Here is a 111,796-nt window from a genome sequence, read left to right on the forward strand (position 1 = left end):
AATATGACTTTTAACGAGTCAAAGTATGGCATTCATGACAATGTATCCATTCTCTGACAACTAAAGTTCGTTTCAAGGCGTCAATAACGGTTGCCTGGCCGTGGTTGCTGTAAATCATGGTGAATTGTGCGATTCACACACGATTTCGCCGAAATGAATGTTAACAATACTGAATAAAATTTGTTAAAATAGGTTACGAACATAAGGCCAGATATACAATGAACACTTATTGTAACCATACAGTGTAATCACATGATTACTTAGCGTACTTCAGGGTTACGCTCTCGCGGTAGGGTCTTTGCGTTGGGCAAAAAACCCTCAAAACTCATTATGGCGTTTATAATGCGCACCCATCTGTAAACAGCTGTTTTTTGTAAGCGCACCCCCTTCACACAGCTGTTTGTTAGGCGCACCCCCTTTACATAGATGTGTTTTTAAACGCACCCCCTTTACACAGCTGTTATTTAAGTGCACCCCCCCTTTACACAGCTGTTTTTTAAACGCACCCCCTTTACACAGCTGTGTTTTAAGCGAACACCCTTTACACAGCTGTTTTCTAAGCGCACCCCCTTTACACAGCTGTTTTTTTAAGGGCACCCCTTTACAAAGCTGTTTTTTAAGCGAACACCCTTTACACAGCTGTTTTTATAAGCGCACCCCCTTTACACAGCTGTTTTCTAAGCGCACCTCTTTTCACAGCTGTATTTTTTAAGCGCACCCCCTTTACACAGCTTTGTGTTTTTGGTGCTCACTATACTCAACATATATGCTTGAAATCAGTATATATTTTTGGAGAAATAACGGCCATAAATGAATGTTAGACCGAACATGTATGCTTTGATACGTATTCTAAATTATCCCCCATCGGTTCGTGTATATTTTCATCCGTACATACGCCGATACGGCCTTTATCTGAAGCCCTGCCACTGATACAGCGGAGACTGCGGTCAGCAGTCACACGTTGGACACGACGGACATAGTTGACGAAGAGGACGCCAACTGTGTGACGAATGATGCACATGGTAATAAATGGACACGGGTGCGAGGTGGTAGTAATGGATTTCAAAGGTTTAGTCTTCCTTGACCACCTGGTCACGACCTCAACAGCCTCGGCACACACAGGGCACCCACAACGGTGGTTGTGGTACTGTGATTGTTCACCGTATCTGATATGGTCATCATACGGTAAATGTTCAAATCACAGCGTTCATGGTGCGGTTGTAAAATGCTGAAGAAACATTACAGCTTTGGGCCACAGTTTAATTACCAGGTGTCAACAAGAGTGTCCGTGTTCAGAATAAGAAGAGTGACCTATATTCAATGACCCAATCAGGACTGCAGATAACTCTTTTGGCCACATGGGTATTGATAGTTTTCTTAAAAATTCGATATATTTTCACTCTCTTGGGCCCAGTCGATTTGGTTTTGTAAACCGATCTTGATACGAGTAGATTTCTTTCAAAATACTACTTCCATGTTTCAGGCAACTTCTAACTTCTAAGCAGCATATGTGAGCGTGCTGCCCCAATTTAGTCACATGTCGCTAAACCTCGTTAGTAATACACGTCTAAATTACAAAAAGCGAGACGTTGACATCAGTGGCTCATTCACTACAGTCTGTCCACCATGTACACGAGATGCCTGCATTGAGTCAGTATGCAAGATCTTTCCAGACATATATGTACCCCAGCTGACAAGTTACATTGGGTAATTACGCAGTATTGTTCCACTCTTAGGTTATCATATTTCTCCATGCGTATTCGTACGCAAGCAACTCTATTAATAGGGTAATGGTGATTTACTTTGTGTATTTCAGTGTATCTGGGGATCTGGCCTAGTTCATACAGCGTCGTAGTGAAGCTAAATACGGATGTTGAAATCTCTAGGGTGATTAATAGCACTTCTGAAGTATATATACTGTTCTCGTGGTCTATATAAATGCATGTTAATGTAGCATGTGTCCAATACTAACTTTAACTTTAATTGCAACAGCATGACTTGGTTCGTTCTGACAGATCTTTCGACTGAAAACCTCATTCTCAGTGGTCAAAATACAATCCGGTCATAGGTTGCTCAATACAAACTCAGCCCCCCCCCCCCCCCCCCCCCCCCCCCTCGGGGTCTCAAACGTTTAGGTATTGTGAAAATGTCGTTCACACACACACAAAAAAATTGAACTAAGGATTTTTCGTTGAGTCATGTAACCTGAATTCAGCTTTTATCGTTTTACAAGAATCTGGTCGAATCTGGTCGTCAAACGCGCCTACTCCCACAGTCTTCTGCGCTTCCTGTCAGAACCCAACCGTGACGTGACATTTACCATAAGACTGACATTACGTCCATCAAACGTTTCTATTATCTACGCATTCCTGTTTGAAAATAAGCGAATATTAACACTATGAAAAGCCTTATACAGTATGCGGATGGCATACAACCTATCACGACATGGGACATCATCTAGATTTGATATACGAATAACGATACAAATATTCGCATGTCGTGGTTCGGGACGATTTAGAACTCTACATGTCAGCGTGTCTTTATAAGTTTGTAAATCGGCTGCGTCCGTGACACGGTTTCCTGATAACTTCCTCCTATCCTTGCAAAGCTACATACCCAACTAACTGTTGTAGGCGGGTTGCCTGTCGGGTTGAAAAAGTGCATGTGTTATCTTGGGAAGACCCCAAAATGGCTGAGTACGTGCTGCGCGAGTTGTTATCATGACTTTCCTTTCACCTTGCAAAGCTGCATACCCGACTGCTGTTGAAGGCGGGTAGCCTGGTTGATCGCTGAGGCTTGAATGGCAACCTTATAACAGGCGCAAGTCTGTGTTAGCCGGCGTTTATCGGTTTAAGTAGCCTTGCTCCAAGTCTCTACGGAACTCCATGGATGTAAAGTAATTCTATCCTTTTGATAAGAAGTCTAGATAAGTTGATAGTACGTCCAGGGACGTCAGTCTTGTTTTTAAATTTGTTATTATTTACATACCAGAAATTATCTTACTTAAACTTACGATAATTGCCTTAGAGACTTGTGCAAGTCTACGGATCACGATGCAACAGCTTGACACGGCAGATACCGGTGGAGCACTGCGTGTGGGCCCATTCATTCATAAGGCACTAAATCGGTGGAAGTCACTAAATGGGTGGGTGTGGAAGTCGCTTTAACAAGCAACTGAGCGAGTCGTTCTCGCGTGCCAAAACCAAACGACGTGTTGTGGTTTCGCTTGAAGTGTGGTTTGGGTATCGGTTAACCCCTTAACCGCAGGCAGCCATATAAATATCATTATCAGGCAAGTGTTTCAAAAAGGGTGACAACATGAGACGAGATTCGCTGAATGAGACAAGTACACTGGTCAACTAGATGATGCATTCCAGTGAATATTAATCAAATTATTGTCAGCATTTATAGAATTATCGCACAATATGTGACGACTTGTCACTACTTTGTTACTTATTTGCCGAATGAAAGGAAAGTCATTGTCGGAATATTTGCGATATGATGAAAGAACATTGGGCGTTCTGCCCCAGGCTCGCACCCATTGACCCCAAGCACGGAGGTATCTGAATGACGTCACGCTAAAAATAGCTTACCAGCGTAGTACATTACAGGTTGTGTTGCAATCTGGGAAAACCCTGGCTTAAGATAGACCAACGGCTATACATTCAAACATAGCCTAATCAGTATAATTAAAACTATACAATAGTATGTATGAAATTCCTTTAAAATAGAAAGGGTGCAATGTTGTCAGTTCTTCTATGTTTACATAAGTTGCATAGGTAAAAGAAGAATTGTTTTGTTACTGTAAACACGAGGACGAACTAGGTCACATAACAGTCTTCTCCACTGAAGGCAAATAGTTGTGTAAACAAACCTACGAGGAAGGCAGTCCTCTGTATCCACGGGTTAACATAAACACACAAGCACGTTTGTTATTGAAGGTAACCTAGGCCCGTCTCTGTAGTTTTGATAGGCTATGAAGTGGATAAACATATAAGCTCTATTTACATCGTGTAGGCTTCATTTCACGTGTAACCATGCCTGCTGACGGATGGAAAGCATATTTGTCTAGTATTTATTTGAATCCCAAACACCCAGCCTCCTTTTCTGGGCCTGCTAAGTTGTATCACATTGTGAAAAAGGAGGGGAAATTTGATATTAGTTTGCATCACATAAAGAAGTGGTTGACATCCCAAGATGCCTTTTCGCTTCAGCGACCTTTAAGATACAAGTTCAAGCGGAACAGAGTGGTGGCTTCAGGCCTCAATGCTCGATGGGATATTGACTTGGCTGATGTATCTAATATAGCCTCGGACAATGACGGTGTGAAATACTTACTCATAGCTATAAATGTATTTACACGTTTTCTGTGGGTTGAGCCCCTTAAAAATAAAACACCAGATGCGGTCATTAAGGCCTTGAAGAAGATATTTTCCCGCGCTACCCTGCCACAAATTATACGATCAGACAAAGGTCGAGAATTTGAAAATAAGAAAATGAGGTCTTATTTAAGAAACAAGGGCATCACTTACTATGCCACACAGAATGAAACCAAGGCTTCTTATGCCGAGAGAGTGATACGGACCCTCAAGACCACGATGTACAGATATTTCACCTACAAACAAACGTATCATTATTTGGATATTTTACAAGACCTCGTCCGGGATTATAACCACAGACCTCACAGATCATTGAATGAAAGATCACCCTCAAATATTAATCAAACGAATGAAGCTCTGGTATGGAAAGAACAATACATTGACACTTTGACGAGACCAGTCAAATCGAAAGCTGAAATCAAAAAGAAGTCCATGAAGAAACCCTTTAAATTTAAAGTGGGCGATCAAGTGAGACTCTCTCATTTGAGACATACATTTCAAAGAGACTATCAAGAAAAATGGACTGAGGAAATCTTTATTATCAGAAGAAGGTTCTATCGTGATGGTATGCCTATCTATCTGTTGAAAGATATGGCTGATGATCCGGTTCAAGGCAGTTTCTATGCAAATGAACTACAGAGAGTAGACAAGCCCGCAGACACAGTGTGGAGAGTGGAGAAAGTTTTGAAGAAAAGGAAGCGAGCTGGCGTAAAAGAGGTGTTTGTGAAATGGATGGGTTATCCCAAAAAGTTTAACAGTTGGATCCCAGAAACTGATCTTCAGAGTATATAAGGGTCTTCCTCTTATTCCAGTGTCAGTTGCATTTCTATCGTCATGGAGTCCACATCGTGTCCTGATTGTGGGAGACAGTTCTCTAGAAATGATAATATGCATAGACATAGGAGACAGATGCATTCATATCCTCCTCCTCCTCCTCGAACCTCACCTCCTCCTCCTCCTCTGGGAACCTCACCTCCTCCTCCTCCTCCTCCTCCTCCTCCTCCCACGTCTCCCCCTCCTCCACCTCCTCCAGCACTAAAAGAACAGTTCTACTTTACCATTCCATCCAATACTGTGGTGGTGGGTCCAAGTGGAAGTGGCAAGACTATGTTTGTGTACAACATTTTACTACAGAATCGCATCCAACCTGTACCCAATAACATTATCTGGTGTTATATGGAGTGGCAGCCTCTGTATCAGATAATCAGTGAACAGTTACCCTATGTGACGTTTGTGAAGGGGATTCCTTACAACCTGCACGAGGATAATTATCTGGATGCACGGAATAACAACATGATTGTACTGGATGACCTCATGTCAGAGGCTAAAGATGATAAACGCATCTCCCAACTGTTCACCCGAACCTCTCACCATAAGAATGTCATTATTTTCTTACTGTTACAAAATCTGTTTCCCAGAGGTAAGGAGTCACGTGACATTGCTTTGAATTCTCATTACGTGACACTGTTTAATTCCCCTGTGGACAGACATCAAGTCAACTTGTTTGCCAGGCGCATCTATCCAAACAATGCTGATCAGTTTATGTCTGTGTATAAAGAAGCTGTTGAAAAACCCTATGGCAATCTGACAATCGACTTGCGTCCTACTACCTTGGAATCAGGAAGACTACAACCTAATGTACTTGAAACAGTCATCACCCCACGGCCAATAAAAGAGGAGCAGGCTGTCAATCAGTATCATTTGAAGCCAGACACCAGAAGAAATCACATCTCAGAAGTAGCCGCTCCAGTGGACAGTGAATCAGAGGACGACACTAGTGATACAACTATGCCTTCCTGTGACGAGTGTGGTATTGTGTTTGAAAATAATCATGACCTTCAGCATCATGTCAGTTCATGGTGCCCTGAGAATGGAGGGGGACCCCTAAGCAAACGAGTTAAAATGGAGACAGCTGATGAAAGCGATGTTCTACAGCCTACAATGACCTCTAAATTCAGTGATGCTGATAAAGAGTGGGAGGTGAAAGGCTTAGAACACATGTGGAAACACACTCTAAAGCACTGTCAAGATGATGTCTTTAAGAAGAAAGAGGAGTATGAAGATCAGGGGAAAAGTGAGAGATGGATTGAAAACAAGCTCAAGAAATGCTGGGAAGCTACCTTTCTAGATCGAATGTCAACAGCTATCCGATATGTGAGTTACTTTGGATATGGACCCCTCTTCAAGCCTATCCTGGAGAAAGTGAGAGCTATGGATCCCGATATTGATTCCAAAGGATTGTCTGCTAAAATCAACAAGTGGATGAAACCTGTTGTCAAAGACATTCTGTCTCATGTAGATCTTTCTGAGGCTGAAGATCTAGAGCGTGAACAGTCAGATGTTGATGATGATGATGACACAGACACTGAATAATCACTCCATGTACATTTTTACTGTTATTGTCTTAATGTTTGATTTTTGTGTCTTAATGAAATAAACCGTGTGTTAACAGTTTTACATTTCTGTCTGTTTTTCATATGTAATTACATCAATCCTTGTGGTGAAACTGATACAGAATAGCTGTAGGATTATCATTGCAGTAAGAAATTCCCTCAGCAAGTGTTCAACAACAACAAAAATAACAGAGCATCGACGTTTAATGTGTTTATTTATTCACATATAAGTCATTCAAAGGTGATACAACTGTACAACAAGCAACATAATGTTTTAATCACATAAAGTCCATAGACCCTCAGTACAGTAAACGTTACCTTCCCCAGTTGCAATAAAACTATGTACTGTGTCAACATTGCTGTGAATGCTGTTACTGGGGGAAATGGTTCAGGTATTTACACTCGGTATTTACAACTGTGAGGTGACTGAATAATACCTCATAACAAATACATATGAAAGTTTAATTACATATGTATTTGTTATGAGGTATTATTCAGTCACCTCACAGTTGTAAATACCGAGTGTAAATACCTGAACCATTTCCCCCAGTAACAGCATTCACAGCAATGTTGACACAGTACATAGTTTTATTGCAACTGGGGAAGGTAACGTTTACTGTACTGAGGGTCTATGGACTTTATGTGATTAAAACATTATGTTGCTTGTTGTACAGTTGTATCACCTTTGAATGACTTATATGTGAATAAATAAACACATTAAACGTCGATGCTCTGTTATTTTTGTTGTTGTTGAACACTTGCTGAGGGAATTTCTTACTGCAATGATAATCCTACAGCTATTCTGTATCAGTTTCACCACAAGGATTGATGTAATTACATATGAAAAACAGACAGAAATGTAAAACTGTTAACACACGGTTTATTTCATTAAGACACAAAAATCAAACATTAAGACAATAACAGTAAAAATGTACATGGAGTGATTATTCAGTGTCTGTGTCATCATCATCATCAACATCTGACTGTTCACGCTCTAGATCTTCAGCCTCAGAAAGATCTACATGAGACAGAATGTCTTTGACAACAGGTTTCATCCACTTGTTGATTTTAGCAGACAATCCTTTGGAATCAATATCGGGATCCATAGCTCTCACTTTCTCCAGGATAGGCTTGAAGAGGGGTCCATATCCAAAGTAACTCACATATCGGATAGCTGTTGACATTCGATCTAGAAAGGTAGCTTCCCAGCATTTCTTGAGCTTGTTTTCAATCCATCTCTCACTTTTCCCCTGATCTTCATACTCCTCTTTCTTCTTAAAGACATCATCTTGACAGTGCTTTAGAGTGTGTTTCCACATGTGTTCTAAGCCTTTCACCTCCCACTCTTTATCAGCATCACTGAATTTAGAGGTCATTGTAGGCTGTAGAACATCGCTTTCATCAGCTGTCTCCATTTTAACTCGTTTGCTTAGGGGTCCCCCTCCATTCTCAGGGCACCATGAACTGACATGATGCTGAAGGTCATGATTATTTTCAAACACAATACCACACTCGTCACAGGAAGGCATAGTTGTATCACTAGTGTCGTCCTCTGATTCACTGTCCACTGGAGCGGCTACTTCTGAGATGTGATTTCTTCTGGTGTCTGGCTTCAAATGATACTGATTGACAGCCTGCTCCTCTTTTATTGGCCGTGGGGTGATGACTGTTTCAAGTACATTAGGTTGTAGTCTTCCTGATTCCAAGGTAGTAGGACGCAAGTCGATTGTCAGATTGCCATAGGGTTTTTCAACAGCTTCTTTATACACAGACATAAACTGATCAGCATTGTTTGGATAGATGCGCCTGGCAAACAAGTTGACTTGATGTCTGTCCACAGGGGAATTAAACAGTGTCACGTAATGAGAATTCAAAGCAATGTCACGTGACTCCTTACCTCTGGGAAACAGATTTTGTAACAGTAAGAAAATAATGACATTCTTATGGTGAGAGGTTCGGGTGAACAGTTGGGAGATGCGTTTATCATCTTTAGCCTCTGACATGAGGTCATCCAGTACAATCATGTTGTTATTCCGTGCATCCAGATAATTATCCTCGTGCAGGTTGTAAGGAATCCCCTTCACAAACGTCACATAGGGTAACTGTTCACTGATTATCTGATACAGAGGCTGCCACTCCATATAACACCAGATAATGTTATTGGGTACAGGTTGGATGCGATTCTGTAGTAAAATGTTGTACACAAACATAGTCTTGCCACTTCCACTTGGACCCACCACCACAGTATTGGATGGAATGGTAAAGTAGAACTGTTCTTTTAGTGCTGGAGGAGGTGGAGGAGGGGGAGACGTGGGAGGAGGAGGAGGAGGAGGAGGAGGAGGAGGTGAGGTTCCCAGAGGAGGAGGAGGAGGTGAGGTTCGAGGAGGAGGAGGAGGATATGAATGCATCTGTCTCCTATGTCTATGCATATTATCATTTCTAGAGAACTGTCTCCCACAATCAGGACACGATGTGGACTCCATGACGATAGAAATGCAACTGACACTGGAATAAGAGGAAGACCCTTATATACTCTGAAGATCAGTTTCTGGGATCCAACTGTTAAACTTTTTGGGATAACCCATCCATTTCACAAACACCTCTTTTACGCCAGCTCGCTTCCTTTTCTTCAAAACTTTCTCCACTCTCCACACTGTGTCTGCGGGCTTGTCTACTCTCTGTAGTTCATTTGCATAGAAACTGCCTTGAACCGGATCATCAGCCATATCTTTCAACAGATAGATAGGCATACCATCACGATAGAACCTTCTTCTGATAATAAAGATTTCCTCAGTCCATTTTTCTTGATAGTCTCTTTGAAATGTATGTCTCAAATGAGAGAGTCTCACTTGATCGCCCACTTTAAATTTAAAGGGTTTCTTCATGGACTTCTTTTTGATTTCAGCTTTCGATTTGACTGGTCTCGTCAAAGTGTCAATGTATTGTTCTTTCCATACCAGAGCTTCATTCGTTTGATTAATATTTGAGGGTGATCTTTCATTCAATGATCTGTGAGGTCTGTGGTTATAATCCCGGACGAGGTCTTGTAAAATATCCAAATAATGATACGTTTGTTTGTAGGTGAAATATCTGTACATCGTGGTCTTGAGGGTCCGTATCACTCTCTCGGCATAAGAAGCCTTGGTTTCATTCTGTGTGGCATAGTAAGTGATGCCCTTGTTTCTTAAATAAGACCTCATTTTCTTATTTTCAAATTCTCGACCTTTGTCTGATCGTATAATTTGTGGCAGGGTAGCGCGGGAAAATATCTTCTTCAAGGCCTTAATGACCGCATCTGGTGTTTTATTTTTAAGGGGCTCAACCCACAGAAAACGTGTAAATACATTTATAGCTATGAGTAAGTATTTCACACCGTCATTGTCCGAGGCTATATTAGATACATCAGCCAAGTCAATATCCCATCGAGCATTGAGGCCTGAAGCCACCACTCTGTTCCGCTTGAACTTGTATCTTAAAGGTCGCTGAAGCGAAAAGGCATCTTGGGATGTCAACCACTTCTTTATGTGATGCAAACTAATATCAAATTTCCCCTCCTTTTTCACAATGTGATACAACTTAGCAGGCCCAGAAAAGGAGGCTGGGTGTTTGGGATTCAAATAAATACTAGACAAATATGCTTTCCATCCGTCAGCAGGCATGGTTACACGTGAAATGAAGCCTACACGATGTAAATAGAGCTTATATGTTTATCCACTTCATAGCCTATCAAAACTACAGAGACGGGCCTAGGTTACCTTCAATAACAAACGTGCTTGTGTGTTTATGTTAACCCGTGGATACAGAGGACTGCCTTCCTCGTAGGTTTGTTTACACAACTATTTGCCTTCAGTGGAGAAGACTGTTATGTGACCTAGTTCGTCCTCGTGTTTACAGTAACAAAACAATTCTTCTTTTACCTATGCAACTTATGTAAACATAGAAGAACTGACAACATTGCACCCTTTCTATTTTAAAGGAATTTCATACATACTATTGTATAGTTTTAATTATACTGATTAGGCTATGTTTGAATGTATAGCCGTTGGTCTATCTTAAGCCAGGGTTTTCCCAGATTGCAACACAACCTGTAATGTACTACGCTGGTAAGCTATTTTTAGCGTGACGTCATTCAGATACCTCCGTGCTTGGGGTCAATGGGTGCGAGCCTGGGGCAGAACGCCCAATGTTCTTTCATCAGCGATATAAAGGAGTGACATTGATGGTCTTGGAACTGACTACTTCTCCCTCCACTATTTCAAAAGTCTTGGGTTGACCCGGCGTAACAATACATTTATCCCTGTGACATTAAGGTTAGCTTATGAGTAAAGCAACTCAATAAAAAAGATCCCTCTATTACGCAAAACTGTGTGAAAGAGCGAGACAGGGGTCATGCAGTGCGATATTCTTATTATTCTCAGTGCCGACTTACAGGTGTAGTTACCGTGCAAACTGTCAATTTATATCTTATGCAGTTTGCTGTGATTGTGGGACTTGGTTCTAGAAATAGCAAATACATCATTCACTGGTATTTACATGTTTACATTCTTCACCAGCACTACAGATCGTCAATCTTCGCTATAGTCACATTAGCAGCAAATCCTATCCCTCTTCGTCATTAAAGATGTCTGAAAGTTAACGGTCGAAATTGTTTTTTCCTTTCCATAAGACCCCCCCCCCCCCCCCCCCCCCCCAACCGATAAATCTTACAAATGTCAAAACGTGACAAAATCATGAATACATGACACCTTTTGTACAGATATAATTTCTAAGAAGTTTCTATCCATAAAAAAGTGTTTTGTATTCTTGTCATGTTCATCGTTCTGGTGTTTACATGTTTACATCCTGTTTAGGTACACCTGTATTACAGTTCGTCCAGCTTCGCTAGACACATTAGCGAATCATATCCCTCTTCGTCATGATTTAGATACACATGACCAATCTCAAATAACTCCGTTTACTCCCGAGGCGAAACAAAAAACAGAAAGCCGAAAGCAGTCGGGTTTCCAAGGGCTAAAGACAAAAGTCAAAGCGTGAGAAAACTCCGTTTACTCCCGAGGCGAAAAAAAAACAGAAAGCCGAAAGCAGTCGGGTTTCCAAGGGCTAAAGAACAAAAGTCAAAGCGTGAGAAAATCATGCATCCATGACACTTTGTTATGGATAGAAACTTCTCAGAAAAGTGTCATGTGTTCATGTTCTTTCAACTTCTAAATGCCGATCAAAGACTTTATGTGATAAAATCAGCTGATCATACTTATATTGATATGCAAACAGATAATTTAGATTTGCATCATAAGTACTTGCAATTCGAGTGTCAATGTATTTAAATTATATAAATATATATTTGTATGTATATATATACACAGAGAGAGAGAGAGAGATGAGAGAGAGAGAGAGAGAGAGAGAGAGAGAGATGGGTAAACAATAAACTCTACTGTGATTTTGAATAGGCGAAATTGTACACCAATGCTGTTCATAAATGCGTTTATTTTGGTCATACATTTCAACGAGTATCACATGCTATTTTAGGGTTATATGGTAATTTTCGAAAGAAATCTACCACATTTGATTTGGCTCCCCTGCTAGAATACGCGTAATTTCTGGAAATATGTAACAAAACAGAAACATTGCAGCCACAGATACACAGACATTAGTAATGTTCCTAATGATTCTGATGGTGTTCATGATTAAAATGAATACTTCTGTGTAAATGAATGATAAAAAACTTTCCAAAGACCTGTCATAACAACGGCTATGTTCAGTGTTATTAAACTATAATGACAAAGTTCAACAAGTGTATCACCAAATAATGATAGTTTTAATATATCCACAGACCACGCATATTTGTCCCACCGTGGAAGACTATACGGTAATGTTTCACCTTTCATGTATAACCTTATGTGATCCGGTTGTCTGGTGCAACATGTGTTGCAGAGTTACGTCCCTTCTCCGCGAGCATTTCCTTGTCAACCGTGCACCAGCTTATGCATACCCAACGACTGTTAACTAACATAAGTTTATGCAAGAATAATTTCTTTAACTAAACGACATAAAAACTTACAAAATGATATTCCGAATGTACGCGAATGCTGTGCATTTGCACAAAAACTTTAGAAAGTCTTTCATCATGTCTATTTATAGATATCACGCGTCCCAGTGCCTCGCTGCAAAGCTTGTTCCAGGCTTAACGCTCAAGGCAGTTTTCACCTATACCTGCTTTCACGAGTGTTATCAATTTAAATTTAACGATTCCCCACAACAGTGTTGGTGCATTACCATGTGACCAAAGACATAAAATCACTTTTACTAAATGCAAATAAACCGTTATGTCATGCTTGACCGGTAAATATTAGCAGAAAATCTAGTTTGACAGTTTGCCAAACACGTGGTCCATGATTACATCATTACGTCGTGCCGCTCTAAATGCCTGTAAAATGCACGCTCCACATGCTGCAAGTAAGTGATTTGTTTATTTATGGATGTAAGATTCGATCATGCAATTAATGCAAAAAGATTCAATTTTATTTCGTCATTTGACCTACCCGGGCACTTTGCATGACATTCACCGGCAGTCCCTGTGATATCCTTGAACGCGCATATATGAGCGCAGGGGTTGCAGTGTCCGGTCCCGAAGTCCCCTGTAGGTCCCCGGAGGGCAGATCAGATCCCTCTGACCACCCTCGGACAGACTAATGGCTCCAAGAATGACCGTAACAGCTGCGATTTTCGTCATCTCTCAGACTAACCTGCAACGCCTCTTCTACTGTTAAACGATTTGGCGCGAAGAGCACAGCTATTCGGTCACGTGCGGCGTTTTGATTGGTCGCGGATTATGACTCCCACGTATCCGAGTGATATATGATCCCAGTGTCCGACATTTACCGATTTATCACAACAGGTCTATTAATGTGTTCTGTTTAAAGCACTTTAACAAATCCGTGCTAGTTGTTTATTTCGGTGTTTGTGAGTGACACATTATATATGATACATACAAATGTACCGTAGGGGGGGGGGGGGGGGGGGGGGGGGAGGAGATTTCGGATTACAATAGGTCTCAATGAATTTAGTTTTGCCGTGTGAACGACTAAATATCTCGGGTAGCCTCTTGAGTTATCTGATTGCGAAGCCAATATCTCATGATATCGATCACAGGTTCATCTGGTCCAGTATATATTCTATACAAGTCACAATACGGCGTCAAACAACACGTGGATTAATGAAAACATAAAGTGGGACTGAATGGTGTGTGTGTGTGTGTGTGTGTGTGTGTGTGTGTGTGTGTGTGTGTGTGTGATGAGACTAATTCTGACACACACATCCACACACACACACCCAACGCACTCATCTACTCACACACACAGACACACACACACAAAGCGCGGTTTGGAGAAACTGAATTCCTAATTTTGATCAATGTTAATTAATATTACTCATTACAACACTTATTCGTTATCTGACTAACCTATCGGGTAATTAACTTGTTTTTATTATTTATATAATCTAGAATGTATTATATAAACAAATACTTATTGCCTTGCAGACTTGTGCACGTCTAGCTTTCAGTCCCGCCGGGATCTTTTCCTGACAGGACGTGTATATCACTGCTCCCGTGGAGGCGAATGGGCGAGAAGGGTCCTGGCGTACATTTTCCCCACATAGTACAGTGTGTGAAACCAATTCCATATAGCTGCTAGTATATTGCTATCATTATATCGATAATTATCCATGCGGGGAATCGAACCTGGGTCATAAGCCCCAAAAGGCAAACACTTTAACAACTGTGGTAGCCCATCACCTATCGTGTTGGTGATCAGTATTAGATCGTAAGGTATTCCCAAATACATGTGTTCCAAAGCAAGGCATTGCAGGTACAAACTCCTATAAAGAACACGCGTTTGAGGTGGGAAATAGAAGTGATTTACAGATTAAACTGAAGCAAAAGCATTACTGTCGAGAGATGACATGCACACCGGCTCACCATGGCGCTTTGAAGGGACGCAACTCCTTCCGCTCTATTTCATTGGCGAACACGCGCTTCCATTTTTACACCCATGGAACGACTGCAAAACAAATAACCATATACTTACAAACAAATTTTAATCAATGTAAGCTTAAATGTTTTGTACAAAATCATCGCTAGCTAATACCACTGAACAAGTATTACACAAAATAAATACATAATTATTGTCATGCAATGTGAGGATGATATTTTCAAATGTTCTTACAGTCCAGGGGCCAGCATGACGACCTAGCCCACCCAGTTTTCTGAAGGTATGACATTTGGACATGGTTCCGTAAAGTCGAAGGATCATTTCTAGACCCGTTGTTATTGTTTTAATATAGGTCAAGAATTTTCAAGTGAAAAAAATGGAGTTGTAGTCGTGTGGAGATTAGTTTCAAACAAGGTATAGTACAGAAAGTAAACATAGTTTGGCGGCCATCTTGGATTCCTACGCTTTCTTAATGGTCATAGGTAGTCCAAATGAATACAATAGTATGCAAAAACCTACAAAATAACATTTTAACACATGATCACAAACATTGATCTCTTAAAAAGAACTATTACCACTAAAATGTTGCACAACAAGACATAAGACAAACAGAATATGAAGCCAAACCTTGAATACTCGTGTTTAACGTTGCCATCATTCTTCGTTCCTATTATTAATAATTATCGCTTCGACTTACATAATCGAGATAATTTCAGTATTTCTCTGACCACACCGCTGTGTTTGTTTGTTTGTTGTTTAACGCCGCACTCAGCAATGTTCCAGCTATATGACGGCGATCTGTAAATAATCGAGTCTGGACCAGACAATCCAGTGATTGGCATCATGCGCATCAATCCATGCAATTGGGATATGATGCCATGCATCAACTAAGTCAGCGAGCCTGACCACCCGATCCCGTTAGTCGCCAAACAAACATAGTCGCCCTTTACGGAAAGCATCGGTTGCTGAAGACCTATTCTAACCCGAATCTTCACGGGTCAGAAACCAAAGTACATGTACTTTCAATCTTTGGGCCTGACCTTTTTACACTTGGTTTACGAATCTGCCGATTCCCAAAAATTGAAGTGTGAACAAATAAAAAGCAGTGGAGCCCTTTTTATTCCGCTGACCAGAAATAAGTAAAATGTTAAAAATAACACTTATTTACTGTCGCTATCAATATTAATACTGTAATTAAAACATGTTGAAAATGTAGAAACTCACGTCCCCACATATGCATTCTCTGCCTACATAACATTTTGAGGAAATAAAAAACAATTACATTCAAAATTGAAATTTATTATTATTTTTATATTATTTGGACCTACAGACCCGACTGACGCGAACCACAAGAAGTCTGATCCTGTCTGTAACACTGTGTGTGCAGTCCTTGACATTGCGTGTTATCCAAATCAGTATTTCAGTCAAGTTGTGATCGGCGGGATAGAATCAAAATCGTTTATGGCGATCGGTAATAAAATACATTAAAGAAAAACAAACACATGAAATGTAGCTAGCTATAGTTAATACAAGTACGACAATGTTTTACATCAGCGTCATGAATAAATGCACATCAACAGAACAGAAACAGGGAATTAATACATATAACGGTATTGCTATTATTGACATTGCACAACCATTGTTCCGTTTTTGGATGTACGGCTTTTACTATGATTGGGCTCAACGTGCTCTTCATTATCATAATCAGTTAGAAAAGTTACACATTACAATTTGACTAAACCCGACACGCCCTTCCGTGGTAAGTAGTTTGAAAGACTAGTGTTGTTAGAATTAACAGGTGATCCACCGAATACATGTATACATTAAAAGTAATGTCACAGTGAAGTCGCAGTGACCCACTTCAGTTAAAAGGTAGTCATCGACCGCTAATTTAAAGCGCGGCATTTTTCATATTTATTTTACCATCACAGTTTTTATTTTTTACAAATGAGTCCGTACTGGTAGTTTGTGCAAAAAGGGAAATTCATTGTGATGCATGTATGCTTTGGGTATAATTCGCCGGCTTTCTGCAAGTAAAAGTGATGCAGATTAACGTATTACACTGACAGACACTGACTCACTGGTACTGAAGATAAGATTGTCAGGCAGATGAAGATGAATGACATCAATTTGACTTCAGAGCATGCAGCGCATTCTGTGAGGAGTGAGTGAGTGTTTAATGAGGCGGTCGACAATAATCTGTTACTAATCGAGTCTGGTCCAGTCAGACCTGAGACTGAACACACGAGCCATGTCCCATGCCACCTCGGTTATCCAGTTTATCCGTTTCCTTTCTTTTATGATAATTACCCCGAACCCATCGCCACTACATCCTTGTTTCGAGTAGAGTTAGTACGACACAACGCTAAACATAGACGTTGAATCAAATTAAACTGTCCTTTCATTATTAAAACAAGCGCCAATGTGCTAAGTAAGTGATAAGAGGGAGGGTGCTGGTGACGTCACTTCCGAAACGAATCTATGATGGCGAATTTGAATGTGTCCACGCCATATATAAGCCAAGGGAGATCCGATAAAATGGATAAACGACAATGTGATGAATGGGACCATCTCCCCTTGGAAAGAGTGCCCACTAACCTATATCGAGAAGTCTATTTTTTAACTGAAAAGTTGACTTTGGTAAAGGCTAGTGAACACTCTTGCCAAGGGATGATAGACTGGGGTACGATGACACGCAATCGGCCAGGGTTAGCTAAGGATAAAATGGCTGATTAGATCAAATAAGGGTTGATCCACGCCAACAATTTTGAGATAGCGGCATATATTATGCAGGGAGAGGTTGCATCGATCTTCACGGCGTAATTAGCATGCGAAAAGGTGGGACAGTTTATACGTAGTTTTAAATGTGATCCCGTTCACTATAGTTGAAAAACAAATACTTCAACGTGATGGACATGAATGTACTTTGTTATAATGTTGTCGCCATTTGTAAATTAAACGTAACATTTAAATAAATGGAATAACAATAAATAACACTTTGTAAATGATAAGATAATGAAAATTCAGTTGTCTACAAAATACAACTGCCAGAGCGCCCGAATGAAGAAATTTGGAATGTACATTTAATACATAGTGACGCGTATTACATGAGAGTGAGTATGGTTTTACGCCGCTTTTAGCAATAAACCAGCAATATCACGACGGGGGACACAAGAAATGGGCTTGACACATTGTAACCACGTGGGAATCGAACCCGGGCCTTCGGCGCGACGACTAAACGACGCTTTACTCATCGCTCCTATTACATGATAAATTGTAAGAGAAACAAATGCTTTAAATGACTTAGTGATGATATGCTAAGAAGGATATCGAGATATCGACCACAGTCCCTGATATTAATATAACGCATTCTTTCCTGACTTTGGTTGACTTCGTTGTATCATCCGATTCTCTGCGACTTATACTACCCTAAAGAAGTTAAGGACAACCCGATTCTTCAATATTACTACAATTAATATGCCGTTAATATGCGTGACATGAACTATAGCAATATGGAAGAAACGGGTGGTCCTTAATTTATTTTGAGTAGTATATACTCATGTATGTAGCATTCTGACACAGGTGTTAAAGCAGTATTAGATTGTTGCAGACATGTGTTTATGTCACTACCCCTGTCACATGACACCTTAATGTCATACACTGGTGAAACAAACTATCTACTTATTATACAAAGTGAGATAAAATGTCTGATTAATAATGTGGAACATATAAATGTCGAACGAAAACTATGAACATTAAATGCTTCGAATCATAATAATGGTGTAACAACTTGGGGATCTCCATCCAGGTTGAAATTTACTCGGAAACAGGACACGAAAAACCTAGGGTGATTCACAGCAAGTCAGAATTATATACCGTATTCGACGTAAGGGGCGCTCTCAAAATTTGAAATAGGGGGCTCTTACTAGAATAACATTTTGGAGAAAAAAATACAGAGTTGAAAGATTGTAAATTTCGTGGTTTATGCTGACAGCCTGAAATGATACAAAATAAAAGTCTGTGTGTATTATACACGACAGATATACTTACCCAGAATTTAATTGCCCATAATTAAGGTCGCATATGACACACGAGTGCGTATTATACACGAATAAATAAGTCATGTGTACATTGATCAATCGGAAGGGGTGCTAATTGGGGTTGTTCACTAGCCAATATATTAGCAAATATCGCCGTGGGCGCTTATTACGTCCAATACGGTACATTAAATTCCATAGTCTCAGCTGAGGGTGGGATAAAAAAGTATCTATTCATCAACTTGGATGTCATATGATGTTGCAAAGCAACAAAATAAAGTGATTCTAATTATGATTATTATAATTTAAATTATGAAGCATATATACTCACACAATGAAAACGCATAATCAAAGCGAAGGGAAAGACAAGGATTTTAGCAGTAAATATTTACTCGCATGACAAAGAATAATAATTATGGTGGCAAAATCACATTGTTGTGTTTGATTTTCTCATGCTTAATACACAGAACGTAATTTGAATTTTGTGACCAATTTGTCAAATATTACCAATATGCGTTTTCAAAGTGTTTCGGTGCATATATGAAAATGAGTAAATAATGCCTACTCATGCAATGCTGCATAACGTAGTGTAATGATGCAGATTCAATAGATGCAGAAGCTGTGCCAGCTGTATGGAGTTATACACAGTGAGATCTCGTTAATCCGGACAACACCGTTCTGTTAGATCGTCCGGTTTAACGAAGTTCCACATTAACGAATATGTTAAGGAATAATGGTCTTTGTCCACGCCTAAACGTTTCAGTTATCGTCCGGAAAACCTGTCATCACTGTACATTAATTGAAATTCACATTGCAACAGTATCTAGTGCTGTAGAATTATCCGAATCCGTGAAAGGCGACATGATGGTCTGAGAAGCAGACAAGTGAGATGTCATCTAAGACCATCCGGGACATATAAGGTTCTCACGATGTAGTGCCACTATAAAACATAGTACTGCTTCACATATCAACAGTCTCTTTTCAGTGGTGTATATATCTAGTTGAAACTAGGTGACTCACGAAATGGTGCCGCTAATAGAGTAATGGTATAACGTTCAGGCAACCCCTGCTCACATGTGAACATTTCTTCAGTGCAAGGTATCACGATGTTATCGATCTTCACGGCTATGTTACGGCCCATGGCCCGTGCCCAAGTTTGTATGTATTCACACCATAGCTATAGTGCCTACGTCACTGGGTTGTTCTGTATGGTAAGATTCAAATCTGAGAATCCCATAGGGTTCTTGTGATCTTCTTCTTCCAACGGTGCCAGGTCATCTGGGGACACAGAGAGAAAATTAATGTTAGTTTGTTTGTTTGTAGTTCAACTCCGCACTCAGCAATATTCCAGCCATATCACGGCGGTCTGTAAATAATCGAGTCTAGACCAGACAATCCAGTGATTGACATCATGAGCATCGATCCACGCAATTGGGATACGATAAAATGCATCAACCAAGTCAGGGAGCCTGACCACCCGATCCCGTTAGTCGCCTCTTACGACAAGACAGTCGCCTTTTACAGCAAGAATCGGTTGCTAAAGACCTATTCTACCCCGAATCTTCATTGGTAAGAAAATTAATGAACACACAACAATGAGCCAGTAATATAATATTTCCCATAACAACTTTGCATGAACCCAAAGCTCGATAACATTTTTTACAAGATATATATATGTTGCTGGGTCTAGCAAATGTGCCACCAAATCCCTGACCATACTCCTTAACAAAATCTAGGAAGGTTGGTTGCTTGGTTGCTTTGTTGTTTAACGCCGCACTCAGCAATATTCCAGCTATATGACGGCTGTCTGTAAGTAATAGAGTCTGGACCAGACTATCCAGTGATTGATATCATGAGCATCGATCCACGCAATTGGGATCGATGACATGCATCAACCAATTCAGTGAGCCTGACCATCCGATCCCGTTAGTCGCCTTTTACGACAAGCAGAGTCACCTTTTACGGCAAGCATGGGTTGCTGAAGACCTATTCTACCCTGGAATTTTCACGGGTCTCAAGGAAGGACTTGTATATCAACAGGAAGTATTTGAGACAAGTGGGATTAATACCAAGTGGATTCTCAAAAACTCAAACGATTGGCTTAAATTCTTGCAATCTCTGAACAGAACCAAGTGTAATTCTGTTTTTGTTACAACATTTCAGCGTTGTACTCCCACATGGCACACTTAAGGGAAAACTCCTTGCCTTGATCCATGGGGTATGTGTTTCTAAGCGTGGTGACCATAGATATACATGTAGTTATGAATTGGAATATATAAACGGAATGTGCAAAATCAAAACACGGGACTTTTGCCATGATGTTTAACCTAAACCTTCAGGTCTGTGGATGATCTGATATCGTTCAATAACGGTCAATTGCCAAACAGGATACCAGTGAAACTACCTCGTCTGTTTCACATTAAGACTAAAACATACTATCCACATGAGTGTATGATAAGAGGGATGACTTCAACTTTCCAATAGTCAACTTTTTCCCTTTATGTAGAGCCATATTCCAGCACCTTTTGAGGTATAAACATGCTCTCTCTTTGTGAAGACTGCAGAGAGCGTCAAACTACTCTTGTTCAAAAGTGGTTTCATCAAGGTTAAACCTTTAAATGCTTTCAAAGCTTTCAAAACGTTTTACGGTAGATATGTGGCGATTCCCTAATTTGACTTGTACCGTGTGTCCCCGTGTTTGTTCAGGTGAACAACTGACTTGCTTTTGCATGTGTTTGTGACGGGTGCCACCGGTGGGGCAGGATACGCTTACCTTCCCGCGAACACATTGTATCATCACTATTTTATAGTGCACTAATTGCACTAATCTTGCAATCAGCTCTACATTATAGCAGAGATTTCTCAGGAATTTGTGACTTAAACGTTGTGTATACATGAACACTTCAGTATCTACGCCCTATTCATAAAGTTTCAGTACTACTTTCCCTTTTACGCCCAGTGGAATGTGTCTCTTCAGATAATCTAGCCTCTGACGTCGACGTTTTTCATTTCCATGTTTGAAACGAATGCTCAGTTTAAAACATGACATCAATGATTGAGCCGGAGTGCATTAGTGTGTACTTTGTGATAGTTTTAAGTTTATGCTGTTTTAATGTAGAAACCTAACTAGTAAACATTAGTAGCATGTGCTTATGCTTGAAAATAACGTAATATTTGGTTTGTAAAGGTCTTAGTGTTTGGGAAAGAAATCTTGTACATGAAGAAGGTAAATCTATTTGTAATATAAATAAATGATGTTGACATTGTTACCAAGCTCATCCAGCTCAAGGTCATATAGATAATAGATACGATACCTATTGTTATTCCAACAATGATCTCGACTGTGCCAATTATTCCTAATTGGATTTGCTATTCAAGCAGGGCGTTTCCATTCAATATTTTACAAGACATAATAAGTGATTATCCAGAGCAAGCATTACTGTGTCATGAGATGCTTTTCAAACAACGTAACGTCCCGGGATGAGCAGATATGTCTGGAAAAGTGCGGTATAGAAATATGTGTTCTTTCAAGCAACTATAGCGTGTAAGTAGTATCTCGTTTATCTGTTCGATGGAATTGTAACAACAGCAGCATTGTCTTGAGCAATAAATCATTGAAGCACCACTACTGACACCAGGTGTTCGTGATGTGCATTGGTAATAGGAGGGACAGAGGGCATTTTGCGACATGAGTGTATGTGAACTGGTTGAATATCAGCGTGTTAGGAAAAGCTATATGGCCAAGCAGTGACAGCATTATGATAGACTGTTGTGGTATTATTGTGACATCATTTCACATCAATTTCGTAATGATGACTGTAGTACGCCAACAGTGGTGTCTGTATTACCTCAACAATAGTGTATGTATAACGTCAACATTGGTGTCTGTATTACGTCAACAATGGTGTCTGTAATTCGTCAACAATGGTGTCTGCATTACGCCAACAATGGCGTCTGTATTAGGTCAACAATGGTGTCTATATTATGTCAACAATGGTGTCTGTAATTCGTCAACAATGGTGTCTGTATTATGTCAACAATGGTGTCTATTACGTTAACAGTAGTGTCTGTATTACGTCAACAAGTGTCTGTATTACGTCAACAATGATGTCTGTATTACGCCAACAATGGAGTCTCTTTTATGTCAAAATGGTGTCTGTATTATGTCAACAATGGTGTCTTTTACGTAAACAGTAGTGTCTGTATTACGTCAACAAGTGTCTGTATTACGCCAACAATGGAGTCTCTTTTATGTCAAAATGGTGTCTGTATTACGTCGACAATGGTGTCTGTATTACGTGAACAATGCAGTTTGTTATACGTCAATAATCGTGTCTGTATTACGTCAACAATGGTGTCTGTATTAGGTCAACAATTGTGTCTGTATTACGTCAGCAATGGTGTCTGTATTATGTCAACAACGGTGTCTGTATTACGTTAACAGTAGTGTCTGTATTACGTCAACAAGTGTCTGTATTACGTCGACGGTGGTGTCTATTATGTCAACAATAGTGTCTGTATTACGTCAACAATAGTGTCTATTATGTCAACAATAGTGTCTGTATTACGTCAACGGTGGTGTCTATTATGTCAACAATAGTGTCTGTATTACGTCAACAATAGTGTCTATTATGTCAACAATAGTGTCTATTATGTCAACAATAGTGTCTATATTACGTCCAAAATGGTGTCTGTATTACGTTAACAATAGTGTCTATATAACGTCCAAAATGGTGTCTGTATTACGTTAACAATAGTGTCTGTATTACGTCAACGTTGTTTTAGGAAGCCTGAAACCTTCACACGTGGTTCTTCGTCTGAAGTATTGATTATTATGTGTTGAACCATAACGAAAGTTACAACATAATATTATCATTCACAAACATCGAGGACAACCACACGTAGAGCAAGGTCCGAAAAGTACATACCATTCGAAGGGAAAGCACTGTCACACGAATATTGCATACCATTTGAAGAAAAAATACTGTGAGGGTCATCGAAATCATCCGGTGCCGACTGAGGTCGTCGATATGGGTTGCTACTTCTCCACGACAGTCGGCTGCCCGGCCTGAGGAGGTGCACAGCCCCAAAGATGCCGAGGATGAAGACAACGATGACAATGAACACAATCAGCACAACCATCCCTGTGCTCAACCTTTTAGGAGCCTTGGCGATACTTGCACTGAAGTCTGAAAAATAGCCATAGTGAGATCTGTGAAGTTTTTCAAGGATTTAAGACACATTTGATTGAAACCATAACCATAAGTAAGAGACGACACAGGACTGTAAGTACTGGTATCTCTGTCACAAACCAGATCGCAGACCCAAATCTACAGCATCAACGGCAGGCCTGCACAACTGATGACTTAGTCCGAGCGGTCAGCATGCTGATACAGAGGATGGCGTTTCCATGCTTTCTGTTCTGCTGTTCAAAAGCACGTTACAGAGAACGCCACATCGAGACAGATCGTCATTGATCTAGTCAAGGACACATCGTTTCGTGACTATAACCATCCTCGAACACCCCTAAAACTGATTGAGGATAGAGACACTGCGTTGTCGGCCTGAGGAAGTTGTTGCGTTTAGAAAGGGTTGCATTTGTGTGCAACGTACTACTCATGATCAACTGCAATGAGATGCATTGCAACTGCACATGATCCGCGGGTGATCATCTCTCACCATCATCCTACCAGATTAGTTGATGGTGTTTGGAACACCGTCCTCTATTCGCCCTGTTCCCGTGCATAAGGCTCAATGGACCTTCTATTTTCAACGATCGGATTATTTTGTTGAAGAAATTGCAAATATTCCTGTTATTTTTAAAGGAGGAGAGCAGTTGAAATGCATCGTCATTACAGCTCCTCCCACACATGTCCCTATGCCGTGTCTTCTTCATCGTGCTATTACGGCGTTTATTGATCATGCATATAAGTCTCTTTTCAAATCGCCCTATCAAAATAAATCTCGCTTCTACAAAGTGAAATTATACACAACGGAATCATACAAATGCAAACGTTAGTAAGGGCTTATGATGACACCAACAATGGTTTCTGAGATTTTTCAGTTTTACCATTTAAATCAAAACATATATTACTGTGCAGTGATCCGGAATTGTTAATCTGTTGTCAAACCCCATGACTGACCCATCACAATCGGTTTTCTCCAATCACTTGATACACTTTAGAGAAACATCGCTAAGCAGACAATGTAATATGGATGATTTGTCGAGAAGCTGTAACATTCGTGTGCAAATATTAGAGAAGAACCATCGCTCTGCGAGGGGTTACGGGTTATATTTGGCGTGAAACATTTATGTAAGACCTAAATCTTTGGCGGTTTTCCAAATGATTGTTTCATTGTTGTTTAACGCCGCACTCACCAATATTCCAGCTATACTACCGATATAAAATAGGGAACTGATGAAATGATATTGAAGATGTAATGACGATAAATGTCGGCAAAATTATTTTCGGACGTACAGATCAATATGGGAGATACATGATCGACACCTTGATGGTAAACTGTTGATTAACTTAAGTATGGTTGCCCTTGGTATTACCAACCATTCCACCTAAAGAGCTACCCAAAGCTTGGCCACGTTGGCGGGTGCTAGGTCTTTGTGTGCACTCCCCACGAGAACACCACACCTATGCTGTATTGGGGGGCATTTCAGAGGACTTAGCGGGCCTGTCCAGTGTCCGTTTACCTTCTCGTCGAAGATAATCGGTGACGACCTGAGCATGATGTTTGTTTATTTGTTTGTTGTTTTACGCCGCACTCAGCAATATTCCAGCTATATGACGGCGATCTGTAAATAATCGAGTCTGGGCCAGGCAATCCAGTGATTGACATCATGAGCATCGATCCACGCAATTGGGATACTATTACATGCATCAACCAAGCCAGTGAGCCTGACCACCCGATCCCGTTAGTCGCCTCTTACGGCAAGCATGGGTTGCTGAAGACCTATGTGGTGTGGCATTGTGACTGTTCACAGTCTCTGACGAGAATTCTAGCGAATCGAACAACATTTTGAAAAATGTCATCATCAAATGTCCATTCACAATAACTAAATCAGTTTGCCTATCATGTGTGACAGAGTTCTATTGTACAGAGTTTTCTAATAGATTTGAATCTATTGAGCAGTTAAAGTGATGAGACGATCTTGTCTTGGTGTCGTTTTTAGGCCTACCACGCCCAGGTCTCATTGCAACCCCACCTGTTTAACGGTACTTGTCACATTGTCGAGAAATTACACTTTTGATTTGTCAAACATTCGAGCAACTAGAGACACTGTCGTCCTGTCTTTCGTGTACCCACAATTCGCCAGTATGTCTGTTCATTGAGACACTGTCTCGCAGGCATTTTTATGCGTATGCTTAGATGAATTTCATTGTTCTTTCCCCTACATGCGCACACACTTACGTTTCTTATTGCACGTGCAACATGTGTGTTCATGCATGATTGTAAAGATTTCAACGATAGCCACATTCAAATAATTAGTTTCCAGATTTTTTGTCGGTAGTATATATAACGGATGTTTGTAAGTGACTGAGTGATTGACATCATGAGCATCCATCAATGCAAATGGGATACGATCACATGCAATCAACCAAGTCACCAAGCCGGACCATCAGCTTCATTTCGTCGTCGCTCATGATGCTGGGGACCAATACTTTTACCCGAAATAAACAAAAAGATAGCTTCATAATTTAAACTGACCTCCACAAAAAACTTTACTACTTCAAAAATGAAATTGCATAAATTTAAAAACACAAGTTCAAACTAAATCAATACAAAACACATCGTCCAAACACAACATTGCTGTTTGCAGAAAGTGATCCAAGTCGATGACACTTTTTTTGTGTGTATAAAAAGCGAAAAAGTGCCGCAGCAGCCCAAACTACGAGTGCAATAGTGGTATATAAATGATATGGACGGCATGTCAGACAATCATGCTGATAAAAAAAACACCGCCATAATACCCCAAGTGACACCCGAACAACGCGAGCGGGCCCTGGGTATGATACAGATACACGCCCAGATTTTCTAGAACTTTTGGTTGCTCCCATGTCGCTGTATCTAACCTGATACAACGTTACAGACAGACCGGGCAAACATCAGCCATGCCACCATCAGGCAAGGGTAACTACACCCAATGAAGACCGATACTTGCGTACTTTACATCTCCGGAAACGATTCCTGACAGTGACGTAATCAGCGACGAATGCTTTTGGCGACTGAGGGCTCACATAATTAGGGGTTACAGGCATCACAGAAGACAGTTATTGACACTGCAATATCGTTGTCAGAGATTGGGATGGGCCCGGTTTGTGCCTCGTTGGCAGCGACGTGGCTGGCTGAGGGTCGTCTTCATTGATGAAAGCCGGTTCTGTCTGCTCAGAGCTGATGGAAGACAGCGTGTTTACAGCCGAAGGGGAGAACACATGGCGGCCTGTTGCGTTCAGGAGGTCGTGCCGTATCGCGGAGAGAGTGATGTGGGCAGAAGGGAACACCACTGATCATAGATAACGGAAATTTGACAGCTCCGCGTAACATGGATGTCATCAGACAACTGACATGTTCTATTCGCCAGAGATGTTTTTGCGTGTCATGTAGCAGGGGGTATAAATGTGACGTGTCACTGAACTTAAGCGATTAAGCGCAATTTGAAATTGTGTGAGTTGCCAAATCGCAGAACATGCTTACCCTTTCGCGAGCACCTGGTGTCATCACTAATTCAGTGATTCATTCATGTAATTCTCATCACTACTTTGCCTTTTATGCCATATGAATTCCGTTTCGGCACACATTGGAGATGAACTGTTCTCTGGCGTTGACGTTTTGAATTGCTGACGTTAGTGTATTGTCCAAATGACGTAACGTTATCAATCTATAACTTCATGTACAATGGATGACGTCACTTAATATTGTTCGTAACATTGGACGAGTATAACGTTATATTCACCAACTCATAAATCAGATAGGAGAATCGACAGAATGAACATATCACAAATATCGTCATACCGTTATGGTATCGGTTTCTTACCTGCCCCACAGTGTTCGCGGCATTCTGACGCCTTTGTTTCCTGTGAGCACAGCACTGTGCAACTAGCACAGGCATTGAGACTGACGCTAAAGTAGGAGCCGGGATGACATCTGGTCCGGTTGTAATCTGCAAATGTCACATCTGCATTTCAGTCTACACAATACAGGCAATAGTAAGAGGTTTGGGAAGATCGTTGAAGGTTTTGTATATTTTAACTGTTGTATAAACTTATAAAAACAGTCCCTTTCAAAGTGTAATATATTAATCCTGCATTTCATACTTATTCTACGTATATATATTTTTATTTATTTATTTATACAAATTACGACCAGCATACATGTATGTTGCTGAGGCACTATTCTAAGCATGTTATGTCCACGAATTATATATATTCAAAATAACGTCATCTAGGTTTCAGTTCCGTCACTTTAGATTTACTTGCGCAATCGAAAAACTATTCTTCCAGACATATAGTATGCAGGGATAAATTCAAGAGACAACATGTCATGATCGAAAATTGTCCATTTACAATTTAGATACCAAAGTCGAGTACATAACGTCAGTTAAGCCTACATCTCTTTCACCCGCAGGATCCAATATACTCAAACACAAAAAAACTGTGAAGTGTTTTAGAATTTTAAGGGCACAAAATTCCGCTCTTTTTAAACAATTAAATGATCGATCAGCCTGTCAAACCATAAAAGTCATCAACATTACTGGTATTTTACGGATATTGACTATTTACGTAATCACAGTTACTATTGTGCGTGAGTATATATCGTTTATCTAGTAATTATGGCCATGCATCAGTTACAAAACTACCAGGGTTTTTAATACAAAATCTTAAAACACAAAACAACTTATTTGTTCCTTTCATCCAGTCTTAAACAATGCACAATCGTTTAGAAATAAGAATAAAGAGCAACATATTAATACGTTAGAATTAAGGAAATGCATAAACTCTGTTCAAATTTGCCAATGCATAATTGAATACTCGTATTACATAATAGGTCCCCGATCCAATATACAGTATCCGTTGTACTAATTAACTGGATTGATTCAGGCGACTCTAGAGAATTAATGGAGACCACTTCTCTAACAATGGAAGCCAATTTATCAGAATGGGACAATGCTACCAAGAGCGAAACTCTGTAATTCTATATTGATCATATATTCCTTATGAAACTGCTCAATATTTGACGCGCAACATAAACTCGGGCACATTTGATCAGGGACTTAATGTGCCCTAATTTGCCCTCTTCAACAGCTCACCGTCTGTTCAAAACCACATGGCTTAACAACCATGGAATACGGCTCGGTAATAGCCCGGCATCCAGTAGACTGACGTTCTCGCTGGTACTAGGGTATTGGATTATCGATTTTCGTCAGTGTTTAATACGTGAAGAGACTACAAATTAGATCTGGTTGATGAATACAAAAATCTTATGAATAATGCTTGCCCTTGGTGCCTTTGGAGAGGAGAGACACGTTACAGATGTTAACGTGACGATGTCAACTGCCATACAACCTTGGCTGTTCACAATATGTGATACACATCAGTGTTAACACGGTGCATGTGAGCGTAACGATGTAGTGAATAGCTTTGCCTGGTGTGCTGTCACCAGGTTACAACAGGGTGACCTGGTAAAGCTGGGAAGGGTATCTCAATGTTAAACTAGCTACCAGAGGATGTAAAGTGCTGCTTTAAACCTAATGTACTTTAAAGAGTATGCAAAGGTCCGGCATTTTTGATGCTGTGGCCTGTTGTATGACGTAATCTGTCAGAATCTCAAACTGTTTCTATTTCGATGGAGGACGCCAATTCAATTTCACATTTTTCCTTTTCTGAATTTCTCATGTCACGTTTATGTAGACATCGCGTGTAAATTAGTCATATGATACTTTGGGTGACATATACGTGTGTGTAAATGGCCTTGAGATTAAGTGGGTATTTGTGGCGATGCGGGAGGATGTCAGGTAGTGAGATCCTGTACAACCTCATGCAGAACCAGTAATGTTCCCGTTCTGTATCGTCAACTCGACTTTCAAATAAACATGATAAATAGAGACTTTATGATATGCAACATGCCCATCTGGACATTGGTCAGTGGCCGAACTCACCGTGACAGTAGGAGGCGCAAAGAGGTTCTGTCTTCTGTTCCTCGGCGCGATCACAGAGCGAGCTGCACTCCCGACAACTGCCCGCGATTGGGTCCTTGTAAGTACCCCGGGCACATTCCGGCAACGCCCACAGGGCTCCGACCCACAGCCCCAGGGTGACAAGCACCTGGACAGGGAGGAACCACTCTATCGGAGCCATGGACGGATATAGGAACCGGCAGATAAACCCCGCTTTGCTGTGTGTTATGACGGGCGATATGTTGTGATCACGTGACTTGTTTATGAATGGATGACGTCATACATCGTTCTGGAATGCTAGAGCGTGTTAGACACCTGGCTCGCGGTTATCTATTTATGTAGAGTTGCACTACTTCTTGACTGTCCCGTGTACGCGGGTTGTTATGTTAGAGAGGCGGGCGGGTGCGACAGAGAGGAAGCGTTGATAAGATCGATGCAATAAAGGGAGGACACTCTTGTTGGATTGATTCGAAATGACATGACCGGAATGTGAGATGGGTGGTTAGAGCACCTGTACCTGTGTACCTGTCGGAGCCGTCGGCGACATCAATAATGTAAAATATATTTGCAATAATTGGTTGTAGGCACTGTATATTTCATAATATTCCGTATCGGTACAAATATTGAATTTCGAACAGAAAGTCTTAACACCGTGTATGTCAGCTTGAAATGAGTAGTTTGTTTGTCACAATGATAAATCCATTTCTGGTGTCCCCCGTCGTGATATTGCTGGAATATTGCTAAAAGCGGCGTAAATCATTCACTCAGAAATGAGTGAGTGAGTGAGTATGGTTTAGCGCCGCTTTTAGCAATATTCCAGCAATATCACGGCGGGGGACACCAGAAATGGGCTTCACACATTGTACCCATGTCGGGAATCGAACCCGGGTCTTCGGCGTGACGAGCGAACTCAGAAATGATATATGTACAGATGAAGCATAGATTAAGATTTAGCAGTTTCGACGCTTTAATCTGTATTGATAAAGCGTGTGCTCTTTAACATGTAAATAAATAAACTACAGTTATAACGAACTCAAAGGAACCACCGTAGTTCGTTATAAGCATATGTACAACATCTATTTGGAAAATAGAGGGCACCAAGGAACAGTTCGTTATATCCGACAGTACGTTATTAGCGTGTTCGTTATAAATATATATGTACTTGTTTGTGAAGGTTCGTGTGTTTTAAGAAGATATTCACACCTGTGATATTACATACATCTGGTGGCAGTTTGAAGTTTATACTCTACCAAGTCCAACCAATACGCAGAACAAAAAAGCTGCCTGTATGGTATATTGATCGGTGCACGTGTGATTTATTGTTAAGCAATTGTATTGTAACTGTATTAATGGTTTCTGTTCAGATTAAGTTCATTGCATTGTATTTGGACGATGATTAGTTGTCAGGAATGATGTACTATTTAATGTAAGCAGTGGTGAGGATGTTATTATATTTAGATGCCCGATTTACCTGTTAAATTCCGGAATAGCATGGCTGGATGACAAGCGTTACAGTAACATGTGGCATAATCTGTGATGTTCTTGTCATACTGGACTGCTCAAACACGGTGTCGAAAGTGCTGGAAGCTAGTTAAACAATATAAGTGGAGAGGGCGAGTGCCTGTCACCTCACTTGTCATCTCACATTTCATCTGATATTAAATCAAGACCAGCAGTTGTGTGAAGATCACTTATGACCCCGGATTCCCAGCCCAGGCTTTTTATCACCACTGCCATCATATCTAGTATTTGAAGCCATTGAATCATGTACTACCACTCTATTGTGTACTGCCATTGTAATTGCTGTGCAGTAATTCGTATTGATTTGTAAACCTAGTAAATTTTGTTATACAATTGTTGATTGTTAACTATTTGTTGATTGTGTGTTGGTTTCACTCTAAATTCTTTTACGTACAGATTTCTAGGTTAACATATTGTTTCAATTTGGGAATCGACACGTAAAACAGTCAACTCCCAACCATCACATTTCATTCACACACGTTACCTTGAACTCACGGACATCGGAATCAATTCACACAAGTTACCGTGAACTCACGGACAACACAACACATTCACAAAGGCTACAGTCAACTCCCCCTTCATTCACACACATCACAGTCAACTCCCACTTATCACAATCCTTCACACACATCACAGTCAACTCCCACTGATCACAATCCATTCACACTCGCTACAATCAACTCCCAGACATCACAATCCATTCACACTCGCTACAATCAACTCACACTTCATTCACACGCTACAATCAACTCCCAGACATCACAATCCATTCACACTCGCTACAATCAACTCACACTTCATTCATACACATTACAATTAACTCCCAGACATCACAATCCATTCACACTCGCTACAATCAACTCACACTTCATTCATACACGTCAAAGTCAACTCCCACTTATCACGATTCATTCACACTCGCTACAATCAACTCACACTTCATTCACACGCCACAGTCAACTCCCACTTATCACAATCAATTCACACACGTTAAATCAACTCATGGACATCACCATCCATTTCATACACGCTACATTCAACTTTCACACATCGCAATCCATTTCACATACGTCGCAGTCCACTGCCACTCATCACAAGCCACTCATCACACACTACAATCAAATCACACGGACATCACTATCCATTTAAGACACGCTACAATCAACTCACACACACTACAATCAACTCACGGACATCACAATCCACTTCACACAGGCTACAATCAACTTTCACACATCACAATCCATTTAACAAACGTCACAGTCCACTCCCACTCATCACAATCCATTCACACACACAACAATCAAATCACTCTCATCACAATCCATTTAACACATGCTACAATCAAATCACACACACTACAATCAACTCACGGACATCACAATCCACTTCACACAGGCTACAATCAACTTTCACACATCACAATCAATTTAACAAACGTCACAGTCCACTGTCACTCATCACAATCCATTCACACTCGCTACAATCAACTCCCACTTCATTCACATACGTCACAGTCAACACCCACTTATCACAATCAATTCACACACGTTAGAGTCAACTTCCACACATCACAATCCATTCACACTCGCTACAATCAACTGACACTCATCAAATCCATTTCACACACGCTACAATCAATTCACGGACATCACAATCCATTTCACACACGCTACAATCAACTCACGGACATCACAATCCATTTAACACACACTACAATCAACTCACACACGCTACAATCAACTCACGGACATCACAATCCATTTAACACACACTGCAATCAACTCACGGACATCACAATCCACTTCACACAGGCTACAATCAACTTTCACACATCACAATCCATTTAACAAACGTCTCAGTCCACTGTCACTCATCACAATCCATTCACACACGTTACCATCAACCTCCGCACATCACCCTCAATGTCACACGCGTTACCGTCAACCTCCGCACATCACCCTCAATGCCACACGCGTTACCGTCAACCTCCGCACATCACCCTCAATGTCACACACGTTACCATCAACCTCCGCACATCACCCTCAATGTCACACACGTTACCGTCAACCTCCGCACATCACCCTCAATGTCACACACGTTACCATCAACCTCCGCACATCACCCTCAATGTCACACACGTTACCGTCAACCTCCGCACATCACCCTCAATGTCACACACGTTACCATCAACCTCCGCACATCACCCTCAATGTCACACACGTTACCATCAACCTCCGCACATCACCCTCAATGTCACACACGTTACCGTCAACTCCCACGCGCCACAACCAATTCACTATTTCTAACGTTAGACACCCTAACACACACATGTAGATTTTTGTGTGTTAAATTGTGTTGTGGATTTGTTTCATTCTCATGGTACGTTGGTGAAAACAGGTACGTTGAAAGGGGATCGGACGTGTAAATATAAATTTTGCAGACTGGTGATTATATATACCAAACATAACACAACAGTATATGATTGCCCAACTTTTTTTTCACTGATATGTTTAATTAAATGCAAACTACAACTGTTCTCGTGTACATGAATAGATATGTGTCGATGTGTACCTTATTATAATTGTATCTGACTATGTGTCATCTTTGCTTTAATCTTGTCAGGGGCAGCCATTTTAACAAACTGTTGGTCCTAAAATAAATAATTCGCATATATACACTAAATACACAATAACTTCTTTGATATGCATTTAGAAGTTGGAGTACTAAGTAAGGATAAGATGTATGGATGAACAACTTCTAACAACTTGCCTCCTACCTGTAAATATACTTGTCAATCACACTCTGTATATCACTTGCTTGATAACGGTGTTAGAACCTACACTGAAACGTCGATCTTAATTGTAACAATGAAGTTGTTCATCCATAAATTCTTATCCTGACTTATATAAACAATATTTTTTATGTATAATGGAGTCACACTGTGTCACACCTGTCCATTTTATGCAGTGTTTTGGCACAGATATTTTGGACATCACAACCGTTATATGAGTATTAACAGCCTTTTAACGATCGGGTCTTGAGTTACTGTTACGAACTGCTTCCGGGTCACTTTAACGGGACTGAACTCTCCCCGTCATCACAATCCATCTTCCGTGACAGAAAAACGCGTTTACTCAGACGTTGATGTGTAACAACGGTCAACAGAAATTAGTCATCATGTTTCTCTCTTCATATAGAAGACATGGGCAATTGTGGAACTGGATCTCGTTCGGAGGCAACTGATTTCGGTTGTGCAGTTACCGACTGTGTTAGTATCTGTCCATTGGCTGCTCTACACTGCGCATGCCCATCTCTACGTAGCAAGGGTTCCGTTGTTCTGCTAACACTGTAACTATTCTGGTTAAGTCGTGCTCGTCTGAACGTTAGAACAATAATAACAACCATCATCAGTATCAACAGAAACGACACACCACACAAGGCTATTAACAACATCGTGATTGTCCTTCTTTCCTCCCCACACGATCGTGAAGCTGTCTCTGTGGTTGTTGTGACTGTATCTGTAACAACAAATATAAAAAATGAATCTGCATGAATCTACTTGAATTTAAGCCACACCTGTTCAAAAAGATTATTTTTATACACTATGTAAGAACAAATATAAAGATTATTTAAAATGCCAAATCATTTTTATTTTGAAATCCAATATAAATTTTGTTTTCAAGAAACGTCTCAAAATCATATGTATACCATGCCAAGAAAGGAAAGTATACGGTGAGTTGATTATTTCCATACGGTGATGAGTCGGTTTTATTAATTAAATATCTATGTACATACCTATTGATTTGTCGCCTATGTAACTGGATCTGAAATCTTAAAGTTGACAACAAATAATATATGAGAACCACAACCATTTCAATAATCAGAAAAAAATCGCAGTTTTATTACCGTCCATTACGATTCTGTCTATATCAGGATCTTGTGCTCATGACTCACTTTCAAATAGTGATGACACCAGGTGTTCGCGTAAAGGTGAGCGTATCCGCATCACAAACACATGCAAAGGCAAGTCATTTGTTCACCCGGATAAAACACAGAGGTATATGGTACATGTTATGCCTTATTAGTATATGCCAAAAAATATAATTCTGAAAACAGTCATGTGTAAAAGTTTTACCTGTCTTAAATATTTACCGATTCTATAATATAAAATACATCAGTATAATGTAAGTACAAAACATGTTCACATGTCTACCTCAATACAATCAGGATTACACAATATCAAACAGAAAACGATGACCTACCTGGGCATTTTGTCGAACATTCCAGTACAGTACCCTGAATCTCTGCGTAGTCACATATAGCGTCACAGAGATCGCATCTCCCGATCGCAAAGTCATAGTACATTCCAGGGTCACATGTGATTGAACTCCTTGACACGGATGTAGCTGATGCCGAACCCAAAACAGCCAAAACTGTAAACTGTAGATACGTCGTCATTTTCAAGACTACCAAAAGCAGAGGTTTGGGGATATTTGACTTGATTGCTTCAAAACTTGTATTTTAGATGACGGATATCTAAAAATAACACACTTGGAAATCCACATCGTCACTATTACGTCACTAGGAACAATCTGGATATTCCAGGTTTGATAATTGTCATGAACACAAAGCACGTCTGTTAGTGCCAGTACATACATTATTCTGTGTTACATCAATGAACTATGACCATTTCACAAGATCGGGTAATCTTTTCAAGCATAAAAATGTTGTTGCGTAGAATATTGTGTTACAGCCTGTCAGAACCAGCGCTATTTTTAGAAGTAGCCTCATAGGCGGGTTTACGTCACACCGTATAACAGAGAGGAAACATGCCTTTTTCAAGAATTACAACTGTCGACGACATATTTCTATCCAGAACAGTGTGATTAGAATAAATAAAAGCGACAACATGTCCATGATCATCAGAAACCTTTGCTAAAGCAGTGTCCATTGTTGAGTCCGACTTGTTTACGATCATGTGTTCATGAATCACCCTCGTCTTGTCATGATACCAGGTGTTTGCGCAATGATGAGTGTATCTGCCCCATATATCTATATCGTGACTTGTTACAAGTCAATCTCATTAAAATCAGATCTTAGTTCTCGCTATCGCTAAACAAAGATCTGAGGACATCCCATTACGGGTCACGTCAGAACGACCTTTCATCCGACCAATCAAAGCGTCGCTTACCAGATCATCAACGTGACAGTCGGGGTGTCATTTCTGATCATGCAACCTCGAAAACGTTAACACGGGGTATTCCGAACGACAGTTACGTCCCGTACGACTGATTCCGTCAAAATTATCGTCTATCTCTCGCTCCCATGGGAGAAACATTTGAACGGAGGAGGCGTTGCACAGTACGTGGGAAGCACTGCCATAAAATCGCAACCATATATTAGACATTCCGGAATGTTTGTTTGTTCAGTTTTCAAACTTTTAATCGAGAACTGTGTCAACATATTTTTCAAGCATAGTCTGAAATGGAAGTCGCTAGGTTGATGCGAGTGCCGTAAAGCTCGAGAAAGCTGCTTTCTAACTGGCTGATGTCGACTTCTTGTGAGTCGTTTCAGTGGTCGGTCAAAGTTCGCGAAAGGTCGTTCTGATCATGACGTGACCCGTAATGGGATGACCTCAGATCTTTGTTTAGCGGCAGCAACAACTTAGATCTGATTTTAATGAGATTGCTCACAAGTTGAACAGAAATAATATTTCTTAACCTGTCAACGATCAGCAGTAGAGTAGATTGACTAGGTGGACTAGATTATCACAGAGTAGATGTGACAAACAAACCATGTCCATGTCCTGGGGTTTGGTTGGCGCAGTGGATTGAGCGTCTGCCCGGAGGGCAAAAGGTCGCTGGTTCAATTCCCTAGTCGCATCATATCCAAAGACGTTAATAAATTACTGGCGCATGAGGAATAAAACAAAATTGTGTAACTGCGGTATATCATAAAGAAGAACCGGCATAACTTTGGACTAGTACAGGCAGCCACAGCCACACACACACACACACACACACACACACACACACACACACACACACACACACACACACACACACACACACACACACACACACACACACACACACACACACACACACACACACACACACACACACACACACACACAAATTAATTTTGAACGCGACTTTAAACTCCATTTTACCTTATCGTTTCGTGCAATGACTCATACTCATTTCATCTCAAACTTTACATTTATATAATGAGATCAAAATATATTTATTCAATTATTTAAGGGACTTGAGAAAATACAACACAATGTAAAAATGTTGATGTAAAGATGTAAAGATGTCCGATGTAAAGAGATGAATGCAAACTATATTCACATCAAATGTCCTGAAATACAAAACATTGTCTGGGGGTATAGATAGATAACACAAATGAAAATAACAAAACCCATTAATAATCACTTATCAAACAAGACATTTATTTACAGCATGTTATGGGAATGATGAGGCTATTAAGTACAAAAATAATGCCCTTGGGACAGAATGCTGAAAATGAAAGTGTGGTATGTGACTCAGGCTCTTGGGTGTAAGGTTTATCACCTTGCTCTAGGTGTGTCTTGGAATAATGTCCATGGCAGTAGGATGGTATTAAACATGTGGTCCAGCTTTTTCTTTCAATAATGTCCATGACAATAGGATCGTATTAAAGTGGTCCAGATGTGTCTTGGAATAATGTCATTGGCAGTAGGATGGTATTAAACACGTGGTCCAGCTCTTTCTTCCATTAATGTCCGTGACAATAGGATCGTATTAAAGTGGTCCAGATGTGTCTTGGAATAATGTCATTGGCAGTAGGATGGTATTAAACACGCGGTCCAGCTCTTTCTTCCAATAATGTCCGTGACAATAGGATCGTATTAAAGTGGTCCAGATGTGTCTTGGAATAATGCCAGTCGCAATAAGGTGATGGTCTTCTCGGCGAGTGTTGATCATGAGGGTGCCATTGACCAATGTTCATGCAATATGATTGTATTAAACACATGGTCTAGATGAATCCCGGGACTCATGTTCATCACACTGTAACGGTAATTAAGAGATGATCTGAGTGAGACTTGGAATAATGCCCAAGGCAATACTGATGTCATAAATGGGTGGTCTGGGTGAGTCTTGATACGATGTCGTTGACCGTGATGATGTTGATGTTCATGGTTGCTGTCCGTTGTTATTGCCCAGCAAATCTACTGATGACAACAATAAAAAACACACGTAAACACCAATACTGATGCCATTTTGATAGATATAATTCTTAAAACAAATTGTATTCAATGTTACCGGGTATATATTGTTGTTAAGAAATGTCATCGAAAGGAAAGGAATTTGTAGTAGTTATATTTCTTTTTATCATTTAAATATTTTCTTCTAATTATACATTGTGCACATTCACATTAGTTACAGGCGTGTGGACCTTCTGGTATATAGAGACATATCTAGTCCATCATTGATACTTTTTCCAAAGTCCATTTTAATTAAATTTAATTGTAATTTTTATTCACAAACCAAAATCGATCACGATCCGTATTGAGTGTAAAGCACATTTTCTGTATTTCTTCATTGAGATCTTACGTTATGATGTGGTAACATAAAATATAACAAAATAAGTTTCATTGAACATTTAAAGACAAACACATGAACAGCGAGGAATTACGTATCATCTTCCCGAGTGAATACATTTTGTAACTTTCAACTTTAATTCACGAGATGTGGTGGCTGATCCGTAAAATCTTCGTTGCTCTTTTATTATTCTCCATATTCTCCAAAGTAAATTTTCTGAGAAAATGTAGAAAATTGTTGGTTTGTGATCTCAAGTTGAGACATCGGCTCAGTTTCTCTATTCTTGGAACGACGTCACAAATAAACCCCATGGCGTCATGAACAATGGATTACGTCATCTTGAATTATTTGTGACAAACCTTGCTATGGGTCCCTTCGTTAACAATGAAACAATATAACAATTGTTATAAAGCTCAGTGAAAATTGAAAATAATTTCATTTCTATCCGCGTCCTTGTGGGAAATATCTAGCTGTATAATAAAGGGTGTTACATCCTCAATGTGTCGTGGTAAAAATATAGCCGTACCCATCGCCTCTGTCCGCACCTCCGGGGATCCTGTCTCCTGGGTGTGGGGTTGCCTGGACTCTCCATCCCCACAACAGTCCTGTTTCTTCAGTCTTCTCACTGCAGCTGGTATGATGTACATATAGATGATGACACCCAGAGCAACGAACGCTACCAAACACGAGAGGACAATAGCGACTATATACCACGGGTTGTCTTGTAGGACTGACGTCGTGGCTGTGACTACGGACTGCGTCGTGGACTGCGTCGTGGACTGGAGGAAACCTAGAACATAACAGATAATCTTTAGTCACACTGTGAACATTGTCTTGATACTAAAATATAAAAAAAATAAAATATTTTGTCCCATTCACCTTTAACGACAAGGATTGTGACATAATTACTATATATTATGTGTGCATACTACCTAATTGATCCCGATAAGCTACAGTCAGCCTCATTGGTTTTCAGTGACCATGCTTGTAAGAGGCGACTAACGAGAACGGGTGGTCAGACTCGCTGACTTGGTTGATGCATGTCAGTGTATCACAATTGCGTGAATCGATGCTCATGATGTCAATCACTGGATTGTCTGGTCCTGACTCAGTTTTAACCTGAACTGATTATATGTAAGGTGTATTGGGTATACTTTCAACAGCAGTTTTGTAATAGCAGTGTTCACAACGCACTTTGCGTGTATGAAATGAAAACAGTGATTAAAAAATGTCAACCATCCTGTTATGATTATATTTCTTGGCTTGCCAGCACTATTCCCGTGCTCGTAGGGCTAACCAAAGTGGGAAACGGCTTGCACTTCCATCACAAGCTGGCAAGTATATGCTAATCAAAGGGTTAAACACTGTCGTTGTTAACTTGCAGGTAAAGAAGTGTTTGTCGGTTACACTACTTGTTATATTGTATCACAAAATCTAGTCAACTGTGATCCCACAGGAAATAGTTTGAAGAGGTATTTGGTGGAGTTATCTCTTGTTATTCTTGCTTACAGTATTTTCTCAGATGAGAAATTAAAGACGAATGAGGTTACACATCAACAACAGTCTAAAACTAGGTCTTTTGAAATTATCATTTGGTATTCTTACTAAAAGATATTCCCTAACATTTAAAACTTGCACGTATGTACTTATCAAGTGGTTTAATCATACTGGTGTTAACATACACATAAATAGGTGTTTTGATGGTTATTTTTCTTATTATTTTGTACTACAAATAGTCAGCCATTTGGTAACTTGCGATCTCAATATGCACATATAACGTTAAAATATGGTGTCCAACAAAAGTTCCTTGGCTGCTGGAATAAGAAAATATGATGGTACAATGTAAGAAAAAAGCTTACAATGTTTTACTTTGATACTTTTATACATGTTTAATTGTACATACGATGTCTCATAAGCCTGTAAAGGCTGGGTGCAAAATAATTGTTTATATTGTATTGTATATGTTATTTGCACGTGACATCTTTATAATAATTTTTTAAAATTTTTTTCTCTCTCTCTCTCTCTCTCTCTCTCTCTCTCTCTCTCTCTCTCTCTCTCTCTCTCTCTCTCTCTCTCTCTCTCTCTCTCTCTAACTGAAATACTGTTCAACGGGGCGTTAACCCAACTCACTCGAATCGAAAACATTATTCGCAAATATACGCAGTCCCAATGATGCGCTTCTACACTTAAAAACATAAACATTCCACGCCGGTTACCTGACACTTAAATAACGTAGAAGATTAATGCGTAGGAGCCAATACGTCACTGAACCTGTACCGCACACTGAACCCTATAACACAAACATGTTTACTCTGTCAGCTGTTCCTTATGACACCCCCGCATTGTGAACATGACCCTGAACCATTGTAAACTATGACTGGCGAATTGTAACATACATGTATGTGTAATCCTGCTGTTCTATTCAGACTGTTGTAGGCGCTCGTGTGTGGATGGGGTTGTGTGCATTGACGGGTGGACATTGTATTTGAGTGGGTTGAATTCTGAACCATAAACGTCCGTTCTGAACCACAGTCGTCCATTCTGCGAGTAAGTTAAGATACAGAAGTCACGTTATAAAACCTTTGATTGGCGGTATACATACGGACACGTTGAGACAGCGATGTTTATATATTTAGTGAGAAGAATTCAGTTTGGTTCAAGTAACGTTTCCAACCTACCCGGACAGTTTCCCTCACACTCGGCTCTCGTTCCCTGGATATCAACATAGGAGCAGAGTTGTGAGCAGTAGGCGCAGCTGTTGGTGCCGCGGTCGTAGTACATCCCCTTGTCGCAGTCCATGTTCAGATGACGTACACACTTAACAGCATGTGTATGAGGGTTCCCTATGTGAATTGTCAACTGACATCTACAGTGGATACCCCTGATTAAACCCCCGACACGTACCCGATAAACACCACGTAGAGCCGCGATAATGCTAGCTTGAAAAATATACAGCGCGTTTTATTGTGTTGCACAATATGGGATGGGCTGCGATTCACGGCTGTTTATGAAGAGAGCACAACAAAGACGCCGGCTGGAAGAACGGAGTCACAAATCCGATTTAGAAACACGTAAACATGTTATCAGCGTCGAAGCCATTGCTCTAATTATGTCCTTTTTGTACAGGACCATCCATTTGATAAGTTGAGATATATCGCATAATAGGTTACCGTTTATTGTTAACCCAGTTGGGGGAGGTGGTATTGCGTAGGACGTATTGATACGAGTGTTTATTTGTGAATGCATACATGTAAATATTAAGGTGCGGCCATTGTGTCATATCATGAATAATATGGGTGTCCTTGTGCCGTGGCCGGAGTTCACTGACTTATCACTGTATTTGAACACTGGCTGTGATGTAATGCGGCCTTCAACCAATCGTTACAGATTATATTTGTCAATTATACAGTAAACTACGTTTATAACGAACACGCTTATAACGAACTGACGGATATAACGAACTTACTTTTTTGTCCCGACTATTTGCTGTAGTTATGCTGTATATAAGCTTATAACGAACTACGGTTATAACGAACTAAAATTAGAGGTCCTTTGTGTTCGTTATAACCGTAGTTTACTGTATATTCATGTTGACTATTTAAATTAAAGAGACATAGATTGTATATGGTGCTGTAACTTAATTGCTTCTGCTTTAAACCGCTAGATTTGTTTCACATTAAGATGTATGCATAAAGATTCGGCGTGACAACACACTCTCCCCAGGTCTGTATGACAAGAGGATTGACTTCAACTTTACTTGTAAAGCGTGCTCTTGCTTGTTTCTATCATAACAGTTGAGTTTTCACCTTGGTAAACCACTATCCCACATGACAAACACCATGGGGCTTTTGTTTCAAACGTGGTGACAATATCTTCATGGGTTCAGGGCAATATGTCAAAAATGAAAGTTTACTAAGATAACACTGAAATGCTGCACTTCCTCATTGGTAACATAGGCAAGATGTAGGCATTCCCGTGGGCACCAGTTGACCCACCCCCCACCCCCGTCTTATCTTCTTGCTGATCTACATATGAATAGGAACTTCTGATTGGATTGACAAAGTCAAAACTTGATAATTTGGTCAAGAAGCTTCAGGTATATTGATGATCTGGTATCGTCCAGTAACCCCTCCATCGATTTACCTACCTAAACTACCGTTCATCTTAAAATCTGTGCGTAAAGATTCAGAGTGACAAGACAAGTGACAAGACTGTATGACAAGAGGGATGACTTCAACTTTCCACTAGTCAACTTCCACTTTATGTGGAGCAATGTAGGTGCAACTCCAGCCCTAGGTGTTTACCTTTCACAACTTTTGAGGTACAATCGGGCACGGAGATTTCAAAGAGCGTCACACGACTCTCGTTCACAAGTTGTTGATCAGGATCCTTACCATCAGGGCCATAACTTGAAGGTCATAACTATCAAGGCCTTAGTAAAGCTAAGGCCTTGTCCAAATGTGAGGCATCAGTGACACTAATAATGCAATCTTGGCTTGGCCCATATTATCCCATTTTGGTCTGGTGAACATTTGATTTGCCTTTGCATGTGTTTGTGACGGGTGCCACAGGTGGGCATGATACGCTTACCATTTTGCGAATACCTGGTGTCATCATTCATTGATAGTGATTCTTAAACACAGGCTTATGTTAGAGCTGTAGTCGCATCCCCTCTGCTCTTAACAAAGATTTCTTATGATTATAGAAACAGTTTGGTCGCTTTTATATAACTCAATAAATGTCCATTATCATGTGACAATCTAACTTTTAATCTATTTTTTTATCGTTTCGCGTTGACAATAATAGAGTTGGTCTTGAATTGTGTTCTGATCTTATTCAAGTTAATTTCTAAATGATATAGGCACTTGTGAACTGAATTGACATGTTTCTGAAACTACACATTAATTTCACATCGTATATAACATGTTTTGTTTGTTTGTTGTTTAACGCCACACACCAATATTCCGGCTGTATGACGTCTGTCTAACATGAATCGAGTCTGGACCAGACAATCTAGTGATTGACGACATGCAGTTTGGACAGCGAGCTTGACAACCCGATCCCGTTAGTCGTCTCTTACAAGCATATTCGCCTCTTACGGATCTTCACGGATCTATATAACAGGTAACACAATGGCATAAACACAGGACATATTGAGATCTGATGTTGGATTGATATCGTCATCTACACTGGGGCATATCCAAAGTCAAACACCAATCATGTTTGTTATATTAATATATTTTTTTATACAACGTTAAATAATAAATAACATAAACTTTAAACATGGAAACAACGTGCTAAACTCTCGGAATCAATGCACAGACACAGATAATTATAACAATAATTCATGTATATATATATCAGCAGCGTGACACCAGACATTAGTGTCATAAAAGAAACACATGACAACAATATATGTAACATCCCCAATATGTAAAAACATGGTCACGAGTGGCTCAGGCGTCTAGGGCGCCGCAATTCGCAGTTAAAAGTTGAAGTGGTAAACTTCTGAGACCTGCATTACTTCGGGCTTTCCTCCAACATTAAGCTGGCATACCGTGATATAACTGGAATACTGTTCAAAGCGTTTAACCAAACTCACTTACTCACTAAAACCAAGACCAAGGATAAAACTCCCTTGCATAAAGTATATGACTTTGTGCAATATGTACTAAATGATTGAAAAACCGATCTAAAGCATAAATGGTCCTCTATCTGGTTCGATACTTACTTACATATAACTTGTCAGCAATGTACAAATTGTCTTCGAAAATACTCACTTTGCATTAACATGACCAATAGATATACGAAGATATGATCTATTTCGCAAAAAATATATCATCACGATCATAATATCATTTGGTTGATTTTTATGCCAATGGAAGCGTTCAAATTTCACCACGTACATAAACATTCAGCAAAATGATTCACACATCCACACTGTCCCGTGCCAATAGTCCATTGAGAACGTAGTCTCCGTTTATTCTCTTCTTTTGTCCATTCGCGTATATTGGAGATGGTGTCCTATTTATTTTATTGTAGATTGTCTTCCTATGCGACGTGTCCCCTCTGAGCTTCCATACAACCAGCAGGATTATCACTGTCGACATAAGGATAGTCACAGTGCACAAGGCTATCACAAGGAGGAGTATAAGCCTTGGTTGGTCATATATTACCCCCAATGAAGATGCAGATGCATGTGTTGACATCGTGAAGCCGCCGTGCCTGTCCCCCGATGGCGAACCTGAAAATGAGATAATCTAATGTTCAACAGAGCAGAAGAAATATGTTTGTTGACATGTATGACAACTTAGAAAAGTTTACAATGCTGTGAAACTTGACATCCGATAGCAGGTTATTGTGAGTCGGCGTTTCATTGTCAGGGGCACTCCCATTGAAGAGATGACCCACCAAGCCCTTTGCATCGCTGTTATGCGAGGAAGGGCTATGAATGTAGAGTTGAATACTGGTAGTGTATTAGGAAGACCTATAATCTGGAATAGGTTACTTCTACCTAAAGTGAGTGAGTGAGTTGGGTTTAACGCCGCTTTTAACAGTATTCCAGTTATATCACGGCTTGTCAGCTTAATGTGGGAGGAAAGCCCGAAGTGATGCAGGTCTCAGACGTTTACCACTTCGGTGAAACCCATGAACACGGGTATTGTGCTGACAAACCTAGAAACATAATTGGGGCGAACCGGGATTCGAACCCACAATCATAGGTTTCTGGCGTGCCCAAGGGACGCAACTCTGCACATCGAATCGCGGCGCCTTAGACGACTGGGCCACCCGTGCCCCCTTCTACCTAAAGACAAGTCATAGATCTATCTGACCCGTGGCGATCCGGGGTATAACAGATCTTCAGCAACCCATGCTTGCCGTAAAAGGCGGCTATGGTTGTCGTAAGAGGCGACTAACGGGATCGGGTGGTCAGGTTCGCTGACTTGGTTGATGCGTGGATCGATGCTCATGATGTCAATCACTGGATTGTCTGGTCCAGACTCGATCATTTACAGACCGCCGACATACAGCTGGAGAATTTGCTGAGTGCGGCGTTAAACAACAAACCAACCAACTAATCGAAAACATTATTCGCTCTTATACGAAGTCCCATTGATACGCTTGTACACTTAAAAAACATAACATTCCAAACAGGTCACCTAACACTTTAATAACGTAGTCGATTAATGCGTAGGAGCCAATACGTCACTTAACCTTTGCCGCGCACTGAACAACACAAACATGTTTACTCTGTCAGCTGTTCCTTATGACACCCCACGCATTATGAACATGACCCTGAACCATTGTAAACTATGACTGGCGAATTGTGTCGAAAAGAATTCCATTAAGTTGTCTCGCAGGTTGCTGATGACCTATAATTCTAAACCAGAATATCCACGAGTCGACATCTGGGGAGTGGTCCAATCTTTTTATGTGGTTGTGCTGTTGGTTGAGAGAATTAAATCAGTGACTAAGTACAATATATTAGTATAAAAGACTATAGTTCGACTTACTTGGCGAGGGGTTTGTTGATATGAAAGGCTTGCTAGCGGTCGTAGTTTTATATTCTGAAAAATAGGCATTTGAAGTTAACACTTATTTTAGATGATAATGTTCTGATTTTATGAACGTAATAAAAATATATACTATAAACTACGGGAAAAAAGTGATAAGAATTTAAATAATGTGTATTGTGAAGTCGATATTTTTTACAGACAGGTGGCTTCATACACTTCTATTCAATACAAGTCATTCTAATGGTTCTTGTGTAGAGAAATGTAACTCACCAGGACACTTTTCACTACACTCATGTACAGTGCCTTGAATCTCAGCATAGTCACAAATGACATCACAAACGTCACAGCGTCCAATGGCAGTGTCATAATACATTCCAGGGTTACATTTGACGAGTCCGCCTGATGTCCCAGGGGTCACGACGGACATGAAGGTCAACACCGCCAGGAACACGGTACATCCGAACATCTTGGTTTTCCCCAACGTGTAGAAGGGTCCGATTAGAAGAGACGCTAACTTGGCATATGCTTGAACACTCCCTTTGTAACATGTGGTGATCATACCTCACCCACACGCCATCCTACGCGTATTTGGGGAAATCCCCAAGCTGATATTATCTGACTATCGAAGACTGAAGCACTGTACCGTTATTTTTGTTGAAGGGCAACTTAAGAATTTCAGTCCGTGTTTCAAAAACATGATCCCATTTGTCAGAAAATGCATGACATCCTGGTGCTTCCTCACCAGGAAGAGTCCCGTGTTTTCGAGGATATATATAACTTGCACATGTATAAGTAGGTCAACGCGAGTTTGAAGCGATAGGGTACAAAACATTGTTTGGCTGTGTAACCACATACAGTAAACTACAGTTATAACGAACGGACCACAAATTTTAGTTCGTTATAAGCATATATACAGCAAATGGCCGGGACCAAAAAACGATTTCGATTTATCCGGCAGTTCTTTAGTTTACTGTATGACACGACACATCAATAACCAAGATAACAGTTGACATATGACGTGATAAATTGTAAATGAAGGTACGTGTTGTATAAAAGGGAAGTTAACACTGACGCAATACAAGGATCATAAAAATATTATATCATTGGTGTGCATGTTGTTTATGTCAAAACGCTTCCTGGATGTTTTCCAAATTGTAAGTATGGCACGTACGATGTACTACCGTGTGTGGCTCGATCACCGGGGTCTGTTCCTGCTCGAATCTAGACAAGGAAGTTTGTCGGAGTACAACCAGACACAATCAAACATCTTAACCAACGAATCCTCGTTTGTTGAAAAGGGTACTGTTGACCTATTGTGACCCGAAATCCCCACGGGGATCGGACTTAGATATATCTTTCTGTATAACGTGACGTTAATTTTGTTGAAATGTACACAGGCGAAATTATGTGCGTGTTCGCGTTTAAGTAAAAATACGACATGGGGTATTATTTGTCAGTGGCTTGGTGTGTCATCAGACGAGCAATTCTAAAGAATTCAAAAGAGAAAAACTAGAGACATTAGTCCTTTTATTTTCTGCATGAATGTTGATGAATCATACAAAATATGCAATGAAATATATAAAAATAGATAACATCAAATGATTACATTCTATCAAACGTAGTTGTGGTTTTGATGTAGCTTGTAACTGAAGCTAAATCATATCCTTGACACTCAGTTAGATGTAGGGATATGGTGGATTCGGTCGTCCACACTGATCATGACGTCTGTGGCGAACCCTCGTGGCCTGGGTGACGACAAGGTAAAAACACACAGTCACGGCACCGGCACGATAGAACACATCAAGAAAGTTAACCTTCGTCAGTCAACTTCGGCAGTTATGGAAAAAGACAAACTGAAACACAAGCTGAACGCGACCAGTCGCGCACCCTGTGTATTCAGTGGCCATACATTTATCAGCATGAGTAAACTGTCCAGGTGACATGTGGGTGGCCTTGTCAGGCAGTTATTGAGTTCAGTGACACTTTTGTGACACAAAGTCGTTAAAAGCAGCACACACATAATAACCACTTGAACTCGCTTATACAAAATATCGTTCTTAAGCACAAAATGTTAAAAACACTTCTTCAATGTCCTCTCTATGCGCCGTCATTGATTTTTTGCAGCAGCTGCAAGAAGCGATACAAAACGTAAAACGTATACCCTTGTACAAGACTGACGTACAGAGAGCATCACATGGAGACATCGGTCCTGGCAATGCCTCTCACAATGAATTCTGAATCGATGTCCAGCATCAACTCAATAGATCATATTTAATAGCATCCACTGTGTCTTAAAGCTGTGATGCTGCTTCTTCATGTTGATCCACCACGTTTTAGCGTGATAGATTACAAGTCTACCAACAACACTCGTGTTCACGAGGACTCACAATCAGGTTATAAAAGGCACATGTCCTATCACTCGAGGTGGAAAAGTGTATCAGAACCAGTTACAGTATACCTGCAGTACTGTAAGGGCAATGTTTAGCTGTCATGAGGTGTTAGCTGTGATGATGTAGGATACGCCGCATCAGTCGTTGATGGGCCATGGTCCCATGGTAAAATGAGCAGAGAATCACTGTCGTTGTTTGGGCAACACCGCAAATCGTTCGACCTCACTTTGGTTGTGGCATCTCTGGGAAAGCTTGGTGTCCGCTTGGAAGTAGACCTACAATTTGGATTGACATGATCAGTTCAAAGCGTTTAGCGAATTTTGGTTTGTACAAGGGCAGAGGGAGCATCGGTTGCAAAAAAATAAAGACTACAACCCGAGTCGATTGGTAATTCAAAACGTCAACGCAGGAGAATAATCGTTTCGATTATGTCCCGAAACAGATTGTATCAGGCGTAAAGACAAAATAGTGATAAAAATCATATGAATGGATATTTAAACTAAAAAGTGATGACACCAACTGTTCGTCTATAAAGCACAAACTATACCATTATTCTAAAAACGTGCAACCTTGTATTATACAAACAGGGAGTCGTTAATGCTAATTTGAATCTAGCCCGATGTGGTGGTTAGGATCTACCCCGAAGCGTTTAGTTTTAAATAGATAACTATATTTTAGCTTTCACACTGACACAACATGAATAAAAATGTAAAGAATGTAAAAATATATATCACGTTATTCATGAAACGTTTGTTTTCAAATTGCAAGACATACAAAGTCACGTCGACGTTCCTGCACAACGGGTGATATCGCCGACACCTGGTGTCCTCAGTATAGTATACACAGTATATGGGTTCAGATGCTATATTAACAGTCTGTCATCAACGTGAGATACGACTATAAACACGTTCAGGTCAGATACGTACTGTGAGCTTCGGGTTTGGCGGAGTCCTGTCTGGTTTCCTGTGCATACCGGAAATGGTCCATCTCTCGCCCAGATTCCTGCGCATGATGCTGGGATCCGCCTCTGCAGCAGTCCTGTCTCTTCAGCCTGTCTACCAACTTTTTCCTGTGGTAGAAGATGAGGCTACCCAAGATCAGGAAGGTGATCAGAAACAGCAACAGGAACAGCAACAGCAACACTGGCGCTTGGGCTTTCATCACTGGATGTGTCGATGTCTCAACTGTCGTGGTTGAGGTAGTCTGCATGTAGTCTGTTTAGATGTCAATGTGAAACAAAGATGCCGAATACAGTCAGTGTTAAACATAAAAGTGTGACACTATTGATACTGGGGATGCATAATTTATGGAACTATTTATGAATAGTATTTGAAACTGTGTAGTAATATTTTCAATAGTGCCATTATACTTATATGTAATAAGTATATCAAACGCATTTTTCATCACAAAGGCTCTCTAAGCATACATTCAGAGAGACAGACAGACAGACAGACAGACACGCACAGACAGACAGACAGACAGACACGCACAGACACATACACACATACATACATACATACACACATACATACATTGTTGTTCAGTTCAGTATGTGTAAAATAAAACGACAACGCAAGAGAATAACAAATATCGCTTATCAGCCAAAACGGATTCCATTTGGTGTAAAAGGGAAAAATTGAACAAAAAAGAACATTAAATGAATGGATCAATAAAAAAAAGAGATAACACCAGGTGTTCGCAAAGGGTGAGGAATGTCCCCTCGGTAGCACCCGCCACTCACACAATTTGCATTAAGTACATGTTTGTTTGATGGGTAAAGTCTTATCCAGCAAGACTTATGCCATACGAACGGCAGCGATCTGAGCATTAATAGGATTTCCGGATTTACGGAGTATCGAATGACGCGAGTTCACTGTATGTGAAATGGGGACAAAGGTGTTCTAACATATACGGTACATATAGTTAATAGATTAAATAAACAAGACACAGCAATCAGTATGCATGGTATCAATCACTGAATTGTCTGGTCCAGACTCGATTCTTTTCAGACCGCCGTCATACAGCCGCAATATTGGTGTGTGGCGTTAAAAAACAAACAAACAACTAAAGCATAAGAGTGAGTGAGTGAGAGAGGGAGGGAGGGAGGTTTTACGCCGCTTTTAGCAATATTCCAGCAATATCACGGCGGGGGACACCAGAAATGGGCTTCACACATTGTACCCATGTCGGGAATCGAACCCGGGTCTTCGGCGTGACGAACGAACGCTTTAACCACCAGGCTACCCGACCGCCCCCTTAAAGCATAATAAACACATACAATTTCTGTTTAATTTGAACAAAAGAGTCTTCTTTTTAAGACGCTGCATATGTTTAATACGCGTCGTCGTGAAAAGGAAGTCATGACAAGGAAGCTGCGTGTAGATTTGCATTAGCATAGTGTCGACGAGGACACGCTTACTACCGCATAGCTATATCGCCCTTAGTTGCGGTTAACAATCAGACTTTACTGCGGCGGCTGTGGTTGGCGTATAAGGTTATTAATACACGAGCGTCAGTGAGTTAGTCACGACTTGCTTTTGTATTGTGTCTATTGACTTTAACCCATCCCAGTGACGCCCACGGGTTACGCACGGTGCGCATATGTATTGCACAACCTGGATGCAATTCCGGGCTATGTCGATCAGCTGACGTATTACGTGGGCATACACTATACAAAGGTGAAGGACGGGACGCTCTGTTTCCTATTTTTCCATGCTTCACCATGCGGTTATCATAAAAATGGGAGTGAGTGAGTATGGTTTTACGCCGCTTTTAGCAATATTCCAGCAATATCATGGCGGGGGGACACCAGAAATGGGCTTCACACATTGTACCCATGTCGGGAATCGAACCCGGGTCTTCGGCGTGACGAGCGAACGCTTTAACCACTGGGCTACCCGACCGCCCCTCATCATAAGAAAATAGAAATAGTATAGGTGGGGTGAAATGGGGTTTAACGTCGCGTCCAAGATTATTGCACTTACATAGCGGCGTGCATGCACGTGTGTGTGGGGTTCTTCTTGTACTTGTTCGGACTGATGACAATTTATAGTGCTAGCCCACTGAGATACCACACTGCAGTTAAACATGAATACCCGACTCAGACACAGTATACTGACTCCGAGCCGACCAGTCCTTGTTTAGCCCCTTAATGTCGAGCGCCAGACAGGGTAACAACAGGTACCATCTTTTGGTATGAGGCGGCCGGGGATCGAACCCACGACTTTCCGCTCTCCGGGCGGACGCTCTACCACTGGACCACTGAGGCTGTCGGAAATATTATAAATATGTCAGTATCCCTATTATTAGTGAGTAGAGTACATACATATAGACACGGAACAAAGGGTCTAAATGAGGGAGTGAGTTTGGTTAAACGCCACTTTGAACAGTATTCCAGTTGTATCACGGCGTGTCAGCTTGATGTGGGAGGAAAACCCGAAGTGATGCAGGTCTCGGACGTTTACCACTTCGGTGAAACCCAAGAACACGGGTATGGTGCTGACCTAGAAACATTATCGGTGCGAACAGGGATTCGAACCGCGAATAAGTACAAACTGGACTCGAACTCAGACCACATGTGTAACGCGCTGTCCACTGGGTCACCCTAGCACTGATAAACCTCAAAAACAAGAACCACATAGTCAATGTATTTCTTCACATGCCGATGCAGGTACAATCACGAAGTCCCCATTTCGTGACTCGCCTTGAATGACTTTCTATATTTAGTGAGATCTACATAAATGTAATGATGGGGTATCCACCCCGATGACCTTCTCAAAGTCACGTGATTCGTAAACTTGAAATTCTCGTACAACCAACATTCTGCTCGATTGGCGTTTTTGACACAAAGTCACACAGGATAACGCAGCGCGAATAAAGTCTTTTCCTGTTTGTTGTTTACCTCGAGCTATTCATGACGGCTGCCTGTAAATAATGGCCTCAGGCCAACTAGAGATTCATACTGTTTGCTACGATCCACGCTCCCTTGAGGTTCGATGACACTCAATTGACACCGAACTTGACCACCCAATCCCCCTGTCGCCTCCAGAAACCAGTTCCAACCTCAAGTAAACTAATGGCCAGAAAATAAATTAGTTAATGATATAGTTGGCATGAGATTCGAACTGAAAGTTATTTAGCAAGTGATAAAGAAATGGAAAATTAATGATTTCCAGGTAGATTAAGGAACAAGATCATGGAAAAGGCCTGGTGAGTGAGTGAGTATGGTTTTACGCCGCGTTTGGCGGTATTCAAGCAATATCATGGCGGGGGACACCAGAAATGGGCTTCACACATTGTACCAATGTCGGGAATCGAACCTGGGTCTTCGGCGTGACGAGCGAACGCTTTAACCACTGGGCTACCCGACCGCCCCTTAGCCTGGTAACAGACCAATTAGTCAACAGATATGGAGGTGAAATGAAGAATATATATTTATAAAGAGTGTGAGAAAATATCCTGTTGAGGATGTTACTAGATAAATGTACAAGCTACTTATACTAATTATGTTGCTAGATACATATGTTTGTAAAGTCAAATAAATATTGTGAATATCACAAATGATCCTATCTAAAACATGTAAAAATGCGATACAAGCATCACTTTAAACGGCATCTACGATGTATATACCAAACAGTGCATCCCGTGTTTTCCTTTGAATTTGATTACATTCCGTTTTACATTATTTAACATAATACATACACATAAATACCCTGAAATAAATCAAGCATTAACCAAGCACTTAAATGTAAGGACGACTGTGAACATTATTTGCCATACAAGCAGAAACGTGAGTGCTGTAGTTTCTCCGAGTTGTTTCTCTGAGTTCACTCAACTATTCATATACTTACCAAAGCAGTACTTCATGCACTGGTCTCGAGTTGCCTGAATATCCATATTGTCACAGAGAACCGAACAATCGGTACAGCTCCTGGTAGGTTTATCATAGTACATATCTTGTCCACAGCCCGTGTCTCCCATCTCGATAGCTTTGTTCCCAGTTGTAACTGTGTCGGCTTGTGAGCGTGTTTAGCTGTTGTGGGGGAAGTGCCCGATAAGACTCGCCTTTGCCCAGCTATACAGCTGAAAGGGTCAGAGTGAGGTAGTTACCGTTACAGTGTACTGTACGTGATCCCGACTACATATACTAAACATGACACTCGTGAATGCGGCACTATGTATGTAACTACAGGCAAACTAACACTGTCAGTTAGAGTAATAGCATTGAGGTGATATACTGATAAAAAAAAATGAAGGATTGGCCGATCCTCTGACGTATATCCGTTGTGGAAAACCCGAAATTGCTAGGACTTGATACATGTATCTGTCTGTGTGTATCATGTACTTTGTTAGTTCCGGGAACACCAAAGGACACTTTCAGCAGAGCTGGACTAAATTCAAATACAAAATATATGTATTCATATTAATTTATTGATAATTGAAGCAAATAATATTGATGGTAGTAGGGACTACAGGACTTTCCATGTTGATCAGTCTTTGACTGTGAACAACAATCCATTTATCAAGACAGGCCGGGGAGGGTGGGGTTGGGGAGTGGGTGGGGGTGGGGGTGGGGTGGGGTGGGGAAGGGGGGGTGGGGGTGGGTGGGGGTATCCTCCCATTAGTTACACGTCATATTTATCACACACCTTAAAACAACATAGGTCATGTCTGAATGCCCTGACTGGTCTACCCTATGTTACTAAGTTTTAGAATGGGGTGAAGTAAAAAAAATCAGAAAACTGATATTATACTTAATGTTCTTATAGACACAAAGACATGTCGTTCAAATGCATAATGGGGTGAAAAACAGAAAGTCACATCTCCAATACTGTCGTACTTCTGTGATTGAGAATGTAAATAACCAAACATTTCGCCCCAACTTGTGAAAATACAAATAATATGTGCCAGCAGAAACTAGATTTAAAATTGTAGCGTTCCAAGATTTAAAATCTTTAACTTCATTTTCATCCAATTTAACGCAATACTTTAATCTTCATAGATTAGAAATAAAACGTCAACATCAGAGAAAAGCCGGTCTGGATTATCGTCGAAACAGTTTCCTTTGGGGGTAAAATGCAAAATAGAGGTCAAAAGTATATGAATGGATAACTGAAAATTGGTGATGACACCAGGTGTTCGCGATAAGGGTAAGCATGCCCTTCCTTACCGGTAGACATACAAGATTAATATTTTCTTACGAAAATCGAGATCTGTTAGAATAAAACCAGTATTAATTTTGTTTTTGTGCCCATGTCGTGCATTATGAGACCGACGACGTTTTCCATAGTCAGTGAGTAGTTTGCCGTAATGCCGATGTTAGTTCCACCAAGAAACGGATCAACAGAGCTTACATATTATGACCTGGCTCCTCGATGTGAAGAGTCAACGCTTGTTTCTCAAAACTAACCCACAGCTCCAACTGTAGACATTAATGTATCACTGTGTACATACCGCCTTCGATGAAGGCACCAAATATATACTCCTGTCAGACCGCTACTTTGGCTGTCTAGGTGAGCTAAAACCAGTTGGTCGTAAGCACGTTCTCAAGATAGTTCTATAGCAATGTAATGTAGCTGTGTGATTTACAAACCTTTATTTCTGGACTTTTTAAACAATTGGTGGCTGTCAGCATACCACACGATGTTGATCACACACAATTCACATATTGCCACCAACCGATCCCCATTAGTCGGGGACCAGATCCGTCGAGTGAATAGAGCGTCCGAGAGAAGAAGGTTGGTGGTTCGATACCTCACCGCGTCAAGACTTCAAATATGGTACTTGTGTTTTCCCTGCCTTGCGGTCGGCATTAAGCGAGACCGCCTCAGTGGTCTAGTGGTAGAGCGTCCGCCCGGAGAGCGCGGAAGGTCGGGGTTCTATCCCCGACTGGGTCATACAAAAGACGTTAAAACATGGTACTTGTTGTTACCCTGCCTGACGCTCGGCATTAAGGGGCTAAAACAAGGACTGGTCGGCTCGGAGTCAGTATACTGTGTCTGAGTGGGGTATTCATGTTAAACTGCGGCATGGTATCTCAGTGGGCGAGGACTATAAAATTGACATTAGTCCGGGCTAGTACAAGCAGCCACACACACAGAGACAAACGTGCATGTGCGTAACGTTAACCCCATTTCTCCTCACCTCGGCATTGAGGGATACAACACGTACGCGCGTACATAACCGCAACAATCAGCTTTTAAGTCGGCTGTTACAAGCAGTGTTAAGCAGGATCTTGTGGACGGATAGAAACCGAATTCGAAACATTGTTTCTGTTACCGATGAAGAAAGAAAGTTCTTTACAAAAAATCACCCCGCGTGAAATATAGGTATACCAAGTAACGTGAGCGTCTACATTCCACTTCCAATGTAAAACTTTTACCTTTGAATCCATTTTTCTGAGTAATAATAATAACCGCGATTCTTCCTGGTTGCCAAAAAATCCTGGTTGCGATACGAACTCGAGAGTATTCAAACCAACGATTTGTCAGCTACGGATGTACGTAGAGTGAAATGTCACATGGTGATGACGTAACGACATGCGCCAAACAAGGTCCTGTTCACCATGTGCTGTCAGGCAGTTCTTATGATGAGTCTATGTTTAGAAGAAATAATTATTGAACTCCATATATATTGCAATGTCATCGTACACCAGGGCGCACGTAGTGCACCGCCCCCGCAGTTACCGTCTTTCCGCCGCAGTTACCGTCCCAACCCCGCAGTGATCGTCCCACCCCAGCAGTGATCGTCCAATCCCAGCAGTGATCGTCCCACCCCAACAGTGATCGTCCCACCCCAACAGTGATCGTCCCACCCCAACAGTGATCGTCCCACCCCAACAGTGATCGTCCCACCCCAACAGTGATCGTCCCACCCCAACAGTGATCGTCCAATCCCAGCAGTGATCGTCCAATCCCAGCAGTGATCGTCCCACCCCAACAGTGATCGTCCCACCCCAACAGTGATCGTCCCACCCCAACAGTGATCGTCCCACCCCAACAGTGATCGTCCCACCCCAACAGTGATCGTCCCACCCCAACAGTGATCGTCCAATCCCAGCAGTGATCGTCCAATCCCAGCAGTGATCGTCCCACCCCAACAGTGATCGTCCCACCCCAACAGTGATCGTCCCACCCCAACAGTGATCGTCCCACCCCAACAGTGATCGTCCCACCCCAACAGTGATCGTCCCACCCCAACAGTGATCGTCCAATCCCAGCAGTGATCGTCCAATCCCAGCAGTGATCGTCCAATCCAGCAGTGATCGTCCCACCCCAACAGTGATCGTCCCACCCCAACAGTGATCGTCCCACCCCAACAGTGATCGTCCCACCCCAACAGTGATCGTCCCACCCCAACAGTGATCGTCCCACCCCAACAGTGATCGTCCAATCCCAGCAGTGATCGTCCAATCCCAGCAGTGATCGTCCAATCCAGCAGTGACCGTAACATTGCAAAATGTATGCATCTTAGTGTCGTGAATATTGCACGTACACTTTGTCACTAGTCGGACTATATACACAAGCAAGCCATGCATTTTGCTTCATACCAATAACTTCACATTACTTCAATCTTATAAAACATAAACACGTATTTGTACTTTGCCTCAGTACAGACTATATACGCAAGCAAGCTATGCATTTTGTATCTTGCCAATAATTCAATACAACTTTAATATTATACAAAATGACATTATGATTGTAACATGCATTAGAACTCATAATTGTTGGAAATTCTCGAGACAGCACAAGTACATGCATGCAAATGTCGATTTCTTTATCGTTACTAATGATTATTCTCTTGTTATTTCAATTATTTTCTCGTTGCTTCGATTTTTTTTTCTCGTCACTCTGATATTTTGGCAGAATTTCGATTATTTTCTCGTTATTTCAAGTTTATTTCAAAAACTCGAAATTTCAATTTTTGTTCTCGTCATTTCAATTATTTTCTCGAAATTACGAGTTTTTTAAATAAACTTGAAATAACACAAAAATAATCTAAGTAACGAGAAAAATACTCGCAGTGTATGTATAATAATTGAAATAATGAGTAAATAACTGAAATTACGAAAATATAATTGAAATAACGAGAAAAGACCTGGAAATCTCGATTATATTCAAATAATTGAAATAACGAAACATTTCCATTTAGTACAATTGTGATAAAAGGCTTAAACGAACTAAACTTCCGGCGGAAACCGTTTGGATATATAATAAATGTAGTAAGGTCACCGAGCCAAGTCGAGGCATTGACGAGACTGTTCCTGTGTGTCATTAGTGTTGTCCTGTATCGTGGCAGTTCTTGTTGCAACTATGTGGTTTACAAGAGGTTATCCAGACTAATAGAGTGTAGGATCTGAACTTTGACAACGCTGGTTGTATAAAGTTCCTTGATGTTGTGTTGTCAGTAGGCGTACAAACGTTTCTGCTTGTCAATGTGCCAATATGTCAGTCCTTGACTTTCTGTGTCACATGCCTATCTCTACACCTTTTGGCATCCTTCTCTGAACGTGACGTCAGATTACAAACTACCGCAAGGTGGCTTCGGCTGGGTCAGATGATTGTGTCAAGTTGTCACTAGATGAACGCTATACTCAAATATTGCTTCATCACTTCCTTCCGGATATTTTCAGGCGCTCACGTGCAATAACACCACCCAGGAACATACACATCTTCAAACAAAATGGCGGCGCCCAGTGACGACGATCTGATCGATAATTAATATCTATATATATCATAATGAAACGGGTCTTACCACGCGAAGTGCATCAAATCACTTAAGCATCTTGATTAAAAACATGAATAGATTTGCAAAATATCTGTCGACGCCCAGTTGGCGGTACAAATGCATGGCAAATCCTGCAGCCGACCGTAATTTGCAGGTTGAAATCCATGATGTTAACCAACCGGATGTCTAGTTCGTTACGCGTTTTTGATTGGACTATGCATGGACTCTTTAGTCCAGCCAAAATATAACTCCATAATTGCAGCCTGCTTTGGCAAGGGTGAAAAGTGGACTTTTATGGTCATTCCCTTGCCTCGGGAAGATGGAACATACAGTAATGACTGAAAAGAGTTTGATGTCGAATAAACATTGATGAGGACCAGGACTATTCATCCAAATGGTAACGATGTCGGTAAATACGGTTAACTGACACCCCTCAAGAAATCCCCACGTCGAAAGATACAGTCATGCCAACAAGTAACCAAATTTTTGTCGCATGAAAAGGTCATGTTTTGTGATCATGACTAAATCTGAATGGGTATCTATATTGAGACAGCCCTATAGAAATGTAATGATGTCAGTGTTCGGCAATAGTGTCAGTGTTAGGTTCACGTGTTCCCTTTATGTAAATTACGGGCGGCTCTCAGAGCGCATCTCAAGCAGGAGGCAAACATGACACAGTGTATGTGTGTGCCAGTGTCATGCACTCGTATTGCTCTCTATTACCAGGAAGTAAAAGTACTGTATGTACCATATGGACGGTTTGCCTTTTACGCAATATGTACTTTAGAATTGGCATTTGATCACACAGATACATGTCCATGTCACTCTGCCATAATACTGGTATTATGATTGCAATGTGTTTATTAGAATGAATATACCATCCATGTTAGGAGAAATGGATCTTCGTGATCTATTGTGGCCTGTTTTGATTTGATAAAGAGGTAACATTCATCATATATACATGGAGGATGTCTTCAGTGTGCTTCAATGTGTTTGTATGTGTCACAGTCTTTGTGTGACAGTGTCCGTGTCGGTGAGTGTGTGTGTCACTAGCTGTCTTTTTCAGTGTGTGTGTCAGTGTGCGTCTGTGTCAGTGTGTTTCAGTGTCTGTGTCTGTCTCTTTCAGTGCATGTGTGTGTGTGTGTGTCAGTGTCTGTATGTGTCAGTGTCTGTATGTGTCAGTGTCTGTATGTGTCAGTGTCTCTGTGTCAGTGAATATGTGTGTGCCAGTGTCTGTGTGTCAGTGTATGTGTGTGCCAGTGTCTGTGTGTCAATGTATGTGTGTGTCAGTGTATGTGTGTCAGTGTCTGTATGGTCAGTGTCTATTTGTGTCAGTGTCTCTATGTGTCAGTGTCTGTACGTGTCAGTGCCTGTATGTGTCAGTGTCTCTGTGTCAGTGTATGTGTGTGTCAGTGTCTCTGTGTCAGTGTATGTGTGTGTCAGTGTCTCTGTGTCAGTGTATGTACGTGTCAGTGTCTGTACGTGTCAGTGTTTCTGTATCAGTGTCTATGTGTGTCAGTGTCTCTGTGTCAGTGTATGTACGTGTCAGTGTCTGTATGTGTCAGTGTCTCTGTGTCAGTGTATGTGTATGCCAGTGTATGTACGTGTCAGTGTCTGTATGTGTCAGTGTCTCTGTGTCAGTGTATGTGTGTGTCAGTGTCTGGGTGTCAGTGTATGTGTGTCAGTGTCTGTATGTGTCAGTGTCTCTGTGTCAGTGTATGTGTGTGTCAGTGTATGTGTGTGTCAGTGTCTCTGTGTCAGTGTATGTACGTGTCAGTGTCTGTACGTGTCAGTGTCTCTGTGTCAGTGTATGTGTGTGTCAGTGTCTGGGTGTCAGTGTATGTACGTGTCAGTGTCTGTATGTGTAAGTGTCTCTGTGTCAGTGTATGTGTGTGTCAGTGTCTCTGTGTCAGTGTATGTACGTGTCAGTGTCTGTACGTGTCAGTGTCTCTGTGTCAGTGTATGTGTGTGTCAGTGTCTGGGTGTCAGTGAATGTGTGTGTCAGTGTCTCTGTGTCAGTGTATGTACGTGTCAGTGTCTGTACGTGTCAGTGTTTCTGTGTCAGTGTCTATGTGTGTCAGTGTCTCTGTGTCAGTGTATGTACGTGTCAGTGTCTGTATGTGTCAGTGTCTCTGTGTCAGTGTATGTGTGTGCCAGTGTATGTGTGTGTCAGTGTCTATGTGTGTCAGTGTCTGTATATGTCAGTGTATGTACGTGTCAGTGCATGTATGTGTCAGTGTCTCTGTGTCAGTGTATGTGTGTGTCAGTGTCTCTGTGTCAGTGTATGTGTGTGTCAGTGTCTCTGTGTCAGTGTATGTACGTGTCAGTGCCTCTGTGTCAGTGTATGTGTGTGTCAGTGTCTCTGTGTCAGTGTATATGTGTGTCAGTGTCTCTGTGTCAGTGTATGTGTGTGTCAGTGTCTGGGTGTTAGTGTATGTGTGTGTCAGTGTCTCTGTGTCAGTGTATGTACGTGTCAGTGTCTGTACGTGTCAGTGTCTCTGTGTCAGTGTATGTGTGTGTCAGTGTCTGGGTGTCAGTGTATGTACGTGTCAGTGTCTGTATGTGTCAGTGTCTCTGTGTCAGTGTATGTGTGTGCCAGTGTATGTGTGTGTCAGTGTCTATGTGTGTCAGTGTCTGTATATGTCAGTGTCTGTACGTGTCAGTGCATGTATGTGTCAGTGTCTCTGTGTCAGTGTCTCTGTGTCAGTGTATGTGTGTGTCAGTGTCTCTGTGTCAGTGTATGTGTGTGTCAGTGTCTCTGTGTCAGTGTATGTACGTGTCAGTGCCTCTGTGTCAGTGTATGTGTGTGTCAGTGTCTCTGTGTCAGTGTATATGTGTGTCAGTGTCTCTGTGTCAGTGTATGTGTGTGTCAGTGTCTGGGTGTTAGTGTATGTGTGTGTCAGTGTCTCTGTGTCAGTGTATGTACGTGTCAGTGTCTGTATGTGTCAGTGTCTCTGTGTCAGTGTATGTGTGTGTCGGTGCCTGTATGTGTCAGTGTCTGTACGTGTCAGTGTCTGTATGTGTCAGTGTCTCTGTGTGTCAGTGTCTGTACGTGTCAGTGCCTGTATGTGTCAGTGTCTCTGTGTCAGTGTATGTGTGTGTCAGTGTCTGGGTGTCAGTGTATGTGTGTGTCAGTGTCTGTGTGTCAGTGTATGTGTGTGCCAGTGTCTGTATGTGTCTATGTGTGTCAGTGTCTGTTTATGTCAGTGTCTGTTTATGTCAGTGTCTCTGTGTCAGTGTATGTGTGTGTCAGTGTCTGGGTGTCAGTGTATGTGTGTGTCAGTGTCTCTGTGTCAGTGTATGTACGTGTCAGTGTCTGTACGTGTCAGTGTATCTGTGTCAGTGTATGTGTGTGTGTCAGTGTCTGGGTGTCAGTGTATGTGTGTGTCAGTGTCTCTGTGTCAGTGTATGTACGTGTCAGTGTCTGTACGTATCCGTGTTTCTGTGTCAGTGTCTATGTGTGTCAGTGTCTCTGTGTCAGTGTATGTACGTGTCAGTGTCTGTATGTGTCAGTGTCTCTGTGTCAGTGCCTGTATGTGTCAGTGTCTCTGTGTCAGTGTATGTGTGTGTCAGTGTCTCTGTGTCAGTGTATGTGTGTCAGTGTCTGTGTGTCAGTGTATGTGTGTGCCAGTGTCTGTATGTGTCTATGTGTGTCAGTGTCTGTTTATGTCAGTGTCTGTACGTGTCAGTGTCTGTTTATGTCAGTGTCTGTACGTGTCAGTGTATGTGTGTGCCAGTGTCTCTGTGTCAGTGAATGTGTGTGTCAGTGCCTGTGTGTGTCAGTGTCTGTACGTGTCAGTGTCTGTACGTGTCAGTGCCTGTATGTGTCAGTGTCTGTACGTGTCAGTGTCTGTATGTGTCAGTGTCTCTGTGTGTCAGTGTCTGTACGTGTCAGTGCCTGTATGTGTCAGTGTCTCTGTGTCAGTGTATGTGTGTGTCAGTGTCTCTGTGTCAGTGTATGTGTGTCAGTGTCTGTGTGTCAGTGTATGTGTGTGCCAGTGTCTGTATGTGTCTATGTGTGTCAGTGTCTGTTTATGTCAGTGTCTGTACGTGTCAGTGTCTGTTTATGTCAGTGTCTGTACGTGTCAGTGTATGTGTGTGCCAGTGTCTCTGTGTCAGTGAATGTGTGTGCCAGTGTCTGTGTGTCAGTGTGTGTGTGTGTCAGTGTCTGTATGTGTCAGTGTATGTGTGTCAGTGTCTGTATGTGTCAGTGTCTATGTGTGTCAGTCTGTGTGTGTGTCAGTCTCTCTGTGTGTCAGTGTCTGTGTGTGCAAATGGCATTCGAAACAATTACATCTGATAGCTAGTCCTGTTGCAAACATCATGTTTTTAGACGTTTGCATTTTCAGTATGCTCAGTATTAACGTTTGGGAATATACATCATTGAGACGTACGACAGGACCAATCGGGCTGCATGGATTCCGGTCAGTGTCTGTTTATGTCAGTGTCTCTGTGTCAGTGTATGTGTGTGTCAGTGTCTGGGTGTCAGTGTATGTGTGTGTCAGTGTCTCTGTGTCAGTGTATGTACGTGTCAGTGTCTGTACGTGTCAGTGTATCTGTGTCAGTGTATGTGTGTGTGTCAGTGTCTGGGTGTCAGTGTATGTGTGTGTCAGTGTCTCTGTGTCAGTGTATGTACGTGTCAGTGTCTGTACGTATCCGTGTTTCTGTGTCAGTGTCTATGTGTGTCAGTGTCTCTGTGTCAGTGTATGTACGTGTCAGTGTCTGTATGTGTCAGTGTCTCTGTGTCAGTGCCTGTATGTGTCAGTGTCTCTGTGTCAGTGTATGTGTGTGTCAGTGTCTCTGTGTCAGTGTATGTGTGTCAGTGTCTGTGTGTCAGTGTATGTGTGTGCCAGTGTCTGTATGTGTCTATGTGTGTCAGTGTCTGTTTATGTCAGTGTCTGTACGTGTCAGTGTCTGTTTATGTCAGTGTCTGTACGTGTCAGTGTATGTGTGTGCCAGTGTCTCTGTGTCAGTGAATGTGTGTGTCAGTGCCTGTGTGTGTCAGTGTCTGTACGTGTCAGTGTCTGTACGTGTCAGTGCCTGTATGTGTCAGTGTCTGTACGTGTCAGTGTCTCTATGTGTCAGTGTCTCTATGTGTCAGTGTCTGTACGTGTCAGTGCCTGTATGTGTCAGTGTCTCTGTGTCAGTGTATGTGTGTGTCAGTGTCTCTGTGTCAGTGTATGTGTGTCAGTGTCTGTGTGTCAGTGTATGTGTGTGCCAGTGTCTGTATGTGTCTATGTGTGTCAGTGTCTGTTTATGTCAGTGTCTGTACGTGTCAGTGTCTGTTTATGTCAGTGTCTGTACGTGTCAGTGTATGTGTGTGTCAGTGTCTCTGTGTCAGTGAATGTGTGTGCCAGTGTCTGTGTGTCAGTGTGTGTGTGTCAGTGTCTGTTTATGTTAGTGTCTATGTGTGTCAGTGTCTGTTTATGTCAGTGTCTGTACGTGTCAGTGTATGTGTGTGCCAGTGTCTCTGTGTCAGTGAATGTGTGTGCCAGTGTCTGTGTGTCAGTGTGTGTGTGTCAGTGTCTGTATGTGTCAGTGTATGTGTGTCAGTGTCTGTATGTGTCAGTGTCTATGTGTGTCAGTCTGTGTGTGTGTCAGTCTCTCTGTGTGTCAGTGTCTATGTGTGTCAGTGTGTGTGTGTATGTGTCAGTGTCTATGTGTGTCAGTGTGTGTGTGTGTGTGTGTCAGTCTCTCTGTGTGTCAGTGTCTGTGTGTGCAAATGGCATTCGACACAATTACATCTGATAGCTAGTCCTGTTGCAAACATCATGTTTTTAGACGTTTGCATTTTCAGTATGCTCAGTATTAACGTTCGGGAATATACATCATTGTCAGTATGCTCAGTATTAACGTTCGGGAATATACATCATTTTCAGTATGCTCAGTATTAACGTTCGGGAATATACATCATTTTCAGTATGCTCAGTATTAACGTTCGGGAATATACATCATTGTCAGTATGCTCAGTATTAACGTTCGGGAATATACATCATTTTCAGTATGCTCAGTATTAACGTTCGGGAATATACATCATTTTCAGTATGCTCAGTATTAACGTTCGGGAATATACATCATTGAGACGTACGACAGGACCAATCGGGCTGCATGGATTCCGGTCAGAGACTGACCCTGCTGATGACCATAGGGTGGGTGATGTATGTGACGTGTAGCAACCACCTATTGCTTCCCCCGGGCTCGATTACTGGCTGTGATATAAACTGGAATATTTTTTACTTTATCGTAAAACAACATGCGCTCACTCACCTAATTCTCACTCCAAAAGTACGCATTACAATACGTGTCATGTTCACAATTCATTTAAAATACGGAGTAGAATAGGTCTTCAGCAACCCATGCTTGCCGTCAAAGGCGACTATGTTTGTCGTAAGAGGCGACTAACGGGATCGGGTGGTCAGGTTTGCTTACTTGGTTGATGCATGTCATCGTATCCCAATTACGTGGATCGATGCTAATGACGTCAATCACTGGATTGTCTGGCCCAGACTCGATTACTTACAGACCGCCGTCACATAGCTAAAATACTACTGAGTTTGCGACAACAAATAGACAATTCGTCTTGTCTTTCGTCTTTAAATGCAAAATATAAATCATTACCTGCGTAAAGCCCTTCTCCGTTTCTCTGCGCTCTGAAATCAAGCGGTATGAATGCACAGCCAGTAGAAAGCCAAACTCTAGCTTAATGTAGGTTGAAAAACATGCGCACTTGATTAACCAGCGATGAACAGTCAGCACTATCACCCCGTGGGTGTTGTGTACCAGTGTTACGTACGCCGTGCAGGTTACATCCCACCCCCACACAGGGTTTTCCCATTCATTAAACAGGTTTCTCAAAGACATGGTAGTTCAAAGGGCAACCGTGTGTTTCTTTCTCAGATTTTTAGAAATACCACACAGGGACGTGTATGTATTATTATAAAAAGTACGTCCACTGTAACGATAGTTTCATTGGAGTACATAGTGGTCGACATGAATAGTGCATCATGCCCTGAGGTCAACACAAGTCAGTACATAACACGGTCTATACATGGAATTGGCTGTGGTATGAAGTCATATAACGTTTAACCATGATTATTAAAGTTATGCAGCATTATGTATTTTACACATTTCAATATTCCACGAAATGTATTTTTAAAATTTGTAAAGGCAAATACCATAACAGCCGAAACTGTTTCAATGATGACGTGTTCGAAGTGGTATAACGGGGATGTTTCTTCTAATAAGACACAAAGGCACCCAACAAAGGCACCCCATACTGACACAAGTATCACCGCTAAAAACATGAAACCGAGGGTTTGAGGGCGGACACGATTGACCCACTGACCTAGAAACGTCAGACACCTCTATGGTCAGTTTAGACCCAAAGTCTGACCTCGATCCGTCCCGATTATGAACCTTGGTCAGTCAGCATCACACCCCTACCCTCGGCTTCATCACAGTGATAACCCTCTACGATCGTGTCTACATCTGTTCCAGGGACTATCAGCTATTCAAATATGGCGTTCCCGGCCCAAAACCGTTGAAATTACCTCAATAATTTGTTATATGTGATGGTACATATATAATTCCAAATTCATGCGTTATCTTTTTTTTGGTCCTTTCACGGAACGCCTTGTCATTGAGATTGTTTCAAAACGAGAATATTCATATTGTCTCATATGTTCACATTCCTACGTATATGCACTGTAACCCCTAGCCGATATTTCTAGCATGTTAGAATTTAATAGGGCGCGTTGACCCAGGCCAGAAGCGTGTTAGTGTGTCACTGTGTCATCACATGATCTTTCGTAATAGTTCCTATCTATTTATGGCTCTGATCACATACTGTTGGTGTACGGATAAACGCATGGCACGATATACCCGGCAGGTCATGGTGACCCGGGTCAGACAAGGTATCAGTGTGTCAGTGTGTCACCGGGTCAGTGTGTTAGCCGACACGCCCTACAGCGTCATCTCGGAATCACAATGCCCTTATTTGTATAGAGCTTTGGTTTCTACCGGTTCATCACAGCATGAATAGGATCCGGGTTTGAAAATGCGACGTTCATTTTAAATAAATCCCACACCTATACGATAATTGCTTACACAGTTTTATTATAAAGTATGCAAAATTCCGACTTAAAAATTACATTTTTGAATTTAATTTGTGCTGGGGAAATAGTCCAAGATAAATCCATACATTGCCCCTCTTCTCTAGCGGGATTCTGCATATATTGATCCAAAATATTGTCCAGGTCAGATATTGATTATTGATATTGCCATTTACTATATATATATCACCGACATCATGTGTGTACATATAGTAAATTATTTACAACAGACAGCTTATCGTTTGTGTCCTCAACCACAGACACTTCATTTTCTTTTTTGATTATATTATTTGATTCAGACCGATCGCTCCCTCTGAGTATAAGAAAGGTTGGTTGGTTGGTTTGTTGTTCAACGCCGCACTCAGCAATATTCCAGCTATATGACGGCGGTATAAGAAAGGAGATAAGTAATACAAAACATAATATTGAGGTGTGAACGAATGAGAAGGGTTATACTCAGGATGTTACTAATATCACGGAGTGCCAGTTTACAGGTTGGGGGCGCCAAAAGTGTTGCAAGCCTTTGACGTTCGCCGGGAAAAGGTTCTGACAAACCAAGAATCACAGTCATGGCGAAAATGGTGAGGTGAGGTGAAATGGGGTTTAACGTCGCGTCCAAGATTATTGCACTTACATTGCGACGTGCGCGCGTATGTGTGTGTGTGTGTGTGTGTGTGTGTGTGTGTGTGTGTGTGTGTGTGTGTGTGTGTGTGTGTGTGTGTGGCTGCTTGTACTAGTCAGGACTGATGCCAATTTAAAGTGCTACAACACTGAGATACCAGCCTTAGTTTAACATGAATACCCCATTCAGACACGGTATACTGATCCGACCAGTACTCGTTTAAGGCCTTTAATGCCGAGCGCCAGACAGGGTAACAACAAGCACCATCTTTCAACGTCTTTTGGTAGACGCGGCCTGGGTCGAACCCCGGACTTTTCGCTCTCCGGGCGGTCGCTCTACCACTAGACCACGGAGGCGGTCTGGCGAAAATGGGATTCGAACCCAATGTCATGCCACCTGTGTTCAACTTTTATTTGACATAATAGTGTCAGTACCAATGTATTGTATCTGTGTAGGTGGTTGTGTAACACATCTTTATGTCGAAGTGTCGCTGCTGATGGTGGTTGTGGGTGTGTGTGTCTCGGTTATATCACGACACTTTCATGTCAACTGTGTCTCGGTTATATCACGACACTTTCATGTCAACTGTTACTCGATTATATCATGACACTTTCATGTCAACTGTGTCTCGGTTATATCACGACACTCTAATGTCAACTGTGTCTCGGTTATATCACGACACTTTCATGTCAACTGTGTCTCGGTTATATCACGACACTTTCATGTCAACTGTGTCTCTGTTATAGTACGACACTTTCATGTCAACTGTGTCTCGGTTATATCACGACACTTTCATGTCAACTGTGTCTCGGTTATATCATGACACTTTCATGTCAACTGTGTCTCGGTTATATCACGACACTTTCATGTCAACTGTGTCTTGGTTATATCACGACACTTTCATGTCAACTGTGTCTGTGTTATATCTTACACTTTCATGTCAACTGTGTCTCTGTTATAGCACGACACTTTCATGTCAACTGTGTCTCTGTTATATCTTACACTTTCATGTCAACTGTGTCTCGGTTATATCATGACACTTTCATGTCAACTGTGTCTCGGTTATATCACGACACTTTCATGTCAACTGTGTCTGTGTTATATCTTACACTTTCATGTCAACTGTGTCTCGGTTATATCATGACACTGTAATGTTAACTGTATCTCAGTTATAGCACGACACTTTAATGTCAGCTGTGTCTCAGTTATATCAGACAGACAGACAGACAGACAGACAGTCAGTTATATCACGACACTGTAATGTTAAATGTATCTCTGTTATAGCACGACACTGTAATGTCAGCTGTGTCTCAGTTATATCATGAAACTTTCATGTCAACTGTCTCTCGGTTATATCACGACACTTTCATGTCAACTGTGTCTCGGTTATATCACGTCCCTTTCATGTCAACTGTGTCTCTCGGTTATATCACGACACTTTCATGTCAACTGTGTCTCAGTTATAGTACGACACTTTCATGTCAACTGTGTCTCGGTTATATCACGACACTTTCATGTCAACTGTGTCTCGGTTATATCATGACACTTTCATGTCAACTGTGTCTCGGTTATATCACGACACTTTCATGTCAACTGTGTCTCTGTTATATCACGACACTTTCATGTCAACTGTGTCTGTGTTATATCTTACACTTTCATGTCAACTGTGTCTCTGTTATAGCACGACACTTTCATGTCAACTGTGTCTCGGTTATATCATGACACTTTCATGTCAACTGTGTCTCGGTTATATCACGACGCTTTCATGTCAACTGTGTCTCGGTTATAGCACGACACTTTCATGTCAACTGTGTCTCGGTTATATCATGACACTTTCATGTCAACTGTGTCTCGGTTATATCACGACGCTTTCATGTCAACTGTGTCTCGGTTATATCACGACACTTTCATGTTAACTGTATCTCAGTTATAGCACGACACTTTAATGTCAGCTGTGTCTCAGTTATATCAGACAGACAAACAGACAGACAGACAGATAGTCAGTTATATCACGACACTGTAATGTTAAATGTATCTCTGTTATAGCACGACACTTTAATGTCGGCTGTGTTTCAGTTATATCATGAAACTTTCATGTCAACTGTGTCTCGGTTATATCACGACACTTTCATGTCAACTGTGTCTCTGTTATAGCACGACACTTTCATGTCAACTGTGTCTCGGTTATATCACGACACTTTCATGTCAACTGTGTCTCTGTTATAGCACGACACTTTCATGTCAACTATGTCTCGGTTATATCACGACACTTTCATGTCAACTGTGTCTCTGTTATATCACGACACTTTCATGTCAACTGTGTCTGTGTTATATCTTACACTTTCATGTCAACTGTGTCTCGGTTATATCATGACACTTTCATGTTAACTGTATCTCAGTTATAGCACGACACTTTAATGTCAGCTGTGTCTCAGTTATATCAGACAGACAGACAGACAGACAAACAGACAGTCAGTTATATCACGACACTGTAATGTTAAATGTATCTCTGTTATAGCACGACACTGTAATGTCAGCTGTGTCTCAGTTATATCATGAAACTTTCATGTCAACTGTGTCTCGGTTATATCACGACACTTTCATGTCAACTGTGTCTCTGTTATAGCACGACACTTTCATGTCAACTGTCTCTCGGTTATATCACGACACTTTCATGTCAACTGTGTCTCGGTTATATCACGACACTTTAATGTCAACTGTGTCTCGGTTATATCACGACACTTTCATGTCAACTGTGTCTCGGTTATATCACGACACTTTCATGTCAACTGTGTCTCGGTTATATCACGTCCCTTTCATGTCAACTGTGTCTCTCGGTTATATCACGACACTTTTATGTCAACTGTGTCTCGGTTATATCACGACACTTTCATGTCAACTGTGACTCGGTTATATCACGACACTTTCATGTCAACTGTGTCTCTGTTATATAGCACGACACTATCATGTCAACTGTGTCTCGGTTATATCACGACACTTTCATGTCAACTGTCTCTCGGTTATATCACGACACTTTCATGTCAACTGTGTCTCGGTTATATCACGACACTTCCATGTCAACTGTCTCTCGGTTATATCACGACACTTTCATGTCAACTGTGTCTCTGTTATATCACGACACTTTCATGTCAACTGTGTCTCGGTTATATCACGACACTTTCATGTCAACTGTGTCTCGGTTATATCACGACACTTCCATGTCAACTGTCTCTCGGTTATATCACGACACTTTCATGTCAACTGTGTCTCTGTTATATCACGACACTTTCATGTCAACTGTGTCTCGGTTATATCACGACACTTTCATGTCAACTGTGTCTCTCGGTTATATCACGACACTTTCATGTCAACTGTCTCTCGGTTATATCACGACACTCTAATGTCAACTGTGTCTCTCGGTTATAGCACGACACTTTCATGTCAACTGTCTCTCGGTTATATCACGACACTCTAATATCAACTGTGTCTCTCGGTTATAGCACGACACTTTCATGTCAACTGTCTCTCGGTTATATCACGACACTTTCATGTCAACTGTGTCTCGGTTATATCATGACACCTTAATGTCAACTGTGTCTCTGTTATAGCACGACACTTTCATGTCAACTGTGTCTCGGTTATATCACGACACTTTCATGTCAACTGTGTCTCTGTTATAGTACGACACTTTCATGTCAACTGTGTCTCGGTTATATCACGACACTTTCATGTCAACTGTGTCTCGGTTATATCACGACACTTTCATGTCAACTGTGTCTCGGTTATATCATGACACTTTAATGTCAACTGTGTCTCTCGGTTATAGCACGACACTTTCATGTCAACTGTCTCTCGGTTATATCGCGACACTTTCATGTCAACTGTGTCTCTGTTATATAGCACGACACTTTAATATCAGCTGTGTCTCGGTTATATCATGACACTTTTATGTCAACTGTGTCTCTGTTATATCACGACACTTTCATGTTATCTGTGTCTCGGTTATATCATGACACTTTAATGTCAACTGTGTCTCAGTTATCGCACGACACTATTATGTTATCTGTGTCTCAGTTATATCACGACAGTGTAATGTCAACTGTGTCTGTGTTATATCACGACACCCTCATGTCGACAAGTAGATTGTAAATATGATTGAGACAGACAAGCTTACATACCGAGTGAACAGTTTATTACTTGATATTACACGTGCACTGACAAAATAGTTTTGAACGGTTCTTATATAATACTATATCTGGCTTCAGGTTTAATCTATACACAGCAACTACACTTTACACTTAATCATTTTATAAAATGTTAAGTTGATCTTCAGATCTGATAGCGCCTGGTGCCGTGCCGCCTTGACACACACGCCCCCATAAAAAAAACTCCCCTCAAAGTGGATACTGTATCTTACCTTTGAGCATACACTTGCACATGGTAATAATAATAATACTGCATAACCAGGAATTTGATTTTTCAAACAAGGAATGTAAGTGACATGTAGTAATGTTATCGACCGCATCTCCCAATAACGTCTCAATGATGTTATATGATGGACGAGGCTATGTCATCTGATGGGATGCTTCCAATATTGTGATAACGGTGTTGTGACATTTGTCATAATAGCGGCAGCTTTGTAATAGCCAGGTGGTAACAGACATCGCCTTCTCAATCCTAAGTTATACTCAGTGGAGAAACTATTTGGCTACTAAAACCACAGTGCTTTGAGAACAATTAATAAATACAAAGTCAATGACATACAACACCCCAGACACATGGCAAAACTGAACAGCCATCTTTAACAATATACATAATCGGGTTAATGTCCCTTAATATATACAGTGTGCTATTTCATATTCTTAGTAATGTGTCTTTGACAATGATCCCGATCAACGTCCATACCAACGCACACGCAATCACGCACGCACACAACAGATACCTCACTAACACACCCACGTCCACACCAACACACACGTGCGCGCACGCATCCTGTTAATCATCTCACTGCTATTGTTCTATTTACTTTGTAACAAACGGTAAACGCTGAAACACGCAAATACAAACGGTCTACAAAAATAAATTATAAATAAATATGTAAGCAGAGTAGAAACATTGCATCAGCACCATATGAGATGTATAGGTATACATATGAGACGTATAGGTATACATATGAGATGTATAGGTATACATATGAGACGTATAGGTATAAGGTTCAAGCTCGTGGCAGTGGTAGAAGGGGCATCAGAGATGTAAACTGTATACCCCTGGGTGCTGCAATACTGACATCACCCGTATTGTCGGGCTACTTATATAAACAATACTCTACTGTCATTAACCTCCGCAATGATACTCCGGTATCCTTTAACCATTGTATATCTTCCTTTTACGTGTCGGGTCATGCCATCTTAATGCCCTAGGCCCCGTTCTCCAAAGCGATCTTAGCACTAAGGCGATCGTAAGTCCCATACTTTAACATAGGTTTACGATCATCGTAGCGCTAAGATCACTTTGAGGGACGGGGCCCAGTATGGGTATCACCGTGTCATTAAGGAACATCCTACATGTTTTTTTCTGAATAACCCTGATATGAGAAGAACATCACAAGTCAGTACACCACAAAATACGATTTCTTCGATCTCCTATCTCTAGTATGGCTTAACGTTTAATCTTTTGATACAGACATGACTTGTTCCTGGAAAGTAATCGATATGATTCGGGGGAGGGTACACTCAAATGCCCTATTCATTCATTTAAACAGTGGAAAAAGTCTAAAATTGAGCATTCTGAATGTCAGTCAAGAGCGACGTTTTCGCGAAATACTAGATGCAAAGCTCCCACATAATGTATGATAATGCACATTAATCTAAATCTAACTAAATCTTATTGAATAAATATCCATAGCATTTAGCTAATTAAGCTAAAAATACAACTTTATATAAAAAACAAACTATACAGAACTGTTCGTGTAGACAGCAAACAACTGAGTGAAGGAACATACTGGTATACACCGTAGGGGGTAAAAAAATATGCCCGATGGATGTTTTAAGTGTTTTAACAAAACTTAAAACTTTACCAAAAACATGCGTTTCGTTTTTGGTAAAAATGTCGATATGACAGTTGGGGTACTCTTAAAACAGACAAACAGGTAGCTTCTGACTGACCTATATATATAATGAAATACATTTGCAAAAATGATTATAGTTGTACAATAAGTACTTCGATCATACAATACACAAATACAAATATTCAATGGCTATAAGCTAAAAAGCTAAAATATGCAACATTATATACATATATGTACATATATTTTCGAGACAGCAAAGAATCAAGTAATTAAGTGATGGGACAAATATACCACATTTGTTAAAAAAATAAGCTAGGTTTTCACAAAAATATTGGTAAATAAGGTATTTGGTGAAGATGTCCAAATGAAAGTAGGGTAAAAGAACAACAAACAGACTGACCTATATATATATATCTATCTATGTATAACTTCTCACGGGGCGGTGGGGTAGCCTAGTGGTTAAAGCGTTCGCTCGTCACGCCGAAGTCCCGGGTTCGAATCCCCACATGGGTACAATGTGTGAAGCCCATTTCCCGTGATATTGCTGGAGTATTGCTACTCACTCGCTATAATCTCAATACCAATCTCAATGTTTTGTTGGTTTAAAACACACTTTACAATATTACAACTATAACACAGCGTTCTTGTGTCGAGTCTGGACCAGACAATCCAGTGATTGACATAATGAGCATCGATCTACGCAAATGGGAAACGATGACATGCATCAACCAAGTCAGGACCCTACCCGACCTGTCGGTGGCAACCGATCTTCACTGGGCCATTCTCAAAGATAGAAAATGAAATTACATTGAGATGAATCATAAAATGTGACTTCTAAAAGTGAAATTTTTTTTAGACGTTTGACCCTTTTTCTCTTTGAATCCAAAATTCAATTTTACCCCAAATTAGCATGAAAACATAACTAATAGATCGGCGAAAACATTTTGGAGATTGTGGAATGATCAAATCTCTAGGGGGTAACCATGCATACCTTGTGTGTAGTTGACAGCACATTTGACATGATACAAGGATGTTTCTGACGACACAGCTACATGAACATATTGAAGCTAAAACACAAGCCGATCATCAACACAGCGTTTTGCGTGCAGTAGATTGTGTGCCGGGGCCGTCCACCTCGGTATAAGGGATGCATATCTCGGGATGGCCCATCTCCACCCTCAGGTCTAGGGTGTGGTCTGATTGATGTCCACTTTCTGCACTCGGGAAGTTCTTTTCCTGGGCAATAGGACCACGTGGTGCAGTGAGTGGAGCTGAAGGACAATGGATATATAAAGCGTCAGTAATTGTTAGTTTTGCAAATTGATAATACGGTCTGTTCAAACTTACTGTTTTGATTAGAAGCAGAACAGTTGGTCTTCATGTGATAACATTCAAGGGAGACAACTTTCGGAGGTTCAACCCTTCTGCTTTTACAAAATATATATTTATGCTTATGGACAGAGTTTTGTATATACTATTGACCCGACTACAGTAACCCTGCTACAGTATCTACCACTATGAATACTACACTATTATTACAACTCTAAGGGCTGTTTCAACAGTTTATTATTCTGAATTTACTCCTATTAATACTTCTACTACTCTACGACTATTACTCTTTCTTCTATCACTACTATAACTACAACACTATCTACAACTGCTGATTAAACTACAACTGCAGCGACTATTGCTATGACTAGTGTTGGTTCTTTGCCATTGGATACCTTCAGTTCAGTGAAGAAAAAATAATGCTGTTCAGTACTCTTCAAAAATCCCAAATTATTAAAAGGCCCCAGTTCACCACCAGACTGAGCTGTACAGCAAGTTTCATCCAGCAATAGTCAACAGTTTTGGATGTCTGCTCCGGAAACGAGCACTACCCTCGTTTCATGTCAAACCTGCCGTCATGAAACAATTATTATTTTTTTTTTAATCCCAAATCACCAAAAGGCACCACTGAATGATCCATATAGTTTAAAAAGAAATATTTAACGTTTTTTTAGTTCTGCTCTGTAAACGAAAAACGGACTCCTGACTGACGGACAGACGGATATGTTGATCGCGATATTCCCTCGTTTTTCAAACCGGGGGAAGGGGGCACGGGTGGCCCAGTCGTCTAAGACGCCGCGATTCGCTGTGCAGAGTTGCGTCTCTTGGACACGCCAGAAACCTATGATTGTGGGTTCGAATCCCGGTTCGCCCCAATTATGTTTCTGGGTTTGTCAGCACCATACCCGTGCTCGTGGGTTTCACCGAAGTAGTAAACGTCTTAGACCTGCATCACTTCGGGCTTTCCTCCCACATTAAGCTGACACGCCGTGATATAACTGGAATAATGTTAAAAGCGGCGTTAAACCCAACTCACTCACTCACTCACTCACTCAAACCGGGGGATAATAACTGCATTGACCACTGCTACTACTACTACTACTACTACTACTACTACTAGTGATTCGACTACTAGTGATTCGACTACTGCTACTAGAAATACAATTACTGCTACGACTGCTACTAAGACTTCTGCAACCACTGCTAATATTCATACGCAGACCTACTTCGAGAATTGATGAGATCGCCTTCCCCTTCCTGCGAGCAAGGTAGAGATGACTTCTGTTCTTCTGGCTGTGAGGTTGGGCGACACATCTTGGCCAGATACTTTCCCTTCCACAGCAGTACCGCAATACCCGTCAGACTGATCAGAACTACAATCGTCACGACGCCAAGGGTGAACACGTCGCTTGAAGCCACGTTGTGGTTATTGTCCTGTTGCCGGTCATCAGGAAGCGTACTGGTGTCTCCAGGCTCCACGGAGGTGCTGCGACGTAGAACATCAGTGCGTGGAGCTTCTGTTGTCACACGTTCCATACGGTTGAAGTACTCTGAAAGTTTCGTTATATTTCCATGATCACATGATCTATATTATTTGACTTCTGATCACTGATAACAATGACGTCACATCATATCATCTCCTAAAGTATCCATATATCAGGAAACATTTTGAACATGATCCAAAAGAGACTATGTAAATGAAACGAAAATCGATTTAGAAAATATGTATTTTAAGATTATTGAGTTTTCTCGAAAACATTATTTGTTGCTATTCAAATACATGTTAGATGAGTTTACTTGGGCACTTGTGTCGACATTGTTCCGTTGTACCCTGGATGCGGTGGTGGTCGCACAGCTGGTCGCAGGGCGTGCACTCCCCTACCCCGGGGTCGCAGTAGGAGAAGTCCAGGCATGCGACGTTGATGCATTTCTGACCGAAAACATCACGACGAACCTTAGTCAATCCCGAGGTATCAGACGCCGATGATGTCCCTGAAATAAAATAATTGTGTACTCAGATTGACGGTTCCCTTATTTTCCTAGCGCAACACGTAGTTACTAAAAACAGGTATGCGCACAATATATTCCTTTATTTACCGAGAGTGTCATGAATATGTCAGGGTCGCAAAGAAACTCATCCCGTGAAGATTCCGGGTTAGAATTGTTCTTCAGCAACCCATGCTTGTCGTAAGAGGCGACTAACGGGATCGGGTGGTCATGCTGGCAGACTTGGTTGATTCATGTCATCTTATCCCAATTGCGTAGATTGACGCTCATGATGTCAATCACTGGATTGTCTGGTCCAGACTCGATTATTTACAGAACGCCGTCAAATAGCTGGTGTATTGCTGAGTGCGGCGTTTAACAACAAATAAAATAATAAACAAGCACAGCAACTCTTGTCTGCAGACATTTGCGATGCGTCACATTTATGAATGATGTGTAGGCCAAATCCTCATCTGATTTGCCCTTCTGTTTATTGCCTGCGAACTTCGTTTACACGTAAGCGGGATTTAAAGTGTCATAATGTAAACCTGTGATCACTTAAAATAGTCCTCTCTGACACCTTTTACCACATCCCTGAACTTATATAACAGTTATTCTTCAACAGAGATCAAGCTAATACTCTAAATAATCTGTTATTTAATACAAATAAACACAAACAAGTGTATTCAATTGTCCAACTTCACTTATGATCACGTCTTCATTCAACTTAAAGGTGAGTGAGTGAGTGAGTATGGTTTTACGCCGCTTTTAGCAGTATTCCAACAATATCACGGCGGGGGACACCGGAAAATGGGCTTCACACATTGCCCATTTGGGAAGAGAACCCAGGTCTGCGGCTTAGTACAACCACCCCTTTAAGTTGAGGGCGGTGTGGTAGCCTGGTGGTTGAAGCGTTGGCTCGTCACGCCGAAGACCCGGGTTCGATTCCCAAAATGGGTACAATGTGTGAAGCCCATTTCTGGTGTGATATCGCTGGAATATTGCTGAAATCTGCGTAAAAACATACTCACTCTCTCCCCAAACTGAAAGCCCGCCCTTGCTGTTTCCTCTGTGATAACCCACAGTGACGTAATAAGCATCGCAACTAACGCGGCTAGTCTGTCTCGCTGTCCCTGAACCATATTTATTTCCCTTCCGCCCATCCATTACTGTAATGCTATTGTGTGAATGAAGCAAGTCTAGATTTTCCACATATTCAATCAACCATCTCACAAGGGCTCCTTTTCAGTTTAAAAATAGTTGTTTGTTTCAATCAAAATTATGTTTTAAGAGACTTAACGTTCATGTACCCACTCTACCTTAACCTGCAATGTACGACAACATAATTTACACACAGACAGTTATTAACACCATACATTCAATGTATACACGAAAACAACCGCAGAAAACATACAATTTCCGCGTTGAAGGTCATTTTGTATCGATGTCACTATCATGATTTGTTTACATGATCACACTTGCAATTGCGTCGTAACCTAGATTAATATCTTAATGCCTTTCTTCCGTCTAGACACCTTCGACGAATCGTATCACGCCACGTATAGTAGCGAAGGTCATTGGGTGCATTTCGATACCGAGGCTTGTGCCGAGTCATATGCGTTGTTTACATCAGGGAATGTCGGGTATTTCCACTACAGTCAACAATCCGTACGGCAGCCTGACATAATGATTCTTTTTCACAGTGTTTTCATTTTTTCACTCAATGAAATATCAATCCCTTAATCGTGAATAAGTGATTGATCATATAATGTGAGTAAAATAGTTTGGTTAATTATTATCTCACAATCGTCGATAAACCTGTCATTGAATGGAATCTATAGATCACGTTACCGAAACATGACCAGTTACCATAGAAATCGATTACCAACAAACCAGCGTACTCGCGAAAACATTTGGCACCGTGCCAGACGATGATGGCGGGGATTTCGTCATGTATGACATACCTAAACAGGTCAACTTCCTTCGTCAGTGTTACTGGAATTGCACCAGGCCCAGGTCAATCATGAATGTGAACAATAAAACGTCAAATGGCTTAGTAATTGGGGAATAATGACAAACCGACTCACCCAGACACCGACTGAGACAACCCGATCCACGTGCGAGGGCGCAGACATCAACACAAGATACACACTCCCGTGCGTGGTTACTCCAAATACTATCAACTGGACATTCCGCAATAACCGAGGACAGTTGTACGATGAGATAACACAAGATCAAGCAGAGCCTGTGAAGAAATCTGACGTCCATGCTCAATACATACGCTGTGTTCTCTTCCGAACGCTGTTTGACAGTTGTAATAAGCATGTAAACACGAGTGATCTGAACTTGAATGGGAGTCACATGCTTGATACCACGTGGTGTACTACGTAAACAGCCACTCAATCGTGGCGGGCCGTTCAAATTATCTTTGCATATAACTGATTATGTTGATCAGGATATAAACTGCCGACAAAATGTAGTATACACGTGAATTTTCTTTCAACAAAATCACAAACGTTTTAAAATCGTTATAAAATCGTCTGGAAACAGTCGCCGAAACACTGCAAACTTCAGGTCCAAAACCCAAAATGATACTTGTTGTTGTTGGTGGTGGTGGTGGTTTGTTGTTTAACGCCGCACTCAGCAATATTCCAGCTATATGACGGCGGTCTGTAAATAATCGAGTCTGGACCAGACAACCCAGTGATTGATATCATGAGCATCGATCCACGCAATTGGGATCGATGATATGCTTCAACCAAGTCAGCGAGCCTGACCACCTGATCCCGTTAGTCGCCTCTTACGACAAGCATAGTCGCCTTTTACGGCAAGCATGGGTTGCTGAAGACCTATTCTACCCCGGATCGTCACGGGTCTACTATGATACCACATCACAATCGAATAATCATTTCTCATTTGTTGCATTTTTAGAAAGTGTATACTTCTTTTCCCCTGCAGTTAATATTTACCCCTGACTTAATTCGCTGTTTTACAGAAATACTACTGATGGCAAGTTTTTCTGGCACGTTTAACTTGTTATGATCTAAAATGAAATTAAGAAAAACAACGAAATGAACAAAATAATGTTTTAATAAATGTTCGTCTTACATGATTGTAACAGTATTGAATTCAATTAAAAATGTTAACAGGTGTAAATTGTAAGCACGATACAAGAATAATGAATAACATGATAATGTATGACTGTACATTGCTATATGCATGCGTCAATATTTGTATTGTGCAAATGAACAAACATCACAAATGTACTTTTTACGTCCGCATTCAGAAGAGTTATCACGAGTATTTAAAAAGTAAATGTCAACTGAATCTTTGTTAACAGAATGTCTGAGACATGTACAAAGAGCCATTGCAGACGTAGCCACACAAATGCTGTAGCGTTTGCTTGTTGTTTAACGCCGCACACTGCAATATTCCAGCTATATGACGGCGGTCTGTAAATAATCGAGTCTGGACCAAACAATCAAGTGATTGATATCATGAGCATCGATCTACGCAATTGGGATACGATGACATGCATCAACCAAGTCAGCGAGTCTGACCACCCGATCCCGTTAGTCGCCTCTTACGACAAGCACAGTCGCCTTTAACGGCAAGTATTGGTTGCTGAAGACTTATTCTACCGCTATAAAATCCGTTCTGTATTATATATGTGTTTCAAGCCACTGATTACTGATCCCTAAGTAAATAGCCGTAGAACACGTATTGGCAGAAAATATTAATCGGCAGTGATGAGATGCACACTAGCACACAACTATTGCAACAAAGGAGGTTATTTAATGCGACAGTAACACACAATATGCCATGATATGGTTGCAATATTACTTAAAGCGGAATAACACCCAACTCACTCACTCACTCTCCAAACATAGGATGAATATACTTTTAGCAAAACAATGTGTAAGTATATGAGACATGTATAACGTAGATATGAGAGAGTATCCACTATTCAGCTGATATGCTTGTCCTAGCTAACGTACAGAATGTAGAATATTATAAGAACATTATCCATAAACGGTAATGAGTTAATTACATGTATGCTTTCGAATAAAACTAACTTCACATTTAATGTAATGCCATCACGTTAAAAATAACAAGTCGTGATCTATTTAACCATCAACACCTAGTTCGCAAACATGACATTCGCTGAAGCGTGTGCACCTGCACATCATATTGTCTATCTATATCTCAAGCAGATCATTGCATAGCTTATCAAATAAGGGAAAGTTACAAGTGCGTATGAGAAAGCTAAACTCATATACAACTCAATTCAAGATATATACATTAAACATGTGGTTGACATCTTTCAAATCACTCAAAGAAAGACTTAGTGCCAGATCTGGCCATTGAGTATCATTCCTGTGGCAGTTGTTTGTTTGTTTTTTAACGCCGCGCTCAGCAATATTCCAGCTATATGACGGCGGTCTGTAAATAATCGAGTTTGGACCACACAATCCGTGATTGACATCATGATCATCGATCTACGCAATAGGGATACGATGACATGCATCAACCAAGTGAGCGAGCCTGACCACCCGATCCCGTTAGTCGCCTCTTACGACAAGCATCGTCGCCTTTTACGGCAAGCATTGGTTGCTGAAGACCCATTCTACTCCGGATCTTCACGGGTCCTGCATTAGTTGTACTTTGGTCGCTACTTGTTTTCCGTTAGATTACATGACTGACGTCCCTGTGATTTCCTTGGTACACCCACGAGTGTGTTTCATCAGTGCTCAGCAGCATCAACAACTTTGGGGATTGTCGAGTGACTGGTGTAGGTACTCAGATTGCAATTGGTGTCATCAGTGGAATAGGTTTGCTTGGGGATGGTCGAATGGTTGGAGAAGGATGTCAGAGTGGAGTGATCCGAGGAATAGGTTTCCTTGGGGGTGGTAGCGTGGCTTGTGAGGGGTTCATCCAACACTGCATACCGTAGGTCAATCTCAGCAAACTTCTCAATGTACGGATACCTGTCTGCTGTGTTCTCATGACGAGCTTCGGTCTCCGGCTGACATATTGGTCCAAGGGAGTGGGTTAAAGGGGCTGAAATTAACAAAGGAACAGTTGTCAAGATTGAGAATACAATAACAATTTTAATTATATATGTGAACATCGAGCATATTTAAATACCATTATAACATGACTTTATGAATAATCAGTATCCGGTTTGTTTGTTGGTTAAAAGATGTGTTTGTGTTTGACCTGTGGTCCTCTCGATAACAAACACCCTCGGAGTTAGTAAATACATGTAAAGGAATCCATTGTCTTTACATAGGTACACTGGACCCGTGAAGATTCCGGGGTAGAATAGGTCTTCAGCAACCCATGCTTGCTGTAAAAGGTGACTATGCTTGTCGTAAAAGGCAACTAACGGGATCGGGTGGTCAGGCTCGCTGACTTGGTTGAAGCATATCATCGATCCCAATTGCGTGGATCGATGCTCATGATATCAATCACTGGATTGTCTGGTCCAGACTCGATTATTTAGAGACCGCCGTCATATAGCTGGAATATTGCCTAGTGCGGCGTTAAACAACAAACAAAACAAACAAACAAACATAGCTACACTGCCGAGCAAAAGATTATACACACTCATTTTTGGATGATGGCTAAACATGAAACAAACAAGAAATGGTAATTCGATGCTGATTTGATACGGTTATCATAGACGATATTACATGCATCATATCAATGAGTATCCCACAACAGGTCAGCCGGGTAACGTTTTCATAACGTTTGTAAGTTTTGGTCAAATTCAGTTTTCAAGTGTATACTTTCTTGTGCCCGGAAGTTTTTACTCTTGTCATGACAAAGATCAGGAAGAAACAACAAAGTAGAAAATTCGAGGTACGATAATTACCATGGGCGTTCGATAGATGCAGCAACTTACATTTCCTTGTCAATTTTATTGAACGATCACTGAGGCAACCTATGAGGATTTGGCCTACACATCATTCATAAATGTGACGCATCGCAAATGTCTGTAGACAAGAGTTGCTTTGCTTGTTTGTTTTTTTATTTGTTGTTTAACGCTGCACTCAGCAATATTCCAGCTATATGACGGCGGTCAGTCAATAATCTGGATCAACAATCCAGTGACTGACATCATGAGCATCGATCCACGCAATTGACATGCATCAACCAAGTCAGTGAGCCTGACCACCCGATTCCGTTAGTCGCCTCTTACGACAAGCATCGTCGCCTCTTACGACAAGCATCGTCGCCTCTTACGGCAAGCATCGTCGCCTCTTACGACAAGCATCGTCGCCTCTTACGACAAGCATCGTCGCCTCTTACGGCAAGCATGGGATGCTGATGCAGTGAGTGAGTTTTCTTTAATCAAAAGCGACACAACCATTTATATAATCCTAAGGAATCTTTGATAAAAGCAGAGCCCGTTATACGATTCCGGCTGTATCTTAAGCATGCTTGAGCATAACTTGCACAAATCCATCTTAGCGCTAAGATGATCTTAACTCCCATATTTTAACATAGGCTTAAAATAGTCTTAGCGCTAAGATCGTTTTTAGCAAGTTGGCCCTGGTCTCACACTCGCTCTGGGTTTGGTGCTGGCAAGTCTTCAAACATAATCATGACGAATCTGGGATTCGAACCCAGGATCATAGGTTTCTGTCCTCCCCGTAGGGTGACAGAAATAGTGCTACTCACTTTTGGAACTGGTGAACTCGCAGATACCCTCTTCCTCAGAGCAGGGTACAGAGGTTTTCTCCTCCTCGGTGACGCACAGACTCTCCAGGAACTGCCAAATTTGATTTCGCTTCCAAACAATTATTCCAACAGACAGAGCTAACACTAACAGCAAACTGATTAATACTACAGTTAAGGTAGCGTCTGCTTTGGAATCGTCAGAACTAATATCCGTTGTTGATCTTTCCTCTTTTGAACTGGTCGTAGCTTCCATCCTTGCATAGTAATCTGTTAAAAATACGACATAAGTATATATATATGTCTCGACTTTAAACAACCCGCAATAATCATTTAAAGAAATAAAAACTAAGACGGCTATAGTAGTGGATTAAAGTTCCAATATTCTCTTCATAGAATACAAGTATATCGCATGAAGCCACCATCAATGACACCAAGCCTCATTATCCATGAATTATAAAAAAAGATTAATATGCAATTATTTTAAAAAATTTACACATGGAATATTAGATGCCATAACGAAATCCTACCTGGACATTTCTCCATGCAACGTTGTGTAGTTCCTTGGTAGTCGTGGTGATCACACAAGTGGTCACACGGTGTACATCGGTGGATAGCGTTGTCGTAGTAGTAGAAGTCTTCACAGTCGCCATCATCGCGTTTATATCTTCCGCGTCCACTTTGACCTACGCGCTGGGACTTCTGGCGTGATCCGACAACATCTTTGTCTGGCAAAGGAAATAAAATTAATTAACTAACTAACTAACGAACGAACGAACGAACGAACGAACGAACGAACGAACGAACGAACGAACGAACGACGGAACGAACGAACGAACGAATGCTTAAGAAGAATATTTCAGTGCTGTGAGTGTATGAGGGTCAAATAGATGTCGTGTTTTCCCTTAGGTTCACGAATCAGTTCGCTGACAAAATATGTACTCAATGGCCCCTCTCAATACATTCATTGTAGTGTATTGAAGCATAATTTTGCAAACCACAAATTGTTAAGATGACAAGCAGAGGAGAATTAGTTACAAGCTTATCAATAGTCTGCAGACATCCATACAATGTATGTGTACTGCCTTTACCATTGCAAACACCTGGGCATGCACTGAAGACACGTGTGCACTATTATTAGACGCGGAAGCTTTATGATCCGGAGGGCAATACCACAACACTATACAAGTACATTTCCCATGTACTTTGCACCCATGATGTTGTGTAAGAACGATACTCATTGTTATGTATATTGCCAGTGTATTGACAGTGACATGGGTAGGGCTTTTGTCGCATTACACGGGAGTCTATTGGAACCATAACACATCACGGGTTGTTTTTCAAAATGTTTTGTTTGTTTGTTGTTTAACGCCGCACTCAGCAATATTACAGTTATATGAAGGCGGTCTGTAAATAATTGAGTCTGGGGTAAACAATCCAGTGATTGATATCATGAGCATCGATCGACGCATTTGGGATACGATGACATGTATCAACTCGGTCAGCGAGCGTGACCACCCGATCCCGTTAGTCGCCTCTTACGACAAGCAAAGGTTGCTGAAGACCTATTCTAATCTGGATCTTCACGGGTATTTTCAAAATGTAAGAAAGGAAAAAGGAATAAACACGTGCATATTTCTTATGATTATGGAAAGGATTTATGGCTTATATTTGAATATATACCAACAGATACCTTAAACTATCATATAGATATCCATTCAAATAGATGGGTCGAGTTAAAATGTGATCATTATTTGTTCATTTCCATAGTATGAATAAATACCACAAGGAAATGAACGTGTTCTCATGACAACATCAACGTCAATTAATTCACAGATGTCCAATTAGCCAATCATGTAATACATGTCCAACATATCACAACGACGCCAAAATAAGTGAAAAGTTAAAAGACTTGTACTCACTCCAACATCCCTCTGGGCAGGTGCCTTTATCCGTATGTCCACACAGGAGCTCACAGGGAACACACCCGTGAAGGTCAGCACTCCACACAGACGTGTCAGGACACTGCCTCGGCGGCACAGACACTACATGACCAACCACATACAGTAGATGTAGTACAACAACTTTTATATCCATACATTAATTGCCCGGTCACACTTGGGAAAGAGTTACGTGCGTAATACAGCAGACATCAACAGCACGAGTGACGAATAACTCAGTGTGGAGCTCACTTCTGGCAGTTTTATGAATGAACAGTGGATCACATGACCCGGCAATGTAGCTAGCTGTACGGCGTATTGATCGTATACACAGACGTGTGGGTGTCTGGCTGGTGTATAGCCTCGGCGGTATCGCGTACCGTGTAATCGTAAAGTACATTAATGGAGACTGACTGGCATTTACACAATCAGTATTTACAGTATGTACATTCTACAGTAAATGATATAAACCACTTATTGGAAATGACTCTATACAATAAGCGTTATGTAACAACATCCGTCTGATTGACAAGGAAGCGCAACCATATAACAGATTTTAGATAAGACGAACCTAACTTACAGTATACAATACAAATGTATCAAACTGTGATTTTGTAAAGAACAATTTAATTGACGTGTACATTTCACACTGTGACAATTTTAACAAGTATGGCTTCAACATATATGTCTGCAACTTTTGTGGGTCTGACCATATAACTAAACAGTGCTATTGATCAAATAAAACTCAATTTACTGATTATTCAGACCGACAACGCGTTTTCCTGAATAACTAAAATAATTGAAAGAAGACATATAACCATGTGTATAAGGAACATGGATTTTTGAATGTTATAAAATGTTATAAAATGTTATACATACTGAATATTTGATGCAACTATCATCAAAGATAGCTTCAGTTATTTGGTAATTCTGAATTTTAAAAAACAAATAATTCCATAATTACATTTTTTGCATTTACCGAATGCATTGTAATTAAAACGCCAAAAAATATTTTCCCCAATCACTAGAAATCTCCATTGTAAGATTTGAACTACAGCATAAACACGTGTTTATGAATCTAAATTTATTTCAATGGTAATGATACAATGTGTTCGCAACAAGAGCGTATCCTGCTCCATCGGCGGCATCCGTGACAAATACATGCAAAGGGATGTCAATTGTACACCTGAAAACATCTTGTATAAGTCAAAATCGGGAATTGCATCAGACATAACTTTTGTCACAAATATAGCATTCTGAATCATCGATAAACTGAATACCTTTCAGACGCTGGAATTCAATCACGTTTCTGGCTTTTCTTTGACACCTGGTGTCATCGCTGATTTTCGGTGATTCCTTCATTTTATTTTTACCACTATGTTGCTGTAACGCCCAATGATAATGGTTTCGGCGGATAATCGACACTGTTCTTTCTCTCATGTTGACGTTTCACATTCAGCAAACATATGAAACAAACAACAACCCTCTATGTTGTTCGTCAGTGCGACCAATGTCTACGCTTGTCTTTATCCCGAAGTCGCCAAAGTGGACATAGCTACATTCACCTCCAGTCAAAACATGGTGGCGACTACCATGTGTCCATGTGTAAACTACAAAGCCCTAAATTTGTATTTCATTCCACATTCTTACACTCTTTAGCTCATGTTATCATTCGAGCATATTTGATAATTTTAGCGTAAATAACATTTGTAGAGAATACTATCGCTATGGTTGTCTTTCAAAGGCCATCAGCACAGCTTAACACCAAGAGAATGTATGTTGTAGGCAAATGACAATATCCCCACTTGAACCCTATACGAACCATTGAAGACGCTTATATGTGTTTATGTTTATATGCTATTTTAAATTAAATCTACATAAAAATCCTAAACCAAACAATTAGAAATGTCAAGGATCCAATTATGCTTCTGTAAATGTAGACATGTTTACCCGTCTTTACTATCGTTCGTATAACTATTGATGACATACAGTGGGGTTGAGTGCCTAATCAGAAGTATCGTGAAGGTAATATTGCATCGACCTTAAACCACGCATACGATAGGTATAGTTCTTCTCTTATCCAGTGAACGATTGACAACATATGGCTGTTCATCTACGTTACATTTCCTCAACAAACATGTTCTATTATTGCATAATGGTCAATTCACATACCTGGACACCGTAGCTACCTAGACACCCTCACCTGGACCCCGTCAGTCCGCCGGATGTCAACAACCACACATATTTCCTCAACCTCAACAGATGGTCACTTCACCCCTTGAGTGACCAGTAGAAGGACAAGAGCAAAACGGCTCTTGTTGTGACATTATGTTGTGGACAGAGGTGTATTCATGGAATCCAAGAGCGTCAACAATGTTGAAGCGTTGTGTCTCGGTCTCTCAGTAGATATACATGTGTGATTCGATGTTATTTATAGTCCTTGGTGTCCTGGGAGATATAATCACAAACAGGCAACTGTTTCACTGTAAATACTTGCTTCATCTACGGATGACAACCTGAAGCTTCCAGTACAACCACTCCTCAGTTGGTTTCTGAATCTACATTTTCACTTTGATGTTGATGCTAAATTTGGTGTTTCGTCATTAACTCGTGCGTCTGACTCATCATACACTACAACTACAAAGCGTGGATAATCAGGTTCACTATTGAAATATGGAAATAACTCGTCTGTCAAATGACTTGATAACAGTCACATGAACATTAGTGTACAGTGTCTGTGTTTTGCGTTGTAGCAGACGCTGAAGCAGTGTTCATATAATGAGCACATAACGTGGATGTGTCCCAGTGGCAGATGTCCAGCGTACTTGTCTTCACAGTCGTTCTTAGGTAATGGCTATGACTAACCTACTGGGGTGGATTACCCTCTACACACTAGTCTGATCCAATGATGTCAAATAACCGGAATAGAAGAGTGAGTGAGTTGGGCAGTTTGGTTGAACAACACTTTGAACAGTTATCACAGTGTGTCAGTTAAATATGTGAGGAAGGTTCGAAATGAAGCAGTTCTCGGACGTTTGTCAATTTGGTTTAACTCACGGGCACGGGTATGGTGCCTACAAACCTTAAACAGATTCAGGAGAATCTGGGACTTGAACCCAGGATCATATGTTTCAGGCTCCCTAAGGGGTGCAACTCTGCATTGCGAATTACGGCGCCTTAAAGACCGGGCTCCTATAACCTTACACATCTTATGGACCATATAGCCTTTAGAAGTAACAAACAGGTACCAGAAAGTCTGCGAGCATTCATATTCGTTCACAATTATAGATATGTAGGATGTTGCCAACATTTTGTACATATTGTTTGTTTTCGTGGGAATGACGTGGATGATGTCTCGCCATATTTCTATAGGTTGAGGGATATTCTAATTCAAATCAAAATTATGTAGGTATAATAAAAGTATTAATTTTACTTAAACGATCTTGATTTTTTCTTGCTTTTCTTCTGACTTATAACAATATTCAATACAATATAACAATACTATAACAAATGCGAAGTAAGATCTCCACCTTGCATGTTTACTTACATACATTATGTTTGTTGTTGTGAACATATGATAACAATCTCAAAATTGGCCACCAGCAGTTGAATATAAACTGGGGGGCAAAAGAAAGTATACCGTGTTTGTTTTTTTATGTAATTGAACATTGATTGTGTCTATATAACCATCAATCATTCCTGTAACAGTTTGTAAGAAGTCTGTGGCTGGGTAATTAAATTACCTGTGGGGTAAGATATGATGATGCAACCACATGGCCAAAACCATGTTTAAAAAGTTGCAAAATTGTGTTAAAAAAGCAGATTTACAGATTTACAGAAGTCTATGATACCCATCATAAAAAATAGAACCATATACAAGTATTCTGACTAAGCGTTGGTACAGTTCATTATACAAATGAAAATCAATCATAAAATAATATCAAATGAGAGTTATAGTAACGTGCTCCTCAGTTTACATCTACGCGGACAAAACAGGCCCTCGTCCTTGTCCTTGTCCTTGTACTTGAAGGCATGGTACTAACATACAGTTACTCAAATGTTTCTAACACTACACTATGGAAACAAAAGGTTTCAAGAAACTGCACAGCATTAGTGAATAGGTATATACACAATGTAATGATTAAGGAAGAGAATTTATGGATGTCGACTACTTTTTTATTAGGATCACAACGTTTCGGAGTACAATTTCCCAAACTCCCCTAATTCTGAAAGAACACGTTTAAGACAAAATAGATTTCGGAAAAAAGTATTTCAATACAAAAGATAAATTTGGCATATTTATTACTTCAACCTTTAGCCTCAAATTCCCAAACTCCTCTAATTCTGAAAGAACACGAGAAAGACAAAATAAATTTCGGAAAAAAAGTATTTCAATACAAAAGATAAATTTGGCATATTTATTACTTCAACCTTTCTCCTCAAATTCCCAAACTCCTCTAATTCTGAAAGAACACGCTTAAGACAAAATATATTTCGAAAAAAGTATTTCGATACAATAGATACATTTGGCATGTATATAACTTCAACCTTTAGCCTCAAATTCCCAAACGTGTAATCGTTCAATGCAGTGACAGAGTTAATGGATGCAACCACTAAGATTATCCAGGGTTGATAATTGAACGAACCTCGAGTTTCGGTCATTCTGAACTCATATAACGCTAGTCTATGTTTACAGTGACGAGATGGACAACGCCAAGTCAGTACTGCCACAACAGAGCATACGATGAGCATCAACAGTATTGTAAAAAACCATGTACATGGCACCTGAAACAAATGTGCAATATCATGTTACAAGCGTACGCTTTGAGATTTAGAGTGACAAAAACTACCTGCAAGACTGTATGACTGTCGAGCAATACTTTTGAAGTACAATCGATAATGCTCTCAGTACTAAGATTTCAAAGATCGACATACAACTCTTGCTCAATTTACTTGTGTTTGTGACGGGTGTCACAGTTAGGGCAGGATGCGCTCACCTTTCGCGAACACCTCGTACCATCACTATTTGATAGTGATTCAATACCACATGCTTATGATAAGGTCGAAATGGACTCCGCTTGAAGCAAAGATGTCTTATGACTATGGGAATGGTTTTGTTGCTTTAGAAAGACAATTACATTGGTCACGAAGGCGTTTTGATTTACAAAATACTCGCTCAATCAATCTATGTACCAACATAGTGCATGAGGTAATTTAATGTCACGGCTGCTGTATGGGACTAAAGTATCTCTGCTGCTATAAATTTCTGTCTGGAAAGGAAAGTAAAATAACCAGTTCATTCGCAGTTTATAACCAGTCAGCATGCGCTGAAAGTGTAAAATGCGCGTATAACATCGGGCTATAGACTACCAGCAACCATTGCAAGGACCAGCAGTCTGTCTCCCGGACCCTAGAGAGTAAATTAACATGAATCCAACTCAAGTCTACAATGATTTGGCAAGTCTAGAATGTCTCAGCTCTAGCCTGCAATGATGCATTGCTCTGGACTCCATTTGGATTATATTTTTATTTTGTAGATTTAACACGTCCCATTTTAATTCTGGAAACCCAAAAGTCCAGAAACTCTACGGTCTTTTCCCAGTCTCGGTCAAAGGTATTTACAAAAATAAGCATGCTGTTTTCATGGGAACATACTAAGGAAGAAAAAATGAAAAAAAAATAAAGTTTAAAAACTCAATATTTAGACCATGGGCGAAGATTGGCCCATGGGCGAGAATATTTTTCTTTACTCAAAACTCATGTTTTTGTTTCGCAAATACTTAACTTGTATTCCATCAAGTATCATACACAAAATTTAACTCATTTTAACATAATTCAACGATTTTATAGCGATATTGAAATATTTCGCCCATGGGCGAGAAAAAGGTTTAGCCCACTGGCAAGAATATTTTCCATTACACAAAACTTATGTGTTTGATTCGCAAGTATATTTCTATGCATTCCTTCACGTATCATGACACAAAATTTAACTCATTTTAACTTAATTCGACGATTTTATAGCGATATTGAAATATTTCGCCCATGCATGGGCGAGAATATTTTCCTTTACACAAAACTCATGTTTTTGTTTCGCAATTACTTAACTTGTATTCCTTCAAGTATCATACACAAAATTTAACTCATTTTAATTTAATTCAACGATTTTACAGCGATATTGAAATATTTCGCCCATGGGCGAGAAAAGGTTTGGCCCATGGGCGAGAATATTTTCCTTTACACAAAACTCATGTATTTGTTTCGCAAATACTTAACTTGTATTCCATCAAGTATCATGACACAAAATTTAACTCATTTCAACGATTTAATTCAACGATTTTGTAGCGATATTGAAATATTTCGCCCATGGGCGAGAAAAAGGTTTGGCCCATGGGCGAGCATATTTTCCTTTGCTCAACAGTTTTAGTTTCGCTAATACATTAAAAGGCAAGTTCACACGGAAATAGACCTATTTTTCTTGTACTTTTTCCACATTAAAAGTGTTAACCTAGAAGTGTCATAGACAAAAATATAAAAATATCACTAATAATTGACATATTTTTTGCATTAAAATAATTTATATTTTTCACATTTACCAAGTGTTCTATTTCCATAACAAAAACACCATGGCTTATGCCCCTTACAATATGACGTCATTGGTGCCAATTGATAAACATTATGACGTCATCATGCTTTGTTAGAGCCGCTTCACGTGGTGTAGGTACAGGTGGGTGATTCTAGCGTCTCAGATGCCAGCCAGCATAGTGTTATGCTGAGTCACCACTGCGCCGGAGTGTGTCGTAGGCCATGTTGTTTTACCACAAACTGGTACTTGATATCTTTTGCGTTGAGAATAGACAGGGACCCAGTTGAATTGGCACCAATTACGTCATAATCTAAGGGGGATAACTCAGGCCTGTTTAGCTCGAAAAACGAAGGCCTCATAACGGCATATCATTTTCACACTATTGTGAGCTTCCTACTTTCACTGTGAAAAAAATGAGTGTATATTTTCAAACACAGATACTAACTTATTCTTAAATTGTGTTTTGTTTAGAAAAAGATAGAAAGTGATTTTTGTGTGTACACTTCCCCTTTAAAGGATTATAAGCATGACACATGATTCAACTCATTTTAACTTAATTAAACTAATTTTTGGCGTTATTAAAATATTTCGCCCATGTTTTCGTCAGTCCCTTTAAAGAATTAACTAATTGTTTACAAAGTATATTGTATCATGTGAAACACACTTTGTATTATATCATTACATTACTATTTTAAAAGGGCCTTTGGTTGGATGTTTCCTTTGCAGAAGTTTTACAAATTTCACCTTTTTTACATAGTGCAACGATCTATAATGAACCCGGCCTTATCTCTCAAAATCTCAAAACGTTTTGACAGTTTATCATACAAATTCATGCGCGTGTACACCAATTCAGTGGGGTTATTTTTCAACGAATTAAAGTTTAGTTTGTTTCTTTTTCACTTCCCATTTTATGTCTCGTTGATACATCACACTGGGAAATTAAGTGACGCTGGATATGCAATATACAGGTACACGTGCGCGTATTTTAAAGGGAAAAAACCCGATTCGTCTTTCATTGCATAACGTCTAGCTGAATATCTCACATTCTAACGAAATCTCGAAATAATTATTTCATTATATGCGGTGCGATGTTTACAGGCGATTGAGTGAATATTATGACACTAAAGCCACTTGTAAATGCATTGTCACTTTTGGTATGAAAATGGTAACAGTTCAGAAAAAAACAGCCTTCTTATGATAATTCTCATTAGTACGTTGTATCTAATTACAGTGTCGGCATAATTTACAGGTGATTCTACAATACCTGCTCTCGGTCAATTACCTTACTCACTCTGATTGATGCCTGGTGGCATCGCTCTGCATAGTTTTCACACCTGTCGGAGTTAGTGTTGTAGAAGAAGTCTCGAGGGCATACCAGAACATTTGAAGTAAATTCTAATTCATGTTATTAAGTTTTGTTTGTTTGTTGTTTAACACCACAATCAGCATTATTCCAGCTATATGAGGGCGGTCTGTAAATATTCGAGTCTGGACCAGACAATCCAGTGATTGTCATTATGAGCTGAGTGCGGCGTTTAAACAACAAACAAACAAACAAAACTAACCTTGGACACAGGCATTTCTCTCTACAAAACACAGAAGCATTATAAACAAAGTCTTTGCCACCATTTTGCTTTTTTATTTCATTTTCGGTTCACGATGTTGTCATCTTGCCTTCCGTCTTACCTAGAGTCTGGTGTGTCTCTATTATAGTCGCCAACCTTTGTTTGGATTGTAAGGTGACAGCTATGTAAACATGAATATGCTCACTTGTCTTTTTAAAGTCATCGAGCCATTCGCGCTGTTGTATACAAAGCTGATACGTTTCTTTGTCATAGGTTCTGGCAAATCCACGATACATAAACATGATAATAGCAATAATATATACAATCAGTACATGCTTATGGGCTATATACCAGGATATGTTATCAAGACGTATTAACTATTTAACCGCTTAAACCAGTTATCATTGACAAACTATATACCAGATTGTAATATCAAAAACTACTATCCACGTGGCAGACATTTGTTAAAGAACAACATATATCTATTCATTAATGTTATATCTTTAAATGATTATTCATTTTAAATATTTGTTAGTTACATGCTACTATACGGATAAGGAGTGTGGTTATTCATAATAATAATTACTTAAAAGCTTTCTCTAAGAAAATGTAAATTGATATGTAAAGCAATTCCGCTTGAAGCTATTGTTCATCAAGCTATATCACGTCTAAACATATTTCTGCATAATAATAATTAATAATCATTAAGGACATAGCGGTGTCCAAGTGTCGATGTTCCTGTCAAAATACAACACTAAGGTAAATATCATATAATGAAGAATATTTTTCTCTGTTACCGTTTCGTATTAGACTTGACGCTATTTATATGTGCTTTCTATAATATACTACGAAAACGCCATGTTTCCTAGGACTCCACCAATACCTGTTCTGCACATCACTAGCAACAAAATGAAAATAACACAAACATATATGGTTATTAGACATTATGCCTTGTTGAAATGAAACATACCACGCGGAGATATACTGTACGAGGGCTATATACTATATACTATAAATATATATGTGTGCTTTGTATGTATGCATGTTTTTTTCATATGTATGTTTTACTCCAATGAAAAGATCCCTGCAGTCGCGGCCTTGGTTCAAAAATAAATAAAACATGTATTCATGTACACACCTGTATCAGTCTGCCAGTCTATATGTTATTATTGCCAGGTGCATGTATGGGTGACCACATCTTCCTGTATCGTGAGACTCTTGATCCCATCCCATAATCAAATATTTATACACTAATTTTTCCATTCCACCTGTACCTTTATCAAACCGTTTGGAAGTATAAACATGCGTTTCCCCTACGAGTTTCTCCTGTCCGTGAAATATGTTGGGAATTTTCCATCAAAACAAACATCAAAGGCCCAGAACACGTACACCGCAATGAATTGACGGGGAATCCCCTAAAAAGTAGGTCATAGGAATAATACTGGGTGTTGGAAAGAGTAGGCTGCGGGTTAGTTACATCATTGAACACAAGGAGTACAGTGTCCTTAAACTGACTGGAATATCAAGACAGTTACACGAACATTGATCTATCATAGTACATAGATACATGTAACCATATTTCTCTGCAATGCGCTAGTTAGTCTAGCTACATATGGGGTGTTTATATCCTCAGTGACGTTTCCTAGCTCGCTGATCGCGATCGATAAGATCAACACGAATGCCTGCTTCACGAGTGAAGATGCTGGTTCACTGATGTTTGAGACACATTACACTGATTGTAACAAGTTATATCACTGTCTGTAACTGACTTTCAGTTTACGCACAATGGAATATGTTTCGCCGGATAATTGAGGCTAATTATTCGCTGACGTTCTATATTCACACGTGTGTGTGAGTGGATGAGTGAGTGGGTGAGTGGGTGGGTGGGTGAGTGAGTATGGTTTTACGCCGCTTTTAGCATTCCAGCGATATCATGGCGGGGGACACCAGAAATGGGCTTCACACATTGTACCCATGTCGGGAATCGAACCCGGGTCTTCGGCGTGACGGGCGAACGCTTTACCCACTAGGCTACCCCGACCGCCCCTTCGCACGTGTGTATTACAGGCATAGTGTAATGTAGTACTGGATTGAAGTGGATAAGTTGCTTCAGCATTGAAACTTTGCCGCACAGATTATCTTTTGAAATATATTTATCTGACTTTGCAGACATTAGTCACTTCTTTAGCCAGTATACAGATGGCCGTCATTCGGGTGCTGCGGGTTGGGTAGGACATATGTTTTTGAGGACAACCGGTGTGATTAGTGATATTGAGATTACGAAGTTATTGAATTTATTATATTACATTTATCTAGTTTGACTCCTTTAACATGGATGGCATAGTGGACACAGGTAAAGTTACGTTCCTTATTAGTGTCAGGATCTGCTTACAGTGCATTCATGTCCGTGTGTTGCCCCGATAATGACCACAGTCCCGTCAGTATTAAACTGTGTTCATTGCTTTCACGTAAGTTTACGTCACATTAGGCGTCAGTGAATATTTTATGTGTTAAAGGTGTCCACACAATTTACTTATCATCTTCCCGAGGCAAGTGAGTTAACTGACTTTTAAAGTCCAATGGAAGCGGGACTTTTATAGTCAGTTAACTCCTTTGCCTCGGGACGATGCTAACTGACTGTCAGAGACACTATTTTGAAAGTATAACCCTTTAAGAAGAATCTGGACATTAAAACTAGTAACGGACCATTACACAACACTGATTGAGATGGTATGAAGTCGACTGCAATAATTCTGACGTCAAGTACAGAGTAGAACGATCATACGTAAATGACACCAGGTGTTCGCGAAAAGGGTAAGGAAGTCCTGCCTCACCAGCAGCACAGCCCCCACTCAAACAACACATTGTTTTAGGACATTCAGCAAGTCATCACAAAGTCGAGGCCCAGACTGTATACGAGCCTGGGTTCACGAGCCTGGGTTAATGCAGCACCTGTCGCTATATGACTGAAATAATGCCGATGCGACGTTAACTTATAACCCACTTACTCACTCAAGGAGTATCTTCTCCATAGTCAGGACGAACATTATATGTACGCTTCTATTGACCGACTCGCACAGGAATCGTGTATTTGGTTTGTAAGATGGTGAATTCTCTTCATGACGACACTTTGTGATGAAAAAAATACGAATGGGTATCTTTTCATTCATTTTTCTTAGGCGGCTGATTTTAAGAAAATTTCTGTCTCGTTTACAAAAAATTATGGAATTTTATTACGATTAAGATTATTTTACGAATAACGCAAAGTATGATGTGGTCATTTAGTGAAACTTCATTTTATCATTGACTTCACAAATAAAAGCTTCCAATTCACGGCTGTCTACTTATCTGCCAATGTATTTGTATATGTTTTCCCAACATGTCTCTGTTATTGATATTTACATCATTGTTTCAAAATGTTTATTTTTTTCACTAAAACAAGCGTCAAATTGAGGTACTTCTAGACGAGTTAACTCCGAAAGGCAGTAGCTGTGTCCACCATGCCGAATGCTTATTAAATCTCCATCAAAATTGTCGCATGTCAGTTCCTGCGCTATTGGATTTCACGTCCCTTTGAAAAGGAAGCCTTGAGTAGCCAATCCGATTACCGCTGAATTGCCTATTTTCTCGTACAGCTGTAGTTTGTCAATAAGTATCCTTTGAAGGCATACTATTGTGCTCATGTTTCAATGGAATAGTTTTTCGACACGCGTCTGTATGCCCATTGACTGCATTAAACCGATGCGCTTTTATCTCACTCTCGTTCAGCTACCATTGAATCTGCAATACAAATTGAACTGTGTCAAAACTGTGTAACTTGCATTACATACATGTTTTACCTCTACTGTTATAGGTCATTCAACGCGTGCGCTACTGATGGTCTCGTCATCTAATACGCATCACACGCAGCTCATTAAAATCAGATCTGAGTTCTCGCTGCCGCTAAAAAATTGCATCCCATTACGGGTCACGTCAGAACGACCTTTCATCCAACCAATCAAAGCGTCGCTTACCAGATTATGAAAGTGGCAGTCGGAATGTGTTGTCTCATCATGCAACCTCGAAAACGTTAACACGGGGTATTCCGAACAACAGTTACGTCCCGTACGACTGATTCCGTCAAAATTATTGTCTCGCTTCCGTGGGATTAACATTTGAACGGAGTAGGCGTTGTACAGTACGTGGGAAGCACTGCCATACAATCGCAACCATATATTAGACATTCCAGAATGTTCGTTTGTTCAGTTTTCAACAATTTTAATCGAGAACTGTGTCAACATACTTTTCAAGCGTAGTCTGAAATGGAAGTCGACAGGTTGAAACGAGTGCCGTAAAGCTCGAGAAAGCTGCTTTCTAATTGGCTGATGTCGACTTCTTGTTAGTCATTTCAGTGGTCGGTCAAAGTTCGCGAAAGGTCGTTCTGACGTGACCCGTAAAGGGATGTCCTCAGATCTTGTTTGGCGATAACGAGAACTAAGATCTGATTATCAAATCCTCGGTATTTGAGGAAATTGTATAGATAATCGCCTTGAATCGGATTGTATTCAGAGAGTCATCGTTATTTAAAGCTTGTTCATTTTATTAATTATTAATTAATTATTTATTATACCTATTTTAGTAGTACATAATGTTGATATCTCATATAAGAAATATACGACTCGTGGTTGTTGTTTATCGCACAATAACACTCTTCAGGGAGAATAAACCACTAAGAGTTGCGCGACTCGCTGTTATTCTCCCTACAGTGTTTTATTGTGTGATAAACAACGACCACGAGTCGTATATTTCATAACTATCGGTTTAGGACTAGGACCAAAGCTTGAACATAATGATGATAATAAAACAGCCTTGGTGTGTTACATTTCTCGCCATTAATATCATGTATTGAACATTTCCGAAAACATAAACTCAATTATTTTTAAGAACTGCCTTCAATACTTTTTGTGTTTTGGAGGTATCAATCAGTTGGCTATCACAAAACATCCTGCACACATTGTCCTGCGCTCAAAAAGATTAACCTCGCAACTTCTACCCCCATAAACGCAAAAAAATAATGAATTTAATTCTTACAAAAAATACCCCAACAATAATAACTACACAGACTGGGTATTTAATCATTAACAAACAAACAGAATACAGAACAATATCAGTGACAGTAGTCCGTAGTGGGTTTTATGGTTTATGGATAAACATACATACTATAAAGTGCTTGCTAAGACAAATACATGCCTCGGAGCCCTTTGCAATTTATTTATAACATTTGGAAATACTGATTACTATGATTGTTCTTGCAGTTTGATTTTTCTTTATCATTAATTCTTTTCCAACTGCTCTAAATTAGCTGAAATAGAATAAATTAGAATTTAAAATTATGAAAATCTAATGAAAAGTAAACTGTTTGCATTGTGACTGGTAATTAGACAAATGGGTTGCGGCCACTTCAAGTCACTAAAAAAGAGCAGAAAGACATCTGTTTTCCACAAAGAGGCACGGGTGATGTCATAATTTTTGTTTCTGATCTTCAGGATATGTCACAACTACATCCTCGGAGACTGTGTCATCACCAAGAACGACGTCTTCGTCGTTCCGCACTCCGTTGCTACCGTCATCCTCATCCCCGGGCTGGTTACCATGGCAGGCAGCCCTCCTCACTCTGACATCAATGTTGATCACTTGTTGTGTCACGGCGCTTGTCGTCATCCACAGAGAGTCAGTGATGCGGTGTATTGGACGCACCCTAAACAGGTGTAACCATGGCAACCACACTTTACACCCTGTAGAAGAAGGCGCCGAGGGTTCAGAATGTACGTTGAGTTTGGTGCATCCAAATCACTTTACCTTCTGATTCTTTGCAATAACCAGAACTTTCCACAGTTAGTATGTGAGCTCGGCTTTACTTAGCGCTGCTTTGAATGTTCATTTGTACCACAGCGTGTCAGTTTGATTTAGGGGGAAAGCCCAAAGTGATGCTGGTGTTATAGTGCTGACAAATCAATTATCATAACCAGAGCTAATCTGGGACTAGAACCTTCGATAATAGGTTATTATTGACTGGCCTAAGGGAAGCAACTCTGCTCAGCGCCTCGCGGCGTATAAGATAATCAGATCTTAGTTCTCGTTATCGCCAAACAAGATCTGAGGACATCCCTTTACGGGTCACGTCAGAACGACCTTTCGCGAACTTTGACCGACCACTGAAATGACTAACAAGAAGTCGACATCAGCCAATTAGAAAGCAGCTTTCTCGAGCTTTACGGCACTCGTTTCAACCTGTCGACTTCCATTTCAGACTACGCTTGAAAAGTATGTTGACACAGTTCTCGATTAAAATTGTTGAAAACTGAACAAACGAACATTCTGGAATGTCTAATATATGGTTGCGATTGTATGGCAGTGCTTCCCACGTACTGTACAACGCCTACTCCGTTCAAATGTTAATCCCACGGAAGCGAGACAATAATTTTGACGGAATCAGTCGTACGGGACGTAACTGTTGTTCGGAATACCCCGTGTTAACGTTTTCGAGGTTGCATGATGAGACAACACATTCCGACTGCCACTTTCATAATCTGGTAAGCGACGCTTTGATTGGTTGGATGAAAGGTCGTTCTGACGTGACCCGTAATGGGATGCAATTTTTTAGCGGCAGCGAGAACTCAGATCTGATTTTAATGAGCTGCGTGTGATGCGTATTAGATGACGAGACCATCAGTAGCGCACGCGTTGAATGACCTATAACAGTAGAGGTAAAACATGTATGTAATGCAAGTTACACAGTTTTGACACAGTTCAATTTGTATTGCAGATTCAATGGTAGCTGAACGAGAGTGAGATAAAAGCGCATCGGTTTAATGCAGTCAATGGGCATACAGACGCGTGTCGAAAAACTATTCCATTGAAACATGAGCACAATAGTATGCCTTCAAAGGATACTTATTGACAAACTACAGCTGTACGAGAAAATAGGCAATTCAGCGGTAATCGGATTGGCTACTCAAGGCTTCCTTTTCAAAGGGACGTGAAATCCAATAGCGCAGGAACTGACATGCGACAATTTTGATGGAGATTTAATAAGCATTCGGCATGGTGGACACAGCTACTGCCTTTCGGAGTTAACTCGTCTAGAAGTACCTCAATTTGACGCTTGTTTTAGTGAAAAAAATAAACATTTTGAAACAATGATGTAAATATCAATAACAGAGACATGTTGGGAAAACATATACAAATACATTGGCAGATAAGTAGACAGCCGTGAATTGGAAGCTTTTATTTGTGAAGTCAATGATAAAATGAAGTTTCACTAAATGACCACATCATACTTTGCGTTATTCGTAAAATAATCTTAATCGTAATAAAATTCCATAATTTTTTGTAAACGAGACAGAAATTTTCTTAAAATCAGCCGCCTAAGAAAAATGAATGAAAAGATACCCATTCGTATTTTTTTCATCACAAAGTGTCGTCATGAAGAGAATTCACCATCTTACAAACCAAATACACGATTCCTGTGCGAGTCGGTCAATAGAAGCGTACATATAATGTTCGTCCTGACTATGGAGAAGATACTCCTTGAGTGAGTAAGTGGGTTATAAGTTAACGTCGCATCGGCATTATTTCAGTCATATAGCGACAGGTGCTGCATTAACCCAGGCTCGTGAACCCAGGCTCGTATACAGTCTGGGCCTCGACTTTGTGATGACTTGCTGAATGTCCTAAAACAATGTGTTGTTTGAGTGGGGGCTGTGCTGCTGGTGAGGCAGGACTTCCTTACCCTTTTCGCGAACACCTGGTGTCATTTACGTATGATCGTTCTACTCTGTACTTGACGTCAGAATTATTGCAGTCGACTTCATACCATCTCAATCAGTGTTGTGTAATGGTCCGTTACTAGTTTTAATGTCCAGATTCTTCTTAAAGGGTTATACTTTCAAAATAGTGTCTCTGACAGTCAGTTAGCATCGTCCCGAGGCAAAGGAGTTAACTGACTATAAAAGTCCCGCTTCCATTGGACTTTAAAAGTCAGTTAACTCACTTGCCTCGGGAAGATGATAAGTAAATTGTGTGGACACCTTTAACACATAAAATATTCACTGACGCCTAATGTGACGTAAACTTACGTGAAAGCAATGAACACAGTTTAATACTGACGGGACTGTGGTCATTATCGGGACAACACACGGACATGAATGCACTGTAAGCAGATCCTGACACTAATAAGGAACGTAACTTTACCTGTGTCCACTATGCCATCCATGTTAAAGGAGTCAAACTAGATAAATGTAATATAATAAATTCAATAACTTCGTAATCTCAATATCACTAATCACACCGGTTGTCCTCAAAAACATATGTCCTACCCAACCCGCAGCACCCGAATGACGGCCATCTGTATACTGGCTAAAGAAGTGACTAATGTCTGCAAAGTCAGATAAATATATTTCAAAAGTTAATCTGTGCGGCAAAGTTTCAATGCTGAAGCAACTTATCCACTTCAATCCAGTACTACATTACACTATGCCTGTAATACACACGTGCGAAGGGGCGGTCGGGGTAGCCTAGTGGGTAAAGCGTTCGCCCGTCACGCCGAAGACCCGGGTTCGATTCCCGACATGGGTACAATGTGTGAAGCCCATTTCTGGTGTCCCCCGCCATGATATCGCTGGAATGCTAAAAGCGGCGTAAAACCATACTCACTCACCCACCCACCCACTCACCCACTCACTCATCCACTCACACACACGTGTGAATATAGAACGTCAGCGAATAATCAGCCTCAATTATCCGGCGAAACATATTCCATTGTGCGTAAACTGAAAGTCAGTTACAGACAGTGATATAACTTGTTACAATCAGTGTAATGTGTCTCAAACATCAGTGAACCAGCATCTTCACTCGTGAAGCAGGCATTCGTGTTGATCTTATCGATCGCGATCAGCGAGCTAGGAAACGTCACTGAGGATATAAACACCCCATATGTAGCTAGACTAACTAGCGCATTGCAGAGAAATATGGTTACATGTATCTATGTACTATGATAGATCAATGTTCGTGTAACTGTCTTGATATTCCAGTCAGTTTAAGGACACTGTACTCCTTGTGTTCAATGATGTAACTAACCCGCAGCCTACTCTTTCCAACACCCAGTATTATTCCTATGACCTACTTTTTAGGGGATTCCCCGTCAATTCATTGCGGTGTACGTGTTCTGGGCCTTTGATGTTTGTTTTGATGGAAAATTCCCAACATATTTCACGGACAGGAGAAACTCGTAGGGGAAACGCATGTTTATACTTCCAAACGGTTTGATAAAGGTACAGGTGGAATGGAAAAATTAGTGTATAAATATTTGATTATGGGATGGGATCAAGAGTCTCACGATACAGGAAGATGTGGTCACCCATACATGCACCTGGCAATAATAACATATAGACTGGCAGACTGATACAGGTGTGTACATGAATACATGTTTTATTTATTTTTGAACCAAGGCCGCGACTGCATGGATCTTTTCATTGGAGTAAAACATACATATGAAAAAAACATGCATACATACAAAGCACACATATATATTTATAGTATATAGTATATAGCCCTCGTACAGTATATCTCCGCGTGGTATGTTTCATTTCAACAAGGCATCCAATAAAACAGATCACTCTGACATGAAATATATACAGTGGGTGAGTGAGTGAGTTTTACGCCGCTTTTAGCAATATTCCAGCAATATCACGGCGGGGGACACCAAAAATCGGATATGAAGATCTGATGATGGTGATACTGATGATGAGCCACTCACTCACTCTTTCACTCACTCTTTCACTCACTCACTGTACAGAACATCGCCCGATAAACAAATGTGGGCATTTTACTGAGCCTGTTCTGTTCTTAGGGCGATGTTTGCCCAGTGTCAATCTGAAATGTTCTCCAATACCACAAACCGCCCAGGAAAAACCTTCGATGAACCGTAGGCATAAAACGTCTTGAATCAGTTGTATGTCAGTGTCACATATGCAATCTACACGTCACAGCTGACTCTCTGACGTTTGACGACTGTCTCCATCGTTTCTTTGAACATCACCGTCATTGTTGCGATCAATCGTTGTAATGTCGCCCATCAAGATCTCTAAAAGGAAAATAATTCACGATCAGAACCACGGACCATGCTGTATCTCTTCGAAGAGGTCGCGACACAGATTCCCGTCAAACATTAATTATTATTCTGTGTGTAATACCTTTAACGCATGATGGAATTGTACTTTATCAAGACAACGTACTCAACCTATAAGATACGCACCGGTAAGGCTACATTTTCAGCCTATTAGGACCGCATCCGTGGTCTAGTGGTATAGCGTCCGCCCGGAGAGCGGAAGGCCCAGGGTTCGAATCCCGGCCGCGTCATACCAAAATACGCTAAAAGATGGTACTTGTTGTTACCCTGTCTGACGCTCAGCATTAAGGGGTTAAAACAAGGACTGGTCGGCTCGGAATCAGTATACTGTATCTGAGTGTGGTATTCATGTTAGACTGCACTATAAATCGACATCAGTCCGGACTAATTCAAGCAGCCACACACACACGTGCATGCACATCGCTATATAAGTGCAATAATCTTGGACGCGACGTCACATCCCATTTCCCCTCAGTCTTTAAGACAACGCTCTGAAGCTATAAGTTGAACCTATAGTCATAAGACAAGTAGTCAACCTATGAGAGAGAACGTAGTCGATCTACATGTATAAGACAACGTACTCAACCTATTAGGCAGTCAACGTTCTAAACCTATAAGTCAACGTACTCAACTTATAAGACAGTCAACGTTCTAAACCTATAAGTCAAAGTACTCAACCTATAAGACAGTCAACGTTCTAAACCTATAAGTCAACTTACTCAACCTATAAGACAGTCAACGTTCTAAACCTATAAGTCAAAGTACTCAACCTATAAGACAGTCAACGTTCTAAACCTATAAGTCAACGTACTCAACCTATAAGACAACGTATTCAACCAATGAGACAACGTTTTCAACCTACAAGACTCAACCTATAAAATGACATATTCTACATACAAGACAACGTATTCAACCCACGAGACGTATTCGTTCTACATGTAAAAGACAACGTATTCAACCTATATGACAAGTAAACGTATTAACAAAGACACATTCTCACCGTTTGGCCCTGGGGCGTCGTCGTGGCCATCATGGTCTCCACCGACCTCCTGCACGGGGCGCTTGTTGTGACAGTAACACTGGGCACTGAGGTACATCTGGTGAAGCTTCTGTCTGTGGTACAGTGACAACGCAAGGATGACGACGACAGCTGCAATGGAGGCAACAGGCGCGACCACTTTCAAGCTCAGCTGCGAATACGTCGTTGATGTAGTCGCCACCACTTTCAGACCAGTTGGAGTTGGAAGAGATGAAGCCCACGTTGATGCTGTCGGAGAGGTTGTCTTTTTAAGGAAATCTGAATAAAAGTGATCAGGGAATTGTATGTTAGTTTTTGCTGGAAAATTGGCGATTAGTAAACTAAATGATACACCGCACCGTAGATGATAGAATTTTGTCCCCTTGTTATTTTTTATAGTGATGTAAAACCCCTTAAAGGCGATAGCCTGGGGATCATCGAATGTATACATCGAGTGTCGGTATGAGATTGGAGAGACAAGGAGTCAGCCACGGCGGTGAAGTAGCATAATCTTAGTCATACATCGAGGTAGTGGAAGTTAATAATGTTTCACTCAAATTTAAACCAAAAAACAGCGTTATCACTGTCCCCCGCCATGGGGCACATTAAATTGTTGTTTGTTCATATGGTAGTGAATATAAACTACAAGTGTCCTATAAATCATAAGGAAGATATAGGCAGTTGGTCCGCTTTATGCTATCAGAAAAAAAAAAAAGTCAAATAAATACGCACAAAATGCCTCTTCTCTGGAAAACATAACTGTCTTGATAAGTATCTCTTGATAATTTAACTTCAGTTGTTTCTCAGAAAACTTGCAAACACTATGCACCAAGTAAAATAACACGGGCCGAGCGTCGTATGTCTGCAAACAAATAACTGACCTGACGCTGTCTTGACAAGTATAAACATGCAAACTTTCATTCATGTAACTTCAGCAGTTTCTGAGTTTCACGCAGTATGCTCTAAGTTGAAATGCACGCAACAAGGGCCATTACTCGTGCGTGGGACAATACATATACACATATGTCATATTTGGGGTAGCATGGTGGTTAAAGCGTTCGCTCGTCACGCCGCAGACCAGGGTTCGATTCCCCACATGGGTACAATGTGTGAAGCCCATTTCTGGTGTCCCCCGCCCTGATATTGCTGGAATATTGTGGCGTAAAACCCAACTCACTCACCCACTCATATTTGTTCTTGGTTCTGTATTGGCAACACGATATTGTACACCAAATCTCAGTTTTTACCAACTTTTATGCAAAACCACCATCACACAGGTTAATCCGCTATTTACACCAACGTCGGTTAACTAACACACATGTCGGATCAGTTACCCAGGTGAAATAGTATGTGTGTTACAATCTATTCTCAGATGCTTAGTTATTTATAGAACACCGTCACTCAATAACCCAGGCAGATTAATCCGACTTTTAACGGATTGTTCACACGTGCGTACCGTGTGGCCTATAGTATATACATGTTTATGTCAATACCCATAATGAACATAAAAGCGATCAATATTCATACCAACCCTAATTATCAATAATAATACTCATTAATCATAATTGTGAAGATCCGGGTCAGAATAGGTCTTCATCAATACATGCTTGCCATAAAAGGCGACCATGTCTTAAGGGGCGACAAACGTAATCGGGTGGTCAGGCTCGCTGACTTGGCTGTCGCATGTCCTCGTATCCCAATTTCGTAGATCGATGCTCATGATGTCAATCACTGGATTGTCTGGTCCAGAGTCGATTATTAACAGACCGCCGTCATATAGCTAGAATATTGTAGAGTGCGGCGTTAAACAACAAATAAACAAACAAATAAAAAAACTTTAATCTCACCTGGGCAATTCGTGCTGCATTTTCTGACAGTGTTTTGTATCTCCATGTTGTCACACACCACGCTACAGTACTCACACATCTGTGAGTCAGGGTCGAGGAATCGACCACGCCCACACGCTGACCGCGTCTGAACCAACACGATCCAATTGACAAGAACAACCAGAAGGACACAGTCCTCTAGAAGCAGTCGCCTCATGCTGGAGTTTGTGTGAACTCCCAATATCAGCTGCTAATACCGGCTACCCGGAAAAGGAACATTTGTTGAATTAGAAACACGCTTGTTCGGCTGCCATTATACGTGAGCTCTACAGAACGTAAACACGAGTTCAGTGCTGCCGGCGAAATGTGTCCGACCTCCCCAGTCCACTGTGATTGAGTGAAGACGGGCAGAATGTGATAGATTAATCTTGGTATGACGTAATTTGTTGTCACGTGATCGTGAATGGTTTGAGTTTAATCTTCATGGTTTCCTATCTATTGGACTATCAGTGCACAGAGCATTACTGTTTGATTCCTCAGATTTGCCACTGATAAGCGAATTTAGTAATGTACTCCAATACTTTTTTCCCTGAATTCTTCGTTCGAGAAGAATCCCGCGAACTCGTCGCTGTACAGACATTTGGAATCAAATGATCCGACAATTAAACTTCGAGTACATTGATAAAAGACATGATGGAAATACTCATTGTATTTAAGGACTAATAGGGTATGAGTGATATCACTCATTCGTGTAAAGATATGGCTCTATATATTGGTTCAATTGATGATTTATTTTCTTTTGTGTATGACATTTTAACTCTTGTCCCTAAATAATAGCAGTATTTCGATGGTTTTATCACCCTTAAATAGATTTCGAGCACCATTTTACACTGTCATATTACTCGGATTCTCAACCAATTGTTACTTCGACAGGTGAGTGGGTGAGTGAGTATGGTTTTACGCCGCTTTTAGCAATATTCCAGCAATATCACGGCGGGGGACACCAGAAATGGGCTTCACACATTGTACCCATATCGGGAATCGAACCCGGGTCTTCGTAGTGACGAGCGAACGCTTTAACCACTAGGCTACCCGACCGCCCCACTTCGACAGACACTGAACCAGTGTGTCGATATGACTGTAGTGGCGTAACAAGGTCACAGACTGACCATACTGGACTGGACATAGGACATAAGTCTTACTGTAAATAGAGCCTTTTTTAGCGGACACTGGAGGACAGAGTGTCACAACTAACTCGACATGCTGTTGTTTTTTTTACATGACCCGAGGTAGAATAGGTCTTCAGCAAGCCATGCTTGCCGTAAGAGGCGACAAACGGGATCGGCTGGGGAGGCTCGCTGATTGGTTGATCCATGTCATCGTATACCAATTGCGTGGATTGATACTCATGATGTCAATCACTGGATTGTCTGGTCCAGCCTCGAGTATTTACAGACCTCCGTCATATAGCTGGAATATTGCAGAGTGCGGCGTTAAACAACAAACAAACAAACAAACAAAATGTTTATGGACATGATAATAATGATAGTATTAGTTACCGATGGAATAATATATAATTTCATTTGCAAGAACATGAATTCATTGACTTTAACTTGATTCACAGTTATGCTTATGCAATCTACAAGGACGCTTGACATGCATAACAGGTGGCATGTGGCTTGTGACGTCAATCAACGGTCCTGAATGACACAGCACATTTAGTATGTGACGTCACTGCGCCAACTGTGCTACAGACGAATAGATTTTCCTTTGATTAGTGTACTCTACGTGTTCCTTTGCACTAACAAATTATGTAAATAAGCACATTGTGTAAATATATATACATAAAAGAATCTGCATGACAGTATCTTTGAACCTGTATTGATGCTCGCCCTGACATCGTTCAAGTTCGTTTCCAAGGAATGCTCTTCGGACTGTGCGATCACAGTGTAGGTTTAACCCATTCTATATTTAGTACAGGGAGTTCCCCTTCACACGCAGGTTAATTATGGAGACAGTAGCAGGTGTGTGGCAACAATCCAGGGCACGTGTCAGTGCATTAGAAGTTTGCAGCTGTGGTACACTCGTCTGAATGAACAGAATGTGCTGAATGTGCCGAATGTTCGCTCGTCACGCCGAAGACCCGGGTTCGATTCCCGACATGGGTACAATGTGTGAAGCCCATTTCTGGTGTCCCCCGCCGTGATATTGCTGGAATATTGCTAAAAGCGGCGTAAAACCATACTCACTCACTCACTTGAAGAAACCCGTTTTAACAACGATACTGTTCATCTACAGGATCATCAGGCTCTCATCAAGGTAGGTAAATGATTTATGTTAACACTGTGGGGATTGAATTGGCGTTCATTTTGCACAAATTTTGAACACTTATGTGCCTACCAGCAGCGTGTGTTATAACAAGAACTGCAGGCTAGATCAAAGTAAAATACAGACCACAGTCAACCTTTTAACGAAAGCCTTTTAATAAAGAGTTTTCAAGGGTTTTCTCTTTCTTAATATATTTAGATATGGAATCTAAGACATTTCACGAACAACATTGTGGAATACAATTTATACAATGAGAAGAGGATCTGAAAAGCCATATTATCATATACTGGTTAGTGTTATCGATGCGATAAATTCATCCGATAAACTTGGTATCAATATCGGATCAATATGCAAATGAGGTCCCCTATCAGGGTCACTTATATCAGGCTCCACGCATCGATACTACTTGCTCAATAAACTGTTGCCAAATGCCCTCAATAAGATTATATAGGTGTTTGTCGAGGTGTAGATGTTTCTGTACGCAAACATGGATTCCAATTATTTGGAACTACATTGGGAGGGTTCACTCTTCAATTGTATTCATATGCGGTTTCTACACTTCTTTCAGTGAGTGAAATACTGTCTTGAACATCGACTATTTTATGAATGGCATTATAATATTATAATAAAATGATCATTACCCGCGTTTGATTCCGTATTGTAAATATACTATATTAGAAGTATAAACTATGTATTATGGTCGTCAACGGGCTCGCATACTACAATTCGTATTTGTAATATATGACATTAACGATACGGAAACATAGTGTTTTCTCAGTAAACTTTCATTTTTACAAATTGCCCTGAACCCCAAAAGAGCGACGTGTAACTGAATCTATTGTCACCACGTTTGAAAGAAAAGCCCCATGGATCAAGGCGTGAGGTCTTTCCTTAAGTTTGTCATGTGGGATAGTGGATGACAAAGGTGAAAAATGAACTGTTTTGATAGAAACAAGCAAGAGTATTCATAGTAACATGTAACAATCGACACACGTGCTTAATATTGTCTGTATACTTTTATATTGATTGTTCACGTTCCAGGAATTAGTTAATTGTTGTTTAAACGTGAAGCGAAAGTGAAAGTTAAACCAGAGATCGTTATATCGGAGTATCAAGCATACATGATGTTTGTAAATTCACGAGGATTAAGTGCTATAATCCATGGAAAAGTAACAGCAGGTAGGATAAATATACCCTATTACTTTGTTGACCATGCGACCAACGGAATTCACGCAGTTTATGCCATTAACTGGCACATGACCTTAAAATGATCATACTTGTTGTTACCCTACCCTGCCTAAGGGGCTAAAACAAGGACTGGTCGGTAGACTCTGTCTGAGTGGGGTTTCCATCTCAGGGGTCTAGCATGATAAAACCGGCATTTCTCCGCACTTGTACAAACAGACACACACGTACATACACGTCGGACCCGTGAAGATGCGGGTTAGAATAGGTCTTCAGCAACCCATGCTTGCCGTCAAACGCGACTATGCTTGTCGTAGGAGGCGACTAACGGGATTACCATTTCACCTCACCTCATCTCACCTGTTCTTGATCAACCATCAACAGTTTTATTACACTAACATACACTGTCATACAGACCCTGAAACAAATATATCCAATACAAGTCTATAATATTTGGCATTAGATCATGAATATGAAGAGTCTCTGGGCGCCTTTTGATTATATTGCACAACTATAATTAACAACAATTTACTGTTTTTAACTGTCAAATTTGTTAACTTCAGAGACTAGATGTTAGTCCCCACTGACATCTTTATGCCAAAAATTCAACCATAACGTGTATCAAAATTATTTGCGTTTAGTGATTTGATGTGACCGTCCGAATATCGTTTTCATGCAAAGTGGTACCTTGTTATTCCTGAAATATTTTCATGAATATAAAGATCTTGCTTCGGGGTAGGTATCTAGAACCCAATGATACTGCTTTGAATACTCTGAAACAACCACTCAGGTAATATACACACAAATGTTTTCAGCCACTCTTCCAACTTTGTGATACTGGGGTGCCTCCCAGGGCTTCCGATAAGACCTGAATGTGAATAAAAGCGACAAAACCATCCTCATATTCATAAGAAATATGTGCCAACAGAACGATTCCGACCTTTTCATGAGCATGTGTTTATGAATCACTGTCAAATATAGCGATGATGCAAGGTGTTCGCGAAAAGGTGTACGTATCCTGCCCAACATGTCCATTGCTCGTTTGAAAATAAAACAACACGGAAAACATGTGGCACATAGAAAAAGGGAATTGCATCTGACGTCATGTTTGTCATTGATGGGTCAAATTTGGAAAGGTCCTCCAAATGTCTACCATAATTCTTTAAAAAAGCTTTAATGAGGCCTTATTTGTTGTAACCTTGATCAAATAACTTCTAAACTTTTGGAATGTTTATATAGGAAGAGCATGCTCGATTACACCGCAAAAGTAAGGTAAACACCTAGGGCTGGAGCTGCAGGAATATTGCTCGACACAAAGGGAAATTAATGTGTATTTTCAGAAACATGTTAATTCAGTTCACAAGTGCCTATAATTTTTTAGAAGTTAACTTGAATAAGATCAGAACACAATTCAAGACCAACTCTATTATTGTCAACGCGAACCGTTGAAAAGGGGGCATTATCTATAAGTTAGATTGTCAGATGATAATGGAGATGTATTGAGTTATATAAAAGCGACCAAAACGTTTCCATATTCATAAGAAATCTTTGTTAAGAGCAGAGGGGATGCGACTACAGCTCTAACATAAGCCTCTGTTTAAGAATCACTATCAATGAATGATGTATTATATGTGTGTGTGTGTGTGTGTGTGTGTG

The 111,796-nt window shown here is 40.7% G+C and overlaps 8 protein-coding genes across 12 annotated transcripts; all 8 read right to left on the reverse strand.

The window, feature by feature from the left end:
* Positions 1-18,899: 18,899 nt before the first annotated feature.
* LOC124152012 lies at positions 18,900-30,326 on the reverse strand. Of its 2 annotated transcripts, none has more exons than XM_046524726.2 (4): positions 29,968-30,326; positions 27,847-27,972; positions 23,765-23,986; positions 18,900-20,075 (listed from the first exon to the last, which is right to left on the reverse strand). In XM_046524726.2, exons 1-4 carry the CDS (start codon positions 30,164-30,166, stop codon positions 19,984-19,986), a joined length of 639 nt encoding a protein of 212 aa, XP_046380682.1. In that variant the 5' UTR covers positions 30,167-30,326; the 3' UTR covers positions 18,900-19,983. The 2 variants fall into 2 exon arrangements, with proteins under 2 accessions (XP_046380682.1, XP_046380681.1); XM_046524725.2 differs by having other exon boundaries at positions 18,901-20,075; positions 23,726-23,986; positions 29,968-30,323.
* Positions 30,327-33,988: 3,662 nt separating this feature from the next.
* On the reverse strand, positions 33,989-36,591 carry LOC124152010. The gene is made up of 3 exons (XM_046524724.2): positions 35,772-36,591; positions 35,305-35,340; positions 33,989-35,027 (listed from the first exon to the last, which is right to left on the reverse strand). The coding sequence occupies exons 1-3, from the start codon at positions 35,965-35,967 to the stop codon at positions 34,699-34,701; spliced, it is 561 nt and encodes a 186-aa protein (XP_046380680.2). The 5' UTR covers positions 35,968-36,591; the 3' UTR covers positions 33,989-34,698.
* Positions 36,592-37,935: 1,344 nt separating this feature from the next.
* On the reverse strand, positions 37,936-42,059 carry LOC124152009. 2 transcript variants are annotated; one of them, XM_046524722.2, is made up of 3 exons: positions 41,774-42,059; positions 39,622-39,885; positions 37,936-38,722 (listed from the first exon to the last, which is right to left on the reverse strand). In XM_046524722.2, the coding sequence occupies exons 1-3, from the start codon at positions 41,892-41,894 to the stop codon at positions 38,688-38,690; spliced, it is 420 nt and encodes a 139-aa protein (XP_046380678.2). In that variant the 5' UTR covers positions 41,895-42,059; the 3' UTR covers positions 37,936-38,687. The 2 variants fall into 2 exon arrangements, with proteins under 2 accessions (XP_046380678.2, XP_046380677.2); XM_046524721.2 differs by having other exon boundaries at positions 37,936-38,725; positions 41,774-42,053.
* Positions 42,060-44,317: 2,258 nt separating this feature from the next.
* LOC124152008 lies at positions 44,318-47,439 on the reverse strand. The gene is made up of 3 exons (XM_046524720.2): positions 46,883-47,439; positions 46,610-46,663; positions 44,318-45,339 (listed from the first exon to the last, which is right to left on the reverse strand). The coding sequence occupies exons 1-3, from the start codon at positions 47,169-47,171 to the stop codon at positions 45,023-45,025; spliced, it is 660 nt and encodes a 219-aa protein (XP_046380676.1). The 5' UTR covers positions 47,172-47,439; the 3' UTR covers positions 44,318-45,022.
* A 683-nt stretch (positions 47,440-48,122) lies between these two features.
* On the reverse strand, positions 48,123-65,468 carry LOC124152007. 2 transcript variants are annotated; one of them, XM_046524719.2, is made up of 4 exons: positions 65,347-65,468; positions 53,853-54,084; positions 49,929-50,216; positions 48,123-49,277 (listed from the first exon to the last, which is right to left on the reverse strand). In XM_046524719.2, exons 2-4 carry the CDS (start codon positions 53,980-53,982, stop codon positions 49,225-49,227), a joined length of 471 nt encoding a protein of 156 aa, XP_046380675.1. In that variant the 5' UTR covers positions 53,983-54,084; positions 65,347-65,468; the 3' UTR covers positions 48,123-49,224. The 2 variants fall into 2 exon arrangements, with proteins under 2 accessions (XP_046380675.1, XP_046380674.1); XM_046524718.2 differs by lacking the exon at positions 65,347-65,468 and having other exon boundaries at positions 53,853-54,251.
* A 6,168-nt stretch (positions 65,469-71,636) lies between these two features.
* Positions 71,637-79,215, reverse strand: LOC124152006 (tumor necrosis factor receptor superfamily member 13B-like). Of its 2 annotated transcripts, none has more exons than XM_046524716.2 (4): positions 78,931-79,215; positions 76,655-76,849; positions 76,084-76,407; positions 71,637-74,799 (listed from the first exon to the last, which is right to left on the reverse strand). In XM_046524716.2, the coding sequence occupies exons 1-4, from the start codon at positions 79,166-79,168 to the stop codon at positions 74,615-74,617; spliced, it is 942 nt and encodes a 313-aa protein (XP_046380672.2). In that variant the 5' UTR covers positions 79,169-79,215; the 3' UTR covers positions 71,637-74,614. The 2 variants fall into 2 exon arrangements, with proteins under 2 accessions (XP_046380672.2, XP_046380673.2); XM_046524717.2 differs by lacking the exon at positions 78,931-79,215 and adding an exon at positions 78,258-78,394.
* Positions 79,216-81,522: 2,307 nt separating this feature from the next.
* LOC124152005 lies at positions 81,523-86,293 on the reverse strand. Its single transcript, XM_046524714.2, has 4 exons — positions 85,450-86,293; positions 84,058-84,255; positions 83,531-83,797; positions 81,523-81,904 (listed from the first exon to the last, which is right to left on the reverse strand). Exons 1-4 carry the CDS (start codon positions 85,622-85,624, stop codon positions 81,588-81,590), a joined length of 957 nt encoding a protein of 318 aa, XP_046380670.2. The 5' UTR covers positions 85,625-86,293; the 3' UTR covers positions 81,523-81,587.
* A 16,884-nt stretch (positions 86,294-103,177) lies between these two features.
* Positions 103,178-107,019, reverse strand: LOC124151987. Its single transcript, XM_046524698.2, has 3 exons — positions 106,649-107,019; positions 104,784-105,080; positions 103,178-103,738 (listed from the first exon to the last, which is right to left on the reverse strand). The coding sequence occupies exons 1-3, from the start codon at positions 106,842-106,844 to the stop codon at positions 103,638-103,640; spliced, it is 594 nt and encodes a 197-aa protein (XP_046380654.2). The 5' UTR covers positions 106,845-107,019; the 3' UTR covers positions 103,178-103,637.
* Positions 107,020-111,796: the final 4,777 nt, after the last annotated feature.

Source organism: Haliotis rufescens, unplaced genomic scaffold (assembly GCF_023055435.1).
Source record: "Haliotis rufescens isolate VD_foot unplaced genomic scaffold, xgHalRufe1.0.p SCAF_11, whole genome shotgun sequence".
NCBI classification, from domain to species: domain Eukaryota; kingdom Metazoa; phylum Mollusca; class Gastropoda; order Lepetellida; family Haliotidae; genus Haliotis; species Haliotis rufescens.

Excerpts from the sequence above, each read along its gene's own strand:
- LOC124152012 (XM_046524725.2), bottom strand. The coding sequence starts at position 30,166 with ATGGCTCCGATAGAGTGGTTCCTCCCTGTCCAGGTGCTTGTCACCCTG. Across the intron at positions 23,987-27,846 it reads CCGCGAACACTGTGGGGCAG|ACTTCAGTGCAAGTATCGCC; the intron begins GTAAGAAACCGA and ends GCTATTTTTCAG. Across the intron at positions 20,076-23,725 it reads CAGTGCTTTCCCTTCGAATG|ATGACCTGGCACCGTTGGAA; the intron begins GTATGTACTTTT and ends CTGTGTCCCCAG.
- LOC124152010 (XM_046524724.2), bottom strand. The coding sequence starts at position 35,967 with ATGACGACGTATCTACAGTTTACAGTTTTGGCTGTTTTGGGTTCGGCA. Across the intron at positions 35,341-35,771 it reads ATGTTCGACAAAATGCCCAG|ATTTCAGATCCAGTTACATA; the intron begins GTAGGTCATCGT and ends GTCAACTTTAAG. Across the intron at positions 35,028-35,304 it reads CATAGGCGACAAATCAATAG|ATACAGTCACAACAACCACA; the intron begins GTATGTACATAG and ends TTGTTGTTACAG.
- LOC124152009 (XM_046524721.2), bottom strand. The coding sequence starts at position 41,894 with ATGGACTGCGACAAGGGGATGTACTACGACCGCGGCACCAACAGCTGC. Across the intron at positions 39,886-41,773 it reads GTGTGAGGGAAACTGTCCGG|GTTTCCTCCAGTCCACGACG; the intron begins GTAGGTTGGAAA and ends GTTATGTTCTAG. Across the intron at positions 38,726-39,621 it reads GGTGCGGACAGAGGCGATGG|TAGATTTGCTGGGCAATAAC; the intron begins GTACGGCTATAT and ends TGTTGTCATCAG.
- LOC124152008 (XM_046524720.2), bottom strand. The coding sequence starts at position 47,171 with ATGATCACCACATGTTACAAAGGGAGTGTTCAAGCATATGCCAAGTTA. Across the intron at positions 46,664-46,882 it reads GTGTAGTGAAAAGTGTCCTG|AATATAAAACTACGACCGCT; the intron begins GTGAGTTACATT and ends CCTATTTTTCAG. Across the intron at positions 45,340-46,609 it reads ATCAACAAACCCCTCGCCAA|GTTCGCCATCGGGGGACAGG; the intron begins GTAAGTCGAACT and ends TCTCATTTTCAG.
- LOC124152007 (XM_046524719.2), bottom strand. The coding sequence starts at position 53,982 with ATGGGAGACACGGGCTGTGGACAAGATATGTACTATGATAAACCTACC. Across the intron at positions 50,217-53,852 it reads GTGCATGAAGTACTGCTTTG|ACTACATGCAGACTACCTCA; the intron begins GTAAGTATATGA and ends ACATCTAAACAG. Across the intron at positions 49,278-49,928 it reads CGCCAAACCCGAAGCTCACA|GTCTACTTCCAAGCGGACAC; the intron begins GTACGTATCTGA and ends TCCAAATTGTAG.
- LOC124152006 (XM_046524716.2), bottom strand. The coding sequence starts at position 79,168 with ATGCTTATTACAACTGTCAAACAGCGTTCGGAAGAGAACACAGCGTAT. Across the intron at positions 76,850-78,930 it reads TTGTCTCAGTCGGTGTCTGG|GGACATCATCGGCGTCTGAT; the intron begins GTGAGTCGGTTT and ends ATTTTATTTCAG. Across the intron at positions 76,408-76,654 it reads ATGTCGACACAAGTGCCCAA|AGTACTTCAACCGTATGGAA; the intron begins GTAAACTCATCT and ends CGAAACTTTCAG.
- LOC124152005 (XM_046524714.2), bottom strand. The coding sequence starts at position 85,624 with ATGGATATAAAAGTTGTTGTACTACATCTACTGTATGTGGTTGGTCAT. Across the intron at positions 84,256-85,449 it reads CTGCCCAGAGGGATGTTGGA|ACAAAGATGTTGTCGGATCA; the intron begins GTGAGTACAAGT and ends TTCCTTTGCCAG. Across the intron at positions 81,905-83,530 it reads CGAGTTCACCAGTTCCAAAA|CCCCTTTAACCCACTCCCTT; the intron begins GTGAGTAGCACT and ends TGTTAATTTCAG.
- LOC124151987 (XM_046524698.2), bottom strand. The coding sequence starts at position 106,844 with ATGAGGCGACTGCTTCTAGAGGACTGTGTCCTTCTGGTTGTTCTTGTC. Across the intron at positions 105,081-106,648 it reads ATGCAGCACGAATTGCCCAG|ATTTCCTTAAAAAGACAACC; the intron begins GTGAGATTAAAG and ends ACTTTTATTCAG. Across the intron at positions 103,739-104,783 it reads CGACGCCCCAGGGCCAAACG|AGATCTTGATGGGCGACATT; the intron begins GTGAGAATGTGT and ends TTTTCCTTTTAG.